At 42.2% G+C, this 144179-nt stretch overlaps 5 protein-coding genes across 6 annotated transcripts in view; 4 read left to right on the top strand and 1 right to left on the bottom strand.

The window, feature by feature from the left end:
* Window positions 1-13893: 13893 nt before the first annotated feature.
* Window positions 13894-104910, top strand: LOC133022166 (E3 ubiquitin-protein ligase SH3RF3-like). Its single transcript, XM_061089196.1, has 10 exons — window positions 13894-14322; window positions 70862-71137; window positions 77390-77485; window positions 84354-84662; window positions 85540-85655; window positions 89241-89411; window positions 93327-93592; window positions 96290-96615; window positions 102615-102970; window positions 104742-104910. Exons 1-10 carry the CDS (start codon window positions 13894-13896, stop codon window positions 104908-104910), a joined length of 2514 nt encoding a protein of 837 aa, XP_060945179.1.
* Window positions 104911-110718: 5808 nt separating this feature from the next.
* On the bottom strand, window positions 110719-119512 carry septin10 (septin 10). The gene is made up of 10 exons (XM_061088308.1): window positions 119368-119512; window positions 118320-118434; window positions 117884-118079; window positions 117566-117752; window positions 114927-115088; window positions 114519-114615; window positions 114227-114395; window positions 113977-114109; window positions 113588-113766; window positions 110719-113276 (listed from the first exon to the last, which is right to left on the bottom strand). Exons 1-10 carry the CDS (start codon window positions 119395-119397, stop codon window positions 113261-113263), a joined length of 1284 nt encoding a protein of 427 aa, XP_060944291.1. The 5' UTR covers window positions 119398-119512; the 3' UTR covers window positions 110719-113260.
* Window positions 119513-121070: 1558 nt separating this feature from the next.
* On the top strand, window positions 121071-125749 carry sowahca (sosondowah ankyrin repeat domain family Ca). Its single transcript, XM_061088307.1, has 4 exons — window positions 121071-121428; window positions 122270-122658; window positions 123628-124017; window positions 125288-125749. The coding sequence occupies exons 1-4, from the start codon at window positions 121071-121073 to the stop codon at window positions 125747-125749; spliced, it is 1599 nt and encodes a 532-aa protein (XP_060944290.1).
* Window positions 125750-130080: 4331 nt separating this feature from the next.
* Window positions 130081-138762, top strand: akap17a (A kinase (PRKA) anchor protein 17A). 2 transcript variants are annotated; one of them, XM_061088326.1, is made up of 7 exons: window positions 130081-130114; window positions 132306-132653; window positions 133096-133314; window positions 133475-133687; window positions 134961-135109; window positions 135354-135594; window positions 136088-138762. In XM_061088326.1, the coding sequence occupies exons 2-7, from the start codon at window positions 132327-132329 to the stop codon at window positions 136985-136987; spliced, it is 2049 nt and encodes a 682-aa protein (XP_060944309.1). In that variant the 5' UTR covers window positions 130081-130114; window positions 132306-132326; the 3' UTR covers window positions 136988-138762. The 2 variants fall into 2 exon arrangements, with proteins under 2 accessions (XP_060944309.1, XP_060944310.1); XM_061088327.1 differs by lacking the exon at window positions 130081-130114 and adding an exon at window positions 131247-131334.
* Window positions 138763-140050: 1288 nt separating this feature from the next.
* The window catches only part of asmt (acetylserotonin O-methyltransferase), a 14408-nt gene continuing 10279 nt past the window's right edge, over window positions 140051-144179 (top strand). Inside the window, exons 1-4 of the mRNA XM_061088609.1 lie at window positions 140051-140152; window positions 141738-141912; window positions 142193-142322; window positions 143599-143667. Coding sequence (XP_060944592.1) covers window positions 140051-140152; window positions 141738-141912; window positions 142193-142322; window positions 143599-143667 — 476 coding nt within the window. The remainder of the gene's footprint in view (window positions 140153-141737; window positions 141913-142192; window positions 142323-143598; window positions 143668-144179) is intronic.

The following is a 144179-nucleotide window of genomic DNA, read 5'->3' on the forward strand; positions in this document are numbered from 1 at the left end:
ATCTGGCACAATGAACTGGGACAGCTTCTTGTTCAGCCGGTTATCTTTTCTTAGCCTGTACAGAATCCCATTCTGTATTTTCAGCTTTTTCCAGTGTCGGAGGAGCTTATTGATGCTATCCGGTTCAGATACGGCCTCACGTCTGGTAGCTCTCCTTTTCCGTCGCACATAGAAGAGGACCCTGCTTATTGTTCGGTCTTGCTCCTGGAGACTCAAAAGCTGGCTCTGGGGAATAGCAGTGGAAGCGTCTTCTTCAGGCAGCTGTGGTAGTGGTAGATTAGCTCCGAGCAGACCACAACCAGCATGAGCGCTCAACGCAGCTGACACTTCATCTGAACTGATGGAACTTCCAACAGGCTGAACAACAGGATCAGCACCAGGGTCCTGTGTCTTTGACCTTGTGCTCTGGAAAATCTGACAGTTGTTAGTGAGCCTAAAAGCATCTTGCACCGTACCCCTGACAACGCCATTTACTTCATCTAATAGTGCAACATAGGGTTCTTTCAACAAACGGTAACCGACACATGACTGCACAAATGGTTCGCGGCTCAGAGCATCTGCAACAATATTTTTAGCTCCTGGAACATACTTAAGATCAAAATCGTACGCTGCCAGCTTGGCCACCCATCTTTGTTCACATGCATCTAAGCGTGGTTTTGTCAGAATGTAGGACAAGGGGTTGTTATCTGTCCATGCGGTGAAGTGTTTCCACTTCAACCAATGACCAAACTTGTCGCATACGGCCCATTTCAGCGCTAAAAATTCCAGCCTGTGTGCCGGATAGTTCATTTGAGACCGGGTCAGCGTCTTGCTGGCAAAAGCGACCGGACGCGCAACTGTCTCACCAGGTGACACTTGTGACAAGACAGCACCAATGCCATCAAAAGAAGCGTCAACAGCAAGGATGAAAGGCTCATCAAAGTTCGGGTGAGCCAATGTGACGCCATGACTAAGTTCATTTTTCAGGGTTTGGATGGATTCCTGACATGCAGCTGTCCAGTCGCTTGGTGTAAGAGCTGGTGGAGCGGAGAATTTCCTCTTCGGCTTCCTGCCTTTCTTGGCCTGTGATTGAACTTGTCGCCCAGACATGAGCCTGAACAGAGGTTTGGCTTTTGCAGAGCAGTCAGCGATGAAATGCTGATAGTAAAAGACCATGCCCAGAAAAGACCTGATTTTTTTCCAGGACGGCGTGACACCATCACTCTCCATCAACTCTGCCTCTCCTACATCAGCGATGACTTTCACCTTGTCAGAATCTGTCCTAACTCCATCTGCACAGATGACATGTCCGAGAAACTTAACTGAGCTCTTCAGGAGATGACATTTCTTGGGGGCCAGCTTAAGTTTGTGATTTTTCAGACGTGAAAACACCATCTCCAGACGCTCAAGAGCAAGCTGCTCGTTGGGGGCGAAGACCAACAGGTCGTCCAGGTAACAAAGTAAGCTGCTGAAGTTTTCATCTCCGAAGATCGATAACATCATCCGCATGAAGGTCGCAGGGCTGTTACATAGACCTTGGGGCATCCTATTATACTCATGGAGGCCAAAGGGTGAAGAAAACGCTGTGAACTTCTTGTGTGCCTCATCCAGTGGAACATTGTAGAATCCAGAAGTCAAGTCCATAGTGGAAAAGAACACATTCCCTCCAAGCGCAGCAAGGGCATCTGCTTGGTGAGGCAGTGGGTGTGCATCTTTCACAGTCTTTGCATTGAGCAATCTGAAGTCAGTACAGATGCGCAGACTGCCATCTTTCTTCCACACCAAGACCAGTGGGGATGCATACTCGCTGTGCGACTTTCGGATTATGCCTCTTTCCTCCATCTCATTAAGTGCTGTTCTCAGCTTCTCATACTGGCCTGGTGGTACTCGGCGGTAGGGCAGGCGAAATGGTCTCTCATCCACGAGGTGTATTTTGTGGACGAAGTCCGTAGCCTCCCCGCAGTCCATCTTGTCCCTCGAAAAAACAGACTCATATTTCTCAACAAGCTGCAAAAGTCTATCTTTCCACTGGTCAGAAACCTCACAGCCCTCTAAGTCTAAGTCTTGTAGTTCCAACTTGTTTAAAGAATCCTTTCTCTGCTCAGGGGACTTTGCTGTTACAGAGGCCTGTGTAACACCATGGTTATTGACTGAAATTTTCTCAGGTGAAGACAGCTCCTCTACTGCAACACACGGGAAGACATCTGCAATCTTGCAGTTTCTCCTAAGAGTCACTGCCCTACTACTAGGATTGATAAGTTTAAGAGGAACCCACCTATCCCCCCACATAGGTGTGACAACACGGCCAACCATCACATTTCTGGGCCTGGATCTTGATTGTGTCGGCTCAACAATCACTGTGCTCCCCACTGATAAAGGTGCAGATGCGGGCAGTTTACCCCAGACAAGGTGTTCACGAAGGGGTTCAAGTGTAACATTCTGCCTCAACTTTACCTTGCCGATCTTTTCAGGCATGGGCCCTCCCCGCCATTTCTCAGTGTTTGAGAGCAGGGACAAGAACTGGCCACATTCATCATCTGCAATGTCAACTGGTGCAGCCAGGAGTCTCCAATAGTCCTCAGACTCTTTCATCAAGTGTATTAACAGCTTGATAGCATTACTACCAACAATCATATCATCCACTTGTCCAGGGATGACCAGTGTTGGGATGAGCAACTTGAAGCCATAAATAACCACCTCCAAATCATAGACAGCTGTAGGGTAAACATGGTGTCCTCCAGCACCCACAACAACAATATCATCAGCAGGACTACTCTTCAAATCAGGGCTTTGCAGCAAAAGGCGTGAAGCAGCAGCTTCACTTAGAGAACATGACATAGAACCACTATCAATCATTCCTTTCAGTTGAACACCACCTGCAGCACAAACACCTGTGTAGAACAAGCTGTCAGATTTCTGAAGTCTGTGTGTCAATTGAAAAATAACAGTCTTTCCAGACGGTGCAAATGAAGAAAGAGATTCATACAAGGATTCAATGTCATCACTATCACAACTGGGAGGGTCACTATCATAATCCACACTATCCTCCCTAAGGTGCGGATCCTCTAGTTTCCCTGCTGCTGATGAGCGGCTGACGACGTCCTGCCAGGACAAGCAAGCCTAGAGTGGTTAGGTGAGTGGCACTGGAAACAGAGTCTATGGTCGCGGCAGTGGGTAAAGGTGGAGTGAGAAGCATCATGACAAACAGAACAAGGCATCTCATGTAACCCTTCAATCCTAGGCCGCCGTGGGCCAGACTGTCTGGCTGGGCCCGAGTGAACAGGTCTCTGCAGCAGCACCTTCTCCAGCATGCCTATAAGGCGTTCCAGGGTTGCAGAGTCTGTGGCCTGCGGCTGCGGTGAGCCCTGCCCCCCAGAGGCTGTCGGAGTGGCAGTGTGCTGCGTGTTCATTGTCACCCTCTCCTTAGTTGCTTTGCTCACTGTGGAGGTCAAACCTGAATGATACTCATATAAAATGTCCTGAACTTCATTAGCTGTCCATTTTTCCATTATCTTGGAGCGAAAGGTCATAGAAAGGTCAGGAGAAGGACAGTTCCTTATGAACATGCGCGTCACCTCAGTACCAGGACAGTCAAGCGATTTGCCCTGCTCTTTAAGACGTTCAATGGCAAGGTCAACAGCACGGTGCAGCCTGAGCCAGTAGTCAAATGCACCCTCACCTCTCTCAGGCAAAGTGGTGTAAAAGTCAGCTAATGGGAGTGGTGAGCATGGGGCAGAGTCAAAGTGCCTTCGAAGGAGACCATAGATTGCCTCAGGGTCACGGGTGAGGTCAATTTCACTGTTTCTGGTCCCAAACTTGACAACATCTCTAGCTTTGCCTCTAAGATGAACGAGGATCTCCTCTGCTTGTTCATCAGGTCTCAGATTTCCTCTCTTAATGAAAGCCCTCATGAGGTCTTCCCATTCTCTCACGGAAACAGGGTCAGAGCTGTCCCCTCTGAAGCATGGGGGATCTTTCAGCTTTCTGTGAGACACAAGCTGCACATGAGAGGCATCAAGTGTGTTTGAGGTTGACATGTCATTTTTGGTCGGTGGGGTGTGAGCACAGGTCAAAGGTGCACTAACAGATGGGCTAAGTTGGGTTATGATGTTCTGTAACACCTTCTGGCTAACCTGCTGGATCACATCCCCCATCTGACTGACAATCTCAGTAGCAAGGGCATCAGGGCTAGGAATATTAGAACTGGTGTTTTGAGATTCATGTGTAATAGCTACAGGGCGACTTAGGGGAAACGTTACATCCCTATTGGTGGAAAGGAGCTCTGGTCTGCTCTGACTAACCCCCGCAACATTACCATGTCCCCTAACAGGAGTTTCAAACTGCAAGAATTTAGGAGAACTCAACAATCCTCTTCCCCTACCCCTGCCTAAGCTATAGGGTGTGCTAGTATCTTCCCCACCAACACTCATCATCAAATAAAAAAATATACAATATCAGAAATAAAATGAAACACTCAGTGTAAAAAGAAAAAAAGTGTAAAAGGCTAAGCACAGACAAATAGGAAAAAAATGCTTAATATATGTGCATCCAGCTCAACACAGTTCAAGTTAAAAGTCCACCTGGTCACGCAGAGAAGATCAGCAGCAGCAGAAAAATCCCCGGATCGGCGCTTAAGAATCCACCATCCAGCAGGAGAATCGACGGGTCACGGCACCAATGTGACGGTCTGTGCTTGTACTGCTGCTCTTTTCACTCATCTCTCATGACTCAGGCTTGGTAGAACAATTAAACTTTATTCTCTGTAACCACAAATGGAACACAATCATTCGGTGTAGTGGAAACTGCATCTCTCTGACACGGGATCGTATAGATTTGCCTTAAACTACTATAAACAAACATACCTGTAACCACAAATGGAACACAATCATCTATAAAAGAAAAGTTACAAAAAATGCATATTATTAAACACTAAATAAACCATAATCAACTAAAACACTGACAGACAGAGGGGACACAACTTACTCGGTGTAGTGGAAACTGCATCTGAAGGAAAAAAGAGGTTTTCTCCCGCTAATCCCCACTAATCCCCGGAAGTTCCTGTTGTGGCCCTTCAAAATAAAATAAACACGGCAAAATAAAAGAAATACACAAAAAACAATGACTGCAGTTCCAAGTTGAACAGGATTTTAACAATCAACATATTTACCCCGTTACACACTGACAAAATGAAGATAGATAGATAGATAGATAGATAGATAGATAGATAGATAGATAGATAGACAGACAGACAGACAGACAGACAGACAGACAGACAGACAGACAGACAGACAGACAGACAGACAGACAGACAGACAGACAGACAGACAGACAGACAGACAGACAGACAGACAGACAGACAGACAGACAGACAGACAGACAGACAGACAGACAGACAGACAGACAGACAGACAGACAGACAGACAGACAGACAGACAGACAGACAGACAGACAGACAGACAGACAGATAGATAGATAGATAGATAGATAGATAGATAGACCGATTATGCAAGTGTCAAATAATTGCATTGTTTTTCTCAAAAGTACTTACAAACTTACCTTCCACTGCTGAAAACAATTACTAAGGCCACTTCTACCAGTGCCATCACAGACACACACACACTTTCAATCTTTAGAAAAAGATGCCATAATTAGTTTGTGTGTGTGTGTGTGTGTGTGTGTGTGTGTGTGTGTGTGTGTGTGTGTGTGTGTGTGTGTGTGTGTGTGTGTGTGTGTGTGTGTGGACTACTGGTGCCTGTTGTCTGAGAAGGACTAACGCTGGACTTTACTCCTCCTCCTCTCTCTTTCCGCTGCTTCTTTTCTTCTCAACCACAGGAAGGAGGATATAAAAGAGGAGCTTTGAAAACACCGGGAGTCCTGTAATTACTTACTCCCTGTCTCTGTCTTCCTCTCTGCACCTTCTTTCTCTCCTCCTCCTTATCTCCATCACTCTTTTTCTTGGTCAATCTCTATTTTTCTTCCACTTTCCCGGCCTTCTGTCCATCTATTTGGTCCTTTCTTCCTCCATCCTCCTCTCCTTTTCTTTCTTCTTTCCTCTCTCTCTCTCTTTCTCTCTCTCTCTCTCTTTCTGTCTCCCTCTGTTTTTTTCACAGTGTTATTGATGTCGATCCAGGGGCTTCCTGACTGAGAAAGGAGGATGTGATGAGAGGAGATTAGATGAAAAGAGGGGATAAGAGGAGGATAACAAGGAGAGTGATGAGTTCTTCTGAGAGAAGGATGACTGCGCTGCCACAGACCAGACAAAAATACGTATTAACTTAAAACCTGCATTTACACACACGGACAGTGCAACAACAACCCACACGTGACTCTGCATGAGGTGACATGGGATTTAATGAGATGATAGATAGATAGAAAGATAAATGAAAGTCAAGTGTTTTGTTTTTCATGCTCACTGATATGAGGTAATATCACTTAAAGCAACACTGAGTGACTTTTTCTGAGCAACAGCGCCCTCTGCAGCCAGCGAAAATAACGTTTCGCTATAAATATGATTATATTCATAGGAATTTCTCTTTTATCTTTGTAAAAAAATGTTTTCTTTGCTGTGTTATGTGTGAATGCACAATTTGGACTGTTGAACTATCTTTATATATCTATTTATAAGCATTGCAGATAAAGGATGGACTGATTTATCGCATTAGTCATACTTTTTTGGTGTATTTACATTATTATATGATTTCAAAAAGAGATTGTCTTCATGTATTTTTGGGATTAGTCCTAGTATGGTTTAAAATTTGTAAAATCTGTATATATGTTTTTAAGTTGGACACCAAAAAGACGAGTTTATGGGGATCCTAATGAATACAAAAATTTCTGTTCCAAAGCTAAAAAACGACAAATATGTGCAAAAGCAGTTATAATCTACAACCTCCCTGTTTATTTTAAACTTTATTTTGAGGCTGTGCTTTTATCAAACAGCCCTAAACAAATTGGGGTTTGGAGTCATGATGATTTGCTCTGTGAATGAAATGAATCATTATTGAAATATATTTTGAGTCTGTATAAAGTCTTGAGTTCAACATGAATTAATGTAGGAGATCTGAGTTTCAAAGATTCAAAGTGCAGCAGCTGTCACACACTGGGTATCATGGTTTTAACCTCCCCCCTCGAGCAGCACATCAAAGTGCAGGGACTCAGAGAAGACAGCAGTCAGTGGAGACTTCATTTGCTGCTTGATATAATGAACTTAATTCAGCAGCAAAAATCATTAAAAACAAACTTCCTAGTGCTTTTCATGTTTCTCCCCTGGCGGAGACGTGAACTCTGGGAGGAGATGTTGGAAATGTGGTCCAGTGGTTAACTTCTTTTCCGAGGATAGAGCCAAATAAAATTAAATAAATAAAAGAATGAAAGATAAACTGAAATAACTTACGATGTTTGATATTAAGGCCAGTTGGTGTTTGTTTTTAAGCAATATTATGCCAAAAATACTGACTGGATTACCATGAAACTTGATTGAAAGATGGAGTATGGGCCAAGGAAGAACCAAATAAGTGATTAATACGATTTTTTTTTTTTTATCAGCAAGATAGGGCTTTTTCCGACATTTTCAACAATTTCTCAGATAATAATCCATATATCATGATGAAAGGAATGAGGCATATTTAAGGAACTGATCAAATAATCAATGTGTACAATTTGGTGCAGATCCATGTAAATCGCATACATTTAAATCTGGTTTCATAAGGAGACTGATGGCCTTGGTAGACGTATTTGCTTTACTGAGTCACATTCTAATTATTAAATGATATCCTATTAGAATATATGACTTTAAACTGCTGTGCATGCAAACTCTTCCATCAATTATGACTAAATACATCAGTAATTCCATGCAGATTTTGTCAGCTTCACTGTTAGAATCACTAACTGTAGATTTGTTCCTATTGAACTAACACAGCAAAAGCCCCCCCCCCCCCCCCCAGACAACAACAAAAGGTCACATGCATTACCTCACAGATAAACACCTTTTTCATGAACTGACAGGTATCAAACTTTCAAAATAAAAGCTCAGTTTTCCCGTGTGTGTGTTTTCCCCAATGTACAAATGAACCTATTTCAAACTGTCTGACCTTGTTAGTGCCCCTGTTAGTATCCGTGTGCGTGTGCATTGTCTGGTCTGTGAGAACAGTAGACTGTGTATAGAAGGGTGAAAACACACACTCACCCTCTAACTACTCTTCAACAAGGAAGCAAAGAGCCAGTTGCCATGGTAACTGCTGTGTCAGCTAACCTACTTTTGCGAACGAAGGACATTGGTCGATGAGAGAGAGAGAGAGAGGTGTATGGTATAGGTGCGCGAAGAGGATCCACAGACACACACAAGCAAACACACACACACACACACACACACACACACACATACTACATATTCATTAGATTTGATCAATTTGATCTTCCTCCAGTGCAGATTGTGGGAGACTCTTGTGTTCCCTGAGACATGATGGGATCGTTATTCTATCTTATAGTATGAATTATTATTGATATTATTGACAGAGAAGTCTATAGGTAAACCATGTTCATGGAGAAGAAAAAAAGAATATGGATGTAGATGCAGTTGATGTCAGGTCAACACACACAACCGATTTCTTAAAACGTCTCTGGCACCACTCGTATTTATTTTCATAGCTTCTCATAACAAGGATTACCCAAAGGAAAACATTTGATTACATTTTATAAAAACGGTGAAGCTTTTCTTTCTTTTATTTCAAAACAGAGCATAAAACGCTAAATGCCCACTGGAAAAATGTAATAGGCCTATCTAACGCACCTTGCCAAGCCTTGAGCAAACTGAGCACCAAACTCTGCCTCTACTCTTGTGAAGAAAAAAAAAAGCAAAGAGCTAATTTTGAGGAGAGGGGAAAATAAGTAAAAACGAGTCCTCGGGGTACGTCTCCAAACATAAGAAGTTAAAGAAAAAGTTAATGAAAATTAGATAAAAAAATTGAAAACACAGAGATGAACTAACTGAGGAGGAAAAACATTAGACGAAAGCTGGCGATGTTGTAACTCACATCCACAATAACACACTGTTTTTGTAAACCCTGTAGTTGCGGAGATGCTCTTTTCATTTTTATATAGAGACTTTATGCATGAAAACAAGCTGCTCAGTGAACAGTTACATGGTTTAAGAGTTCATCATTACCCACTTGAACACAGAGCTCTTTCCCCTTTCTATCTCTGAAAGACAAGTTTCTGTCTCTAATTGGCTCCTCCGCTATTTAACAGCATCCACCAGGGCCGGCCCTGGCAATGTTGGCACCCTAGGCGAGATTTCAAATTGGCGCCCCCCAACATACACAAGCAAACTGTCATGCATCCACAATAACTTTTGGACTGTATACAGATGCACACACAGGCAGACACATTTGTAAGCTATAAAACACAATAAAAATATATAACAAAAAATATAAAGAGTCTGAAATCAGCTGTACTGATAGCATATCACGTCGACAAAAATAAACATTAATGATGTCCACAATCGGGGTGATTCTTACCTCTATGTTGTTCTTTCGTCTCCTCCTCTACTTTGCGGTGCTTTCTGAATTGTGCACCTGATAATTTAATCTTTTTTTGATTCATCTTTGATTCATCTTTGAGGTGAAAACATAACCTCCTGCTAAGGTTATTAAAACACATTTATCAAGGAAATGTCACCAACATTATTAATAATTAGAAACACAACAGGAAATTAAAAGTAGAATGAAATGTTTCTATAATATCGAAATAGTTGACGGGTAATTTTCTGTTCTTCGACTTATCAATTAATTTATTAAAAGCAAATTTTCCCCTGCTACTTAGTCTATAGGGTTTTTATATTGTGTTTTATTTACATTATATATTGGTTAATTTTTGTTGTGCACTGGTTGCTTGTTGTACATCAAATTGCCCTTCAAGGATAATAAAGATTTTCTTTTATGGACAGCTTTAGTTAATCACAAGCTGCACAAACCAAGCAAGAGCAGCAGAGGAACCCAGCAGCCAGCAGGGGGCAGCCTCAAGACATCACATGGAAACCAGCAGCAGCAGACTGTGATTCTTGTAAGGCGTCAGAAGACAAGTTTGGAAACTACAATGACACGGACACACACACGATAATTTGTCCATCTTCTTAGGGTGCTAAGTTCGTCACAAGAATCAGCAGGCGGTTTGGCCTAGTCGGTAGAGTTGTCGTTCTTCAACACGAAGGTTGCGGGTTTGTCCCCAATTTTTCTTATCTTCATGCCGGCAATATACTGAACTCTTAAAATTGGCAGGATTTCAATCACCTATTAATTGCAAAATATATTACACTATGTAAATTTAAATTCATTAAATATAAAAAAGGAAAAATTAAATTAAATTAAATTAAATGAATAAAAAATAAAAAATAATTTTATTTGCGCAATTCCTGCGCAATAGGCTTCTGCGCAAGATGTGCACGCACAGTTTTTTATTTTTTTTAAATTTAATTTAATTTAATTTAATTTTTTTATATTTAATTTGAAATGGTTATGGTTCATTTTTGTTTTTAAATTGACATATTATTAGATATTGTGCAATGAATAGGTGGTTGAAGTCCTGCCGACACGACAGCCTGCCAAACTTACCCATGAGTTCGGACCCAGCTCCTGTGTCCACTGGTGTCCTGGTTCCACCCATGGCAGCGTAGTGGCGTGGGGCTGGCTCATCCCTGCGGCCCAGGGAGCGCATTTCTCCGCGCTGGTTCAGGGGTAAATGATGCTGGTCTTCACAGGTGACTGACCTAAGCAAGCCTGTAGCCGCCCCCCCACCCCCCACAGGAGATAATGTGCTTGTGTGTGTGTGTGTGGCCGTGGCGCTTCCAGGTTCTTCCCGGCATTACGCTGCCGGTGCGAACATGGGCGAGGAAATGAGGCGGACCGCTTTTCGCGGTGCTTCTACCTCTGGTGCGTCCCGGGGTAAGAGGATGATGGTGTGACGTTAATATATTGTTTTACATTGCATTAGTCACGTCATGATAATTCAGTCTCTTGTGCCGCCCTCTCTGCATTTTTCACCCTAGGCAACCGCCTATGTCGCCTGTACCAGGAGCCGCCCCTGGCATCCACCTTTTGTCTGTTATTGACAACGCCGGCTTCCTACAGGGAGCCCGACTATGCCGCTTAAATGGATTGAGGGGATTTTCGTCCAATAATCATTTTTTATTTGTCAGCTTCTCCCCGTAGTTCCCCTCTAATTCTGAATCATTGACTGTGGAGAATTGTATTAAGCAGATGAAACGCACTGGGCCTGACATGAGTGGGTATGATAAAGAGAGAGAGAGAGGAGCTGTGAGCTTGGGCTTGTTGCCAGTGCTTGTGGGCCGCTGCGCTGCAGAGAGACGTTCAGAGTCAGGGTACGACAGTTTACACACACGCACCTTTAACGCTGTTGAAGTCCAGTATGCTGCAGCCACAGGGAAATGGCAGGTCTCTGTAGTAAGAGTGTAATGAAGTGCAAAGGGAGCTTCTAAATCTATCACAGTAGTAGAACAAAAGACTTGACCTTCACTTCATTTTTAGAATAATACGTTTTTCTTCCAGACCAGTAGTGAATTCAAAGTCCTCTTGAATTCACTACTGTCTGGATTATCTGTGGATTTTGGAGCCTATTATAACCTGTTATTCTTCATCTCTAGCCACAAGGGACTATTCATTTATTTGTAAAGACCTGTTTATTATTTCTCATGTCTTTTGCTTTGACAGCTTTTTTGCCTTGTCATTGTATGAACCATCACTCAGGATCTTATAGAGAATGTGCATGAACTTTCCCCTTAAACTGAGAGCCAGGGTATATAGCCAGGGGGTAGTCATTTTCAAAAGTTCAGGAACTCTGGGGTTTGGTCTTGCAGCACTTAAAAACTGAAGCGGCTAACTGACAGTTTACAGTTTTGAGTTTACAGATCTGAACATGACTGACAGACCGACAGGGAGGTCATGTTTTCGAGTTTTTGCTTAGGTGTATGCCACCATCTCCAGTAAGAAAACATCCACCACACCAGGAAACAGTGCTGGAAGAAGATAAAGAAGCTTAAACTACAAAAACAATAAAGGACCTGCAACAACAAAAGAAATTATAATGTCTGGAGGCGTCGTGAAGTCACAGACTAGTCTAGTCTCAGTGTGAATAGCATAATACTGTCTTATTTAAATAAAAAAACAAACCACTACTACTACAACTTTTATTTTGAAAAGAATATCAGTGCAAATAGTTTCAGTATCAATGCTGAGGTTGCACCACATGCTCACCCTCCTCCTCCCTATTTTCTACGCCTCAGCAGTCCACCCTCTGCTTTTCACCGTGGGTGGTAAATAACGGGGGCCCACCCACACCCACCCAGGAAGGCGTCACTGTGTCACACCGACACACACACTTACATACACAGGGACAATTGTACACAAACACATGCCTTAATCACTCCATATCCCTGTGGGCCTGAATGTGAGAGCTGAGCAGGTCTGAACAGGTGGAAGGTGAAGAGAGCATGCAAGTCATGGCTGACAGCACACACACACACACACACACACACAAACACACGTGTGTTGTATCCATCACACATGATAATATTTATCCTAGAGGAATATTACAGATACAATGCTCTTTTTTTTTTTATCTTTATTTTAACATTTACCATTTAATCATATCCCAATATGAGACAACTTACCTTTGATGACAATGTGGTCTTGGACACCATACAGTTATGTTAATGCTCATATTATTTAAGTAAGTTACAACATGATGTACACACATCGTTGAATCATTCCTATTACATATTGCATTATACCTGAAAGTATTTTTGCTATATAGGCTATTATGTATGTATGTGTATATATTGTATGATTTAACATGACAACACAGATCTATACATATTCACACATTGGACAATGGAGAAGTGTCCACCAGGTGTCGCCAGAAGCCGTCTCCCCCCCCCCCATGTGTTTCAACTGGATGAAGTTAAGAGGAGGTGAACGTGTGCTCCTGTCAGGTGCTCGTCACAGGGCGAGACAACACACGGACACACACGGACACACACCTGCTGGACAAAGATCTGCTGCTTCTGTCTGCACAAACAACTCCGACACAACTGACTCTGGTTCTGGAGGCTGCTTGGAGGGAGCGGGGGGGGGGGGGGGGGGGGGGGGGGGCAATACCTGATCCTAACCTGTGGGCTCTGTGCGTGTGTGTGTGTCCCATCTATCTTTCCTTGGTGCGTGAACGCGCGCCGCAATTGTGAACGGCGCTCGGATGATGGTGATGATGAGAGCGTGACCTCACCGCTTTCTGCACAGCTGCTGGGGAGAGAGAGAGAGAGAAGAGAGAGAGAGAGAGAGAGAGAGAGAGAGAGAGAAGAGAGAGAGCACAGAGAGAGAGAGAGGTACACAGTACAGAGCGAGAGAGAGGGAGAGAGAGAGATTGAGAGTTACACATTACACAGAGAGAGGGTGAGAGAGAGAGGGGGTTCACAGCACAGAGAGAGGGAGAGAGAGAGGGGGTTCACAGCACAGAGAGAGGGAGAGAGAGAGGGGGTTCACAGCACAGAGAGAGGGAGAGAGAGAGGGAGAGAGAGAGAGGGAGGGAGGGAGAGAGAGAGAGAGGGAGGGAGAGAGAGAGAGAGAGAGAGAGGTACACAGCACAGAGGGAGCGAGCCTCAGAAACTAGTTGGGGGACCCGGAGAGGACCGAACCAGCGGAGACTCTCTCATCACAACACGGGACCTCGCTGCTCGGCGCCCGGGGGACTCCTCCTCCTCCGTCGCGGGGGATCCGTGAGCTGTCTCCCGCCGCGTCGCTCCGCTGCGGCCGCCCGGCATGCTCCGTGCCCCCGGCGGCGGCTCCTTGCTTCTCCTGCGGTCCCCGAGCCCGTCCCCGCGGCGTCCCCACGGCCCCTGAAGCCCAGATGCTCGCCCTCTCCGCCGACATGGACGAGTCCTCGTCGCTGCTGGACCTGCTGGAGTGCTCCGTGTGCCTGGAGCGGCTCGACACCACGGCCAAGGTGCTGCCGTGCCAGCACACCTTCTGCCGCCGCTGCCTGGAGAACATCGTCAGCTCGCGGAACGAGCTGCGCTGCCCGGAGTGCCGCATCCTGGTGGACTGCGGGGTGGACGAGCTGCCGGCCAACATCCTGCTGGTCCGCCTGCTGGACGGCATCAAGCAGCGGCCGCAGCGAGGCAGCCTCACCGGGGGAGGAGGAGGAGGAGTGGGAGCCGGCGGCAGGCAGTCCCTGGCCGGCGGCTCGCTGCAGGGCTACGCGGCCGGGCTGTGCGCCTCCCCTCCGGGCATCGCGATCCGAGAGCTGCCGGTGGCCACCCGGAGCTCCCCTGTGAAGGTTGGTCACTTCCCCGCTAAACACATCACATGACCCCGCAGGCTCTCTCCGTGGAGCAGCCACACTGTGTCCGAATGTGTCCACGTTGTATGCATCGTTTGTCAACAAAACAACTGCAACACAACTTCAGCATTCACTCTCTGTCCTGTCCGTGCTGCTGCTCGCTAGATCTGCATGGGCTCTGGGGGGGGGGGGGGGGGAGGTGTGTTGAGGACCGATTGTTGTGATGATTGCCCCGCTGTGGGTGTGTGTGCTGGGACCGGGGGAACAGTGTGTTCACCTGCTGACTGCAGCAGAGATGGTTTGATCATGAGGAGGAGGAGGAGGAGAAAAACAACGACAACTTGGAAGCAGAGTCCAACTTATGAGAGAGGGAAGCGGAAGACAAACATTGCATCACCACAATGCCAGGTGATGTGTAATGAAACGCAGAGTTGTGAGTTGCTGATGCCACAGATGATGCATCGGCTGTTGTTGTGTTGCTTTTTGCAGAATAATGCACCTGTGATGATGTGAAGGCATTTTGACATCTTATTTTCTGTGATGCTGCTGAAATGAACTTAGTGAGGGAGGGAGAGAGAGAGAGAGCAGAAGAGAGACATAGACACAGAGTGAGGAGGGGTGTGTGTGTGTGTGTGTCACCTGTCCTCTTGGAGCCCAGTTGTCCCCCCGGGCTGCAGCAGCGTGAGGTTTCATAACCCCACCAGCTCAGTAGCTGAGGAGCGTTGTTTACTCGCAGTGCACAGACATCCAGTGCGCTGTTATTTCAAAGCGTGCTATGGGAGATGTGCAGAAGAACGAGGCAGTGAGTCAGACAGTGTGATATCATCGACTCTGTTATGCAAAGAACATCCTCCTTTTGCCTCCAACTGGAATCTCAAATCTCTCCCCCCCACCCCCCGACCCTCTGGCAGTTGCATAAATGCGTCGTTTTATTGTATCTCGTCATATCCTTAGTATTTTTGTTTATTTGTTTATTTGTTTATTTAGAAGGATCCCCATTAGCTCTACCCTAAGACAGAGCTATATAGTGGGGTCCAAATTTAAGACATACATACAGATATTAAACATTTAAAACAAACATTACAATACCAATACCAAACATTAAAAACATACGTTAAATTACAAATATCAAAAGTTAAAATACATTAAAATATGATCATACAATTTTATATTACAGATATCAAAATTAACTTATGCAGTTTTACCTTTGTCATGATATAAAACACTGACATATCCAATTCCATAGAAGCAAAAACTGCAACCCATGTAATAGAATACTACACATTTATGTACAGTACAACACCATCTAGTGTCACAAGTATGCTGAACCGAAGTGTTTATAATGTGATGCAGGATCTTGAGCTGCAATGAACAACACACAGATTCCTGTGATATTGTTCATCCTTTCAGAGCATGAATTCCTTTTTTTTTTTATAACCCCTGATGCATCCAGGAGCATAATGCAATCACAGAAATATCCATTTCGTCTGACCAGCGGCAAAGAAATCCCCAAATATCCAGATTCAAAGTGAAAGACGTGCCAGCAGAACCTCTCTGCTCAGGTGTCAGTTAGAGCATAAAGAAACAATGATTTATGTGATATCAAAAAAAAAAACCCTCACAGAGGAAACACTAGTCATGACTTCATCCCTCTGACAGAGTTTCCTCTTACACGTTACTCCTTCTAAGGAAAGACAACATTTCCCGGCTCGTGCTGTAACTTGCTGAGCTGGAGATCCTGTATTTGTCTAAGGCGAGCTCCACTGGTGTGTTTTCTGATTAGTCCAAATCCAATTTGCATTCGGGTGGTCGTGGGCAGGTATGTTCACGTTTGTATTTTTTTTATCCCTTCCCTCCTTTTGAGTTAAGCGATATCCCCAATAAGATTAAGATACATTTATTTGTCCCAAACACATTCACAGACATGCACAAGCACACTCATGCAAGGAGGGAAATTTAACCTCTGCTTTTTACCCATCTGGTGCAGGACACACAGAGCAGTTGGGGGAGTAAGGTGCCTTGCTAAGGGGCATTAGACAGGGTAGGGAGAATCCTCTTGGATTTTTGGACAGATCAATCCAGATTCGTCTTTTTGTTGTTTCTCCGTGGAGTCAAACCAGAGACGAACCAGAGACCTTTTCTGCCCATAGTCCAAGTTTCTGCCAATAGTCCACCGCCTCTCCTCTCCAATAAAGAGGAACGCTGTGATTATCGGGCCAAAGAAAGGCCTCGCCATCAGCTCCCACACACCCCCCCCACTGCGTACACAAAGACTGGTCGGGCGTGCGAGCCATTGATTGAGGCACTGGAGCTCTTTGGCGTGATGGAGTGCGGCGGCGGCAGCGAGCGGTCGCTCATTCATGGCGACGAACAGGAATTCAAACCCTCAGTGACATTTCCACTAGCACTTAACACCCCACTTCAATTCACTCAATAAACTTTACTGGTCCCTGCAGAGCAGTTTCACGGATGGCACACGAGGACACAAAGCACAAATACAAAAGACACAACGATGCAGACTTTTAACAGCAGGAATATGTTAAGGTCACACTGTGCTGGAGACTTTAGAGACGGAAGCTTATCATAAGTTTCTCCAGCCCAAGGTGACAGATTTGTCTACATTTTACCCTGGACAACATTAACTAGAATAAATGACATTTCTACGAAGCGAATTAATGACTCGTTTTATATTGTGAAAAATAAGAGAAATTAGTAAGACGACAAGAAAGAGTTGCAGTATCACACAGACACACACCTCCACAGCCCATTACCCTCAGACATGCTCTGCAGTCACTCTGCCCAGGTCCCGTCCAGGCTCCTCTGGGACCAACGGTCAGTGATGTAAGTGAGAATCATCTTACTCCTGTGTGTGTGTGTGTGTGTGTGTGTCTGTGTCTGTGTGTGTGTGTGTGTGTGTGTGTGTGTGTGTGTGTGTGTGTGTGTGTGTGTGTGTGTGTGTGTGTGTGTGTGTGTGTGTGTGTGTGTGTGTCTATGCATTGGGAGACTCAACTTACAAACAGCATTAAGATGCATCTCGTATTGTATGTGGATATGATTTTAACCTGATTACATTTACACATGTGTCTCCAAAAGGGCGGACACTTCTTCTGAAAATCAAGTTGGAACGAATTTAGATTGACAAGTTGGTTTTGAATGTATTTGAATTATCAGTGCAAGGATGTGAAATGGCTTAAGAAAGAACGATGATTATGATCTGGATCAGGGAGCGGTATCCAGCAGTTGTTTATTATTCACTCATTTCAACATTCCATGATGTGGTGTTTTTTGACATTATTGGTGATTTCTCAGAGACTAAATCATGGATGTTGGATGAAAAAAAACATCATATTTATATTTATATTCATTTTCATATTTAGCGAACTGATATGAGTGTGTGTAATCTGGTATGACTGGATTGAGTTAAAGGGGACTGTTGGGCCTCGGCTGAGGAAAGAGCTATCCGAGTACCATTCTTCTGCTTCTAGTTGTTGGATGTGGCCAACGCATTTACATTTGTATTCAGTCTGGTCACGATGGGTCAGATCGGATCACAGCCCTTCCACAGTGTGTGTTGTACTTTTGTGTGGTCAAGATCTATTTAATTGCAATCCGACCACCCCGTCACACTTTAAGTTCAGGTGTAAATGGGGTAAAAGAGCCGTGGATTTGCTACTGGAGTCAAGTGTGTCTCTAAATGACTGAGTACCACTGCACTCACGCAGCAACTGAGGCAGTCCAGCAGGTCACACGCTGTACATCAGGAGTTAAGGGTTGTAGATAAGAATGAATGTGTTGCTATGGAAATGGAAGAAGAGGCAGACGTGCCGAGTCAGAAGTCAGTCGAGCTCTCTCACCTGCTGTTGGGCTCCTGGAGCGTCTGTCCCCGAATTGGTGCTTCCACCAGCGAGAATTTATCAAGGCTGATCAATTACCCTTTTTTTTTTTTTCCTGACAGCTTCTGTGTAAAATTAACTTCTCGGGAAAAAAGGCAATTTGCCAAAAGGTAGTAAATGACAATACCTGCGCTGAATTTCCTACGAATGTTTCATCCTGTCTTTTCGCTGCTGCTTTCCGTGCTAGATCAGTTACCAGGTCAAGAATTCAACTGAAGAGTCTGTTGTCTCGGTTTCTCTCTCTTTTCAGCCCAAAGACAAATTGTTGAGCCCGTCAGCAGCTGATGACTTTGGCAACCCTCGCCCCTCGGCTACAGTGTTGTACATCAGCTGTCACCCAAATGCCATCAGCCACTTGTATGCCCATTCACAGAGTGGGAAGACACATGCAGTACGCAGACAAAAGAGTTGTTTTTAACCATGAAGCAGTCATACAGTTCAGAGAATGATGGGACTGATGAATCTCTTCTTGTTGTTGTTGTCTGTTTTAAATGTTCTGCTCTGCAGCTGCTGTGCCACTTTGGCCTTGGACAGATTTCCCATGAGACAATAAAGTTTATTTGATTTGGCCGCTTTTCACTGTTCAAAAAACCCACTAACGGCAATTTATTCAGCAGAGACCTCGATTCAACTGTTTGACAAACATTTATTGACATGTGCACAGAGAGAATGATGTGAATGTTATAGTCTTTCGGTGTTTTAGACCCCTATGTGATGTCTTCAGGATTAGAAGGAGGTGGAGCAGGACAGGAATCCCCCCCGGGGTCTAGACACTGTTGGTGGTTGAGGATCTAGATAAGGTGATAATGACTCTGCTGAAGATTGGAGGAGTTTTGGGTGGAGGTGGGTGACACGCGTCACTGTATGATGGCTGACTAAAGAAAAGAGGAGAAGGGATTTAAAGTTTGACAGCAGCCGCCTGATTGGCTGGGAGAGACTGTGACAGAATTTGATTGGGTACAAGCGCCCACAATGAGCAGATTAATAAGCAAAAAGAGAGTGAGAGAATTGAGCTTGAGTGAGTGGGGGAAAGTCTTCCTGATTGAACTTACGATAAGCATCATTGATACAATCTGCATTGTTTTTTTTATCGGCTCCTTCTCCGATCCGCGGCGATGGAAACGTGACATCTGGGTGAACACGATCATTTCTCAGCCCTCCTCTTTCCTTTGGGATTCTAGACGCTGAAGGCGCATTAAACTTCCTGTAGATCTCGTAAAAATAGCCGTGGACATTTGAGTACGTGTTGTTTTCAACAGCAATTTCTTTTTTTTGTGTGCAAGATCCAACATTGGCCAGACATGCAGTCACCGTTGAGATGGAAAAGGGACTGAAGCAAAAGACATAAAACTGTAACCACGGTAACATTGTCACGAATGTCCATCCATTGTGCCTTCTTCTGTTGTGTGTTTTGTTTTCTGCTTCCAATGACTTATAACAATAATGACAATAACTAAATCTGAAAGTCAAACTCCTAGACTGGAAATGGGGAAGTAATCAACTTCTAATTTAGTTGTTAAAGTCAGATTTGAGGAGGCTGGCATCTTCCCAGTTCGATGTTTTAAAAAATTTATTCCAAACCTTCTGATCAGTTCTGCTTTAGTTATTCCCGTCCTCACTCTGACTCATGCCGTATTAATTTAGAAAGAAAATAGAGCAAAGCACAGATTTTTGAAAAAACACAAAAAACCTTTTACTTTGAACAGATTTTAACTGCACTTAACAAGCAATTTGTCAAAAAACAGAGAGTTGATCAGTTATTTCTGCTCTTTCTCTGTCATATGATGTGATTATTATCCATGTTATTGTAGCTATGAGGACTCGTCTTGTTATTGATGCCAAAGAGGTGTTTCCTCTTCTGTTTGTCTGTTTTTCATTTGTTCACTCGATTTCCCACAAATACCAGAATATCAGATTTCAGTTAAATTCTGTTAGTCCATGGCTCGCGAATGGAGTTATTAGTTGTTGAAGTTATTTCTTAACATTGTGAGAAACAGCACTTGTCTGTTTTCTCACGAAGCACTGCATCAACCTCGTAACACAGAGATCTGACACACCTATGCCATGATTGTGCATCATTTAGTTGAATACTGATCTATTATTCCATCCACCAAATTCAGTACGAATAACAAAACGTATTTTGTCACATCATTCAGCTTTGGTGAAGGTTTGTAGCCTGTGAGTGCTTTGTAGTTTGTGTAATTATTTTTTTAGCCTTCTATCCCTCTTGGTTGTCTTTGTGCCATGTGTCATTCCTGGCAATTCCTGGCCTTGGCCAAATGGAACACATACAGAGCAATGAAACAGTTGAAAGTATTCACACAATAATGGAGTCATTTTCCAGCAGCGAGTCAGAACAGATTTGAGAGGGAAACAGTGAGGTAATAATAATCCTGTGCTTAGGTAGCCTTTCAAACTGAACTAATGGCCTGAGGACTGAACCTCAAGACAATGCTTTACTTCGGCACAACGTGCAGGAAGCGAAACCTGTTTGAGCCTTTTGTACTGATTTGATCAGAAAGTTTTCAGTTGTCACAAAGGTAAAAGTTTGAAAACAGGCTGAAGCTTTATGCTCACTGCTTGACAGTGCTCCTGCCCGATGCTTGGTGTTGGTGCCATCGTCATAAGGACAACAATCACAGTTTCATCTATTGGAAATGCACAACCTGCATAGATGTCTTTCATACTAACGTACCATAACTATTAATACAATGCTAAAGTGAATGAACACACTTCAGGTATGGCAGCTGTGTCCGCTTTCACATTGGCGTGATTTGATTGGCTAGTGCCTGCTCTTGAGTATTTGTTTAAACCCCATTTCATTGGCTGGTGCTGCCATTGCTGCATTAAAGGTTTGTCTCTGCCCAACTTCTGCCGTACACAGCATGAGCATCGTGACATAAACAAAAACACAACGCATGACATCAGCCCACTCAAAGTGAATGCCAGCCTTCTGGGTGTCCTACCTAACCCTTATAACACAAGACTCCAGATAACAACGGTTTTACATTGTTTCTAAATCAATACCTGGCAATGGCAGTGTTGAATAAATTATTGAGTTTTTTTTTATCTGTACTGGCCTTGCCTGGTCAGCTTTGTTAGGTATATACTGTATATTAGAGTGGGTTGTTTTTTAAAGAGTGGGGGCTTATGGATTGTATTGACTCTCTGTTACACCCTTGTGACAAAAGCTTGGCCCGGTTTCATATTCATAAAGCCTATCTCATCATTCCAATGTGATCGATAGTCTTATATATGAGCCAGAGTTATGTTGTTGTCAGGTACAGACCGCCTTGATGGAATAGTAAGGGACCTGACAATCAGAATGCATCAGATCTTTAATGCTGTAACATCATAAATAAAAATGTTTTATCCCTGTGTGAATTACAATATTATGTTTAATTTTACTTACATAGTCACAAAGAAAAAAAATGAGAGCTCACCTTTGACAAACCTCTTTGTGACAATGGGGAATTTGTCCAATTTCCATCAAAGCTTTGTGTCACAATGATCTTAACCCTTGATCTTCTCCCCATACCTGTATTTACCTGGGGTTGCTATGATGACGCCTGGGGTTTCCGTGGCAACATACAACTGCAAAGACGCCACCTTCTTTCATCTCTGGAGTGAGCAAGTGCTTTGCCCTGTCATTCCCTCGTGTGTGTGTGTGTCTGTGTGTGTGCGCATGTGTGAGGATTAGGTGGGTGTTCAAATAAGGAAACAGCTTGTTATCAATACCTCTAATGATCCTTTGAACCTCCCTCTTTGTATTATAGTGTACTAGATTCCCCCTACAGCTACTCACACACAAACACACACACACATGCACATTCACACAAAGAGAGAAATGAGACCAGTGAGATACTCTCTGACTTGAGAAGATGAACTGTGTGTGTGTGTGTGTGTGCGCACGTGTGAACCGTCTCTCTCTGCCGTCTCAACCGTTCTTTGTTAAATAAATTCACACACACACACCAGCACAAACATATTTTTCTCCTGTTTCGCTCTTTACTCATTCTTTCTCATCCTTCTCTCGCCTTTTCTCTGATGTTCATGTGCAGAGAATTTAATGAATTATAGTGTTACCACACCATGAAGCTTCCTTAGACACACACACACACACACACACACACACACACACACACACACACACACACACACACACACACACACACATGAGCCGTGCCATTTAAGCAGTCGTTAAAACAAGACGACTGCGTTCTGTGTTCCCTGGGATGTCTTAGACACGATGCTGTCTTGTGCTTTTGTTACATATATGTGCTCAAAATGTGTGTATGAAGGCGTATAGTGTGCATTCATCTATTTCCAGGCCTGATTATTTGTTTGCCAGTTGTGTTTTTCTGTACAAGACACAAGGCACAATTGGATTTTGAATGGTTTGTGACGAAGCTGCCCACGTCCACTATTCACAATGTTGTTGAAACCGTTTTCATGCCAAGATGTACCGTGTTGATGTTTCCTCCGGATTGTTGTTCTCGTCGGCTTAGAAAAGCCTCTGAAATTGCATTCATTTTTTACTCTGCTTTGAAATACAGTGATACTAAAAATATCATATAAACAAGAATAAGCAAAACTAAATTCCAACAGAGTCCCTGGCAAATGGTGGATTTGATGCAGTGGAATGGGGATGTTGTCAGCAGCAAGAAGGTTCTCAGTTTCGAATCCCGGTCTGTGTTCAGTTTGCAAAAGGGTTAGGGTTAGAGGGTAGGGTTAAATGACAGATTACGCATCCATTTAGTGCTGGTTGTGGAGCCAGTAAATTATCATTTTTGCTCCTCACGTTGATCTTGATTCTGAAAACACAGCTTTAGCTATCATGTTGATAATCTACTCCTGTCAGAATGGGGCCTTCGTCTGATCGCTCACTATGGAGCTTCTTTACATAAGAGCGTTGCCCTAATTACTTGAGTCCATGTTGCTCTGTATCTGGGTGATGCCATCTCACATCACTTTCATCCTTGGCCCTGTATGGAGATGGATGCAGGTTGATCACATCACATGATGGATGGAGGCTGAGTGGTGGTTGCGGGCAGCTTGTAGCCCGGGAGATGGGGTAATGAGTGTGTGTTGTTTAGTTTTGTGGGGGGTGAATCTGTAATGGGTGTTAAAGCCTAAACAAGCTTGGGAGCTTGACTGCTATTCCCACGGGTGGATGGCTGGAATCCCATCAATCCCTTCCCCCAGTTGCACAAATACACACATGGGCAAATACACATACACACGCACAATAGGTTAAAGGGTTAACCCCCTCACCCTTGATGCCATTGTTACTATGGAGATGAGGGTGAGATGTCACAAGCCACCGGTCAATCCAGTACAATTCATACAGAGGAATGGCGCCTTTTTTTTAAAGGTTTGAATTAAAAAAATGAAGCCGTGACATGTTAACACGAAGATACATTAACATCACATTTAGACATTTTAATATCGAGCAGTTCAGAGAGAAATCAGTTTATATATTTCTTTATGTTTATGTGACGTAGGTGCATATTTCATCAAAATTGTAAATCCAGAGAAAAGAGAAATAATACAAGTTGGGACAGTAAATACTGGCCGATAGGAATCTTTCGTTGCCGATGTTGATACTGATATTGTGCAAGAAAAGATTTCCAATATCGATAAGTTATGGAGAATTTAAGTTTAAGGCATACCCTTTCAATGTTAATTGAAATGAACAATTCTTCTCCTCATTACAAGCCACAGGATGTAGCCCAAGAAAAAGTGTTCTAATAGAAGAGGGCCAAGCATTGAAACCACTTCAGCTCACTGTGAATCCTGTTCCTTGTGCTTTCTGTGCTACTTGCAGGTGAGCTACTTACAGCTTGGCATTGCACTGTATCTTTGTAACTAATGAAAGCTACATTCAAACCAAATATCCTGCTGCTGTCTGTAACTGTCAATATGTAAAATTACCTCAAGCAGCAAAGAGCTGTTTTCTGCAATGTCGGGAAAAAGTGCTGCGAGTCATAGTTTGAGCCTCCAGGTAGTGTTATTTTTGTGTTAAGACTCTGCTGACTCCCGTCAGGAGCATGCGACATAATGTGTGTGTCTATTGTAACAAGGGTTGAGGTTCCAGCGGTGATGTGCTTTGAGAAGTAGAACGGTTCTCTTGGGGGAAGCTTTCCGTGGAAACACAATGTGGTTTCTCCAGGTGTCAGACAGTGCCTGTGTGTGCGTGTTCCTGTGTGTGTTGGTGTGTGTGTGAGTACGTTTCACTTCCTTCCCATCTTGGTGCAAGAATGCCTCCTCCATCCTCCACCTCTTCAGCTTTCTCTGTTATAGAGAGATGCAGAAATGCACCCACCACCTACGTTAGACTTGGCAGGAGACCGAGGTTTGGCTCAGGTAGAGAGGAGAGATCTGTGTACACACTACACACACTAACAGACACTGACAGATACACACATCTTAAGAGAATTTGGGAACATGGCAGCGAATACAGGTCGCCCTCTTCATCGACCTGCTGTTCATTCTCACAGCTCACAACTTCAATTCATCACCAGCGGTGTTTATAGATCTTCATGGACTCATTCTTTTCCCAGTTTTCTTATTTGACCCCCGGGACTGATTGAACTTAGAGGTAGTTAAGTTCCTCCCTCAAAAAGAAATGTGTTTAGTCGGCTTTTTTGGCAGATTGAATGTCTCATACTAGGTTTAGAAAAGAAGAAAAGAGACACTAAAATAAAACATCAGGACAAAATAGAGATACTTTTATTTCACATATAAGGTATTGAAATATTAAAATGAAATCCTACAAACCCTAAAATGTGGTTTTGAGTAATAAAATAAATACACTATCTATAATTCATAGCATGTGTAACATCTACACTGTATTAGTGTGGTGATTGCATGAGGCCAACATACTTTTAGGTCAGTATAAATTTCATTGCTGGCCCAATAACATTGCAGGGATATTATTGCACCACCAGTGAAGCATATGGCCTCCATTAACTACGACCATGAGCATTGCACCAGCCAAATTGTGACAACAGGAATACGAAGTCTTCTGGATGAGGACGGACGGGACGTTCTTCTGAAATGTGTTCTGCCTGCATGAGAATTTTTTGGGGGTCAGATCAGAGCATTTCAGGTTATTTCGGGACACACTCTGATGCACAGTGTGTTCATGGCTGCAGTACAACTGTGATCAGCTTTCCACTCTGACGTCTGTGTCCAAACATCCACTCCTGGCTCCGTGTGTGTGTTAGAGAGAGAGAGAGTGTGTGCAAAATGTGCGTATGTGTGTTTGTGTATGCATAAATACTATGTGTGCATGTTTGATTTGGCGCATGCATGCGTAAGTGGGGTTCGATGGTGGTTTGTGTGTGTACGCTGGAATGTATTTGCTATGTATGCATGCATGCAATACGTGTATAAATCACTGTGTGTGTATGTGTGTGTGTGTGTGTGTGGTGTAGTCTGGCTGCTTTATGTTGTTATGCCGGATTTCTCAAGCTTTTCTAAAACTGAACTTGTCGAGCACAGTGTGTATGTGTGTGTGTGTGTGTGTGTGTGTGTGTGTGTGTGTGTGTGTGTGTGTGTGTGTGTGTCTGGGGGTGTGGGTGTGTGTATCTGGTCATGGGAGTGCATTAAACAGAAAGGGAGGGTCCAGGGAAAGTTGGAAGGAAAACGTGAAAGCCTGTGGCAGTTATCTAGTGACTTTTAGGCTGAACTTCTGCTGTGTATATTTGTGTTTTTTTTACAGTGATCTGGAGGTCTTCTCCCTCCGAGACAGGGATTATGTTAGCAGAGACGAGCAAGACCAAATACCACACTACCTCCGGATGTGTTGTGTTTAGACTGGGAACAATGGGAACACTGGTCATATTAAATGTAAAAACATCTTCACATTCTCCAGAGACACTGAGCTGACTGTCACTGTCTCCGGTTCTGGACTTGTTCATTCTTGTCTTTGAAGTGTCACTTTAGGAAGAGAGAGGTGGAAAGGGAGGAACTGAGAGAAGACGAGACACATCAACAGGTACTTGTTACCATGGCGACATGCACAGATCAGTCTGGAGCTCCATCACTGTCAAACATCTACAGCGTCTTAAGGGAGAGTTTACTTTTCAGTTTGTGTTTATGCTTGTGGTAGTAAAAGTTTCCTACAATAATTTATTGCATCTGAAAACATTCGATGAAATTATTGCATGGAAACTTTACAAAATGGAAAAGGGTATAAAATGCCAAGATAAACGGCAAAAATCTGACTTAAAAGGTTGTACTTTGTTTGTGTGTGGCATTTTAACAGCTGCAGCGGATTCTTCACAGTTTTTAGGGGATTTGTCAGACATAATTTGTGTAAAAAGAACATTTAGAGCCTCACAGTTTGTATGGGTTCGGATGCTTGGGGACGGCTGCGGCTTAATTTGTCATTTAACCTGAGAAAATGACTCTGTTCTTTCTCTGCGAAACCCAATGAGTGTCAGTGAAGTAAGATCGTTCACGCAAATGAAACAAACACCAGTTTACCAACTCATTCAGGAGCTTCAGCCCAATCATGGTGACAAGTGAGTTATGTTTATCTTAGAGGATTCGCAGAAGTCGCAGGAAAAAACAACTGTCCTCCCCTGTATGAGCAATTCTATTTTTAATGCTTGTGCATGTACAGATTGCTATGCCACTGTTATTATTCTCCTGTAAACCCCAGCTGGAATCACACTTTTCTCACCCGACATCTTTTATCCTCCAACTTTTTATTCCCATTTTGTTTCTCACAGCCTGGCATCAAGAGTGACACACCGGCCAAATGGTTGCCCTTATCAACGCCCTCCTTATACTGCAATGAAAAAGCAAACTCATTATTGGTGCACTGCAAAATGTATCATTGTTTAAATTTCAAATTACCCTTTAATGGCTAAAAACTCTGAATAATATTACTGTTACCTTTTAATATGCATATACTTACATGTACAAATTTCCAAAAGCATAGGAATTGTAAAGTCAGAGAGGTTCCGCTATCGAGTAGCTATCCAATACGCGTGCATTTACAAAAATAAGTAATTAAGTTATTAATGCTGTTGTGTGGCCTGGCTCATGTTAAACCCTTTGAAAAACAAATACACACAGAGAATGAATGCCATTAAACTTCTTTTATTATCTAGATTGATTGTCAGGACTGAAAATTAACATAAAAATATATATCCAGGAATATACAGCTATAAACTCATTAAGCTCCAAAAAGTTTGTCTATTATCCTTCCTGCATCGGAGCTGTCTGTCAAAGTTTGCAGCTGCAGTTCGTTCTTCTTTCTCTTTTCTCTCCTTTCTCTTTCACATGTCTCCACTTCCTCTCTGTCTCTGACTGACGTTTGTCCTCTCAGACTGAGACCTCCAGCAGCCACATCTCAGCTCTCCGTTCATTCTCTTCGTCTGTCCTGTTGGCCGAGCTCCAAACTCATCTCATTTTCTCTTTGCTCGAGTCCTGCCAGCGCTGTTAAAGCACCACGGGTCATCACGCTGTTCTCTGGCACAAGCTGCACATCGTCGCCGTTGGGAAAACTCTTCGCATGTCCGTTGTCAGCCTGTTGTAAAATTTGGGGAAAACACTCTTGTAGCTTGGCCAGTGTATATTTTTTAAGGCTATAAAGGTTGATATTAGTCCATCAGTTACTCACACAGAGATGCGCGCAACCCTTCAGTTAAATCATTAGCGGTGTCTTTTGCACCCCATGACATTTGCAAAGTACCAATTGTATTTGTCTTTGACAATCATTGTTATTTTTATATCTGAAAATATCCGACTTGGTTGTAAGAACTGGCTTCAGAAACTTCTTTTTCCTCTCTGTCTCCATTATGATCACCATGATTATGAATCAATTTGTTCTCTTGTCTGTGGTTCCTTTTGCTGTCCCAACCATCCGTCTCCTCTAGGATTTTAGGATTTGTTTTGGTATCACTCCTCTTTTGCTTTGTTCAGTCTGTCATGTGGTCGACTGCAGAGTTGTGGTTTGTTAATGCAGCTACTGGAGAAATCAGGAAGCTGATGAGAGCAACAAATCTGACGGTTAATGCACATGTGGCTGAGTCGTGGTCATGATAAATGCTTTTCGAAAATCCAAGTTGTGATCTTGACACAGATTATTCTTCGTTATTATTATGGTTGGTTACTGAAATCCGGTGTCCATTAGGAGCTGGCTCCTACATGGCTGCTACCTACGGGACTGAATTACACCGCAGACTTCTGTGGCTCATTTTACTGTCTGAGCGATTTACTGAAATGCATTGAACATTACATTTAACCAGCAAAGGATTGAAACAATTTGACTGATTGCGTGACCTTATCAAGCACATCAGCCAGCAGTGTGTATGTCCCTGGTCCCGGGGGTGGGGAGACAATTAATGTTGATTTTGGAGCTGGAATATTTGATTGGATTAGGCATTAAAACTCTTATTTACTGTTAAATTATTGTAGTTGGGGGAGGTCTGATTTATTATGTGATTCTATTATGTAGATTTGTTACAAATTGCTACAAATTGCCTCGGCAATAAAGAAGTCGTTCTTATTGTCGACCGTCATTTTGTGCTTTTTTAAAATTATTTTTTCAAAAGAAAAAATGTTCTGTCACCATTTAGGCACCGGAACAGTTTTAACAGTTTTGATAATAACACTGATATCAGTAACATCCCAAACAATGTCCAACCCTTATTTGATTATAATCCTTTATCATTCTGTCATATGATCTATCCCAGCAGAGGCTATCCGTGTCTGTGAAGAAGAATCAATTCCTATCGAGTCCCTTTCCACACGCAGATCACAGCCGTTCACATCCTGTCATGGCCTGGTTCCAGCATCACCCCATCACATTCCTGAACTGTTTGTCTCAAGACTAAAACTAGGCTGAAACTAAGTGCGGTGCCTAACACACATTTTATGTGGATCGTTGTAGTTTCAGTCTTCAAAGAGGCTGGTGATGGTTGTGTGATGGCAGCATTAATCAACTGGGTGGAAATGTGCTGGAGAGCCACAGGAGATACTGGTGCTGTAGTGAAACTGGGACAGTGTCAGACCCCGCAGCCACGGCTTCCCCTCTTCCTCTTCTCTGAAAACACTTTTTAATACATTAACCCCATTTCTCTCTTCATCAGCACGCTCCTCCTCTCTATCTCACCCTCCTCCATGCCTCCTTTTTTTTTTCTGCGGCTCCCCAGTATCCCGGCTTTGTTCCGTTCCATCCTGCTGCTTGGTAATGACAAGAATGACAAGTGTGCTGTAAAAGTGATGGTTAATGAGAGGTAAAATTAACAGATCCCTAGGAATGGAATTAAAAGAAGGCAATGGATGTCTGTGCCTTTATGAGAAAGGAGACCTACAACTGCAGAAGCAGCTTTGAGACCTGTTTAACAAGCTGCCATTTGAAAGATAACACGCTGGAAGACACTGAACTACAATAACACAATCCTGAAGTGAGTATTTAAGCGGCTGCTATTCACAGCAGCTTGAAGGCTTTCCTTTTCATGAAAGGCTGTAGATATGTCAAGTCAAGTCAAGTTTATTTATTTGGCCCATAAAAAACACAGTTGACAATAAACGAGACCCTATGCAAAATACAATAAAATAATATAGACAAGCATATAAAATAATGTGAATAAAATAAAAAACTGCCTCACCGAGACTTTGATTATCTGAGTCACTAATTTGAATGGTTTGCATCATCAAAGCACAGTGGTTACCTGCAGCACCAGGCTGTTCAAAATGAGCAACATAAACAAGCTTGCCAACATTGTTACACACACATTGATTTTTTATTTATTGCACAGGTTGAGTTTTATTTTGTAAATGCAAATGTAGTTATTGAAATGATTTGCAAATTATGTGTTATGATTTCTTATTGGTGATAAAGTAAATCTAGAAGCATAGGTGACATATTTGCAGAGCTTATGTGACTGTTACCACCGACAACGGCCTCTAACACACACACTGACAATGTGCGATTCTGTGTACATCACCCTACACACCTGCAAAGGAAACCAGAAGTAGTCCAACATACCAACTGTGCACCTGAATCATAAAGATATCATCCCTTAGATATCAATACCAAACGAGAAAACCTTTTATAAACAGTTGTTGCTTTCATCCCCTTTATCATACAGTAACACAACTTTGACAAAAATAAACCCAGAAGCTTACGATGCTTAACTGGCTGTAATGCACTGTAAGCTGAGTGATGCTGCAAAAGCAGGAAATGTTGTTCCTGAAGCTTTACGTTTACACACTCTCCTTTTTCCTTCTATTTCCAAACACCCCTGACAGAAAGTCTCAGTCTACGCACATTGTGAAGAGCGACTTCTGGGACAAAGTAACATTCTAACATTGTGGAGAGTTTCACAATAGCGCCGTCATTGATTCTCTGTGACCGCTTATGTCTTGTTCACAGGCCATGATTACCTCCACCGAGAAGGTTATGTTTTTTCCGTTGTCCGTTTGTTGGACGATTCGATTGTGAGTAAGATAACACAAAAACAGCTGAACGGATTCCCATTAAACTTGGTAGAAGGACGGGACATAAGCCAAAAAAGAATCCATTCAAATTTGATGGGGATCCCAATAAGATGAGTTTCTATGAATGGGTGCAGATCAGAAAGTCATTCTTGCTTCATAAGGGGACACTGGTGGAGGGACGCACTCTACTTGACTTTGTAGTTCTCAGCTTGATTTTCTACAACTTTTGGAAGTGGCCAACAAAACCCCCAGATCAGAGCCAAATCAGCGTTTGATCCGCAATCGCCAATCGCTTCTAAGACTCGATTTGAGGGGTTCATCTACACATCGTCTCCTCCGATTACCAGATAGAGGTGGTATTAAGAAGAATTAATATCTACTGCAAAACTCCATTAACTCAACAACAAATCACAAAGCAGAACAATAAAAAGAAAACACAACTGCAATTTCTGGATATCCTTTCTCTTAAAACGACGGGCAGGTCTTCTGTCCAATCAGCAACGAGCCTTGTTGATAGCAGGTTCCCCCCTTTTCTGTCAGAAGTTAATGCCGTTGCGTTTTCTTATTTTGTCGTGTTCTCTTATATGTGGCTTGGATTTGCACCTCAGGGCCACCGTAGAACTTGTCATTAGTGTCTCATTCCTAGTGTTTGACTTATTTTTTAATTCCTACTTGAGAGCACATCCTGTGTTCTGCATCAGTTCTTGTACCTGTTGCAGCTGACGGACAGAAGTGCAACACCAGTGAGAAGGAGTAAACAAAGTTAACATGTGCAATATCAGCTGTCCTCCTCAATTGACTAATATCCTCTCTCCTGTTCTGCCGCTGCCTCGTTGTTTCCCTTCCTCTTTGTTCTCTCCGCTCTGTCTCTCCCTCCGGGTTTTGAGTGACACTACAGTTCTGCTTTATATCTCCTGAATTCAGCTGCTGCCGCTGCCTCACAGGCGCTCACACATTCTTGCACACATTTTAATACATAAAACAATGTCAGCGGGAAGGCTTTTGGTGGCGTCCCGCTCCTCTGTGTATTGTGTGATCTTGGCTGTATTAGAGGGAAACCTCTGCAGTCACACCTATTCAGTCACGCTCTCGCTCTCGCTCCCTCTCCTCTAGCCCTGCCAGAAAATTGAATTTTTGACTGCTGTTGTTTTCTGTGATGTCCCTGTCCCAGATAAATCACTCACATCCCTCGGCGGATACACATATACACACAGGAGTGCGGCTGAATTGGGCTTTTTAATGCCAACACAATTGTTTTGTTGACAACTTCTTATAACAGTTGACGACTGATGTTCAATATCCTCTGTATGTTTCCATTAGACCTGTCAGTTTTTCCAAAAATCCCTTTCAAATGAATATCGAGTGACACACAATTTGTTTTGCATTAATTGGAATGCCATAGCTCAAAGTAAATAGGTAGACCACTTCAAACATTGTGTGTTTCGCTTCTCAACTTTGAATTCAAAAAGTTGACTGCGGTTCGTATATTAACTTTAACCGTGTATTAATAGATGTTTGAACTTTGAAAGCAAAAGCGACAGCCCTAAGCTACAAGTAGTCACTGTTTTACATAGATTTGTATTTATGTCAGGGTTTGAAAAACATCTGAAGGAAGAATTATATTTAGAGCTTTCAAGACCTTGAAACCAACCAAAGCTGGTAATACTTAAGATAGGAGGATGACAAGACAATCTACAATTCTACAATCTGTTGAATGGGGGTCTGGTTAAGTCCATTCATATCACATCCTGCTCTTACCTGCTGGCCTGTAAATGGTGTGTCAGCTCGGTGTGTAGTGCAGTGAGACTCTGGTGTGCCCCGAGCACTCAGCTCTTACACGACATAAAGTTATTACATACTTTTGACTCTGAGAAGTGTGTGAAACTTGGCCTAGAAAAATATGTCAGTGGACATCACACTCAGCAGAGGGAGTACAGCACTGAATACAGTAGAACAGTGTGTGTGTGAAGGTAACACCATGAAGGTGGAGGGGGGGATTAAAGCTTGCATCAAGGCCACAGTGTTTATCTTTGGATTGTGTTCTAAAGCAGTTTATATAAGAATTTGCACTTGTCTGTGTGCAGCACTGAGCAGGAGTCAGGACTATCCCAGCTCATACAGACCAGTCAGGCTAAATCCCCACTGTGCTTAATCAAATGCTGAGGATCATTGAGTTTGAATATCAAGACACACATTTACTTATTTATTGATTATACTTCACAGTGTTGTGTTGTTGTTGTTGTTGTTGGAAAGGTATTATAATTACTTGCTCCAGCTGTCTTTGTTGTCAGCGCTGCTTTGTTTAATCCAGATCACGAAAAAATGAGTCACATTGATTTATAAGTAAACATCCTCCTCTATCACCGAAGCAGTGCTTTGCTATTTGCAGTTTGGAAATGGTAAATGCTTTTTTAAGTCTTGATGACCAGGAAAAGTGCTTTTTAGTACATTTTATTGCCATACACACATTCACACAGTGCATCTATGGGCAGCACTTTTTGTTTTCTATAAGGGGCAATCCTAGGGTTCAGTATCTTGCCCAAGGACACTTCAGCATGCAGATGGGGAAGCCTAGGATCGAACCGACCAACTTCTGGTTAGCCGGCCCTTTTCACCCTTCCAGGAATTAAAGGAAACCCTGAATAAATGGGGAGCCAAGACAAATGCAGATGGCTCAATACAGTGAGCACGAGTCAATAAAGCCGTTTTCAAACATGAACTCAGGCAAATGTCCTGTCATATACTCTATGAACACATCGACATTGGCTTTTATCATCAGAAACTCTAAATTCTCGTTGTCATTCCAAGTTGTTATCTCAGTCTGTGTCTTCTACATGTTCGACATCTTTTCCCGAAATATTTGTATTCTTCTAGTTTTGAGTTAATATTAGAAACATTCTCAATACGCCCGCTCACTTGCTGTGAATTTTTCCAAATATCTTCCTTTTGTATTCTCACATGGGCTCACTGAGACATTTCCATGACATTTTACTAAGGGTCTAGCAGGAAAAGTTGTCGGAGTTCAGTGCATGTCAGAATACAGAAAATCACAAGGTTAGCTTCCTTGTTATCTCCAGTCTGGAAACATCTTGGTTTGAGATGTTCACAGCTAAGTGCTGGAGGAGCTTGTTGAGTCGGTTTTGCACAGTGGTGATCCTACATGTCCAAAGTGAACCTTTTTAACATAGCTGGCCTGACAATCTCCAGATCTCAACCCCACTGGGCACCTACATGGGACATTTTGCAATAATGACTTTTAACTCACAATCCTATTTGCTTTACAGGGCCACGAGCTACACACACTCTTTAAAAAACACATACGTACACATTGAGAAGACAATGGCTTAAATGTCTAATTTTAAGATGTGTTGTATTCACACATGACTCGTGTTGATTGAGCTATCTGAAACAGCAGATGGCTCCGAACCCTGCAGATGTTTGTGCGTGTCGCTGTCGTCAATCGTTAATAAAGATCTCTTGTATTTCATAATTTAATCTTATGACTGGTGTGTGGTTCATGAGGCAGAACAGCGACGCACAGAAACACATGGAGATAAAATTGTTTTTGTTTTAATTTAATGACAGACATTGGCTACTGGTACTCTGTAAATGGCTATGTGGGGGTGGGGGGGTGCAGTCTGGTTTCTTCAGACGTATGTGTGAGTGAGACATTTAGAGCCTTTCTGGTCTGTGGCTTCCCTGTATGGGGTATCTGAGCTGCCTGTGTGTGTATGTTTATGTTTGTGTGTGTGTGTGTGTCCGTGTGTCTGTGTGCATAATTGTGTAAGTGTGTGTGTTTGTGTGTGTGTGTCTGGGGTGCCTGGCTATCTTTGTTTGACCTGCCAGCCAAATGAGGTATTTCACATCACCATCCCAGAAGAGCACAGGGAAATATAATAAACTGAACAACTTTAATTAGGACTGACCTGAATACCTTGAAGCGTCCACAGTTGCCACAGTAACCATTGTCCAAATCTGTATTTGAATGCTGATATTATTGTTGTTTTATTTCGTATTAAATTGTGACGACAAAAATCCAAAATAGCCCAAGACAGCCCAGGATGTAATAAATAGTAATCCAACTTTATACCGTGTAAATGCCTTGAGTCCAGCATTTCGTCCAACACCATCTTTTTTTAAACCATAAGTAGCCATATTTGGAGGAGGAGGGGGTGGAGCCTGACTGAGCGCTTAAGGAAAGTGCACACCCATCTACATTTGGGACATGTATCCATTGGACAGCACTAGCAGTCAATCACATGGGATGAAACTAGTACTTAAACATTTATTATTGTCCATTTTGCTCCAAATGGGACCATAATTCACAAAAACTTCTTAAACTCCTTAAACTTAAAAGGATTCGGGCACTTTGACTAATCTTTTGCTTACGACCATGTGTATATACAGTGTTTGCTTAAAACAACACAAGTCATCGGAAAAGACTGTCTGAAATAACACAATTGAGAAGATGACCCCCCCAAAACTGAGTACCAGATATGACAAAGAAAACAGGCTTATCACAATAATGTCAGACGATAACAAGCTCCTCTCCCTGTCCTCCCTGTGGAGAACTTGTCAGTTTTCTGAAGTTCAGAGACTGAGCAGCATCCTGGGAATTACTGTCTCGCTCCAGGGCCCCTATCCCATTGTGTTTGTGTGCGTGTGTTCACCCAGTTTCACTACAGCACAAAGAAATAAGCTTCATCAGAATAAAGCTGTAGACTAGACATCACCTTCAGGTCCCATTTTACCCCCAAAAAATGAAGTTAAAAATCAGAAATTACTTGAAGTGATTTGACATATTTAGAAAGGGCAAACTTTATTTGCACCTGTGAACTTCATAATCCCTGTCTGGATGCACAAGGGCTGAAATCTACAAGTTTCTTTATGAGTTTCATATGAATTAATGTAGTATTTAATGTATTGTTTGGGGTAGGGCAATAACGAATGGTCATTTTCAGTATCACTCAACATACTGTCAGTTTTTATAATTCTCAATAAAATGAAAAAATATGTCAAAACCCCCCCCCCCAGAGTCTGAAGTGACATTACTAAACTGCTTGTTGGTTTTTACTTTCAACCAAAAATGTAAAAGTGTGTCAGTTACAAACAGAACCCATGACACAACTCTCACTGAGGTGTTGACAGCGTGCAGGAGTTTTGTCACTCATCAGCCTCTGAAGAGCGAACACCACCTGAGGTCACTTCCATGTGTATGAACATCTGTGGTGATTCTCCCACACTCACACACAGCTCTGTGACTATTTACCGCTCCGACTCTCCCAGCGTATCACGTTACAAATTAACAACCTTGCTATGCAGCTTAAAATGATTTATTAACAAGATAAAAAAGCTGCAGATTAGTTATATTCTTGATAAATCTGTTTTGACTAATGCAGCATTGGTCATGAATAAACTTGATTTTTAAAACTCTGCGACAGGGACACCAGACAAGGCCTCTTCACTCTGCTTCCCCGAGGCTGAGCAGACAAAACTGGGCCGGAGTGAATCGGAACAAATTGGAAGAGAGGCGACAGACGTGTACACGAGCCGAGGTGTCTATATTTTCATTGAACTAACCCCCCTTTTTATTCCGTTAAAACTGAATTACCGTTAAACTCGCCCCTTGCAGCGGAATTGGGTTCAATCCGGTCTGATCAGATTCAGTCTGCTTTAATTCACCCCCAGCTCCTCCTCGTCTCTCCGTACAGTCTTCATCTGTCCAGTATAATCTACTTCTGGATAATCCACTAATTCACCATAATCAGTTTGGGAAACCCACATGATCCAGTTCAGTTCAATATAATCCCATTTCAGTCCGGTCTTATCTGGTTCAGACTAGCTGGGTTCAGATAGTGAGGATGTGGATGTGTCAGTGGTCCCAGTGCTCGCTTGCTCTCTCTCTTTCTTTCTCTCTCTCTCTCTCTCTCTCTGCATGAACGAGGTTATGATTGAACCACTAAGTGGACAGATGGAGGAAGGTGTGTGTGTCTGTCTGCGTGTGTCCGTCTGCACCAGCAGTAGCATCCCCTCGCTTTGTGGTTTTGGCCAGACTAATCACACACGCACACACACACACACACACACGCACACACACGCAGATACACAAGCAGACACACACACAGTTTACTACAATCTATTTAAACACAAGTGTGTCTGACCACAGTCTGCAGTGCGCCTCTATAGTAAATATACAGCATGTGTGTGCGTATGGGATCGCTGTCGGTTTCATGCACCTCAGACTGACTGGACCACAATTATGGCTCCAATCTTTTCTCCCTGCTGTATTTCTGGCAACCGGTCGGTGAGGCACCCGAGTGAAACTCATCAAACTTTCTCTTTCTGTCCGTTTGGCCCGTAAAGAGCTTTGTGATCGTTAAGGGACAAAACGAGGTAGTGAGGTAGATATACTCAGAGCTGAGGCAGTTCGGTGACCCAAACTCCCCCCTCTCTCACTCTCACTCTCTCTCCATGTCTCTCTCTCTCTCTCTCTCTCTCTCTCTGCAGAGCCTTGCAGCTGCTCTGAGCTGTCCTGGGTTAGTGATGTCAGAAAGCAGCTGCAGTCCAGTGATGACAGTGAGAAACCTCCGATCACCCCCAACGTGACAGAAACACACGCCCCTGATGTTTACCTGTCTTAACTTAACACTTCTGCTACAGTCAGTTTTAGCTCTGTGTCATCCGAATTGTCTGGAAATAAGGTTTTAACACTTATGTTAACAAAAACTTTTCCCTAAACTCTGTAGTTGTCTTGAAAGAAAATAGATCTGGCTCTATTCACCTCCCCGAGGGGGCTATGTTTTCACCCCTTACTTGTTGGTTGGTTTGAATTTTTGTTTGTTAGTTAGATTACACAAAATCTACAGAATGGGTTACCACGGAACTTGGTGGTAGGATGTGGTTTGGGGTTAGGGAAGAAATTATAACATTTTTGAGGCGGGGGGGGGGGGGGGGGGTCCAAATCCTTTTTATTTTACATTCTTTAACACTGCGAGACAGGGTTGGATTCAACATTTTCACTCATTTCTCAGAGAATAATTCATGGATCTTGGTGAAAACAAATTTAATTTTAGGCAGAAACATTTTAAGTGGACTTTTGGCCGTTCCATAAAAAACGAGCGAACACATGGCAGAAAAAACTCCCTTTAACTGGAAGAAACCTCGAGCAGAACCAGTCTCAATGTGGGTGGACGCCTCGACCAGTTGTAGAGAGGGGACAGAAACGCAAGCCAGGTCAACCCTTAACATAGCTCTTTAACAACTGATCTCACCGAGGTGTTGACAGCGTGCAGGAGTTCTGTCACTCATCATCCTCTGAAGAGCGAACACCAACTAAGGTCACTTCCATGTGTGTAAAAATCTGTGGTGACTCTCCCACACTCACACACAGCTCTGTGAATATTCACCGCTCCGACTGTCGCAGCGTATCACAAAATTTATGCAAAGCCACACAACCAGAGCAACCTGCCTAGAGCACAACCGGGCCTCAACGAATTTCACACCATCTGTTTCGCTCCAGAAAATGTATAACTGCCTTTGTGTGGTTAAGGACTGCACCTGAGACTCTGCGGAGATGAGTGGGAGAATGGACTTGATTTACCTTTTATATGACAATGGATCTTTTTAATCATAATGGATTGATGGTTCACCTTTTGGGTGAAGGTAGGACGCTTGGTGGGAACAGATGTTGGGTCAGACTCCTGCTGGGAATGACTGGAGATGGCTTGAAGGAGCAGAATTGACTTGATGCACGGCTCTGTATTTGACTGCTTTTGTCACAGATAGAAGCAGAGGAGAAGCTGTCTATCTCTTGATTCGTCCTCAGCTGGCTCCTTGACTCAGATCTTCTTCAAGGCCTTTCTAAAATCCATATTCTACTCTCATTAGTCTGTTGTTCTCTTTAGCTTTCTAGTTGAAACATGTTAACATCACTTTTTAACACGTTTTTTAATTGTATATTTGTTCTCTGATTATTTTCTTGCACTTGATCTCCTCTAATCTCTGTGGAGGCAGCAGCAGTTACATCTCCTCTCATTCTTTCTCTCCATCAGCTGTTAAACGATCATCCTCTCCTGTTGCTGTCCTTCTTTCTCACCTTCTGGGTTTTGATGTGCAGCTCTTCTCGTTACTTTACGGTCTTGTCCTTCTCAGCGATTGCTTTTGAGTCCTTGTATGTATCACTACAGATGCATTTTGTGAGAGGATAAGAAGGAGACATACTCTGGACAGCTAATCTGGGTTCATGTAGCAGGCTGTTGATTGGCTCATTGTTACCATCTGCTCCTTGTGTTATACAGTGCACATGTTTCTGCTTGGGGCAACCTTTGATTGGTAGGCCTTCATCTACTTTGAAAGATACTGGATGACATTCTGACAATTGATGTAACACCAGGGGACACCATCATGAAACCAGAAAATTATAAAATATTAATCTCTAGCTGTGAGGTTTTTCTCAAAGGAAAACACTGGGCAAGTGATTAACAGAGAACATACGTATGCTTTATCAGATAAAACAATCAATTTCACTGTAAAACTTTAATGTTTCTCTCCTTGGGCCAAATTGATCCTGGAATGGTCCTTTATCCTTTTTCTGCATTATTAAATCATGAAGAAATCCGGAGGCACGCTGGAGCTTACAGACGGCAGCTCGAGAGGAGCGGCAGAGCTGTGGTGGTTTCTCCATATCTGAGCTTCATTCTGTTGTTTGATAATCAGAGTTTACCCTTTTTGTAATCTAGTTAACTGGACCCCTTAAAACCAAGATCAACCCCTCGTTCAGCGGAACCTTTTTCAGCTAAAGTGGCTTAAGATGCTGGGATGAAGGTAAAGGGGTTTATGCCAGGTCGACCTTATCGTTCTCTTTATTCCATATTGTCATGTTCTGGCGTTGGGGACACCGTTGATTCTCTGTCACCTTGTGAAGTTCATGCTGGACATACTTATCAGTCTGTTCTGCGTTCCTCGCCGCAGCATCACGCTCCTCCTTACTCAGCAGTTTTTCATTTGTTATCAACCTTTTTGTCAACGTAACTTCAGTCCATGTTGCTCCGTCAATGCTATTTTCAATGATGATTTTCATTCTGTGGCAAGAGATAGACTGAGGTATTGCTGCCCTTCTGTCTTCTTTCTTTTCCTGCTTTGCCGATTCAGCCTCTGCTGCTCCCACAGAGCTGTGGTGGATGTCTGCTCCTTCCTTGTGGCTGACAGTTGGTTCCCAACAATCTTGTTTTGCTCAAGTTTGTGGTGATAAGAGCCGACACCGGTGTCATGGTGCTGTAAACATGATCATGCGAGTTAATACGTCACTTCCTGCCTCTGCCTGCTTGCACCCAGCTGCTCCAACTTTGGCCTCAATAATGTGGAGGATTTGCTGCGAAGGCGTCTGTTTGGAGAACCTGCTGCTGAGTTGTGAAAATGTGAAAAGCAAAGTCCAGACCCGATTCTCTGAGTTTTACCCGTAGGTCATGTCTGAAAGTTGTTCTTGTTCTTTGACAGAGCTTTGCCTTCCATCTCAAGTCTAGGCTTCTGTGCGTGTGTTTTGAGAAATCCTCTCTCTTTCTTGTCCTGGAGTTTCTTTCTTTCTGTCAGGAGTTCCCTTTCTTTCATTCTGCCACAGCCTGGTTTTGCAGTTTTCTCCTGATGGGGCTTCTCCTGATCCCTTCTAAGAGCCTCATTCCTTTTGGCTGCTTCATCTTTTCATTCTTACAGTTTCATCTGCTGACAGGTTTTTTCGGCTTTTCTGTTCTGACTATTTTAGATGTAAGTGCACCCATAACTATCAGCTGTGGTTACTGTAATTTACTTAACTTAATCTGTGGGCTCCAGGGCGCTCGCATACAACCTGCGACTTAACTTTTTGATTTTGTTTCAATACGGTAAAGACAACATTTGAAAGATCTGAAACATGCTTAAGAAACCATCACTGTGCATTAGGGCTTCTTAACGTCTTCTTCATCTGTTGAAACCTTCGTTGTGCACATTCTCAAAACGTTGCAGACGGTCTCTTCTGACTGTTCTTAGTCCCTTGAGCTTGTTACAGGTGAGTGTTAAGTCATTATTTTCTGATCTGAATTCTTTATAAAAAGATGGTCGACAAGGCTGACCCCCAAAAGTGAAGCCAAAGCATCTCGATTGCCCCCTGGTGGCTGGCTGCAATATTGGTCATAAACCCTGCCTCCTCCATGTGAGTGGATAGGACAAGGGCCAAACTTAAACGACAAAGTGCATGCTAAATAAGATTTTCAAAGATGGTTCCGGTAATTCCAACGGATGCATCTTCAAGTTGCAAGTGGAGACATTTCTTTACATGCTGTCTCTAGTCCCAACAGTGCAACCACACTGTCTATTGCCTCACCCTGCTGTTTGCAGTGATTAATGCATTGTCAATGATTGATTGACAACCTGACAGTCGGCTGTCCACAAAGTCACTGTTTGGCAGACTTAGATGTTACTCTGAGCTGAGGATGGAACCCTGGTGCGTATTATGAGTGTCTCTGTCTTTACATTAATCAGTGGTTTATCACAGATAACCTGTCTAAAGACATGTTTTTGGCCACAGACTAAGATCCAGTTGGGATTTTACTGCTCTGATATGTACTTTGATATCAACTGTGTTAATGAGGAAATGAAGCAGACAGCCTCTTCAGGCTCAGCAGGATTGGATGAGACAGAGAGGAACGCATGTTTCTTTTTCAAAAAGAAAACCTTGCCGAAAGCAGGTTTGATTCACTGAGTAAGATACCACAGTAAAGGACTCTAAGTTTAAAGTCGTCTAAGTTTCTTGAATGGGAAACCCAGAGGCTCCTCCACCTCTGGGGTTAACAAACTCAGAACTTGGCCCCTGGCCTGTGGTGGAGATATCCTTGTGTTTTTTAAAGTAAGGATTTCTCTGGATTTAGTGTCGGGAGGATTCACCACCATCACCAGGCTGATTGGAAACGCACCCTCCAACCATCTGCCTGTCCATCTGACACCACAGCCTGTTTCTCCCTCGTCGGGAAATCTTCCCCCTCTTTTGCTCCCAGGGTGTTCTTTATCTCTCTAATAGAAATGCGGTATATCTGGATATTGTGTAATTTTTTTTAAAATTAAATCCCAGATGAACGTATGCTTCGTTTCACACAGTGGGAAAAGAACAGCATTTTCTCATTAGCGCATGTTTGAACATTACTGAGGCAATGGAGAATGAAAGAGGTCTTGAAACCCAGCGTAGTCCCCTGTGAAAAATGGTTCTGTAAATAAACTTGATCTCCGTTCAGCTCCATCTAAGTTAGTGTTTCTCTAATGTGACCTTTTATCACTGATTATTTCATGTTTTTAGAGTAAATTAAGACCCCCCCCAAACTGCTGAATTCATGCATACAAGTGACCTTACAAGTAGTTTGTATATCCATTAAATATCAGCTTTTGGATCTGTTGTCATTATGAAATGCAAATGAGTTGGTACGGCATGCGACAAGCTTCAACTCTTCAATTTTCTACTGTATCCGCCTGAGGGACAGAATTGCATCTCAGTATGACATACCAGATAAAGGATGTTCTTTGGTCGATCACTTTTATGTCACCTCTGACAAAGTTTTAAGAAATTGCAAGATTAATTTAAATGTAACAGCTCATTCACTTTTGATGGGTTCCCAATGTAGTGTTACCAAGTAACTAGGTTATGGCAGCCTTCCAGTATCACCACTTTTTATCCCCCCATTTTCTGATTATTCGTGAAATGACTCTTATCTAGTTCCTCATTAAATCGTGACTCCTATCAAAGTGTTTTTTTTCTTCTTCATAACTAATAGACTTCCTTTATTACAAAGTCCTATCAAGTTTTTTCATTAAACATGACTCTTATCAAGCTCAAGGCGGGTTGATTCCAAGAAAATTGAAAGATAAAGTGTATAATAGATCTGCAGCCTGTGATGATGTTCCTTCATGTACAGCAACCCAAGCTGCATTTGACCAGGAATTATCCAGAGCCCTGCTGACGGCTACCGTAAGAAAACAAAACCAAAACCAGCTGGAAAGGAAGTATTAACACAACAGAAGCTTTAGAAACTAAACAGGTTACCTAGTTTTTAAATTAACGTAATACAAAGTGCATTGGATAGAAAATAAAAGTGCAAATATCAAATCAAGCCAGGCTCCCTACTGTTTAGGCTCTTAGGGTGTGTGCATGGTCGCTGAGCTCATGACTCCAAAAGCCAATAACATGGATCAAAACTATAGTTTTTTATTGATCATATACTCATGTATATTAAAAATTAATCAACACATGTTTTCTTGTATTTCAGTTTTTTTCCTGCTGCCCCTAAAATATTTCAAACTATACATTCTGTTTGCCATTTCATCCCAGTATAAGTCATAGTAGGCTACAGTCCAGATTTGGGATGGACGGGTGCCGTATTGCTGACCTGTCACACACAGACTGTGGAAGGGGGGGGGCACTGACAGCTGCACACTCAACTGCAAGACTCAGTGGCTCCATGAGAGAGAGACCTAGACAGACAGAGAGAGTGAGGGAGAGAGAGGAGAGAAAGGATATCAGCGGATCAGATTTCTCTCTGTCTCCCTCTTGCTATCAGTGAGGTGTTATCTGACCCACTGCGGCCTGATACATCTGTCCTATTTGTCTCCCTATCTTTCTTTTTTTTTGTTCAATGTCTGTCTCTCTCCCTTTCCCCCTCTCTTCTCCCAGTAGGCGACTTTTCCTCCATCCTTCATCTGGCCCACTTCCCAGTCACGCTCCCCTACAACACATTGGTGTGTGTATTTAAGAAGCAGGATTTTGACAATGATGTTTGCCAAAATAAAGGTTTAATCTCTTTTAAACAGAACTATAACCTATGTGCACGCACACACACACACACACACACAGTTAATCTGCTCCCTATCGTCACAAAATCCATCTATTTTCAGAGGAATAGATTCATTGGCACAAATTAAACAGGGTTGGACAAAAAAAACAAACATTCCATAAATAATATTGTATTGCTTAATGAAGCTTGTGCTTATTTTAATTATATTGGATTGAAATACTGTTTATTCTAAGGCTTTATGTTCTCATTATTTTGCCCACCTGTGTTTCTTGGCTAGAAATCCAAAGAGATCAAGCTCATCTGATTGTCTGACATGAGGTCGGCTTGGATGACAAGTGTGTGTCTTGTGTGTGTAGATGTCTGCAACATTTTTAGGCTTATTTGCGCTGCCTTTCCGTATGAAGAGAGATACGTCTGTTTCGAATTATGTCACCGACCATGTACCTCCATGCGTCCTTTACGTTAGTATGGTTGTTAAGCAAAACATCCACTAGAGGGCAACACAGAGTCGAAAGTTTCCGACAATAACAACGTAGCGGAGGAGGTCGTGATAATGTTAGAAAGAGGCAAAAGTGGCTGGTGGTGGTACTGCTCTATTTCGTCTGCTTTGTCTGTATCTGTAGGTTTCTTGGAAACGTGGACGAATTTGGAACGAAATGAACGTACAGACGGAATTATGAGCATAAATAAGCATTTACAATAGTTTAACCCGAGTTAGTAGCTCCGTCATCCGGCTTTTTTAATTGGCCTTAAGTATGCTGAGTAGTTCAAAATTATACAAATCAAAAAGATTTGAATCTCAACATTTTTGCTATAAGATAGAAAACAGTCCCGATTGCAAGCACAACCAAACCAAACTAAACCAAAACACCAATATCAGAGAATTAATTCAGAAAGAAGTGATGTTAACAACATGCACTAATGTAATTTATAATGAAGATGGGGGGAAAATATCAAACGCAATCCCTTTTTTTGATCATCTTGTACTGTATCCCTGTGAAACCAAAATCCCATGTTACTTTTTAATCTGTTTCTCTGCTCCGACACATCGAGCCAGTGCAAAGAAAGATTACATCCAGCTCACATTCTTGAAAACCGCAAATACTGTAAATATTTGATGATAAATATATATAATTCAGATCCTCATGTTATGAATAATGCATCGTCTAGTGGGATTTGATGAATATTTGTCTTTGTTACTGATCGCTCTCTCTCCCATCTCCAGCAACTGAGCAATGCCCGTGTGTGTGTGTCTGTGTGTGTGTGTGCGCGCAGGAGAGGAAATAATAAAATAACCACAGATTCAGACAGAATATGTGAGTCTTTAGTTCGGTTCAAAAGTGGCAGAATATATTATGATTCCTCAGAGCGGCAATTTGTACTCTACATATTAATTATCACTAACAAGTGGTCTACTTCTAATTACTAGTTTTGTGTTTAGTTTTCAAAATCAGTGGTTTAATTTTATCTTCTAAAACAACAATGTTAGATTCATCTTTTGTAAAAGATGAGAAAACAAAAGTAATTAGTCATAAGATGGAAGAAATGTCTTTTAAAATGGTCTTTTAAATGTCCACGTTTGACCATTTATCTCCCGAAAATGTTAAAATTTCAACCTGCTATTTATTTTGAGCTGACAAAAGTAATGGCCTCTACAGCTGCTATATCTATATTTATCATGATGCTTTTTGTTTTTATTTTTCCAAAAATTCCTGTCGTAGTTTCATGTGACAAAATGCCCTGAATCTGAACTCAGTGTGAGCTGAGCTGTGAAGACGCTGCAGAGAACTCAGTCAAACGCAGGCACACTCACTGGGGAGGATTGAACGAGCCGAACAGCTGAGGATACAAGTGTGTGTGCACTCACACACGTGCGCTCATGTCTACAGTCTGCTAATGGTTCAGGGTTGTTACCAGGTCAAAGGGACTCGGGAGAAGGTCAGAGATGAAACCGCAGCTTTGTTGATTAAGATTATCTGGACATGCAGTGTGTGTGTTTGAAAGACTTATGTGTCTTTCTGCTTCTGTCAGCTGCTACACATTAGTATGTACTGTACATTTTGATATGTGTGTGTGTGTGTGTGTGTGTGTGTGTGTGTGTGTGTGTGTGTACTACTGGCCCACCCACCTCATCTGCCACCTGATCCACCCCACCCCTTGGCCCCTTAAGTCATTACACGCTGCCACCCAATCCTGTTCTCGCTGTCAGCTCCGTCACATGTAAGACAGCAGTCACACACACGCACACACACACACACACACACACACACACACACACACACACACACACACACACACTAACACACTCCAGGTGTTTCTTTGAATAGCCCCAATTAGCTCAAATACCATTGGCCTATTAGTACAGTGTGAACATGTTAGTAATGTCGTCCTGGTTGTAAGATTGTCTTTGTAAAAGTTACATTTATCATATCTGTAAATATTTGTGGTTGATCTATGTTCAGGGCTTGTACACTGGTCATTTAAGTTGTGTTGGACTCTTTGATCTTGGTGTAAGACAATCTGACGGAGAAATGCTTTGACTTAAATGTACTGCAAAGAGTTTTTAGCTGGTTATGAAATATCTAATTTTAATATCGCTGCCTCTTTATGATTTACAACAGCAAAGAAGAGAAGGGGGGAGAAAATTGGCTGTTTCTTTAAACTATTCTCTGTCTTTGCTTGACCAGCGTCAAGGTCAGACCGAACGATTCACGTCAGGGTTCGGGTTCGTGTGTGATTGGTACTAAAACAAAATGATGTCATGTGTCATGTTATCAATCACACAGCAACAAAAAGATGCATGACCTCATTGCACAAATGCACGTGCTGGCTAAACCGAGGTTTTTACAACAGGAGACGGTGAATAGATTTCCACTTTTGTCCAGAGAGGCTCCATGATCAAAAAGGGAAGTCATGATAACATATTAAATGAATATAATATACAAAAATAATTTGACTTTCAAGACTTTGCTCAAGGTTGAAACATCTGCCTCAGCTGGCTTCTCCCTCTTTTCATTTCCTTGATGAAAAGTTGACAGTCTGTATGAAGCCAGGATGAAACCTTTGAAATGAAGATGGGTCAAAGACTGTTCTCCTCTGCATGTTGGTGGGTGCAGCTGGAGCAGCGGGGGGGGGGGCCGCGAGTGATCCGGCCAGAAAAAAACCTTTCCACTGATATTTTGGACTGACTTTCAAATGCGATGGGGTGATCGATGCCTGACCATCTTTGGTTTCAGAAGAACCCGTGACTTGTGTTTTCAAGCTTTTATTGCACTTAACGTAAAGAGTTTCAATATGGAGGACTGTATATAGAGATGGACAACCCGTCTGCACCCCCCCTCTCCAGCTGTCAATCGAGACGAATACCCCAATTTTTATAGCATCAAATAATTAATTAAAACTAAACTTACTGGGAAAATGAAAGACCATCTTTGACAAAACATTTTCAAAGAGTAACTTTTTAATTAGGCCTATGTCCCATCTGCTAACATGGAGGAGAAAGGGCTTTTGACCTATACTGCAGCCAGCTACCAATGAGCTATGGAAATTATATGAAACAGTCAGGTAAATTACATAAATATCTGTTTTGATGTTAAATTCTTTACCTCCGTCTGTAGGAGAGGAGGACCGTGAGTAGGAGTGTGCAAAGCGACAAAGGAAGCTCTGTCTCTCTGGTTTGGGCCAGTTTGTGCCTAGAGTCATCAGGAGATACAACTATTACACTATCTATCCATTGTTCAACAGAATAAAGTTTTTTTTCTAACTTAATGATTTACCTTTGAAATAGCGCAGCAGCATGAACTCAGTGAAGAGAAGGTCAGGAGGCAACGTAGAGATAAAACATACTCTATGATGTGAGGGCAGTGCAGCCTCAGCATGTTTTAATTTGTTTTTTTAATTAGAAAAAAAAACATTGGCATATTTTTTTATCTTATTTATTTCAAGAACCTCATTGGAGAGATAATCAGAGTGTGTAAAAAATTGTCAATGTTTCAGAGCTCCCCCTAAATATCTGGTATCTGTTTCAGGATAGACGAGCTCCCCTCAGCTCCCCCCGTAATCCAAAGCTTGCATCTGTGTTTGTTTGTGGAAATGTTCCCGTTGTGTGCGGCTCGTTGTTCTCGCAGGTTTCCACAGTCGCTTATCTGACTTTTTACACACGCACTGAAAACGAGAGTAGCTAAAGAGACTGCTCCTTTCTCATCGCACTTCATTAGCCGCTTGTCATTTATTATCTCGCTTCTGAAACGGCAACAAACAAACACTGATTAGCGAGATGTCTCCTATGACAGGGTATAATTATTGAGTCATTTGATATAGATGCAAGTGAACTGTGTCAGGAGGCTCATTAAAACACTTCACTGTTGGTGCCGCCCATGTTTAGAGCAGCACACACGCACCACATATAAAGTGGTGTGGAGATCTTTTTAAACAGCCCTTTTGTGCACATTCAGTGTTTATAAGTAAGCTCCCAGATGTTTAATGTGGCAATGCCCATTATTTTTGTATCGACACTCAAGATCATTGTGTGTTTTCACTCTGTTTCCTCAAGATCACTTAGCACAACACATTTCATTTTGGCATTCTTAGTATTTCCTACCCCAAGGACACAGACTCTGCAGATAAACCAGCGTCTTTCTCTAGCTGCGACATCTATCTTTCTCCTTTCTCCCATCTTTCACACACAGACACACACACACACACACCACCACCACCACCACCGCCATGACTTCAGAATACATTATATTGACTTGCAATTATTCCCTTGAGACTTAATCTATCATTAACCATAGTTACAACTTGTCTATCCCAAAGCTTTACTAACCTTAAAATATATGGCTGACACTATTGGGACTTGCTTTTTATTCTCATAAGGAAGACAAGTCCCCAAAGTGTGACTGTAAATAGACTTGGGTCCCCACAACACCAGTAATGCCTGGACCACACACACATAGCCTTGCGCTGCTCTGAGCACTCTATCAGCCGTTACTCTTCATATATCAAGTCATATACTCCATTGCCTCGCTGGCTATTACACCTATACATCTCTCTCTCTCTCACACACACACACACACCCACACACACTTTTTATCTCTGAAGTTATGAAGGAAAAGGTCATGACCTATGTAGTGTTCATTAATCACGTGGCACGGACTGCTCCGATTGGTGCATTCCCACTTAACAAGTGGCGGGGGACTGACCTTTTGAAAAGGGAAGGGGGCCTGTGGTTAGCGCCCGCAGCAGAAAGTGAAGATAATCCTCATAACTTCATTCAGCTCCTTCTTGATGTGATGGTGCAAGGTTGAATGGAAGATGGAGAGATGGGAAAATGGAAATGAAAGAATGGAATTGAATAGAGTAGCTTCAGGTGCCGGGATCGACTTTATCTGTTCCCTTTGTGTATGGTCGGGTCAATCTGCAGGTTTTGTCCTAAAGTGGCTGCTCTCATGTTCTCGCTGCAGCAGTGTTCTCTCTCTCTCTCTCTCTCTCTCTCTCTCTCTCATTTCCACTGTTACTTCTATTATCTCCTCACTGTGTAAAGGACGACTTCTCGTTATTAACATTTAGACTTCAGGTTTCACCTCTATTCAGGGCTGTGTGTGTTCCTCGTCCTTATGGGGACAGAAAAACCAAGTCCCCGTAATGTAAGTCATTAAATGTTAAGGTGAAGACATGTTGTTGGTTAGGTTTATGGTGAAAGTTATAGTATAACTTCAGAAAATCAATGTAATGTCCTTTGAAGTCTCGGCGACAATAGTGTGTGTGTGTCAGTGTGTCTGTGTGTGTTTTGAGAGAAAGGGAGGGAGAGAGTGAGTGTGTGAATTTGAGCAAATGGGACGCAAGAACTGAAGATGTCATTCAGTTCAAAGAATGGCAAACCAGACACACGCTCTCTCTCGCTCCCACACACACACACACAGCATGAACCACAGCCACCATTACCATTTCAAAGTAATAAGGTGCACGGAGGCAAAAAATTATGCATTTTGGGCACTTTGAAATGTAGATTTGCATAAAGAGTGGAACTGTTTACTTTTCCACAAGAGAGAGGATTTGAAATGGTCCTGATCATTTCCACTGTCACCAACTCACTCACTCACTCACTCACTCACTCACTCAGAGGAGATTATGTTATTTTGTGTTAAGCTCCTATTTTCTTCGTTTTAGTTCAGGGTTTGTTCATATTTGTATCGTTTAACAGTGTTACACATGGTTTTACATTCACAATGCACTTTAGGTCTTTTCTGGGACTTTTTTTTCAACGTCCTACATGAGCTTCAAATGTCAAAATTTACATGAAATCAAAAATGCTAAAATTGAATGTGTACTGAGCAAAAAAAGAAGCAGTACACAAATATGGCTGCAATGTGTGGACAGATTCTGTTCTTCTTTATCGCTGTGTGATGGGTTTTATTTTGAGCCAAAGCTAATGTTGCGTTCATGTGTTGTTGAAAGGGCCAAACACAGAGCGACCTCCAAGTCAGCTGCAAGTCAGAGTCTCACACTCACATGCTACATTTGAGATCGAGCCAGGAAAACAAACAATAAACAGACAGTTGCAAAGCCTCCAGCTGTGTCATGTGGACGGTTGCTCAGTGCTGCTGGAAGTTTCTTTCACCAGAGAAAACGTTTGTTGTAGAAATGGATTTTGCCGCTCCTGTTATTGTTCAATTTGCCGTATAATCAGCCTTTCGATTTTTGAAACTATGTTCCCAGAATATTTAAGAAGATGTAAACAGGAGGTTCTAATGCTGCAGATAGTTCAATATAAGGCTATACGTTTTTAGGGTTAGCAGTTCTGTTGAATGGGTTTTGTTCTCTGTTGCATCAAGAAAGGTTTTGTTGGTCTCAGCCAAAATATATTTGGTCTTTATGGTTTTGTCAAATTTATCTCTGTCTACTAAATACATGAGACAAACTGATGCCTGTTTTCTGACAATGTCACACTATCTTTACCGTTGACTGTTTTATAAAAACTAAGGCCAAAATGTCTCAATCGCCACCTGGTGGATGACTGCAGTACATGTCATAGCTCCTTTGACGAAGCGTTCCCATTGGCTGCATTAAATACTAGGTTTGCTCACCCGGGAGTTTTTCCCCTGTAGTAGAAATAAGCTGTAATGAAGTATTGAATTAATGATTGCTGTCAAACTACGCTGCACGCAATTAATCACACTCTCACTATATCTGTGTGTGAGATGCTGAGAGTTGGACGTTCCTCGTGGCAGATTGAGCTGGTAACTCGTTGTCAAATTCATTTTCATAATGCACTCTCAGAGTTTCACCAAACAAGGAATTTATTAACTTATCTTGCAGCACCTAGTTAACTGGAAGAAGAGAAAAACAGTTTATGGCAACAAACATGGACACATGGTTAATTGGCATGAGGTACATTAACCATTGGAACTTAGTCCTTTGGAAGAAGTATAAGACAATTTATTTATTGAAGTCAACTACCTTCTTTCTCTTTAAACTGACAAATTGGACAACACCAGATATATCTCAGATTGTCGGGTCATTTTATATTTCATTGCATACAGTAAAGGCACCAGGAGAAAAATGAAGTTATTACTCAGTGTCAAGATGGAGTTCATTCCCTCTCCTCCTCTCTCACTCTCGGCCATGTTCCTGGTGATTGAAGACTCCCATGTCTGCAGTTAAATCTCAGTAAATGTCTTCCTCGGTGCTGCGGAGGTGATTTCGTTCCCCTCTGCACTCCCTCGGAGTCCATATAATACCTAAGCATTCACATGCACTTCCAATGCAACTAATCAGGCATGTAATGGGGAGATAAAATAGGAGGGCATAACTTTGAAACTTTACCTCTAGATTCATAACTCATCATTATTCCGAAATTCAACTTTTTCTTAAACATCTTATCTGTCAAAATGAGGAAGCAGACGACACCAGTAGTGAAAACCAGTAAAAAAATATCTAAAAGAGAAATATTCATACCCTCGGTACATGTTTGCACTTTTTTTTATCAAAGATTAATCTCTTAACAGATTCAACATGTGTTTTTACAGTGATAAATAGATTGTGTGGTCGGAAGTTTTCTGCTTTCTATTTCTACTTTGACCGATCACGTTTGAGAACTCCGTCTATATAAGCTTTTTTAGTTCACTGACAATTTTTTTGTCTCAGTCAATCCGCTAAAATGCCTAAATACGCATATGTGACCAGTCACTTACACTAGGCATTGGCATGCCGAATAACAGTGTGTCTCCTAAGCATGTGAGCAGCTGTATCGTTGTAAATTTCAGAATTTCATTGCACAACAGCTGTTGGCAAAGACGACCGGGTCAGCAATGCTTTAATTGGATTTCCCATGTTTGCGTTACATCATGGTAGCCGGCGCTAATGTCGGTTGATTTTTTTATGTCATGACTACAACACATTCCTAAAAAAAATGTAATTCTCAGAGTAGTTTCGACATCGGGCGTATCCGTAGCAAAGTTGATCCGTTTTGAAAAGAAGCCATAGACGTTTGGATGAAGCCTGCACAGAGAACAAAAGAGGTGAAACACATAGACTGAAATGCATCAGCTATTGGCTGTTTAATTTATCTGGCAGACGGCAGAGAGTCTTGGTCCGGATATCCACTGTCTACACCAGGAGCTCCAAAATATTGTCTGTAGCCTCCAGAGGCTAATTTGTTGAAGTAGTTAACTCTGCCAAGATTGTTGATGGTTAGTTAGTTTGTCAGCAGGAGTGCAGAAAAACCTCTGAACCAATGTCTCCTCTTGGTAGGAGGACGGAACAATCGCCAAGAGAGAACTAATTGGTTTAGCGCGGATTCTGACAAACATTTTTCACCAATCTCCCAGCGTGCAGCTTGATGAAAAACATCAGGTATATGAGTTTGTTATTTTGCCTGTTTTAAGGTGAGTGGACTGTTGGGCCTGTTAGGTTTCAGCTCTACTGAGGGAAATTATATCCATCATATTAGAAGTGGATATAATACCAAGTCTAAAAATTGTATTTACAGGAAATGTCTAGTATTTGTTAAATGCTTCTTTGTATGATTATTATTTGATCCTTTATCAGTAGCAGTTTTTTTTCTCTGTTTTTTATTTTATTTTGTTATTAAAGAAAAACCTCGATCTTGAAACTGAACCAAACGGACAGATGAAAAACAAACTCAAAGGTAACAGCCTCGAGCAACAGGATGAGAAAGAGGAGGAAGGAAGGAAGATGGGCGGAGGAGACGGGAAGAGACAGGAATAGAGGGAGAGATGTGAGGGCGGGGGGGGAGATGTGTAAATGTGATTTAAAGATAGAGACATGCAGAGAGGAGGTGTTGGAAAGAGGAAGGAAGAAGGATAAGATAGACACTGCTGTCATCACACGGTGCTTGAAGCTGATTGGCCATTGCCAGCAGCCCCCCCTCCAATCATCGTTGTCATTGTGTGTGTGTGCGTGTGTGTGTATCACTGGGTGTTCTGTGTGAACAGCTGACATCATGGTGGGGGAATCTCTTTTTTCAACAAGTGGGGAGCCTCAGGGAAGAACCACAGTTTGGGTTTCCTTTGACTTCAGTGCTGGTGCATGTGTCTACTTGCTTTTGTGTGTGTGTGTGTGTGTGTGTGTGTGTGTGTGTCTATTTACTTCAAGACTTTAAGTGTTGACACTGCAGTGTGACACTGAGGTCAACATCTTGCAGTCTCTTCCTTGGACTCTCTCTCTGCAGGTGTGTAGGTGTTAAAAGAGGTTTGTGGTGTTTGAGTCTGTTGTGGGGACCCGTCTGTGGCACAGGTACGGTTTCTGGTCAGTGTCTCTTTAGCCTCAGAGCTGGAGGCATCAACAGCTGATCATGTGTCACAGAACTGCTTTGTGGGTCCTGTGTTTTGAAGGGTCGAACAACAGAAGTTGAGTTGGACTTCTCGGAGGCACCAGCCAATCAAATTGCGTGCTCACGTTAATTCAAAAGAGGAGACTGGCTAACCTGGTGTATGTTCCTCTGGTTGTGGATTTTATCATTAGTGTTGTTCTCTTTAGCATTGAGGATTGTGTTCATACCCAAACGACATCCACTCAAAACAGAGGTCGCCCCACTTGTCAGTATTAGCTCATCCTTGGTCTTGTCTGGTCTTTCATAATTCTGTGTCACGTTCACTTTCCTCCATGTTTTAGTGTTGCCCTCATGTTGGTTTCCAGTGTGCATCTGTGCCACATGCCCGTAAACAAACGTTTTCCAAATAAAACAATTTAAATCGTATATTATATATACTTAATTATAACATTTCTAAATTCTTATTTCAAAATACAAAAACGTTTATCTTCTCTCAGGGGGGATTTGTTTTCTTGTCTGCAAGGGTTAAAAGGGCAAGAGCTCAGTTTCTAAATAATTCATTATTAATGAACATCCATCCAGCCAGTCAGCGAGCCACAGATCATGTTCAGGGAGGCAGGGAGCCGGAGCCTAGAGCAAGAAACAGCATGAAGTTGAAATTGTTTTATCAAACTGTTGCAAATGACACAATTTACTGAAAGCCTTGAGAATATACAGTATATTCGTGTAAATATTCTACACTGAGACTCGCTGTGTTTTTGTTTCTTTCGCCCGTGACTAGATCCTTTAAGCTCTTTATATCTGTGACTGTGATTGACACATTTAGTACTCTTAACAACCACCGACACGCCTCAGCAGCCATCTGTCACTCATGGCCCCCTGTCGCCACAGTAACGGGGATGTAGCATGGGGGGGTGGTAGAAAGGGCACATCCATGACAACCTATCACTCCTGACAACCTCACTTGCCCCTTGCATCACTTACAACCTCTTCATTGCTAATTTTCTTCTATTCCTCTTTCACAAGGGCTGAATTTAGTCTATAAAGAAACGTGCACAAGTCCCACAACAAGAGGATTAGCCTCTAAAATCGTATTTAATAACACGTGCATTGAAACTTTCTGACAGTGGAAAACTGAATCAGACCTGAAGCACATTCCCAGTCAAAGGGGCAGCTACTTGAACCACAGCCACAGGCAGCAGGAAAGAGCAGCTTCATTATGTTAATGTTATGCTCACTTCCAGTCTGTTTATAATATCTGAACTTTCTCTTTTTTCCTTAATTGTTGTTTTTGTAATAATCAGTTATATTATGTTGATGGTTCTATAAGGTTACATCAGGCGGGAAGTGTCAGGCTTACTGTGTTTGTTCTCAGTCCATTTGTAACATAACAACATCTGGTTAAATCTGCTAGATAAATAATATATGTAGGAAAACATGACATTTCACCCACATGTATTATAGCATCTGTACGTAAGATGATAACAAATTAAATAAATTACATACCATGATGCACTTATGTTATATGATGTTGTCATATATGTCTCATGATAACCATCAGGGGACCTGTCATGTTTTATGTAAACTATTACATCAGGTTGCTGCTACGTTTGCTTGATGATGTAAAAACAGAGATTAATGTGATCAGACAGTCATGATTATTATTTTAATAGCCTGTCTGAGCTTTTGAAGTTTGATCAATATCATAAATACATGTAATAGTTTTTATCATAGGCAGTTTTTACAATATATTTAGTTAATACGTGGTTTGTTGTGATTGCAGTACAGTTGTGTGTAGTTAGTACATTGTAAGTTACAATTGTTTTTTTGGTTTCATTTTTGCATAAATTCCGTAAGTAAATAATGAGACTAACTCTTCTCTTGTGTTCTCTCTCCTCGCTGCCTTCGCCGATATCTGCTGCTTCCACGCTTTGGATACTTGATCAGGTAAGACATCCATCTTTTTTAACAACTCCACCAGCACTGAACAGCTTGCATATTTAACAGGCGCTGCTATATGTGTATGTGTGTTTTTTTACACAGCCACTCTTTTTTCTTTTTTTTTTTTTCTCTCCTCGAAGCCCAGATGGATACGAGTCTTATGAATATGCATGCGATCCCAGAGCTTTCTGCACTAAAGCCTGCTGTCGCTGCGACTTCCCATCTTGCGCTGTGTTTCTCTTCTTTTTTTTTTGTCGTCGCATCTTCCTCGGCCACTCACTCAGTCAAATACCCCTGAGCCTGACATTAAGTCATGAAAGTACATTGCGGATGATATTCGTAGAGAATATTCAATGCGGAGATGAAAGTTGATTTGACATTGTACAATGTCTGAGGACAGATTAAAGGTAACTGTGTGTGTGTGACAATTAAAAAGTTATTTTGACTTTGCCTCAGCTTTACGATGGTTTAGCATTTACTCTTGTTTGTTTCCTGGTTCGTTGCACAATCATACATATTTCCATAGTTTTAAAATGTAGGTATATAACATAGTGTTGCTAATCTGTAAGGTCTCAGTACTTCCACCAAGCAGGTATGTAGTAGGTTTTGGTTTTGCTTAATCTAGTCTAGTTGGCAGGATTACGCAGAGACTACTGGACTGAGTACCATGAAACTTGATGGAAGGATGTGGTGTGGGTCAGGAATTCATTAAATTTTGATGTGGGTCTGAATAAACGGACGGATTTGTTTCACTTTTCCTTCAGTGTTTCCCACAGAATTCATTCAATCCACGACAGTAGCAGGGCTGCATGCGTACCAATGTCGCTCTCACGCGCAAATAAATCCCAGTGACAGGTACACAAACTAAAAGGCGAAAGACAAATTCTCGTCTGAGAGGACGCCATCCGGGGGCCGCCACAGTCTACATAATTAAAGGGATATGCTGCAATGACATGGCGAGATAGGGCCTTTCTAGTTCATATAGGTTTTCTGTAAATCTGTGAAGAGGGAATTGTATAATCATTTGAGCACAACTGTATTCACACAAAGTGTATAGATTGTTACTGTGGAGTGGGCTGAGGATTTCAGTGTAGCTCCACCTGAATCCTACATTCACACACTATCACTGAGCACACGCTAAGTTAACCCTTGGAAGGACATCAAATCTGTGGCATGACAACATTACGATGGAAGGTGTCTTACTGGGGAGCAGGGTTGCAGCGCTGTCCAGGTTTCACCGTGTACTCGTGTTGAAAATAATTGAAATGGACAGAGAATCTCACTTGCATGACGTATGTGTGTCTCTTCTCTAGTAGATTATTCAAGTTTCAGTTGCTTATTGCAAAAGTGATCACATTTGCCACTAATATAGATATGTATTATATTCAGAATGTGCTAATAAATAGCTTGCAGTGATTTAGTTTACAAATGTTCAACAACTGTGTTCACAAAGCCAAAGTATTTTTATAAAAAAAATTGTGTCAGCCTCACACTGTTGTTTCCCACTGTAGATATACATTTGTTTTTGTTTGGAATGAGTGGGAGAAGATTAAGATTAAGATACATTTATTTGTCCCAAACACATGCACAGACATGCACAAGCAAACTCATGCAAGGAGGGAAATTTAACCTATGCTTTTAACCCATCTGGTGCAGGACACACAGAGCAGTGGGCAGCCATGTACAGCGCCCGGGGAGCAGATGTTAGGGGAGTAAGGTGCCTTGCTCAGGGGCACTAGACAGGGTAGGGAGAATCCTCTTGGATTTTTGGACAGCTCAATCCAGGCTCGTCTTTTTGTTGTTTCTCCGTGGAGTCGAACCAGAGACGAACCAGAGACCTTTTCTGCCCATAGTCCAAGTTTCTGCCACTAGTCCACCGCCTCTCTCAAGAGGAGAGGAGGAGATGTGTCACCTCACTAAGGTGGACTGATGTGCTGATAAGCTGAAAGAGAGAAGACATGGCTGAGGAACGAGGGAGTGATGTAGAGGTGAAGACAAGGTTGAGATGAATGAACTGAATGAACTGTGTATGCGTGTGTGTGCAAATGTATGGGTGCATGTGTTTGTGCATGCTTGTGTGTGTGTGTGTGTGTGTGTGTGTGTGTGTGTGTGTGTGTGTGTGTGTGTGTCGGTCTGTCTAAGCTTATGCACAGTGAGTGGTGTTGTGTTTCTCGTCTTCCTACTTCTCAGAAACTGCCAGTCTGTGTGTATGTCTCCACTTAACCTGAGGTGTGTGTTGTGTCATGAATTATAGATGGAAAGTGAATCAATAGTGCGCTGAATTACTTCCAGACAGTGAGTGTGATTGTGTGTTAGTGTGTGTGTGTGTGTGTGTGCAAATGTGCGTTGTTTGCATGAGTGAGGTTTCATGTTCACATGATTTGTTTTATATTTTACATTTGAACTGAATACAGGGCATTATTTACAAACATGTAATCTGGGTTAGGTGTGTGTTTGTGTTTATTTTACATATATAAATGTAAATATGTTTACTTATTTTTCCCGGCAAATCAACAAACGTAATCCCTTCCTCTCTGTGCATGAATTTGTGTTTGTGTGATGTACTTGAGTGTCTGCTCCGATAAAACAGCACAGCAAGATAGAACGCCACTCTCACAGCAGAGTGGAAAAAGACCTGTGCAGATTTACTATGCTATTACAACACACACATACACACAAACTCTATCTCGCTCTACCTCACACACACAAACACACACACACACACACACAACCACCTACGCACCCACAAGCATTGAGGTAAAAAAAAGTTGTAATGGCCCAGTGCCCCTCCAAGGACAAGTGAGCAAGAAGGGAGCGAGCAGAGTAATCACAGTTAGAGAGAGAGAGAGTGGGTTTGTGTCTGTGGAGGTGAATGGATGAACTACAGGGGACACCGACTGGTTTAGTGCGAGGGGAGAAATGGATGCGGGATATGAGCAGAGTGGAACATCCTGTCCCACCTCGCATCCGTCAAGTGCACGTGCACGTCCACACGCACGTGCATGCACACTCGGGCGTCTAGCGTTGGAATGTTGGTGTTGTCCAGCACCGGAGTTGACAGATGACTGAGTCCAGGATGGAGAATGTGTCGCCGGCTCTCTAAACCAGATCACTTAGTCCCCTTTAATTCCTGATTTCCTTCAAAGCTCCCTTAACCTGAAGCTCTTCCACATCCTCCACCCGGAATGCAAATGTTTTCTTTGAAGCTAAACCTTAAAAATGGTGGCGTCAGTTCCCAACAGACAGTGCACACATTACTGTAATACCCGTGCAGTTCATTGAAATTAAAACTCATGTGTCTCCATGGATTTATCATGTGCGGAAGTCTTTCTTCCATTATAATAAGCAGAAACTTGTCAACTTGCCAACATGCTCTCTTCTACTCTAAGGCACAGGTGTGTGTGGTGGTAACGTGTGGGTATATTGTTTCAGCGTGGCTTTTGTTTCCAATTGTACAAATATTGAAAAAGTGTCGGCATATTAATGAACGTGCTGCTTCATTTAAAAACACTGTGAAGGCACTAACTGCAGCCACAGGGATTTGCATGCGACTCCTGCAACATACTGGGCTCTATTTTGAGTTCAGGTGCACAGCATGAAGCCAGCGACACTCTCTGAGGTTTCTCTCCTCACCTGCACTAGTTAGTTATTTCGGCATCTTGCTGTGTTCTGCATGTCAGATCATTATACCACAGTTTTGATTGATTTGTGGCACTACCGTGGAATCACAGGGATTTCAAATAGAATTATGCAGTACTACAAACAGACAAGTCTGTGATTGCAACAGACTCAGTGTGAAAAGAAAGTTGAATTCAACTTTGTTCAAGGATTAGGATCAGACTGTGAGTTGATCTCGACCTGAACCTGACAGGCATTCTGTTTTTTTGTGTCAGAACACAGGACTGGCCTGGTGTTTTTTTACAAGCAGTGTAAAAAATGAAGTGGAAAATTTGTTGTCCGCATCCGCATACCCACTCTCTAATGAGGACCCCACAATAAAGAGTTTTCTCATTGAAAAAAAAAATCCCAGTTTGAGTTTCAAGGCACAGCAAGTTCTGTATTTAAAGGGGATGAAAAGTACTTGATGTGATTAACCATGATAACATACTAGCATGTTAGATAACTAATTCATTTTAATCCAACACGGTATGTAAATGTCCTACAGGTCCACAAGGCTTTGTGTATCAAGTCTTGATTCACAATATTAAATATTTATACTTTGTCAAGTAAACTTATCAGAATTGTTGATTATTTTCACAAAAAGCGTTTGAAGTGGGAATTCACTTGCCTTGCTATCAAGTCCAAATTTTGTGAGCCCTATGCCAAGTATGAGATTTAGTCTCAGAACTCGAAGGCCACCCGGAGAGTGCACACTTCTGGCCCTGGCTCGAAGTGTTAAGGGAAGCGGTCCGCCCCCTTAATCGAATCGGCTCCAGAAGTTAACGAGTTCATCCTCGGGCAGTGTCACCCTTCCAGTAAAATCACTTCTGTATTTTAAGATAAGAAAATACTTTATTAGTCTCACAGTGGGCACATTTGCTGTTACAGCAGCAAAGAGGACATTCAAAAAACAGACATCAGTAAAATAAAAATGGGCATGGAATATAAATGCAAGGAAATATACTGCGTATGTGGATCCAAAAGGAATGTAACTTAAATAGCAGCAGGCCTTATAGACCGACCGGTGAGTGGTACATTCTCTCAGTTACATAAGAGTCAGTGCTGATGCTGGTGCTGAGTATATGTTACCTGGTCAAAGGTCGATCCAGTCTAAAACTGGTGGTATTTTTAAGCTGGGCCCATAACCCAGTACACAATCACTGTCACTGTAATAACACGTGACAGGAAGTCTGTGGACTTATAACCTCCACCGACCATTTGGATCACTGTTATCTTTTGCTTATAAGGTTTGAGTGAAGATGTTTTGTTGATAGCTGTATTGATTCAAGTAGAAGCACATTTGGTGCCTAAGACAAATGTTTCAAATAGTTGGTTTTTATTTTGGATAAGATGAACAACCAGCCGTAAACAATGTTTGTCTCAGTAGACGTGCACGGGAGGGAACAACCTGTGAAGTGTGTAATATGCTGCATGCTTCACGCTCGGCGAGCAACCTGCTTATGTGGTTCACTGCAGCAGCTTCCTCCACCATGAGATCCGTGTCGTCTCTCCTCTGAATAACAAAAGATGTGATGAGGCAGTCAGACGCTTGTTAAGAGCAGGGAGCTCCTGTGACTGCTGATCCCCCCCGCCCGAGGAAACTACAACACTGATTTCATGCGTCTTCTTTGTGTCAGATTTGATATCGAACCACCTCATCCTGAACTCCCAAATACCCTAGTTCTCTCTCAGTAGATTTAGTTATAACAAATAAATACAAGGATAGAAAACAAAGACAGGAAAGAAAGGCTACAGTAAAGTATAACCTAATGAGTACATTCATACAAAAAGAAAATATATATGCATGGAAGACAAAAGTGATATCAAAACATCTCGATCGCCACCTGGTGGCTGGCTGCAGCATAGGTCAGGAATCCCGCCTCCTCCATGTTGATGGATGAGACATTGACCAAACAAAGAAGTCAAATAATTTTTTCTCAAAGATGGTTTCTGTCATTTTAGATATTTCTTGATGTATCTCCAAGGGTTCATTTTGAAAGCTGCCACTCACTCACAATTGGTCGAGCACATGTTTTGACAGGATCTCCCTTCCGTGGCTCCATCCCCCGATTGTCCACCGCACAGACTCTGGCTCCAAACGCACAAGATGGCTGCATTTGTATTCGGATATTTCAGCTTCATGTCCGGTTGGTTGTAGGCCGTCTAAAAAAAGAACGTAACACAAAAAGAAAGGTTGGCTTTTTCAGTTAGTGGTGTTTACTGCAGGAGTGACTTGCTGCCACTCAACAGATTTTTCTTAATTGGTCACCCCAGTGCTTTGGCCACCAAACAATAAAACCTCAATTTCCTCCAAAATCACCAGCAGCCAGCTCCATTTCACACTCCATGAAGTTTCTCACAGTGCTCACCAGTCTCCCCTGCAATTAATAAATAGACATGGACATTTATATGCATTTGACTAGAACATAATATCAGTGGTTCACTGTCTTAGGTTGTAGTGTGCAGATGGATTCATAAATCAGCCGGAGCTTCTCTTCACCCTGTGGAATCTGTTCACTCTTTTAGAAAATGTAACCTCTGGTCCAGGCACTTGCTCCTGTGACCATTGGAGGCGCCAGGGTGACTAGAGCAGCATGAGTTCAAGTGTTGAGGGGAAGTGTGAAAAAGGCACATGGGAGAGTCGAGTAGTCATAGTTACATGTCTGCTGGGGGAGCACATGATCAACCAGATCTCCTAAATGACTCACTGCTGCCATCTCAGACGCTTCCAGGATTTCACGTTTTCAGTTTCAAAGGAAGAAAATGCGCCAAAAAGGAATTTAATGTTCCAGATTTGCTGCTTAGCAGGTTACATACATGCTAAGTTTGTACTGTAAAATCTGAAGCTATATTATATCATTTACCTTTTTATATGCAGCTAATCTGGTGTAAATGCAGGGTTTATATGTAGCTACCACAGGATAAATAACCACACATCAAAGCTTTTGTCTTCATAAGCTGGGCCACAGGGGTTATACAGGAGCTGCAGTAGCTGCATAAAAATTGCGGCTCTCATGAGTGACATTAACTCTTCCTAAAGTGCAGTGCAATGCCAGCAGTTGTCTGAGCTAAGGAGGTGGTTTTCAAATTGAATTTGTACTCATATTAGACCCAATGCTTGATTATCTATTATCAACTTATCCCTATTATTTCAGTTAAAGTGCTAATATTTCTGGTCATTTATAAGTCCATTGGTTTTATTACTATTAATGACATGCTGTTATTTAAATTCGAGCCAAACTAGCTCAAAGCCAGACTCCTCGGGTCAGGAGCAGAATTTCGTCAAGGAATTCCTTTGCGGCAGACTTTGGCCTCTTAAACTTGGCAGAACATTTGCATGGACAAAATGCTTTAAAACTCTAAAGGAAAGAGAAAGACCTGAACATTTACGTGCACTTAAATACTTTTCATGATGCAACTTTCATTTCCACAGATCTCAGCTGGGTCTCAGTGTCCCCACTGCTTCAAAAGGTGCCTCAGCTTTGAACGGTTAATGTGTGTCAGCTGCCTTTTCCTGCATAAAAATCATGAAAATGAAAGCAAACATGTAAAAAGCTTCCAGTCTAGAAAATAGCAGCACTGCCTTTAGTAGCTGACACTGGAGCACCATTATTCACGGCACATAAAAGTCAAGACGATTAATACGCGTGCACTCTAGGGCTTTCTTGAATCTTCTGCCGGTCTGATATGATAGATGAAAAGAGGTGTCAGTGTAGATCGACAGTGATAAGAGAGGTGGGTGTCACGGCGTATTGTTGCAGAAGATGAAACTGCTTCTTATTGACTCCTCGCGAACACAGAGCTGAGGGTGGCTGTTAATTATTGATTTAATAAGCTCAGCGTGAGTGTGAACGTGTCACATACAGACTCTAATCCAATTGTACGGGGGTGTGTGCATATGTGTTTGTGCACGCATGCGTACCTAAAAAGAGTGTGTGTGTGCGTGTGTGTGTGTGAGAGGCGGTTGGTTTGCCCATAACTCTATGAAACACCTGTTCTACGACTTTAACTTTAAATGACAATGACAGCGCGCCATCTCTTTTAATAATCACACAAACATATTTATATATAGTATAGGGAGAAATCATTTAAATTATGTTTGAAGTGCGCTTGAACAACAATCCGACAGATGCCACAGTATTATAGGTCATGGTGAGTGTGTGTGTGTGTGTGTATGATGAGATGGGCATCAAAGATATAAAACATTAAATGTGTAATCTGTTTTTATGAGGCTGAAGTCTTTCACTAGATAGTTGAACAAACCTTACAAATGATAAAATGATTAATAGTCTGAATGATAATTTTGCCTCTATTAGTCTACATTTTTATTATATAGTCTTCTGTGGTTTCCACATAACCCTCGTTGACATTTAAAAAATACTTGAATCTTGATTTATAAGTTATACGCCAAATATTACATTATAGTCTGATGGATAACCCATTGTGTGTGTGTGTGCTCTTGTACAGCTATCTTTGTGAGGACCAGTTTGAGTTTACAAGGACCTTTTGGCCGGTCCTCACTTTGTGACCCCCCGCTTTAATGGACTGTTTGGGGATTAAGACTTGTTTTTAGGGTTTGGGTTAGAATTAGAGGTACGTTACGTTTTAGGTTGGCTTAAGGGTTAGGGTTAGAATTAGGTTTAGTTTAGGTTAAGGGAAGGGGAAAAATGCATTATGCCAATGAGTGTCCTCACTAACATAACTGTACAAACATGTGTGTGTGTGTCTGTGTCCTGTCCTTAGGGATATTCACACAAAAACACATAGGTCCTTCCATCGACCACAACTAACACTCCCTGCTGTTAAGGTTTCTCTCGCTCTGTGTGTGTTTGTGTCATAGAGGCCTTGTTGAATGTAGCAATCAGTCCCATGTTGGACAAGTCACCTCCTACATCTGCTGCGCACACACACACACACCCCTTCTGTGCATGAAGGGAAGTAACAAACACTAATTACTGCACCATAGGGGAAGAACAGTGTGTATGTGTGTCCTGCCCTGAGGGACATTCATGCACAAACACCCGTTGTGTCTGTGTGTGTGTATTGTGTGTGTTTATTCTGGGTGAAGATAATATTGTGCAGCTGACAGGTACAATGCAAAAAGAACTCACACTTGTGAAGTTGCACAGTCCTGTCTTGGTTCTCGGTTATTGTCATTCATCCAACTCTTGTCTTTTCTCACGAGGTGGAGATTAGTTTCTGCTCTCACTGTGGCGGCAGCACCGGAAAACAGGCAGACACTGGTACTTTTAAAGTAAGAGGTTTTTTATTTATCTAACAGGCTGCTACAGTGATGTATTTAAAACTTTAATGGATTCTATATATCTCTGTGCATAGAAATGTGAATGTCATGTGAAATCTATTACTCTGCACTCTGGAGAAGGTGCCACAGCATACACATACTGTATTAACAGTAACCCATAGTGTGTAGAATCTAGGTGCATTCAGATATTAATTCGTCTTTACCATCATAACACCTCTGTTATTCAGGATCCTTTATTGTTGGCGCTGTTCTCACTTAAGCAATAAAAGAAGCGTTGCAGAGATGTTTCTTCCTCCCAGGACATTCTTCGAGTGAATTTAACAGTTACTAAAGGTCCCTTTTAAAACTTGATGCCAACGAGTAAACTTGCCAGAACATTTATGGAGTAAAGTGGACGTGTTAAAGTGTTTTTACAGTGCTGTAAAGACCCATAGCGAAGCGCTAATGCTGCCCCGGTCGCTCATGGAGCTCAGCGGGCAGTGGGCCTACCAGGCAGACAAATAAAAAGCAAGGGCCAAAGAAAATATGAGGTTGGGTGAAAGGAAAGAAGAGAAAGTAAAGCATAATCTTTTAGGTATCACACTTTTTTTTTTCTCTATCTTGTTTCATAATTAAAGATATGAAATGGCAGTTCAGCCCAGTTCGCATCCCCCCTTAGGCACTACAATTAATTTTGGTGCAGCCTTGGCTGGGTAGTGGCTTTCAGGAAAGAGCTACACGGTGTAGGGGTTGAAATCTATATCTGAGAAATGGGACTCCACTCGTTTTCTCCCACTCCGTTTAGAGTCTGCATCTAAAATTGCTTTGTTTTGAGGTCCATTTAGAATGGGACACAACTGGTCCTGACAAGTCAGAATGGGTTTTAAATTGTTTTTCAATGAAAATTTGGTTCAGGTTAGGGCAAATGGGAAACTGGGATTGGGCTGACATCATATTTCACATGTTAACCCAGAAGGGGAATGTTACCATTTGCAACTTTATAGCTCAAAGCGTGATGATACTAGCGGTGGACTTTAATCACTTGGATCTTTCCTCTTTTAGAATACAATCTTCCTACATGTAGCTTGACCCTCGTGTCCCGAGCTCAGAGATATCAGTCAGCAGCATGTTCCTTGTCTCTCGGCAGAGAGGGACAGATCGATGTCTTTCCTCCGAGCATCGAGCAGCAGCTTCCTGATGAGGCCCTGCAGCTTCCTCTAGGAGGGCACCTTTCTTCTTTAGGAGGCGGGGGTTTCACTTCCATCTGCTCTGGTAGAGCCGCTGCTGATGGCTTTGTTCAGAGAAGCCTCACTAGTGCAATAGACAGAGTTAGTGCTGCTGCTCATATATAAAACATTTTACGCGGTTCTGTTTAGACTCCCAGTGCTTGGTTAAGATTAGGGACAGATCACAGACTTGCTTCACTTTACTGACATTTTAGTGAAACCACAATCCTTTCCTGATGTGCTGTTGTTGCCAAAAACACTATTGGGAGTTTTGTTGAGCCACATTTCAGAACAACCCTTCCATTCACATCTATGTGCTACAAAAATATAGCTTTTCTTTTTCACTCACAAAAGATTATTATCTATCAACATAATCAGGGGAACAAGTCGTTTCTTACCCCAGGAAAACTAGGAAAATGTTTGTGACTTTGCCAGACATTGAATCGCAGACAACAGAATAACGCTTACCTCTCTCTTACCTGTCTCTCCCTCTTCCCCCTCTCTTCTCCTCTTCTTCCTCTCAGCTGCATTTCCCCTTTCTTTTTTTCAATCTTTAATCTTTTCTTTCTCCTCCATGCAGTGTTTATTCCATTCTCCCTCTCTCGCCTTAGAAGTGTAAATTGTAGACTTCATAGTTCAAGCTGCGGTTGCATGCAAAGCAGTTCTCTTTCTCACACTTGAACTTGTCTTTCATCCGTCTGTGTAGCTGTCTCTCTCTTACGCATGAGAGCAACATTCATGCATGTGGGCGTGCATCCTAGCTACCGGCATTGATTGAATGGATTCTGTGGAAATGCCCGTGTAGGCCGTTCTTGAACATTCTGAGCGGACTTTGTACTCAGCTCAGCATCAATTAATTCCCAAAGAACTTAATTTACATATGTTAACATTACGTTATTTATAAAGAGCCAAAGTCATGTTCTAACCTTTCTTCCACTGGCTTCTTTAACTCAATGCAATCTCAGCAATGCTGTCATTGGTCAATTCATTGTGTTCCGTTTGCTGAAGAGTTATAAGGCCATTAACTACAGTAATTTATATAATAAAGTGGAGCCTTAATGATTTTATGAAGTCAAACAGCAATAACTTCATGAGCACATAAAACAAACTACAGCTCCCATGAAAACATTCCAAGTGTGGCAGCAAGCCACTCAACATGCTGCCTATAAATACTCTGATCCAACCGAGCTGGTGAGAGTGTCAGTGAGACCGGGAATGAGCCTCTCTGTCTGCTGGAGCAGAACTCAGAAGTTACTATTTCATTTTGTAGCATTGTAGTAAATATTAGTAGTAGATAAAAGTGGCAGTGATAATATTAAAAGTAGTAGTAGCACTGTGTTTTGTTGTCGTTAGTGTGGACATATATTAGGGTGTATACATGTGTGTGTTTCCACTTATTGCATCACCACTGATCTTAGTACAGTCAGCCAGTGAAACCTCAGGCTGTTCTCTTCAGTGTAGCATCTAGGGAGAAACTGTGTGTGCTTTCACAACTACGTATTCATGTTGTTATTCTAAGTTGCCTCACTGAGAATAAAAGATTGTTTTCTTTCTTTCTTGTTTTTGTCCTCTCTTGTGTTGTGCCCTGCTGTTTGTTTGCCTCGATTTTCTTTAAGATTTACCCTTTTAATACGTGTATCCTTCAATATCAAGTTCAGTGTTTTGAGATCGGCTACGTCTTTCTTTTTGGGCTGTGATGATGATTATCACAGAGTTTATACAGAAATGTAACTTTTATGTCTTCTTATTGGTTGAATGAACACCTAACACACCTTTACATTTTATGCATCAGTCTGTGTTTACTATGGCAATGTTTCCCATAACTTGCATAGCCGCTTGGACTTTTTACCATATCAATTGTGACACAATGAACATTGGTTAAACAGATCATAGCCTTAGATGGTCTGTTGAAGTTAGTTGCCATATTTTGACGTTGTAATTACATGTCTATATTATAGTAATATATTCTGTTGATAGATTTTTCATACTGCAACCGTTCATATTCATGCATGAGGATGTTGCTTTCATTCCGGTTTTTCTTTGGGTCCCACAACGCAAATTTCGCAAGAGAAGGCAGTTTCACCTTTGGAAAATAAACTGTAGATCCTGCGATTTAGTTAGCAGCATTCAAAGGGCATTCATCATTTCATCAGTTCCAATCTGCACATGGGGACTGGGAGCGGATGGCACCCCTCTCATCCCCCTACAAACAGACTGATGTCAATCTAAAATGATGAAATTTAACGTCATCTTAAAAGATGCCCCACTCGTGCCGTGACAATACTGGAAATATAATTAACTTGTGAAACAAAGGTATCCTGATTTCAGACAGAGGCAGACAACAGCAGTTTTCATATTCAAATGAAATGACCGCAATCGTTAACAGAATTTCATCAGCTGAATCAAATTAACAAACTAAGATAATGTCGGCTCTGGGAGCTGGTTGTTAACGCGCTCTCCCGCTGACTTTTTAATCTTTCAAACAAATGAGTTTTAAAAGAGAATCTAAGGCACTTGATGCCAATAGACTGAGGCTAAAGCTTCATATGCAGGGGAAAAGTCAGCATCAGTACCAGATCATTTTCATTAGAAGATGTGACCTTGTGATTACTTCAGTAGCTGTTGCAGTTTGAAAGCAAGTGAACACACACACTTAGATGAGTATAGCTAGACCCCATAGACTGTATATGAAGATGGATGAATTGATTGGCCTGCAAAAGGGAAGCCAAAGTATCTCCACCACCTGGTGGCTGGCTGCAGCATAGGTCATAATGCCTTTTTCCTCCATGTTAATGAATTGGACATGTCAAAGTATACATCAAATACATTTGCCCAAGTGGTTAATTTTCCTGCAAGTTTTGCTTTGATTAGTTTTGGTGCTATAAAACGCGGTTAAATGTCACGATTGACAGTTGAGACCGACTCATGATTGGTCAAACGCGTTGTGAAGGACTTCAGGATTGCGGCTCCATCCCTTAAACCCAAGTGCTCTTTTTATTTTGGCTTCATTTCTGGATAGTGGATAAATATTTATCTGTGCACTCTTAACACCATGCACACTGTTAGCAAGTAGCTGGCTCTTTAGAAAACATTGAGCCACCCTTGAGTTATGTCTTTTAATCCTAGAGGCCAGGGTCATAGAAAAGAGGGAACACCACAATGCCTTGCAAGCTATTGATTTATATCCCATAGAAAATGAATGAGCTTTTCATTGCGTCGTTCTGACTGCCGTGGGTGTTCGGCGTCCTACAGAGCTTGACAAGGCTGCTGTGCAAAGTGCAGGTTGCTAAGCTATGATCAGACAATCACTGTCCAGAGAATGTAGGAGTGAGCAGCCACCAAAACAAATGTTTGTACCTTTTTCTGCAGCATCACGTGAGAAATCAGTTCGGACAGAGTAAATTGGTCAGTGTGTGTCTGCCGTGACTTGTGATATGTGAGACAACACAGACTTGATTTTGATGAAACCCCGGGGAGTCATGCATCACACCACTGTGGCATTTTCAAAATTACAGTGTTTAGCCCAAGGAGGTAGCAGCAATTACCTGGCAAACATTTTAATAATCAGTCATATCTCACGTACTGCTGCAGGGAATAAAATGAAACTTGGAACACATACCCCAACTCTCCGTGCTCACAAATTTGTCTCCAGGGCAGCATATTGGATTTTCGACTGTTTTTGAGTTGCTGCAGTTTGTCTCCTGGGCTCTCCCCCCCCCAATTTATTTACTGGTCGCTGCAGGAGTCGCTGGCTCATTCCTCAAATACGGGGCAGCACCAACACAAAAAATGAAAAGAGTTGAGAATAACACAAACAGGCACAACAATTCAACACAGACAATGTCCTTCCCCTGTCACATAACAAACTAGAAACTAATTGTTTCCAGTTATGGCACAAAAGGAACAATTCCCAGCTCCTTTAGAGGAGGGATACAACCACGCAGCAGCTCACACTGAACTTAGAAAATTGTAAAGCCAGAGGTTTGCACGGTGTTATTATCTGTCATCATTTTGACTCGGTGGCGCTAATGCTTGACAGGATTGCTTTTAGTACTCTCTAAAGGTTTGAAAATGAACTTAATGCTGTTCTATACACCTGTCACCTCTCCTTTTACCGTATTTTAATCACGATGTTAGGCAGCACTTCAAACGATGAACTTCCTTTTTTCGCAGAGATCCTCTTTTCTAGTGTGAGTTCAGATCATGTAGGTAATCTGCTCTGCCCACAGAAAGCCAGTTGAAACGGCAGCATGTAAGAGCTTAAATGTCTGGTTTGGTTGTTCCTATGTGTTTTTGGCGTGTTGTGATTTAGTTGTAGTGTGGATATTAGATTAATTTCAATTGAGAAATCAGTTTAATTAAGTTAAACTGAATTTATTGCCGTTAACAGTAAGAGAAGATAGTGGTGTGTCGTTTTGGTGCTTAGACCTCGGGTGATGTCATCAAGGTTGAAACGGGTGGGGCTGTGGGTGGAATAGAAACACCACACCAGGGGGTAGAGACACTAGTGCTGGTTGATGGCATCTAGAGAAAGAGATGAGTGAAATCATCTGGGCTCGACCAGGACTTTGGATATGGAGACTGGAGCTGGGGAAGTGAAGAGGAGTCGCAGCAAGTCATTGAAATGACAGTTCACAGCGAGAGATATACGAGCATGGCTTCGTTCAGCCGCACAAAATGTAGCAAAATGGTTATTTGATAGTAAATGGTGGTACGACGCTGAAAATGTTGAATTTATGGAAGCTGGGAAGGCCATTCCTGGTGTTCTTGTGAAATAAACCTCGGAGGTAAATGACATTGTCTTAAAAACGTGTTTAACACCAAGTAGCAGCAGAGAACTTTAAATCCAATGTGTATCTGTTTGGTGTCATTTTAACATGGCAGAGTTTATTATAAATGTCGCTGCTAATTTGCCAACACCGTTAATATATAACCACCAAATTAGAGAAAAGGCTGTGTGTTGCACTGTCTGAGAAAACATGTAATTTAACACAGAAACCAAAGCAAAACGGTGCAAAGTATTTTGAGATTGGCTGATTGGGGTTGTGGCAAAATCGGATATCTGTAAACACCAAACAGTCAGATGATTAGAGGAGACGAGGAGAGAGAATAGCAAATGAATGGGTTGTAGAGATGGTCTTGATTTAACTTATACTCTAAATCAGAGGCTTGAAGAGCTACAAACAACTTTATATTTGAAACAGTGTCTTTCAAAGCAGTCTCTGGACCCCATAGTGAGAACCAGGGTCAGAGAAAAGCTGAACTAACCAGTGATGCCTGAACCTCTTCGCTGTCTTCAAAGTTTAGACTTAAATCTTTCTGTCGCTTCAGACCATTACCACTTGAAAAAAAAAACTGACTCAGCACTACGGGACAAAATCTTGTTCCTCTCCAGCACACTGAACATAAGGACATGTTTATTGCTTTGTTTTGACGTCTGTTCAAATGCACGTATTAAAAAGTGCTTCGCTTGTACAATAAGGGTTCGTGTGCATTTGTGTATTTTTCAGAATATCCCGGCGCTGCCGTGTGGGAAGGCCCTCTACTCCTACGAGGGGAAAGAACCAGGCGACCTCCAGTTTTCCAAGGGCGACATCGTCATCCTGCGACGCAAGGTGGACGACAACTGGTACCATGGCGAGCTCAACGGTTGTCACGGTTTCCTGCCCGCGAGTTACATCCAGTTGTTGCGTCCCCTGAGCCAGACTCCACCCCAGGGCAAAGCGCTGTACGACTTTGAGGTCAAAGACAAAGACCAGGATAAAGATTGTCTGGCCTTCAGCAAGGTATCGCAATCTGTTCACACACACACACACTCTCCTGACTGAGGACACTATTTTTACCCTAGACACAGAATAATGTGGTGTGGACAGGCTGCGTGGAGGAACCAGTGGGGAGATGGACAGGATTTACAGCAGCATAAATAGAGAAGTAGCAGCCAACACTTATCTGTGGTGTAAAACCAGGCTGGTTCTTTGTAGCGCACAAATAATTTATTAGTCCTGACGCCTCACTTCAGATCCAGTCTCAGAATGTAAACTACAGCCATTTTAAACCGTGGTGCGATCCTCCAGTCTGCATGCAGAAGGGTTCATTGGGCGAGATACTGAACCTACAAATTTCCAGCAGTGTGTAAATGTGTTGTGCATATTGTACTGCTGTATGAATGTGTTGGATAAGACTAGAAAAACACTTTATATACAGATATTTTATATATCGGGTGGCATAAAATAATCATTCATTAATAATCATCGAGGTAAAAGTTTGGAATAATGGTGATATTGATTTGAAGTCATATCGCCCAGCCCCAATCTCTAGTTTTCAGAAGTTAATTCTGAAATCTGCTCTGATTCAGACTCGTGTATCCTGACAATCGTATTTATAATAGGTAAACAGTCTGAATTCTATCAAGTTTCAGTTTACAAGTTAATACTGTTGTGTTGTTTTGGTTTATTCTATCCTTTGTTAACAATTTGCACTGATTTTTTTAGAATGGGAGAGGATTGTTGGTCATCAGCTCTGTGTTAGTCTGTGGGTCTGATGCCGGATGAGGTATTTCCAGGGTGAAGACGATATCCAGCAGCTGCTGACTGTAAAATGTCTTTCTCACAGCCAGTCTACATGAGGATTTGGCAGAAGTTCTTTTTAAAACTGACACACGTGTTTCTGGAATGACGCTGCTGGCAGTTGAAATTCTCTCTGCTCACAGTCAAGATTTATGGCCGAGAAGCTGCACAGGAAAACAAAGCTGGTTTTTGTTACGATACCAAAGCCTTTAAAACTGTATGTACACCAGCATGAAACTCAATGAAATTATTACAATATACACATTTATTTAGATAGTCCAGTAGCATCTTAAGCTACAGTGAGAATCCTCCACATTGGAAGGATATCTGTGGTGGAGCCTCCATCTAGAAGGGTTTTCATGTTTAATCATTCCATGTGATTCATAGACCTGAACCCAGAACTCGGCGTTAGCCAGGTCCAAATTATCTTCAGTCTAATGAGGTCATGTGGGTCTGGTGGTTTGCAGATCACAGGTCTGTGTGTCATCAAATCCTGAAAGTGTGTGTTTGTGTGTGCGTGTGAACTCGCTCTCAGATCTGATCACATGCTGCTTCATCGACATGGCAGGAGGAAAATTGTGTTTTGACAGGAGATGGTGAAGTGTGAAGTGTGAAGTGGAGAGCGCTGGAGAAGACGTACTTATGCTCTCTCTGACTTAACAAGGCTCCGTGTTAATTAGTTGAGCATCATGCTGCTGCCTGTATCGGTGTCTCTGTTTGAATCTGTTAAGGTCGACCGCCTTCGGGATTTGAACTAATTATCCACGTGTCTGACGAACTTCAGGCCCCCTCTGGATTTGATCTCTTCTTGTTTTTGAAAATATAATTTTCAGTGGGTATTCTCTGGATTGTCTCAGACTGAAGGCCACTTCAGATAGAAAAACAATTTGTGCTATGCCGGCTGCTGGGAATAGAGCTAATTTGAGTTTAATTTAGATAGTTAAGTTTTCAGTAAATATTATGCTATGTTCCGAAACTGAAAAAGAGGCTTTGAAAGCGTGAAATCTGATAAAAAACACATTTCAGCCTTAAGTTTGTTACTATTCTCCCAGTGTATCAGTTTGTTTTCCAGGTTGGAAAATTGGTTCATGTACCCTGGGAAAAAGTTCTAAAACATTGAAACTCGAGATTTGAAAGAGCCCAATGTATTAAAGAAACTTTATTTTGAAACTCTGAGAACGTACACCAGCATTTTTATTGCAGTCTGTTATTTCAGAGTTGAGTTGCAAATCACATGATTTTTGGCAGTGTGTGATCTGTTAGTACAAAAGTGATGGTCTGGAAGGAAAAGTCATTAAATCTGTTGAAATGCTTCTGACATGTGACTGGAAATGTGTTTGCATGATCGGCTTTTCTCCCGGGTGTGGACATGTAATCTTAGAATTTGGGGAACTTGCACACACAATGTCAGCTTTTCTTCCATTGTGCATGCTGTGCCCAGGCTTGGTTTTCATTGGATGTGCCTGTATTCGCTCAACATTGTTGCCGATGCAAAAAACTGTCCTTACGTGGCATAAGCCATTGAAAATAATACGTTCCAGCTAAACTGCTGTCACATTCTTTCTGACTTGGTCTGAGACCAATATTTTGGACCCATGAAGACCTCCTCCTCTAGGAGAGCTGTGTGCCGTTTCAAAATAAATCCTGTTTGTCACTAGTGTTATTAAATTACACTTTGAAAAGGAAGGAGATGAAGAGACGAAGATGCGAGAAGCCTCTCAGTGTGTTTCCCCGGTCGGGTCTGTTGTAAACAGTAATTTGTATTCCCTGCGCAGTTCTGTTGCTCAAACCTTATCATTTTGTTCCTGCTGTTACACAGGCTCATTTGTGCTAGAACTGAACACTCAACACATCCACTTTGTCTCCGCACTGACACAACCACTCTCTACACGAGTGTCGGTCGAGAGGGAAAGAGAAAGATTATTAAATTACAGTCCGCTGTGATTCTCCTCACTAGATGTTTTCCGTCAGACCGCCGCATTGCAAAGCAGAGTCACAGATTCCTCGTCACGAACACACTGCCCCATGGATCAAGACGAACGTGATATGCGGCGTCCGTCGCTCGCGTGGTGTTTTATTGCTAAACTCATCAACAGGTTACTGATTGGAGTAATTACGCGAAGCCATACTCTCACTCGAGAGGCACGAACCCTGTGTAGTGTTGTGCGCGTGTTGTCATGCAGAACCGCTATGCGTGATATTGTTTTCTCAGTTTGAGAGGTAATAGCTTAGTATGACTAATACACAGACATTTTACCATTAGAACCGCCAGCCCTAATGGCCTTGCCAAGACCCTCATATTCATGTGAGGAGCAGCAGAGGGAAAAATGCACTCGAGAAGATGTCTGTGGGTGTGTTGGTGTTTATTTGTGTGATAAAGGAACATATTATTTCCCCATATGTGGTGCATCTATAGTGCATTCACAAAGTATAGACCTATTCATTTTTTCACATTTTGTTATCTTGCAAATCTGAAGTCAAAATTGTAAAAATCAATTGATCTATCATGAAAATGCAATTTCAGAAGATGACAATTTGTTAAAAATTGAACAAAATGTTTATATCATTAATAATATAATTTATAAATAGCAATGTATCCACATGCTGTGGGGTCTGTGTGTGCAGTCTGAGAAATGAGACCCACAGCAGAGAATACCCGCTTAGGTAGTACAGATGTTCAAGGATTGTTAAAATACAGATTAATAGCTGGTGTTGATTGGTCAAAATTCTATTGTTGGTTACTGGTTAAGTGGTGAATGATGAACATTCCTAATTCAGACTCTTTGCACTTAAAATATGAACTCAGGTGCCTCTTGATCATCTTGGACATATGTTTTTTTTACAATGAGGGGCTGTACAGGGGTTCATCTGATCACAAGTTCCTCCACTCCACATTTCAGACTCTTACTGGGAAAAATACTGAAACCCAGTTTGCCCGTGATTTTCCCCCATGTGTAGTTTATAGAAGAGTTGTGATGATGTGTTTTTAAATTAGCTGGTCTTTAAGTGAATTAAGTCTATTAACCTTCTACTATAACACGTTGATTGGATTATATGACTTTGGTAAATTCAATTGATTGGACAGATACACAGGTCCTGCAGCTGAGCCACTAAAGGCCAATTTATGCTTGAGCGTATTTTGTAAAACGGATAGATAAGACCGCCCTATCCGTCGTGAAACGCCCTCTCCGAGTGCTTCGGACAGCTTTTCGTACAGGTCTGATTTTTCTAACTTCTCCGTGTTGTGTCGGAGAGCCCGCGGACATCTCTTGGCTGTGATTGGTCCGCGAACGACATCATTTCCGTATGTCGTCATTTCCGTATGACGTCATTTCTGTTCGACGTCATTTCTGGACCTGTAACTTCCTGATTCACAATAAATACATACACAACTACAATTCTATGATTAATGTGACGTTTGTGTTAAGCCAGGGGAGTTGTCCGGCTGACGGTGACTCGTTCGAGCACTGACGACATGTGTGCACGGTCACAGACGGTTAGAACGAGCTTTCAAAACGGCGCTAGCAGGCTAGGCTAGCCACCATGCTTACTGCGCCGTCACGACTTTAATTCCACTTCTATCATGACACTGTTTCTATAATACCGCCAGGTTAGAAGCAAACACTGGGTAGTAGTTAGTGTCGGGAGTCCCTGCTGACTGTGTGTGGAAGCTGGGCTTGAAGCTAGCTGGGAGGGGAGCTAGCTAGCTACATGTAGCCTCAAGCAGATTCAAGCTGTGGAATCAGCAACACAGTTCGGAAACAAGACCGGGGAACCGCTGCGCTAAGAAACGATAACATCAACATCTTAACCCGCTGGGTGTCACTTTATTTAGTTCTGTTAGTTGCCATGGTTCAGTGTGTGGGACGCAAGCTAACAGATGTAAAAGCTAATAAGATGTAATGTACAGAGACACGTGGACTTCTTCTTCCCAAATGGGGTAGGCTTCTCTGAGCTCGTCTTCCGTTGCGCCACCTATGGGTTTGGCGATGAATTTTTTCCGACGTAGAGTGTCGGAGAAGTAAAAATCAAAAAGACTCTTTGCCCCCCGCTGAGACCTCTCCGAGAAACGGACACGTAGTAGTATATAAGAGCCTTAAGAACTTGAAGGAGCTTCCTGTAGAGCTCATGTCTCAAGTCAAAGTTCTGGGGAAAGAATTCTGCATGGAAGGTTCTCAGGTTCTGTTCAGACGGCCAGGCAGAAGAATCTTTTCGGGGAAAGAGCCATTAAAAAGCACCTAAAGGACTCGGACTGTGATAACGAGATTCTCCGGCTTGATGAAACTGAGATTGAATTGTCATCATGTCTGGACCAGAGGAGGAATTGCCCATCACTTGACAAATACCATCTCAGCGGTGACGCATGGTCATGGTGGCATCATGCTGTGTGGCTGTTTTTCAGCATCAGGGATAAAAAAGACTAATTAGACTTGTGGTGAACCTGAATGCTGCTAGTGCAGAAGACATTGCATTAAACTTTCCCTGATGGTCCGGTGCACTCACAACCTCAGAGCAGGTTTAGGGGTTTGCTTGAAACTAAGCCGAGACAACCAGAAGCTAAGGGTCTGAGTCATAGAACATCATTGGACAGACCAGAGAAATGAGGAACTGTGACAGAGCGGGAGAGGATCTGCAGGGAAGAATCTGACAATCCCCCAAAACCCGGTGCAGAGCTTGTTTAATCATAACCAAGAAGACTTGAGCCTGGAATCACTTCCAATACTACTTCAACAGTTTGAAGATAAGGATCTGTATACGTGATATTTCAGTTTCTCCTTTTTGAGGAATTTGCAAAAGAAATCTAGGTTGTTGAAAAGGATGACACCTTACACAGTAGTTGTATTGTATCTAGTGAGCATAGTGGTATTTAACTTTGGTTCCAGTACCGAAGTCTTTGGTGTGACTCAGTACCTCCCATCCTCTGCCAAGGTCACAACAGATCAAGAACAGCGACTTTTCATTAAATGCTTCGAGTAGAGTGATTTCATCTTTCTCCACAGTTTTGTATTCACTTAAGCAGGTTTGACTTTGACTTTTAAAGATTGCAATCGTCCAAAATGTCCCACGGCTGCTACAAAACCAAAAAGAAATCTTGCTGCTTGGTAAAAATCTGGAATATTACAGCACTGAGTGAGTCTGTCTGTGCACGGGAGACGATGAGCAGTGACATCTGTCATGAACTGAACTGAAGTGAAGTGAAATCAGGTGAAATGATCTGAAACCAGTAGCTTCCCATCAATCTAAAAACGTATGTCTGCTTTCAAAGTGTTTGCACGACGCTTGATTAGTAGTCAATGAGCTGCAAGAACATCACAGTGCTCATTTTAACCCTTGAAGTAATTTCTCTGATTAATTTATTCCTTAGTCCTTCATTCAGAAATAAATAGCAATTTTTTTTGTACAGTTGTGTGTTTATTTGTGTGTGTTTGTATGTTTGTGTGTAGTAGTCTCACTCATTTCCTCGCTCTTCAGGATGAGGTACTGACAGTAATCAGGCGAGTGGACGAGAACTGGGCAGAGGGCATGCTGGGAGACAAGATCGGCATCTTCCCAATTCTCTACGTGGAGGTAAACACACACACACAGACACACACACACACACACACACACTCACGTACCAAAAATAATAGCTATCACATATCAATTTATTACGGAAAAATAACCATTTTCATTTATTAAATGCCGCTACCTTGGAGAGAGGAGGAGGGCAGAAAACTTTTATAATAATAACTGTCGACTGTCGAAAAATCAACTGGAATGTGTGGAAATGTAATATAAACTTTTCGGTTTCTTTGTCATTCACATGCGAGTTAGCACTTGCTGCCATGTTTCTTATACAGCATATTTGAGCTAAATGGTATTCTGCTCCAGTTTGACTTGTTTCTCTTTGATGTTCCCTGTATATTTGATCACTTATGTATTTAAACAGGCAGGTAAACTGTAAAATGTCTGCAGAAATGCAAATTGAATTGACAATGCTGTTTGCAGGTCAAAGGTTTCTTTCCGGGATTTCCTCTCTGTAAATGGATGAAAATAAAATCCAGCTCCCCAAACATTTCACCTTCTTTCATAATGCGACTCCTTTCAAGACTGGAATATAGTTCACTTTAATCCTTGTGCAGCTGGGAAACATATCGTGCACATTTTGCTGTGGATGGTATAAAAGCCACTTGTGGAAAAGGGAAGGATGATGTGTAAATCCTTCTTTCATGCTGTTGTTAAGGCTTCTCTTCTCTGTCACCACATATTTGTCCCTGTCAAAAACAAATGATGAAACCTTCAGAGACAGGAGGTTCACTCACACTGGAAAGTATCACTATGTGTGTGTTTGTGTGTGTTTGTGTGTGTGTGTGTGTGTGTGTGTGTGTGTGTGTGTGTGTGTGTGTTTGTGTGTGTTTGTGTGCGTGTGCTTGTTATATGATAAGGTCAGGTCCAGTGTATTCTGCACTCTGCGCTGTGGCTCATTAATGTAGAGGCTGGACGAGACTGGAGACGGACTCTAATGGGATGACTCATCCTTCATGCTGGTTTTAAACGTTGCTCTCGATTGCTTTTCATCTGCTACTAAGTGAACATGCACTCAGTCACAAAGACACAATTATAGGACAATACATGTGCTAATCTCCACATCCATGCAGATACACGTGTGGAATCAATGTTCTGGTCATTGTTTAATAACACTGCTATCCCTGCTCACTCTTTCTCTTGGCTTCTATCGCCTGCTCCCTCTCTCCGGGATTTGCACCCTACATAGTGCTGGAGTCTTGGTTATCCAATCATACCCCTGAAATTAGCTGCTAGCCCAAACGACTCTCTTAGGTAATGGTGATTAAGCCATAAACTGAGGAAAGTTGGCACAAACACTCACAGACACACAGGGGTTCCTATTAAATAGAGATGCATCAATAATTTAGACGTCTCCATGACTCTGACACTGCAGGGGTTCACGTGTGTGTGTGTGTGTGTGTGTGTGTGTGTGTGTGTGTGTGTGTGTGTGTGTGTGTGAGTGTGTGTGTGTGTGTGTGTGTGTGTGTGTGTGTGTGTGTGTGTGTGTGTGTGTGTGTGTGTGTGTGTGTGTGTGTGTGTGCAGCTAACGAGGGGGGGTGCCCAGCTGGATTTCTTGCTGAGCTCTGTGTGTGTGAGTGTGTGTGTGTGTGTGTGTGTGGACCCGGAGTACCTCTTGTAGCACTCAGAATATGATGTGAATACTTGTGTTGGTATTGGGCCGAGGAAGGAGTGGTTTGCACTTGACTGGGACGCCACCAAAAAGTCCAACCACCAGACTGGCCCCTCCACTCTTGCTTTCCAAATTGTTCTTGGGCAAGATACTGAACCTCAAATTAGCCCTGATGGCTGTGCCAACAGTGTATGAATGTTGTGTGATAGAAGAAAGCGTTGTGTTAAAATGTGTGCTGGAATGGGAAAGTGCGACTTGTAATGTGAAGAGCTTTGAGTGGTTTATAAGACTTTATAAGACGAGAAAAGCTCCGAACCAATAATAGTTAGTGAGCTGGTGGACGAAGCATCATTGTGTACAGTTTTAGAAACAGCCACAGAGAGGGAATCAGCTGCAGGTCTGGAAAAGTGGGTCACATCAGAAGACACTACAGGGAAATGTGCAGTACATTCAGGGTGGGGGGGCGGAGCCTGGATGGAGCATGCAGGAGGCAGAACATGACGTGCACAGATTTTCGCTGTGGAAATCACGTGTTTTTGTTAACGAGCACAATGACAGCGGCTAATCACCAAAGGCTCTCGCGTCTTAGAAAGTCTAGAGCACCTGTTTCTCCCTCTGAGATCTTTGTATTTTCACAGTTTTGTGTCCGTCACCAGAAGAGGAGTCATCAGCACTCCCACTCACTCGCTGTGAATTCTACTTAGATATTTTTAGGGACGTTAGACTAAGGGGCTGGCTGGAAATGTTCCAGAAAATGTACGTTGCAACTGACATTTGCGTTCTTACTTTGAACCCCTCCAGAGGAAATGTTATGAAACAGCTTAACACATATTTCAAGCAATTTACAATGAAAGAAGATCTACAAGTCTGTTTTTACTGTATTCTACACTTTTATTCAGTAAAAATGCTTTTCTACAATGTAATGTTTTGAAACTTGATCAGGTGACTTTTATGAGTTTGCCTTGAGATGGAATAAACCACCAGCAGAATCAGAAAAGTTTAAAAAGAATGTTATTGTTTTCTTTATGGCTCCATGCATCAGTGTGACATTTATAGCTGTTAGACTATTCCTGAGTTGTCACTGTTGCTGTTAACGATCGGCATTACATATCTCTGTGGTTTCTACCTTTACTGGCTTCTAAACTTTTATTATGATACTTTGATTTTGCAGCAGTTATGGCTGCACTTGTGGAAAATTAATTGACCATAACTCTGCAAATGAAATGTAATGCCACTGAGGTTTTGTTTGCTGCTTCTTAAGTTATGAACTTCAGTAATTTAATAATCCTTTCTCGGTGTGAGAGACTTTCCTCTGTCCTATGCTCTGGGTGTAATGAAACAACTGCGACTGAAATAATGTGGTAACAGCTCAAAGTGGAAGTTTTTAATGGTTTGTGGAGAAAAGGAGGATGCTGAAATTTCAGATTGTGCAGGTTTATTTGATTCCATTTAAAACATTTCATTACTTATAACCATCATAACCACTACAGATAAATGAGTTTCCACTTGATGATTTACTACCATGGAAACAGATGTGTTTGAGACTGGAGATGTACGAGTCCAGATCTGTGTATTAACTGCTCCAGAGCTTATGTCAAACTGTTTTGAAAAAGTTATCATTAAACTTGACTTTGGTTAGAATTTGGTTAGATCGGTGTAGTTTAACATGTGAGGATTTAATGAGTGTGTGTTGCAAAAGTTTAGGATCCCTGTTGGAAGATTTGGATTTAAAGATCTGTCAATGGGAGATGAGATGGGGACGGACTTAAATTTCATCTTTTATTTCTTTATTTTTTGTTTGTTTCTTTGTCTTTATGTCCTTCTTCCTTGCTTCTCTCTCTCTTTATTATGTCTTTCTATATCATTTCTCTCATTCTCTCTCTCTTTCTCTATTCTTCCTTCCTTCCTTCCTAGCTCATGCATATGCACCTGACCGTCTCTGCAGCAGGAGAGAGAAGCCACTTGCCACTGGTTTTGTCTGCGTGTGTCTGCGTTTGTGTGTGTGTGTGTGCGTGCATGCGTGGTCATGCATGTATATCGCTGGCTTACCTTTTTCACAGTGCAGACAAAAGCTCATCAGCTCAGGCCTGGATATTACCTGGAGAGATCGCTCACCCTCCAAAAGACGCAGAGTACACAGTGTACAGTGAGCAGCCAACATAATGGAGGACCTTGGAGATTTCATTCAGGCCAAAAAAAATTCAGCCAAACAGCAGCGAGTGAAAAGCTGTCTCTATCAACACCATCTCTCTCTCTCTCTCTCTCTCTCTCTCTCTCTCTCTCTCTCTCTCTCTCTCTCTCTCTCTCTCTCTCTCTCTCTCTCTCTCTCTCTCTCTCTCTCTCTCTCTCTCGCTCTCGCTCGCTCTCGTTCTCTCTCGCTCTCTCGCTCTCTCTCTTCCCTTATCTCCTCTACTGCAGCATTACTGGGCACCATAATGTTGGTCGTTAAGAGGAAACTGACACAGCAGACAATGTGTGTGTGTGTATGGAGACACAAACTTGAATGTATGTGTAACTTGAAAGGTCGCAATATAAGTTTTGGAGTGCTTTCGGACCTTGTGTGGGTGAGAGTGTGTGTGTGTGTGTGTGTGTGTTTTTGCAAGTTGGCGTGTCCTCATGAGAGTAACTGAGTTATATCTGCAGCATCAAGCTCATTAGCATATGATTCGGTTTTGATTAGCATATCTATTAATATGGAAATGCTACATCGCCAACACTGAGCTGAGACGGCTCGGCCCTGCGCTCTCCGTCTCACGCACACACACACACACACACACACACACACACACACACACACACACACACACACACACACACACACACACACACACAGAGAAAATGGTGCTTGGCTTCCTCTCCGGGGATTGTTCTGGAGTTTGAGGTTACGTTAAACAGACATGATTTTGATGTAAATGAGGGCTGAAGCTGATGTTGACTGTCAACATATTAGCTCTTGTTACCCTGTTTCAATCTGGCCTCTCTCTCTCTCCGTGTGTGTGTGGCGGGGCCTGCTTTAAATTCATGACCCACTATATCTTAACACCAGAATTGGACCACGACCTTCAGAGTTTTACGAAGTTTACTCCAAGAATCAAGGATGTTAACATTAATCTAGGGACATTGAACACACCTTCGCTGTAGGTGTGAAATTTGCTTTACTGGTTTGCTTTTACGCTGTAGAGATAAGTACGGAGAGAGAATGTTAACTACAGAGTTTTCACTGAGGCGGGTGTTAAACAAAACGTCCTCGTAATGACAGAAAAGAAGCTTTTTCCCTCAAGTGTCACTGTCGAGTGCCGACAGTGGTCTACTGCTTTAAGCTGGAGGAATTCACCACATTTGGTGTTAAATTACCTCTTCAAAAATAGTATTATATTTACAATAGTTTGGCCTCATTCACGATATTTCAGTTTAATCAAGACAGTTGTTTTATATATATATATAAGTGTATTTTAAAAGGGCTTAATTTAAATTTTACAGATCTGAAAAGGCTTTAATGTCAAGGTAATGTCAAAGCCGTGTTTCCCATTATTTATCTGGACTGTGGTTGCCACTATATTCAATTTTTACAATTCTCATAATCACGTTAGAGAGTGTTTCTCCGTGGATGCACTGTATAGCTATTTTCCATGTGTTTGCTCGCGACACCGTCCATAAAGTTGTTACGGTTCATGCAGTCAGACTTTCACCTGCAGTTGTGGGCGTACCAGTTACTGGCATTCCCTGCAGTTTTCTCTCTCACACAAGAACTTGGACTTTCACTCTCATCCCCGAAACCACATTAGATTGACTTAATTCTGGACGAAACGCTGCAGATAAAGTGAAACAATATTCCTGGATTAGCCCATTTTATCAGATCTATACCAAAATGTGATGGGTTCTTTCCTGATCAATGCAGCATCTTACCGCCAAGTTTTATTGTAATGTGTTTAGTAGTTTTTGCGTAATCCTTCTGACTAACAGACAGACTCCCTGGCGGAGGAAACAAATTTAATGAATCAAATAATTTATTGGCTGCTAAGGAACATGAATAGATATTTTCTCATTTAAATTAATGCCCATCTTACCTGTTTTTTGCATGAGATAGTTATACAGATAATGTAAGATGTGTTTTCCTCCACCTGTGTCGCGTGACTCGCGTCAGGTGTTTCTTTCTCTGCAGTTTCTGTTGGAAAAAAAAACAAAACAACATTCACCACCATTGTTAAAATCCAGGGCTGTGACCCAGCCATTCAATTCATAATGCACTGTGTGCTGCAGGGAATGTTTACTTCTTGTATAGATGGATTTATGTGCTTATACTGAAGGTAAACAGAAGATCGCAGTCGCACAGCCCTGACATGCACTTAACGCTGTAGAGGATAAAAACACAATAAAGCTAAAAGGTTATTTTTATTTTGGCCCATGTAGGAAAGAGTAAGATGTCTAGATCTTAAAGTCAACCATTACTTCTGTGGGTTGTGTAGTTTATTGCACAAATCCTCATTATGCCGTTCCATCCATAAGATCTCAGATATAATACCTAACAGATCTCAGATATAATACCTAACAATTAAATCAAAACAACTAGGCTTGTGCAATCACAGTTTCCAAAATGTTAACTTTGGTCGCCTTTTAATTGGGCAATATACATTTTATCCATGGCTTTGCCCATCTTTGCTTTAACATGTGGGGCAAATAACGCATCATGAAAGGAAAACACACTCCCAGCTAGTTAGCCAGTCAGCTGTTTTTTTTCTTCCATTGTTTGTATTGATCACTGGTAACAAATCATGATTATTAATTGCTGTTTGCTGCGCCTTCCGGTAGCCAAAGCACTTCCAGTAAACTGCAATGCACAAGTGACCCAAGAGGATTGTGGGACAAGAAATGGTGATAACAAAAACTCCCATGATTCCACGCTGCCTCATGACATCAGACTATGTCTTTTGTTATTTGTTTTGATTAATTTGGTTCATTTCTCCTGAAATCCACCTACATGCTGAGGTTAAATCTGATTCTTACAAGCAACAAAAGCGAAAGGGATGTTCATCTTTCTATGAGTTATTCCTGTATCTGTGTGTTTGATGGAGAAATGGTCAGAGTGTGTGTTACCCTCTCTAGACCATCTGCTGTAAGTTATGGTGGTTACACTCAGTTTGAAAAGCTGCAAGGAAGAACCAGTGAGGAGAGGCCACACAAACACACTTGTTATGATGTTGTGTTTGAACCACTGAGGACTGACATCTAACACCCGAACTACCTCTCCTCTCCTGTCAGCTAAACGAAACAGCCAAGCAGTTGATGGAGATCGACAAACCTCCGCCAACGAACGCTCCAGGCCCGAGCTCCGAGCCCGCCCCGTTGGCCCCCTGCTCCCCCGGCCCCTCACCCAGTGCCTCCCCGTCAAATGGGAACGGCTCTGGCCATCGGCGAGGGGAAGGAAAGAAAAACGCCAAGAAGCGACATTCGTTTTCGGCGCTGTCCGTCAGCCAGAGGGCCGCCCAGCTCAACAACAGGCACAGCATGGAGATCTCCCACCCAGTGCTTATCAGCTCCTCTGACCCCAGAGCTGCTGCACGCATCCAGGTACACACACACACACACACACACACACACACACAAACACACTCACACTCACACTCACACACACTCACACTCACACTCAGTGTAGTCAAAGTGTGAGAGTATTGAAGCAACACAACCCAAGATTCACTCTTTACTCTACTTGGGCTCGCACATCATTTTGGATGCAGAATTGTCGTGAATATGAGTTGACAGAGATTTTGCAAAAATACTTCCAACTAAATCTCTATTGGAGTGGGTTTACCTGGCTTCTGACGATAAACTTAACCAGTCAAAAATTTCACTTGCACAGCCCAAGGAGACATAGCAATAAAGTTATGTCTTCCAATATCAACAAAGCAAGGTCGGCATCACTTTCTCGTTTCCTCTTCTTCTTTTCCTCTGAAGATGTTCCCTTCATGGTCTCTGCCATGACGTCCACATCGAGAATAGCTGATAGCTCTGACTGTAACTCTGGCTGTATCAAATTTCTTTAAGCTGATCATGGATTTTATATAACCTAAATATGAAAAGTGTATCCTTAAAGTGCTTTTAATTTCAAATGAATCTGTATGTTAGTGAAGCACAAGAGTAACTTTGTCCTGCTGATATTTCTTATTCAGACTCTAAACATTGCACTTTCATTCTGCAAACCAGATTTCCCTTTGGCAACTCTTTCCCTCAATATAAACTATCCCCAAAACATCCATTCTGACACTTGCATATGAATAAATTGATTCCTCTTTTTGACAGCTTTCATCTGCACTTCACACCTGTGCTATAAGTGTTTTTGCTTTCTCTGAACAATACCCAGGATGCATACTGACAAGCTGGAAAGGAAGCAGGCACCCACTACGAAAAACTAACAACACTCTGTGTGTATCTTTGTGTTTGTCTTCAGGATGCTTCTCCCCCTGGTCCCTCTCCCTCCTCGACGGGGGTCCTGGTGCCCCCCAAAGTGGCATCCATCACCTCTGAGTTGCTGGCCCATGCCAAGGTGCAGCTTCCCCTCAACATGTGAGTACGCCTCAGGGTGCTGTCAGAGCAACACACCTGCTGCCTGGGTTTTTAGTCCCTCCTCACACCCGCCTGTTTCCGTTTTACTAATGTGTGAATTTGTGCCTGAGAAGCAAGTATGATTTCTGAACCCAGCTTCTGGCTGTGTTAAAAATATTTTTTCTGTACTGTGCCCAGAGATACTGGCCATGTTCCACTACCTCTGAAACTACATTTACTCCTCCACTGGTCAAGGATGAAATCCTCAGAAACGAAAATACAGTCACAAGTACAGTTACATCAGTCTTTAATAACAAGGCTTTCAACAGCACAGCCACAGTCTGTACTGTGCGTACTCTGCATTTTTCTGCGGTGTGTTGTTTGCTTTCATAAGCTGTTTTCAGACATGTACTGAACCCTGGATTTTCTCCTGATATTATCTGGATGTGAGAACGCAACATTAAACATTATTCCTGCCAGCCCCCTCGTAAAAGCTCCAGAGAATGTCCAAGTGAGAATGTGGGAGTAAAGCAGGATATTGTCTGGAGAATTCACATTGAGTAAGTGGGCGTGTTGATGACGTTTCTAACACACGATGGACGTAAAACTTAAAAATAAAAGAATACAAATATATCTACACGTAGGAGACATAGACAAATAGAGATTCAAGAGTTTTTGAAGATATGAGCCGACACCGGTGTTGAGATTTCGACTTCCTCAGCAGAATTTATTCATTTTTCCTCCCTCCTGCAAACTAACCAGACGCCACTCCTCACCTGAGTATGTGAACATTTTCCTGTTCCTGTGATGGTGTCCGACCCGGACAATCTCCTGCCGCATTCTTCACATGTGAAAGGCAAAGTCTGTAAAATGACCCAATCTTCTGAAAACAGCTGTAGAGATGAGCAGTGAAATTCAAAATGAACCATGAATAATGTGATTTTAAGTCTTTACTATCCAATGCAGCACTGAATATACATTTAGCTTAGAATCAGTGCAGAGCATTGTGCTTCAATGTTTCAGCTTTTAAGGATTGATGAAGGAAACCCTGGAAATGACATTGTGGTACGAAGACGAATAGAAAACAAGTGAACCTCAATCTGAAGCCTAAAACAAAAACTATAAACAGTATGGCAGTAGCTCATAAATTCACATATCCAAAATAATTACCTGAAGGCAGTTGCACAAGTGAACATTTACAGCTATGTTGTTTAAATTCAATCAAAATGTGTTATTCGTCACTTAAGGGAAAGCAAACAAATGTGCACAGACAATTCTTCCACACAGATAAAGGCGTGTTTGAATACTAAAAAAAAATGAAAAATATGGACCAACGCTGGCCTCTATGTGCTTTTTACAAGAATATGTTCTCTTTCCACCCCTCACCTGAACACACCAAGGATTTCTGTGTTGTTGTGTCTGATGGGAGAATCTTCTGCCGTGTTGTTCATGTGTGGAAGGCAAACTCAGAGGAAAGTCCAGACCCAAATGTGTGGACATGTGTGTCAGTAGATATTCTGTCCATCTTGTTAATTATGTCCAATATAACATTGGATGTGTTGTTCACTCTCGCACGGCTGTGGATGTACATTACTGCAAATTGTGTTATGAAATTCTCTTGGTAAAAAATGTGGGTGCAGAGACACATTCAACATCAATATCAGCCTTATGTACTTTCTCCCTTACAACTAACACCAGTCAAACGAAGCACAATCTGCGCTATGCTAACTGTATTAGTTTCACTTCAATTCATCAGATGCATACGTGCAATGTTATGAAATTTTCCTTTTATTCTCTAATCATGGTCAGTCGACAGCTGATGGAGAAAGGGAGCAGAGAGAGAGAGTCAAAAATCTTGAACTGCAAATGTTCCAATGTCACAGTCAGCATCTTAAACCCTCAGGCACCCAGGAACTCAGGCAGGCAGGTGTTTTTTTTTTTGTCGAAAATGTACCTGTACTAATGTGCCAGAAAATGTAATTCCGTAGCTCCACACAGATATTTCAGTGCTAATATGACTCGGTGTTCATACACAGGACAAACTGCCCAGGCTGCAGTAAGAGGCTCTGCTATTGATTTTGCCGACTTCACACGGGCCGATAATTTCTTAAACGGATTAAGGGCCCAAATCTAGCAGACACACTCTCACGGGCACAATTATATTCTCATGGAAATGTAACAACTCCAGTCACATCCAGATGGCCGGTGCGCTGAGCGGGATGGTTCTATAATTTACCTCGTAATTAATGTGGCAGGTAACTGCCAGAAAGTCACGGGTTTCTTCAAACAGAGCCAGTTTCTGATCTTGTTCTCGGACTAGTTTGAGTTTGAGAGCACGAGGAGAGGGAGGATATTTTGGGATAGTTGTGGAAACTGATGACATTTGCTCGGTTATCCCCATCTTCCGAGGTTAGAATTAGGTTTACGGATTAAAAGGGGACAGGGAATGAATTTCCAGTCAGGGTCTTCAGGAGTATGGAGGTAAAAATGAGTGAATCCGCTCTGCAATACCATCTCGTGTCCCGCCAGCAGGATCTGAGTCAAATACAGCTACAGTCACATTTAATAAAACATGGTTTGATTTTATTAAAGCAGTGCTGCAGGTACAAACGCACTTTTCTTGTGTGCATGTACCCACACACATGCATCCACACACAGTCACATACAATTAATACACGAGCACACACACACACACATGCACCTGGATGTACGTCCGGAGCAGGTTTGTCCCACTGATGAGGTCGGACGTTTCCATCTTGACCTGGCAACCTTGTCTGTTGCCATGGGGAGATGGGAGACAGTTCCCACATCTGTTACCATGGCAACGGGAGGCAGCGCATATATTGCTTGTTTACTCTTTTGGTCTGATCGTCTTCTGTGGGAGTCTGGCACCACTGACTACCAGTGTCTCCCAGCGACAGGACCAGGAACCCGGTTATGTGATAACGCAGCTGAAATAAACAATACGCATGATACATAAATACAGTCTGTGGGAAGATGCTAAATACTACATTCATCAGTGAGCCTGTTTCTATAGGCACGTTAACAAGGACATGTTGATTAGGCATTCACTACCGGACTGTTTAGGGAGGGGGAGATAATTTAGTCCGACACAGCCCACATGGGGGATGACGTACTGTATACGTACTGTATATCAAAAAACATTATTCAGTCCACCCTCATAAACTGCAATGTGAAACTTAATCTAAGGTTTACAATGTAACACAGACACAAACCTTTGCTCAGGCTTCCAGGTGTGAAATCTTATTTTGGCCTCATCTTTGTAAATTAGTCCGGAGAAAATTAAATTCTCTCCTCCCTTTTTTTACACACTGACAGTTATTTTTACTCGTTTTATGAAAGGATTAATTTGCTAATGTTCACTTCATTATTGTGCATTTAGAATGGCTTTGCTTTTGCTCATACAGCACAACACATTAGGACTAATCCACTGGTTCTTGAAATGAAGACAACCAATAAGAGATAAATGGAATGAAACAAATAATTTGATTATCTGTCGTACAATATTTGCTGCAGTTTTTTCGACAGTATTTGACTCACTTTCCAATTTCGTCTGTTGCTCATTTTGTCGGCTTTGTTCCCCAGATATCTGGCTCTGTACGCCTACAAGCCCCAGAAGGCTGACGAGCTTGAACTTAGGAAAGGGGAGATGTATCGGGTGACGGAGAAGTGTCAAGACGGATGGTTCAAAGGCACCTCGCTGAGAACAGCTGCCTCCGGTGTCTTCCCAGGAAACTATGTCACCCCCGTGTCCAGGTCAGTGTGCCCAGGCTTGGGGGAGGGGGGTGGGGCATTGAGGTGACACAGCCTCCCAGGGGATTATGTCATCCCTCACATCCAGATAAACGCAAGTAGCAATTATAATCATATCCTATAGTGCTGTGCAGTTGGCGATGGAGGTTGAAGTAGCTCTTCATTTGCCCAATGATGAGAAGTGAATTGCTGGAGAAGCCAAAGTATGAGCACAGTTAAATCCCCAAAGCCTTAACTCCATTTATTTTGTTCGATCATGTGAGTTGAACAATAGAACACAATCATGCCAAGGTCCCTAATTTTATCCAAACACAAAAACTCTAACACAGTAGTTATGATTCAAATTGTCATTTTTCATATTCATTTCCCAGCTCCGACAAAAGATACAGATCCGCCTGAGCAGCGTAATTCAGGTACTTGTTACAGGAGGGAATCGTACAGAGTGTGCTCCGGCTGCCTCTTATCACACAGGCAGGCCAAAAGACAAACCAATGTTTTGGACTGGATAGCTGAGTCGTAATCTGCAGATTCTGCATTCCTCATGGAGATAATTTATTTTCCTGCTTCGGTCTGTTGTGTCCCACACGTCAGGATTATGTTTACACCTCTGAACTGAATTTTGGTGCAGATCCAGGAAATGTGTTCCCTTTTTTTCAAGCATTGCAAGACAATTTTATAATTCATGGATTTTGTTGAAAAAACTATCCAGTGAATTTTAATGTGGTTTCATAAGGGGACTTTCTGGTCGTGGTGGAGATATGTGCACCACCTCTGAGTGGAATTCAGTATTAAAATGTAACCCTCACAATCCATAGTGGAACAAGGTAAATACATTCATATAAGTCATTGAATTTGATTACAATACAAACTTGAATCAAATATTGCGTAATATGCAAAACAGCAGTCAGCACAGACTGGCTTTTCTAATGTTTGGCCAGCACTATATATTCAATGTAGATGATTATCCTCATCATTGTTACTCTTGGCATCCTGACCAGGGAGAGTCACAGCTGTTAGAATCAAATCAAACAGAAGAATGAGTGTTCGGAAAGCATATTTGGGGAATTTAGTCTCCCTCATTATGACTGAACATGGAAACATTTTCAGTGGCTGTTCATCTAATCTGTATTCTGCTCTGTGATGCATTTAAAAAAAAAAAAACATAAGCGGAGAAGAAAGTGAAAGCGAGGGAGATTTAGGATAATAGCTGGAGAGAAAGAAAAGAGAGGGAAAAGGGAGGGAGAGAAAGATAATGAGAAGATGATGTGAAAGATATGGTACTGCGGGATACTCGGATGGGGGTGAGAGAAGAGATGAGAGGTAGAGGAGGGTAAACGGCTCAGAGAAAAGGGGTGATGAAATAGAAGGAGGTGGAGTAAAACTGAAATAGATGAGTTGAAAACAAAGAAACAACTTGATGAGGAGGTGGAGGGAGCAGGTAAAAGAAAGAGAGCGGCACAAAGAGATGAAATGGTTGCACAAAACAGCAGGTGCCTCTCTTCACTGGATATGAATGGCTGCTTCACATTCTGCAGTTACGCAATCTCGGAAAAGGGAGAGAGAGAGAGAGAGAGAAAGAGAGAGGTAGGATGGGCGAGTAATCAAATGAGAGGTAATTTGTTATTTCTACACGAGCATACTCTCTCCTTCTTCCTCCACTCCCCCGCCCGAACCCCCCGACCTCTTCCCCTCTTTTGTCTGCAGTGCAGCTCAGAAATTTCTCAGTATGATAATGAGGGTCTGCCAAACGTGCACACACACACATGCACAGCCAGCCAATACATGCTGATTGTATGGACATGTCGTACTTTTTTAAATGCACTTAAATCAGGCAGTATCTATTTTAACTTATTAAAGCAACGTGAAGAAAGCGTTGACATGTGGAAACTTATGCTAATCTACCAGCCCTGGCCCATATTGTCTTGTAATACCACTTCGTAACTTAAGAGGAAATAGTGAGTCCACTGTTAAGGCTGGCACTTTTTCTCGAGAGATGTTTTTTCCAGAATTTTCACCTTTATCGACAGGACAGAATGTGACAGAGAGAATGGAGGAAGACACGCAGCAAAGGGCCAGGTCGGGGGAGCACTAAAGCCTCCATTTGCCTAGGCCTATTTTAAATTTTTAACAGTCATTCGGTCCATCATGAGATGAAGAAGTAGTGGCTGTGAACTCTCTCTGTGACATACCTCCCCTTTCCTCAAGCTCAGCTGTCGATGCTGCTGCTCGAGCTGCTACTCCTCTCCTTCTTCGAACCTTTCACGACTCCCAAAAAAACACCAAACGAGGCGAAGGAGGAAGAGATCATAACAATGTCCCTCTTCATGAGCGAAGCCGAGGCAAAGCTGTAGAGGGCAGATTCGAAATTCTGACCAACTCACTTAACCTCTCCTCAAACTGTTTGGCCGTATGTTAGTGTGTCACTTGAACTTTTGACTACTCGCAATGTTCAAGCGGCAGCTTTTTAAAAAATGTGCACAAATACAGTTGGAATGAAGGTTCCGGCTGAGTATTTATCTAAAATTGGTTATAACGGAGCCTTTTTACTAGATTCATTTGAGATTTTTTAGGCTTTTTGCACTCTGTTATGAGTTAACAATAATTGATCCTCTTTTTGAACTGTATTAAGGCTTGAAAAAATCATTGAATACATCAACATTGGCTTTACAAATTTCAAATGTATTTATCAAATTTCATAGCACATATTCACAAATTAGAATTTGTCTCATGGGGCTGAACAAGGTGTGACTTCCTCTGTCCTTAACCCTCAACAAGAGTAAGGAAAAACTACCAAAATAAATCCTGTTGACAGAGGAAAAAAAGATGCTGAGTGTAGCTGAACACATTAACAAAATTACAAAATTTACGAGATTGATTAGAAGAAACAGTTTTCAACATAATGGAAAGGTGTGTCAATGTTAAAAGTATTTATACATGAGTAAATGCCTGATGGATATGGAGGGAGCAGCAATGACAATTAAAATGGAGGAGTTAGTGCCAGCTGCCACCACGATCACAATGCATAACCCCCCCACGATCAAGATCCAGGTGTAAATCTCTACGTATCTAAAAAGCAGTTAAATAAATGTGTTTTGTCCATCGAGAACCTCAACTCAAAAAATCTGTGAATATCTTTGCTGTTTCTGTTGGTGGAAAAAAACAACACACACACACACACACACGCTCAGGAAGCCATAACTCGGATGTGCATGACGGGAAGTCGATGGGCAGCCATAAGAGTGTGGATACCGCTGCGTCAATGATGTTGGGCTCACTGTTCTGCCATTCAGCGCTCTGCAGCCTGCAGCTCCATGCATGTTCCAGCAGGACACTATGTTGTGATGATCCACCAGTCAGATAATGGCACTTAGATCACTCCCTATGACAAAGGATAATAGAACCGTTTGTCGCTCCTGCTCGGCCATTATGGACAAACTACCAGCTATAAACGTTTTTTTCTGAACAACAGTCCACACTTTGTTAGTGGCTTTGTGAGGATATGTTCTACCTATAGGCTCTTTGTTCCTTTGAGCTAGTGCTATTATCATGGTTATTGCTGATACATTTCACTTTAAGGACTGGACTGTCAGTTGTTGTGTAGAGTTAAATGCAGATAAGACTGAAGTTCTTATCATAGCTCGTGATAACATCACGTCTAAGGTATTCTAGTGTTTAGGTCTCTATCTCCAACTGAAAATCCATTCTTAGAGATCTCTGTCATTTTTGATCAGTCTTCATTTTTCTAAACAGCAGCACATCAAAGCCTCAGCATCAGAAGGCCACCTGGGCATTCAAAGTGTATTAATATTAAACATGCAGTTTTTAACAGAGGTTAGAGCTGACGGAAACCACCAAACATCAGATCAGATCATTTGAAAATTGACGAGTCAATATCTCTCTATTCTCTCATCTTTGCAGGGCTCCATTCGGAGTGGGTGCTTCTCGCAGCTGTCTGTCCAGTCCAGTCGGTGGGTGTAGTCAGGTGGGGAGCAAAATCCCTGACCCTTCGTCTCCGGGGTCCCCGGGGCCCTCTTTGCCCCGTCCCTCCACCCCACTGGTCAACTCAGCCAGCTCTAGTAACGCCGTCAGTCCCGCCTCCTCGCCTCAAACTGCCGCCGCCCAGCTGAAGAACTGCCTGCGCTCGAGCCAACAGACAAACCAGGCACGCACCTCAATGCAGCTGGGTGAGCTAAAACACACACACACACACACACACACACACACACACACACACACACACACTTATGGTGGCACTCAAGAAAGGCACAAATGAGAACTCAGAAATCGAGGTACTAGTGTGAAAGACAAACCGCCTGCTGTGAAAGGAGAGGTGAATCTCGTTACACTCCTCCTGAGAGATGTAAAGTAAGTGAAGAGAAAGTATTGATGACATGTAAACGTCTCCGTCTCTGGTAGTTTTACAAACTTCAATCCTCTGCAACTTCACCCCCTGCGATGGCTCACCAGCCGACAGCCTTAAAGGAGCAGAGTCCAGATCTTGTGGGACTTCACAGTGTTGTTAACCCGTAGTCTCTGATTACAGTATAATAGAATATTGATCGCTCATTAATTCAAGTAGCCTCTACACCATGTACAAATATTCAGGCACATGCTCTCAGCAGCCTCTTTGACCTCCACTGTCATCAGTGCTGTTAGTCATGTGTTAAAAGAAAAGCTGGATAAATGCCAACATGAATGAAAAGAACGCTGGAACATTCACGGACAAAAGTAAGCAAATTTAAGAAGGCCAAAGTTCATATTAAAGGTAGCTCCTCTCCCACAAAGAGAACACTGCTCCTGAGAATCTGTAGCCTGGTCGATACTCACATGGAATCATCATGTGACATTGTGACAATGTCATCACATTTGCATAAAGAGCACCCACCGGCTTGGCACGCCCCCTAACAAGCAACAAGCCAGCGGTGGCCGATACTTACACAGGAAGGGTTGACCAATCACAATAGAGTGGGCCTGTTGGCCAATCAGAGCAGACTGGGTTTCATCATGTTTAGTTATAGTGATGCATGTGACATAATAATACCCCACATTAATATAATAGATGCCCTGTGGCTCACCTGAAGTATGTCGATGTTAAGCTAAATCAAAGTCTAAGATGCTCTGGAAGCAGGGGACCAATCAACACAGAGGGTGCTAGCTGGCCAATCAGAGCAGACTGGAGCATTTCAGACAGAGGCTGAAAAGAGGAGCTGCAGCAATGGAAAATGTGAGGAAAGTGATGCCTCTGCTGAACATTAGAGCATGTAAACGTTTTTAATTAATAACCCACCTTAAAATTATGAACCTGAATATGAGCAGAATATGTCTCCTTTAATAGCCTCTTTAAACAGCAGAGAAGGGAAAGAGATGATGGGAAATGAGGGGAGAGAGATGACGCATGACGTGCCACAAAGGTCCGCAATTAAACCCGGGACATTGCAATTATACTGCCAGTATCTCACATCTGTAGATCAGGAGGAAACCCCTAGCCTGCATGGGACTGACCTTTGGGAAAATAGATGACAACATAAAAACCCCACAACAAAAACAATGCAGATGGGCTGCTGGAGTCTTACTGTGAGATGACATAAGGCCATCATGTTTTCATTCCGTGAACACTGAAACAGAATTGTATCGGGGTAAATAGATTCTGCATATGAGAGGGTTGTGGTATTGGCTGTATCTGCACAATGTTCACTGCCGGTGTTTTTCTATTGGTCAGTCACACGCACAAACAAACCTGCGTCTGCTGAAGGTCCAGATCGTATCAGCCTCACTCTCCACTCAGAGTCTATTCATTCTCCAGCATCCCTTTTTCTGTCCTCTTTTTGTCTGTTCTGTCTCCCTGAGAAAATAATGGTGAGGTTGAAGAGTACACAGTGTAAGAACATTGCCAAGAATAACACACAGCCACACACACACACATCTGTACTCCCACATACATACACAAATGAACAGAGACTCACAAACACACGGTGGAATGACATCACTGTGTTTTTTGCTTTATGGAGGCGTAATGACAGAGCTTCATGCCTCTCTCTATTTCTCGCCACCCCTTTCCCTTTTCTCTCATTTTTTCTCTCTCATACACACACAAACACACACATACACACATATACACACACACCCACACACACACTCATGCATCTGGTCTCCATTACAAAATAAAGTATGTGCATAGTTCTGGCGTTTAGTGGTTTTATCACATGACCAGTTCGCCTCTCTGTGGATTTCTGCACGGTACTGCAGTGTAGAAGAGCAGGTGGTTAGCAACCGTGTATGTGTGTGTGTGTGTGTATGTGTGTGTGTGTTTATGAGTGTGTATTTTTGTGTATTTTTATTCTAAAAGCACCAAATGTGCTCGTACAATTTGAAGGCTAAAAAGGTGCTTCAACAGTCTCAGCCAGTTTTTGTTGCTACACAGGTTTATATCAGAGGTAAGAACTCAATTTGAACTTGGATTAGTCATTGTTTAATTCAAATAACATAAAAGTCAATGTGGCACAGAATAAAACAAATTTGACAAATTTCCTTGAAATGAAGGTAAGGCTTTTGCTTCTTTTTCAAATCCTATTTCTGTTCACACTTTGGAATTTTGTTGATTCTCTCCGTTCCGCCCAGTGCATTCTGGGATGTATTCTGATAGTGTGGATGTATCTTCCAGAAACCAAAGAGTCAACGTGTCCTTGGTACTGTTTATCATGACTGGTACAGACAGACAGAAGCCTTATTTCAGAGACACAGATTATTTTAAAACCAATTTCCTCCTCAGATATTTCCTGAGAGGATCAATATGTTCCCTTTGGCTTCACCACACACTGATAGCTGCACTCAGTGGAAACCTCTCATTTGTACTAATCCATGTGCGTTTGTGTTCTTTTCAGTCCACAGTCCCCCAGCCGGAAGCCCAGAGCGCCCCACGGTGGCCCTCTCTCCCCTGCGTACTCAGAGCTCCTCCCCCTCTCGTTGCCCCGGTCAGTCGGGTCGTCCCCTCTCCATGGTGTCCCCGGGACCCAGCTTAGGACCCTCACCCCTCTCCTCCCCAGCCTCGCGGCCCCTCCTCCCGCTCTCCTCACCCCTCTCGTGTCTCACGCCTCCCAACGTGTCGGCGGTGCTCCTCAACGGCGAGTCGGCCATTCCGCTACAGCCGCCATTCCCAGGCCCCTCCCACGCCCCCGCCCACGGCGTCCTCCCATCCAAACCGGAGAAGGTGAGATTCTTGAAGAATTATTACAATAACCTTCAGCTTTGCACCAACAATAATCCTGTTAGAAATCCTTAAGTGGTCTTAATTAAGCTGAATAATTTTTCTAGAGTTTGATTGTGTTACAAGAAACAAGAGCAACCTTTTTTTCTAAGAGAATAATTGAGACTAATTGAATGTCTTATCTCTTAATTATGTTCTTGAAATTTGTAACCAAGAGCTGAATGCAGCAACTTCCTGACTATACAGGTATACATGAGTTTTTTAGGTAAATCAACAAAGAAATGGCGACTGACTCCTCCCCCGTTGTACACAATGGCTGTGTACGCGCCAACACCTGGGTTCTTTGTACATCGTAAAGTTTTGTGGAACAAGTGTAGCATCAGCGTCTAGACTGCCAAAATATAAAAGAAGAGGAAATTAGCCTGTTCACCCAGGTGTCTTGTTTCCATCACTGCGGATCAGAGCTGATAAATCCCCTTGTCTTCTGCTGAGTCATTTGACGGGAAGTGATTGCAGATTGTATCCAGTCCCATTACAGACAAAAGCCAGATGTTAGTGGGTGTTAGTGGATTTTTGGACCAGTGGAAAATGGGTTTTAAAACTTAAACCTTCCCATGCATATTGAAAGATGCAGCAAAACAGGACATTTTGAAGCGAAATTGCACAGTATTCCAACTATGGTTGCAAATATCTTCATCCCCTGCTCATTAACAATTATATAAAGTCCATGCTGCTGTCTGATGTTTAATTGCTTGTTTTGTCCAATCAACATTTTAAAATCTAAAGAATCGTATCTGGTGAAAAAGTCACGTTACGACACCTGGTTTTGACATGGAGTAGTGTATGTGAAATCTGTTATGTCATGTGTGTGCACGTGATGTGCCAGTAGTCCTCCTCTACCTCAGCAAGTGTCCCTCACTGGCACAAATGTCATTGTGTACGTTGTGAGATGTGCGGCGTTAAAGCTGTAGATGTTAAATCCGGCTGCTCTGACAGTGACGGATGGAACCGAACGCTTGCATCTGTCTCAGCTCCATTTGTTTCACTGCTGGCTCCACTGTCTGGGACAGCTAATCTAAGCACATGGCTAGCTGACAAACAGCTCATTGACTATGGAACCACAGGCAGCAGCCTTGTTTACATCATCTCTCTCTCATCTCTGAAACTCTTATTTCTTAACAGGCCAGATTTAGGATTATATATCGTACATTCGTGAATTACAACAAGGTGATTTAAGTGTCACTCGGCCGTTCGTATAGTCTCATTTCACACTGATATAAAAACAAATATATTTCTATCTCAAGTTTTTTTTTTATGTCTAATCAGATGTTTCGCCAAAAATCTGTGGTCGAAATGCTTTAACAAAATTAAAAATTTGAAGAAAACCTGAACACTGAATTTTTTTGGCAGGGTACAGTATTGGCATAATAAAAATAAGCCAGTGCCATCTTTTGTGAACAAACGTTCAGCCGAACCCATCGTTCACACTACCTGCCTTTGTCACTCTCAGCTTTGCAGAGCAGGGACGTGAGGTTTGAAGTCAGGGCGGCGATGAGTCCATCTTTGTTACGGAGGGAATGATGAGGTGGTTATGATAACTGTCTGGCAGCAGACCGTTTGGATAATCTCCGTTACACACAGTGTCACATTGTCTGGAGCTCAGCCGGCGTCACACACATCACGTCAGACGTGTTTGGAGACAATTTCCAAGAAATCTGCACAGGCAGGACGATGGCCAAATAAATGGATGTAGGACGAGAGTGCAAAACAGAAAAGCCATGTTTAAACTAGGCTCGAGTTTAGATAACGTTAACATTATATTACATTTAACTGCCTTGTGTGACACTACAGACACCAACTATTAACATGAGCACACTTTTTAAAAACTTTTTGCCTTGCTTATATAATTTAAATTTTACTTTTAAGTAGTATTAAAAAGTAAATTTACACCCTGGAATCAATGTCATGCCTCCTGCTGAGTGAGAACAAGCACAGGAAGCAAAAAGTGGAGCTGCCATGATCCACTTTTCTTTTCTTCTTTTAAAACGTGTAACTTCTTTCAGATAATTTACCTGAGAAGCATTTAAAGAGCGCTGAGTGTGGGTGAATGAAAGGAATCAAAGAGTACCTAACTCTGTGGGTGCTCAAGACATATCAACCCTGACTATGCGATATCACCAAAATCTTATAAGCAGACATGTCCTTACTTGTTTCTGCTAGAGGTTAATCGTGTTTAAATCAAAATGAAACGGGAAGTTAAAACAAAAAACTGCTTGAAAAAACAACAACTTGACCTTAAGTCCAAGCAGGAGACATCACAGCCCGATTCAGTTAACTAAAATTTGACAATTATATTCTTCCTGAATGTTTTTTTCATTTGCGTGTGTTCATACAGTTAGAATGAGAGACAACTTCATATACACACACACACGCAATCGCAATCTGTGAGGAAAAATATTTATTTTTAGGGCTGATGATGTTGATTCTATTTATCAATTTTAAAAGGTTTTGAAAAGTACATGCAAAAAGAAATGATAAATTCAAAAAATATGGGAATAGATGGGGAATGTTCTTTTGAAGCTGACAGTGCGAATAATAGTTTATTAGTATTATTTATTTATTGAGGTGTTTTCTCCTTTGTTTCATAACTAGGCTGTTGGGCCTGTTGACAAGCTTGTGAAAGTATTTGGTTTTTGATCTGATGTTTTGTGAAATATGTTAAGTTTCCATTGTTTGCTCATTTTAGACTTGTGGGCAATCAGGATCAGATTAAAGTGCGAGTGTTTGCTGCCCTCTAACGGCTCGTTTTGGAACAACAGCAGCAGTGTGACCCACTAATATAAACTGACTCACAGGCGAGCACACACACTCATAGGCGGCAGATTAAGCCTTTAAGCCTGCAGATGAAAGAATCTCTCCTCCCTCGCTTTTCCCTGCATCCCTCTGTTCTCTCCTTCCTCGCCTCTTACTTTCTCTCCTCGCCGTCTGTTCTTTCCTCCTTTCTTCTCCTTTCTCTTCCCTGTCCTCCCCTCTGCCTCTCTCCCTCCCTGAGTCCCTCCTCCACCGCTCCGCTCTCCCTCCCTATCCCTCTGCCTTTCTCCCCTCCTGCTCATCTTTATTTTGCTCTCCATCATCTCCTCCCTCTCCCAAATTAAAATTCAAACAAGCTTTATTTGCATGACAGGAAGGAAATCAGTTTTGTGTGCGTTATAATTCAGCACCTTGCCAGCGCACACTCTGCACACTGGAGGCGACTGGTTTCTCCAGGCAGTGAGCGTCAGTGGTTTTATGAGGATTGATGGTTTTGGGGGGAAATCATTTAAATGATAGGAAAACAAAGAGTATCCACTTTTCTGCCTGCTGTGAGAAATAATGAAATAATGGTATTTAGGAAAATGCATAACTCTAAAGCAGTGGCATTTATGGGGAGACAAAGAGTGCTGTTATTTTTCTACAGTGGGTCTGACTCTCTACCGACGGAGACATTAGGGATCTGAACCAATATTGTTTTGAATCATTTGATTTTAATCAGATATCACAAAAGCTGATCAGCTGAGTTTCCTGTCATATATTATCATATCTTTGTTGGAGACTTGGGTTGCACGTGGAAGAGTGGTGTGTTGCCTTACAGCAAGAAGGGTCTTGGTTTGAATCGTTATCTGGAGTTTGAATGTTAATCAAGCGTCTTACAGAGCCATCTGCAAAGGCATTTAAATCTGGTGTGACAGCTGGACGAACTTACCACAGGGACTTATGGGCAGTAGAAGAATAAGTGATGGGACACAGATGTTTCCAAAATGCAAAATATATAGAAAATGGTGTTATGCAATATTATTATGATTATTATGAATAATTCAAGACTGCAGAGATGCTTCCTCTAAGAGTCTTTACAAGTTGAGATGGTGGAAGCTGGAGAGTTTATGCACAGACACACGCGCTCCCACTCAAACACCAGAACCCGGGGAAAGTAATCTGAGAAAACAAGAATGTCACTCGGAGGAGTGCAAACCTCCGCCAAGGCCAAACATCTCTATACATACACTATGTCTGTTTAGCTCTTATAATAGAAACATAAATAAGGATGTAGTCTTATAATTTGCATAAAATGTGACAAACTTGTCTACTAGTTTACTGCAAATCAGCTCAGCACTTTTTGGCATATTCCTGCTGACAAATAACAAACAACAACCAAGAAACAGACACAAGCTTCAGGTTATGAACTTGGCTCTGGAGGTTGCTGTGTTTGAATAATTTTGGAATTTGTTTCTCAGCAACACATGGCACAGTAGTTTGGTTATGTGAGAAGCAACATACGTTTATCGATGTGATTTGTACGATTGAAACCATCAATATCTGGAAATTTACATTCATATTGTTCTTTATTCTGGGGATAAACACAGCATTTCTTGGTAGATTTTTGTCATCTATAGCTCCTGTGATGTGAGGAGAGGTTTTGGAATTTTCTTGCTGGCTGTGTATTATTGCTGAATTCAGTCTAGATGCAGTTGTAGCTCTTTTATCTGGTGCAGCTGCAGCAGTTGAACTTGATATTAACCTGAGGAGTAATTATCAGCCCCAGGACTGTGGGGCTCTTAAAGTTGAACAGTCTTTTCCTCGGCTGTTGAACCAACATGTCGCTGCTGTTTGGTTCTTGACACTAAGATAAATGGATGTCTTTCTATTATGTTGGTCTTTGTCCTCAGTGACGCTCTCTGAAATGATAGCTGCTCCATCATTGAGTTCATAGTGAGAAAAGAAACATTACACGTTTAATGTGCAGTGAAACATTCCCATGCTGCTAGTGATGTTGGTTCAATGTGTTTATGAGAAGCAGAGAGTTTATCTTGTGTGACTATTATTAAATAATGAGCTCTGTTGGAGGCCTACGTGGTCAGCAGGTTAATACGTCTCTTTATGTTCTGCCTTCTCTCCTCCACTCTCTCTCTCTAGTGCTTGTTTAAAGCATCGTCTGCCGCCATCCTGTCTCTTTTATTCTGATTTCAATATAAAATCTAGTCTTTTTTTGGCAAGGTTTCTTTTTCTCGCTGAAAAATAATTAAAATGAGTTTTCTATATCGTTTTTTCTCTTTTATATTTGCAACAACTTGGGATGTTTATGACAACTGCACCACTCAGAGGGTGCTTGATAGAAAATTGGTTTTAAAATAAAATCGACTGCTCGTTCCAGCAGGCAGCTGCTTAAGAAACAAATGGCTGCGGTGGAGACAAAGCTGATATGAAGGCGCCCTGCATCGCCTGAAGATTGTAATCTCGCTCGGCCGTGCTCGGTATCGATCCACGATGCAATGATTGAGAGTTTAAAATCAGCAACAAGTGGCAAAGGAGCGGAAGTGGTTTTGTTCTCCTGGTATTTCACCCAGCGCTGTATCGCACAGGCCACTGCATATTCAAGCCTGAATGGAAAAAATCATGAATCGGCTTTTGTAGGAGCCATTAAGAAACACGTAGACTATAATCACTGCACTTTATTCTTAGACCACTCCAGTAGAGAAGCACAAGCATTCAGCTTGAAGGGTCATGAATGAAGCCAACCACACGCAGGGAAACCGAGCAGGCGCCTCACACTGTGAACACTCGCTCAGTGGAATAACTGCTTCTCTCTGAGGCCTGAGTGGACGGCAGCAGAGAGAAGAGAAATGAATCACGCTGCCTTCCTTCACTTTGTACTGCAGACTGAGCTTCTACAAAAACACACTCCACATGATGCTATAGCCGCCATGTTACGGCCAGTTTTAAAACCCTAAAGGAGACATAGTATGCTCATATTCAGGTTCATAATTATAAAGTAGATTAGTAAATCTTGACAAATGTTTGATGACTGTGTGGTAGGTGTATTCATCTTCTGTGCTTTTATATGTAGACAGAAGGAAATGAAACACACTGAAGGGATTCTTCTTGTATATCATCAGGAAGGCAATGATCCTCACCAGCGTTTCTCTCTGTTTGTTGTTTGTTTGTTTTCTTCTTCCCTCCATCCTCAGAAGGAGAGGAAAGCGGGAGGTTTATTGAAGCTTCTCTCTGGGGCGGCGTCCAAAAAGAAACCTCGCTCGCCTCCCTCCTCCCCGCCCACCCACAACCCCGCGGCGGCGGACCCCGCCCACCATCCTCACCACCACCACCATCACGCTCGCTCAGGTTCCTGCCCGATGGCGTCGCACGGGCGAGCCGGCTCCTGTCCGATTGAGAGCGACATGGCCGGGGCGATAGGGCTGGAGCCGCTGCACAGGAAGTCCGGGTCCCTGGATACCAACTTCCCCTTGTCGCCCCCGGCAACACGCACAGCTGGCAACCCTCTGTTGATGCTCCGGCCCGAACCCAAACCCCTGTCCAGAGAGAGGTAGGCCCACATGGATGGATAGATGGATAAATGGATGGATGGATGGATGGATGGATGGATGGATGGATGGATGGATGGATGGATGGATGGATGGATGGATGGATGGATGGATGGATGGATGGATGGATGGATGGATGGATGGATGGATGGATGGATGGACGGATTGACAGATAAATAGATGAGACAAATGGATGATTGGATGGAGAGATGGATGGATGGATAGACAGACAGATGAAGTGATAGACAGAAGGACAGATAGACCAAAAGATAAATAGAGGGACAGATAGGGATGGATGGATGGATGGATGGATGGATAGATGGACAGTTAAATAGATGGGACAAATGAATGATTGGATGGAGAGATGGATTAATGGATAGACAGACAGATAAAGGGATACTTACACGGACAGATAGACCAATAGATAGATAGAGGGACGGATAGATGAATGGATGGATAGACAGGTTGGTAGACAGACCGACAGATGGATGGATTGACGAATGGATAAATGGACGGTTAGACAGACAGAGAGATTTAACCTGCTCAAATATAAGAGATTCTCCCTTCATAGGACGCTGGTAACTTATTTTAATATTAAGGTTCGATGAAACGTGTTTCCATTATGTAATCATTCATGGTTTTGTTTCTAAAGTGATTAAAACACTTTATTCAGTCAAGTTCTTTGTGTAATATAATGACTCCACACCAAATACTGTGGGCAAAGCACCTCAGGTATTTAATCTGACAAGTGACCATAATAATCCTGACAGAAAATATTTGATCATTCTGACAAAGTGGTGAAACTTCAAGCTGGAGGGATTTGTCATCAGGATCCAGATTGTGAAGAGAGAGAGAGAGAGAGAGAGAAACAGTCCTGAGAGAGTTATTAAAGCTGCTGATAACAAAAGCTCAAGCACAAGAGGACAAATGGACACAGGGAGAATCAGCCAGAGGCAACTTTAGAACCATTAAGGCGGCGCTGCAGTGAGTCCACTCTGTGGGGAAGTTACACCAGGGCTTAATCAAGGTGATAGTTCTCACTCTGAAGCCTGTTAGCCAGCAAGTTTCTTACTGCTGACCAGGAGCAACACTTTAAACAGAGTTGAATCATCATCGATCTTCCTTTTTATTTCTCCTGCAAGAGAGATACAACTAAACACATACCAGCAGACACACACACACACACACACACACACACACACACACAAACACACACACACACACACACACACACACACACACACACACACACACACACACACACACACACACAGCTCCTTGATTTCAGAGAACCTTACATTGACTTGATCTAACCACAGTGAGAGAGAGAAAACCATCTTGTCTTCCCAATATCTGGTCAAATCAAACCCAGTGGGACAGTGGTTCACCAGCAAAACACAGACCCAATGGTTACAGTCACATCTGATCTGCACCGATAGCTCCAGATATAACAAAGAACACGACTTAATGCAAACACTCCCCAATTTGAGCTTTTCAACATTACTTATCAAAGCCTTCGACGTTGAAGTAGTCAAATTTGGAAATTGAGTGTCAGGAATGCATATGAAAATCTGAATAACACATAACCTGTTTATTTATTTATTATATTTATTATTAACAGATGTCAATTTGTGGAGCTAGCTATGTTCTGCTGTTGTAACAAATATTTCAAACTTGAGTTGAAATGCAGATAATTCCTAGAACTCATCAAAGATATTGACAATGTTTCCTTGTATTCACACCTCTGTCTGTGTGTGTGTGTGTGTGCGGCAGGTTTCGCGTGGTGGTGCCCTACCCCCCCCAGAGCGAGGCAGAGATCGAGCTGCGGGAAGGAGACGTGGTGTTCGTCCATAAGAAGCGGGAGGACGGCTGGTACAAAGGGACGCTGCAGAGGACGGGGCAGACCGGTCTGTTTCCCAGCAGCTTCGTCGAGAGCTTCTGAACTGGAAAGAGTGGACAAAAGAACACACACACACACACACACACTGTTCCTGTTTCTGAGTCACACATCACCCACACGAACATGCTTCTAGGTCACACAGATGCAGACACACACAAGGGTTGGGCCGGTTTTGGTTTTGGATTAAATGTGGATACTGGCCTTAAAAAAAAGGCTGGATTTGAATAGATTATTTGGTTTTTCAAAGCTTTTCCAATAATAATTTTTCACTCAAAATTGACCTTGAAAATGAAAACATGTTTAATACTGTCACAAAGCAACATTAATATTATTGATAATAACAATAATATATTTATTTAATATACAACTTCTCAAAACAAAGTTACAAATAAAACACATGATTATAACATAAAAACACAATCATATAGAATAAAAGAATATAAACATTCAAGGTGTGAAAGAAATGTATGACCAGCCAAGCTTTGATTCACAGGAAGCTACTGACTCAGCCGGCCTACTAGTCTAAAGAAACCCATATCGGTCCAACCTGCTTTCCAAAACACACACACACAGACACACAGACACACACACACACACACACACACACACACACACACACACACACACACACACACACACACACACACACACACACACACACACACAGGAAAGTTAGCTCCAGCTTCGACCAGCCCAGCCACACAGGAAGCTGGGCGGCTTTTCCAGTCGTTGGCCCGGCAACAGCGTTCTGGTCCTCGTCCACCTGACTACTGAAGGCCCACTGACTCAAAGAGCACAGAAAGACTAAACCCCGCCTCCCAGCTCTCCCCCCCTCCCCGGCATCATCCACCAGCAAACACTAGCACAAAAAAGGCATATGCTCTGCTTTTCCGCTGAGACCGTACAACTTGATTTTCGGGTGCTGTCTTTGTTTTTCGAAGCGTTCTGAAAAACTTTAGCGCCAGTTGACGAGGGCAGCGTGTGAGCCCCCCCGCCAGGATCCTCGTAGGCACGTATCTGTGTCTAGTTTGTGACAACAAGCACATGTGTTTCCTTTGGATATATGTTAAATGCATGTAGCATTGTTATGTTTTTTTGTATATGTTGAAATAGATGTTTGTGTTGTCCCAAACTAGCCATGCTGTGATGACCGCTCACAGGATTTTTCATTTTAAAATCAATGGGTGCAAAAAGTAAAATATGACTTTAAGTGATTCATTTTTTTTTCTATTTATATATATCTTATATAAAAATTTCTACGACCATTTTTGATTTGCATTTCTCCTTCGTAGACCTCTGACCTGAGTAAACTGGTTTTTCGCTGAATGTACGAAGAAACCGAACGGGACGCCCGAAACTGAAAATGGATTTGTATTTATAGAGTTGTGTTTTTAACTTGAAAATGGAATTAGAGACAAGGAAATGCACTTGATTATATCTGATACAACTTGCCAATATATCGACATACACAGTATTTCACACACTTATTTGACAGAAGGGATTTCCATTGCTACTTTTCACATATTTCAAGAGGAAGCACATTTGTCTTTACGCTGGCACAAATCCCTTTTGGTAGGAAGAAAATAACCACTGAGCAGCAACAGGAATTCATTTTCCTCAGCCTTTTCTGGAGATACTGTTGAAAGTTTGTTTTGCAGCAATATGGAAGTACAAAATGTGCAGTTTTCATGCCCGTGAAAGAATGTACAGTTGAGGCGGGAAACACCCTTTGAGTCCAAGGGCAGGGACGCAAATTCTTCATCATTCTTCATCAAACTTTGACGACTTTTCCTCCTCATCTGCTCGACCTCTAACGAGTGTTTTTGTACGGCTTCAGTCAGCGTAGTGTCAGTCTGCTTTGTGAATTTCTACGTTCCTGAGCGTGTGGATTCAGCTCTAGTTTACATCCAGCCACAACCATCTACCTTTATTTTTCTGGAGATAGAAGCACAGCGAAACTCAAAAGCTTGACTTGCTCAGTGTGCATGCGTGTGTGTGTCAACACCAGAACAGTTTCAGGGCAGCAGTGGCTTTCTTCACCTGAGACTCAAAGCACAAACTGCCACTTGCCCTGTGCACACGGGTGAGGCTCACTCATTGGCCGAGCACACGTTTGTCTCATTGCAATCGAATCATAACCAGGAGTCAATGAATGAGCACATGTGAGTCACCTCGGATAAAGACGATTGGTGTGTCCCAAATCAGCCACTCCTCCTCGGACCCCTACTCACTTCACTGAATGGGGGCGTAGAGGACTGTCTAGTGAGCTCAGCAGCAGAAGAATATTTTAAAAAATTCAGACACTGCGCGGCCAATTTTAAATTTTAACAGGAGCGCAATGCATGATGGTATAGATTGTGACCATTGGTTGTCCTGTACTTTTCAGGATGCACTGTGGGATACAACCAGGCACGATATAGAGTATAAGAAATCTGACCAAACTTTGGAACAGCACTAGTAACTAGCAAGTGATAGGTGAGTGATTTCGGACATAGCCAATAAATTGCAGATGATTAATCAGAGGCACAAGTGCAACAGAAAACTTGAACAAAAAGAGCACAGGAAATCTGTTTTGAGTTACTTTTACCAAGATTAGATTGTGAGGAGAAGAAAATTCAATAAAGTCCTTTGAACAGTGAAGGAACGTGAACAAAAACATGGAGCCGAGACAAATCTCACAGAGTGAAAACCTGTCAGTCAAACCCTAGTGCCTACAAATGCCAAAACACACACAGACACACACACACACAAATACAAACTGTATCTAGCACAGCAGCCAGTCTTTCGATGAGCCTGCTGGTAGTTGTTTTCCATTTTTTTTGCTTGACTCAACGATTAAAAACCAGCAGGTCCCAGAGCAGCTCTGCACAAACAGCCCGAGCGAGACTTTCTCTGCGTGTTTGTACGGCCGCTGAACAAGAGGACTCTAATTTCTACTGAGTCAAACTTAAGCACAAGTCCTCATTGGTGTCGGAGGTGAACGGGTCTCGACTGTCTTTTCTTTTCTTTTCTTTGTCACGAGGTTGATGCTGTGAGGAGGAGGAGGAAGAGGAGGAGCGTTTACAAGAGTCAAAACATCAGGAATACAACCACTGCACAGTGGTCACTTTACATAAGGTTTCACTCATGTTTTAATTCGTTGTGTTTTTTGTTTACGTGACGTGAGCTTGTCTTTTGGCCTCAGCTACCTGGTTGTAAATACCACTCGAGTGCTCGTGGTGACGGCTTGAAACCACATGTGAACAAGCCAGTAACAGCGGTGGTCATTTCCCCGCTGGACGTGGACACAACAACACCATTGCACATCCACATTTCTTTTCATGGGACATTTTGAAAAATTGCTGTCCTCTTCCTTCCAGGAAGCCAGAGCACTCGCCCAGCCATCTTGAATTAGATGTCAGCCATATTTGTTCCTATGGATACGTGTGTGTGCGTGAGGGAAGGGAGCCTCTGTATGTAGCTCTTTACAGAAAAAAGGAAACTTTACGACAAAGTGCGGCGTGGCGTGGACGCTCACGCCTCATCGGCTCTCGAGAGGCGGTTTGTTGGAGAACAGCGGTGCAGCAAAGGAGAAATTAAGAGAGAAAAAAGAAAGTATATATAATTCTATATTGTGCAGAATATTTATAGGCCTTTTGTGCCATTGAAGTCATGCTCTGCGCTGACCGTGCCCAGCGCGCTACCATGTGATCATTACACATCGTCTTGTACTGATGACCCGTGGTTGATTTGATTGTTTTTTTTCATGTCAAGTGCATTTTTCGCAATAAATGCCTTTGTTTTAAAATGGAATTTCTGTGTCTTTTTTGCTTTGTTTTTGCATCTGCTGCAGCTTTGTGATAGAGATTTAACAGAATGATTTGTTTAATCGAATGCATAACAAACACTGTATAGCTCATTAGGATTTTACACTTATCCCCCAGATGATTCAGCCTGAGCATCATATTCTATTCTGTTCTAATTCCAATTATTCACTCTCAATGTGTCCTCATTATGCACTACACTCCAGGTGAGGTTATCTGACAACGTGTATTATTATCTGTATGATCCTGACACTTCCTGCTGTCTGTTCATTATTGCCTCCCATCTTTTGTTCTCCATCCTCCTCCCCCCTTTTCTCTCCCTCCGTCTCCAGCCAACCACCGGCATGGCCAAAGTGTGTAATTGGTAATTTCAGCGCATCGCCGCCGCTCCCCCCTCGCATGACAACCTCATCTCTCCGCCAGCCGGGCCTGTCTCCCAACCATCACCCCCCATTTGCATTTAGAGTGAGTGGCAAAAGGTGACAAGGGTGTGTGTGTGTGTGTGTGTGTGTGTGACAGCATGCCAGTGCAGGAGTGTGACAGTTATCTGGGATGTAAGCACACTCAGAAAAATCTTGACTCAGACATACTGACTAACTAGTATATTACAGCTGAGCAGGAGGCAGACAGCAAATTTAGATTTTCTTCTGATTTCTGCAGTGTCGGGATAAAAACTGGGAGAAATCTATTTGCATCCAATATCTGAACCACCCAGAGGGTAACTTAAGGTGTCTTTACACACACATACACACTTTCTCCAGAGTTTGCCTTGCTGTAATGGTTCCCCTGTGGTGCTTTTTCCCACCCAACAAGGTGCTGCAGGCTCCTGCGGGGAATCGATCAGCATTCCTCCGCTTTACGCCAGACCCGTCTGTCTACCTGTCTGTGTGCCAGAGTCACATCAAGGGCAACCGAGCCAGAGGGTAAGACACTGCAGGGAACAAGACCTCTACCAGGCGGTAGAGCACAGTGCCTGAATGATGTGTGCGTGTGAGCGCGCTGGGAAGATGCTGTGCTGTCAAAAAACGGTGGTAATCCTTTATTCTCATAACTTCTGAACAACTGGAAGAGATGTGGATGTCTCTAAATGTTGAAATTGCACAAACGGTCTACAAGGTCTAAAACTGTTTTAGTGCAGCAGTAGACACCAATAGTTTTTTAGAATATGTACACACCTCAAACATTCCTCTTTGATAAAGCTTATACTGTAGTTATTGCTGGGAGAGGTAAACCCTGAACCCTCCCTTATTGTGCTGCCATAGGCCCAGACTGCTGGGAAAAAGTCCCATCATGCACTGCGCACTTCACTCTCTCCATCTCTCTGTTCCCCATTTATTTTACTACAGGACATCAACTCTGTGTTTATTTCTCTCCCATAGTTTGTTTTCTCTCTCACTCGAACTCCAGAGCTGCAGGATCTAGATCTGCATTAGTAAACAATTCTTTGTTCCTGGCCTTTCTACTCTCTCGCTGTGTATTGGGTTGTTGTGGGAACTGTTGGGTTTTTCTATGATATTTGTGAGGTCTCAGCCTTACTATGTAAAGTGACATGATATAAGAAATGCTGTGATTTAGAGCTATAAAAAAAAATTCAATGTAATATAAAATATATCAAGAAAATATCTCACTTAGTCTGCTGCTGATGAAACCTTGAATTAAAATGATTTGTGATTAACACAAATAACACCCTCTGATATGACTAATATTTCCAACACATTTCTTGTTGCACTCTGTGACCTATAGGGGTTAGAGCATCGTCTGTGAACAGTAATGTCCCTGGTTCACCTTTGCTGCGTGTCATTTTTTTTCTTTCTCTCTCTTTGTCCCCTTATTTCCCGTCACCACTACTGTTGACTGTCCCCAAAACACTAAACATTTCTTTAAATTTCTGGGACTCGACTGGGAGGCAAAGACTTGGGTGAAATCTACAGTTGCGTTAAATGTCTTTGGTAAAACATGTTTTGACTTCCTGCTGGTGCATGATATCATCCACAGATCCTAGGTAGTTAACTGTAAGAGCAAAGAAACAGACAAGGCAGGCAGAGTGTGTCATGACAAAAATACAAAGATTTATTCAGCAAGAAGGAAAAAAAAAGCTCCCAAATAACACTGTTTATTCCTTAAATACAAGTGTAGTAGATCTGTGAAACAAACTTTACTCCATCAGGAATCGGTGTGTTCCCCTGGATGTCGAAGTGGATATGTGTAATTCTAAGTCATTTCACACAGGTAAGGCACTAACACATCTCAAGCACTAGTGTGAATATAAAGTGGCAGTGTTTGTGAGTTAAGTGTTCAGAAATCACATCCGTACTGGAAACCAGCACCGGTGTCCTGGCTCCCTCTGTACAGTAAAAAAGGCTGCGAGGTGTGAAACCCTGTCTAATCGTGACTCCACAGACACGTGAATATAAAAAAACAAGCTTAAAATAAAGTCGCAAATGCTTCCTCCCGCTCTTCCTAAACTCCCTCAGGAAACACTGGCTTGATATGTCTTCTTTTTCCCCACAAGTCAGCTCTTTTTAGACAGACTGGTTTGCAAACTTCCAACTGTTTGTGTCAGCAGAAACAGTAAAGAGAGCAAGTAAAACGAGATATATGTATAGAAAAATATAAATATGTTGTAACTTGTGCTACCTCCTAAAAGACCTGTGACTGGATGGGAGAAGTTCAACACTAAGTAAATCTTTCCCTTTGGAACAGCCACAGGAGAATCAGTGACTCCTGCAGCTTTCTGTGATGCTGGTGTGCACATATTAAAAAGCTTACAGAGCATCAACGAGGCGTAAAAACAATATACAGAAGAAGGGAAGGTAATTATAATGCCCTGTGACCATGTTTATGACAACTGTTCAGGAATGAATGCACTAAATAAAGCTTCAGTAATCGTCACGGATACGACTTCAGCCCTTTTCAGACAATTAACGTGCAACGTTGCAGGATTCAGCTACTAATCTGTTTTATCGCACAGTAGATCTACAATTTGCCTGCAGATGCTCATTGTATATTCAATCCCAGTGCAGTAGCAGCACTGGGATTACATGGAAATACAAGAAGCTTTTTCTAGTTTTGCAGTTGAATAATATTCACAGTGTGAACATACACATTGTTGTTTTCCTGATTCTTTTTTCTTCCGTACGTTTTCCAGTCACAGGGACAGTGGATAGCAGGTAATAACTTTGATATACCCATGCTTGTCATTTGTGATCAGGCTTTGATGTATTATCACCCTCTGGTTTCATGGTGATTCTCAAAACATGTTGTAATTACACTGATTGGCTTACTTGTCAAAAAAAGTGTAGCTTAATACATTTGCAATTATGCACTTGATTACCATTCAAATGGTGGATAATGGTAATCGTGTAATTGTAATTGTTGATGGTGGATGCTATTGATTGGAGTCTTACTAAAGCTATTAAATAATTACCATCTTATCTTTCCCTTCTGGTTGACTAAGACAACTTTAGATTGCCACCTGATGGTGGATAGAGGAGGAGGTGGAAATCTGAATTGAAACAAATGTTCTGAATGGAGGTAAATATATCCTCAATATACTTTGATTGACACATCTAAGACTAAGGCAGTCGACAGTTTCAGCTTCAGCTTTTCTCCTCGTGCTCACGCTGCTCCTGTGCACATATTAAGCATCTGCACTTAGATTTCTCCTCTGCTCTCTTTTTTGTGTGCAACAAGTCAGTCAAAATTCCCAAAGCATGAAATGCTAGTTGTAGTCATGATGAAAGAAATAGTCCTGACTGAATAACATACGTAGGAAGATAAATAACAATACATTACATTACCGGCTGAAAAGTTGCTGAATTGACATCAGTAAGCTCTCATTCACAGTATTTGGCAAATTCCGATAGATTTTATTTTCACTGAGCATTATAAACAAAAGGATTTTTATCCTCTCCTGTTTTAGCTTTTACATTAATCCTGCAACTGGTTTTGTTACAGAAAAACTGCCACTGCAACTTACTTTTTGAAAAAGGAAACTTAAGGTATTCAGACTTTGAGACTAACATGTAAAACTTAAATTTACCGGATGCGGTGAATGTCTGAAAAGGGCTCTTGAATAAATTATACGCATGTTACAAACGCTCGTATTAGAAAAGTCACAAGACTAGTTTGGTGCATAACAAAACAAAATAAGTCTTTAGATCACGTAGATCAATTGTAAGTGATGAGGTCCCTCAGACTGTATTATTTGTACCTATTAATCTCTTGTGAACTGTGTACATCGTCTAGTGAGGAGGCTGCGTGAGGATCAATCCACTGAGCTGTCACTCAGTCTGGGCAAAAAAAAGGAGGTATATGGGAAATAAATGTTTATATAAAAATGGATAAATATAAAATATTCCAAAAAGAGGAATAACACACACAAAGAGGATTACAAATACCGTTGAGTAAAGTGTACATTGGATTCTTGGCTACAGTCAATATACTTTGGCACAAAATCAAACTCACACACTGCTGGTTTGTGTGGGGTTTCCCTGGTTAGTGTTAGAGACTGGCCTCAAAGGGCTGGAAAGGATGTGGGAAGAACGCCACTGGTTATACTGGTCGTAGTGGAGTGTACTTGAGAGTCTTCACATGAAGCCGGAACTAAAGGAGAGAAGAGGGGCAGATGTAGAAAGATCAGTAAGCTGAGGATCCATTATAACATAAACATAATTCATATATTATTGAATTTCTTCTATGTAGAGCCACAGTGATCTTTTTCAATAAAATATATTTTCTGTCTTACACCTAACCAAAAAGTTAAATAATCAAATGCGAGCAGTTTCTCACAACAGGCATCAAACACCCTGATTCTCAAATGTCCACGCACATCTGTGCACTTCATCATCAAACCAACAGATGTGTAGGAGTAAGGATCTTTAATAAATCCATGATTAGGAGCATCAGTCTCTTACTTCTTGCGGTCCTTGTCCTTCTTGCCGTTGACAGTGAGACTCTGGGCCTGCAGGAGGTGAGCGGCAGCTCGTCTCTTACTGAAGGAGCTCTGGTCGTCATCGAGGTGTCTCTTCTTCTCCTCCAGGGAGGCTTTCTCATCTGCGTGGAGGCGCTTCAGCTGCTCAAAGCGGCTCTGAAGCTAAAACACACAAACAGCCACAGGGAACAAGGTTATGTTAAGGATATGCCTGTGTTTTGATGGAATAAAGAACACAAACATAAGTTGCCGCCCTCTGTAAAGTACTTTGAATGACCTTGTATTTGAGAGGTGCAGTCTAAATAAAAAAGAGCAATGTCTGACAGCTCATTCAATCTACATCAAACTTGGTGTGTGTGTGTGTGTACATACATCTCTCTCCGCCTCCTTCAGCTCGCCCTCCTTCTCCTTCACCCGCTGCACAAACATCTGCCTCATTTCATCCTCTCTCCTCTGCAGCTCCACCAGGAACTCCTGTCGCTTGGCCTCGTAGGTCTGCTGCAAACTACACGCAAACACATGTGTGTTATACATATTTCACACAGGTACATTGTGAGTCATGTCAGTAGTACATTTTGCTTTGTGTACTGTAGAAACAGGAGTTTGTGAGTTCACAGCGCACCTGACAGGTTTGCACTCTGGGTCTGTGTCTTTAAAGCCCATTTCCTCCAGTTTGCAGCGTCTGTAGAGCTCGTAGTGTCGAGTGTGTGTCTGTTCTCTGAGGTCCTCCATGTTGACACAGATCAGCATCTCCCTCAGCTTCACAAAGTCGCAGTGATTCTCGTTTTCCACTGAAACACAAATCAACAGACATGAGACAAGTTTTTAAAAAAAGTGTAAAAAAGTTAAATAGAAGTTTCATAGTGTCAATTAACAGCAAGATCTTAGGCTCACAACACAGAAATCCTTCTTACCTTGTACGACACCCCAGGGATACTGACGAGCCTTCACCATCTTATTGCCAACGCTGACTTCCTCTGTGCTGCCGACAACAGCAAATGGCAAATGACCCTACAACAACAGACGGTATTAAAGCCGGATGAAAAAAAAACAAACTAACAAGTTTAATTGTTTCAGGTACAACATGTACATGTATTGTCCTTTACGCCCACTCGCTCAGCAGTTCTGTATCACAAGAGCACAAACAGCCTCAAACACAGTGTGGATGTTTGACTGATGACTGTGCACTAGAAAATCAACACCACCAAAATAACACTTCTCTAAAAGACAAGTTTGTGACTTGAACTGTATTTGATGTGATTGAGGCCAAATAATAGAATTTAAGTTATTTCCTGTGTGTGTGTGTGTGTGCATCCTCTTACATTCATCGTAGTGTTGACTTTGGCCACGGTCTCATCATCCAGAGGGAACTGGTAGATCTGGACGCCGTTGCTCACCAGCTCACTCATGATTTTAATCTTGAACTTGTGCAGCTCGCTCTTGCTGATGGTGTCGGCTTTGGCGATGACAGGGATGATGTTCACCTACAGCAGGAAGGGACACAGGTTCATAAACACATTTTCCTTCCTCGAGTACTAATATTTATTACAAATAAACTGGCTTCAGAAAAAAAATGCGGGACTATCAATGTAAAAAGAAAACATTGAATACAAGTTAGGATAATTTACTCTTTTTGCACTCTTCTACAGGTGGGGAGGTTTAAATGAGTCACAGCTATAAATAGTTTAATAGCAGCAAAGGGTTAGACAAACAAACAACTTTCACTTTTTAACAACTTGGTTCTTATAAATACAATGGAGTTATTCTCACTGTTATTTGGATGTAGTTTTGTATGATTTAACCCAGTTACTAAGTTATAACCTTATCCATTTCGACATTAGCAGTTTCAACTAAATCTCACTGACCACAGTACCATGAAAACGTATGCAGACAAAGTAAAAAATTAAAAGGACTTGCAAAATACAACTATTTCAACATGTCAAATTCCTCATTTTAATCTGTTTTTAGATAAGTCTTATATAAACCAAGTTCACTGATGCTATTTCCGGCCCAGCAGCCCACTGTTCTGTCCAAGTCATCCCACATTCCTGCCTGTCCGTCATCTGGTCGTACCAGAGCGAGAGGCCTGGAATGAGCTACTGTCACTAGACAAGTTCCTGGGCCAGACCACACACACCAGTACACACAAACACAACACACTGCTGATCCCAGCAGAGAAAACAAAACAATACCAGGAGATCTATTCCAGCAGCTGTCTGAGAAGCAGCACGTCTCTCTCCCTCTGTCAGCGCTGCACATTCAGCACACGGCTCTTACTATGTTCGATCCGTACAGTGACACAAAGGGACAACTCGAGTGTGTGTGAGCAACTGTGATTACAGCATTCCGCTGCTTTTTCTGCTCCATTCACACGCAAATCCGGGGCTACTGACACTCTGGAGCAGTGAAATCACACAAACGCACAAAGACACACAAAGTCACAGCACACTGGGAGCATGGGAAAGTTTCTGACCACTTTAGGAGAGATAGACGGGAGGGGTTCAGGCAGTTGGATAGTGAGCCACTTCGAAGGGAGACAAAAAACAACGACCAAAAGAGTTGAGCACAGCCCTTTACACACAATTGGTAAATGGACTGCCTTTATAAAGCACTTCTCTCGTCCTCATGACTCAACTCATTCACCCACACATTCATGCAGCACTTCTATTTATTCTTTCTATCACACGTCATTCACACAGTCGGGTTATTTGAGGTTCAGTGTCTTACACAATGACACGCAGACTCTATCGCAATTATCAACTTCAATAATTTCCAAGTTTGTGATCAATAAAGTACATCCATTCCCTGAGCTGTCTGTCACATACATCAGTGTATGATAGTTATTCAAGTTTATTCTCATAATTCAAAACTGAAGTGATCCCACAATGAAACGTTGTGCACATAGCACATAGCATGTCTCTGGTAGGTGGTGCAGGACCCTCAAAATGAACAAATGGACTCAAGAACAGTTTCTTTCCCTGGGCCATCAGCACTATAAGCTCCACTAATTCAGAAATATGACATATTGATATATAAGTGCAAATCCGTTCTGTGCAATAATAAATTCCTCACCACCCTTCAAAATAAAGTATTTATTGGTTTTATTTATTGGTTATGTCATTTGTTGGATTTGAAACTTGCTTTTATAAATATCCACTGTTTTAAAAAGTAGCACCTAATTTGTTTGTACAGCTTTCTTTTGTACAATGACATTAAAGACTTTTGATTCCATTATTCTTTTAAGTCAACACGTACAAGTCCTTTAAGTACATGGTCGATTTGTCTGATCTGAGTTTTTATTACTCTGCTGCTTTTATGCTCCCCATGCCTACTGAGAATATGATTAACCTGATTTAAATGATTGTATCTCGGTATTAATCTATAAGGAGTGTTAGGGCCCAGGGAGTTGGCTCTGTCTTTGTTGTCTTCTGTAGTTGGCTGAGCTTCTCCCTTTTGTTTTTTTGGAAGTCAGAGGGTGGAGCTGAGACCTTCGCAGCTATGCAGCACACCTGGGTAGTCTGGGCTCAGGAATCTATGAATCAGAGCTGCTAGATCGAGTCACTGCCAACTGACTTCACGCTTCACATCATGCATTCACACATTTAAGACTAGTCACAGATTTGCACAGCTGACCTGCTCACAGAAAAACCTGCAAATAAAGAATTTTTTTAATTACAAACTATGTGTGATCACACTTTTGAGCCGGCCAATGAAAAATAGTGTCACCTAACAGGATTAATATGCAGAACTTGTGCAGTTTTCCTGGGTGCTCCAGTAAAGTTAGTCATTTGCCAATCTGCTTGACATTTCTCAGAGAATTCCAAAAATGTCCTGTCCCTCCTCATCTGGGACACACAGCACATTCTTAAAGCCTGCTTTAGACATCCAACAAAATAAATAGAAGTCCATCTAATGTAATAAACATTAAATAAGCTCACACAAGCATTGATTCTACTCCTACCTTGCTGTCTAATTTCTTCATTGTGACCAGGTCCAGGGATTTGAGGGAATGACCTGAGGGGGAGATGAAGTAAAGGCAGGCATGGACTCGCGAGTCATGGTAGTTGTGCAGAGAGCGCTTGATCTTTAGCTCCTCCTGCAGATAGCTCTCAAACTGTTTGTCGATGTAGTCCACCACCGGCTGATAGCTTCAGGAGAGACACATACAGCTGATCAGTGACGTGAACACAGGATGTCTGTCAGAGTAATGATTCTCAAATCCCATTCATCATCACACAAACTCACATGAACAAACGTCCTTACTGCTACACACTCTTACCTCTCTTGCTTGTTCATCTGGTCTCCGAAGCCCACGCTGTTGACCACAGTGAGGCGCAGTCTGACATTACTCTCCTGCAGGTCGTAGGTCTGAGCCCTCAGCTTCACCTGAGGCTCAAAGTGGGACGACTCAAAGTTCTCAAAGTTGGTATTGAATAGAGTGTCCATTAGAGTGGACTTTCCAATACCGGTCTCACCTATAGAGACCGAAGAAAAAGTGATTACTGCCGAGGCAAAAGACAAATTGACCAGACTGATACAAGCCTATCAACCATTGCCCTTGTGGTCAGAGTGTATTCCAACTAAGGTGCGAAATTAAATGTCCTTCACGATAGCGTGTACATGTAGTGCAAAGAGAACACAGAGTTTATTTTAGTTGTTGCATCTTTACACTGTTGTAGTTTGTGTGTGTTACAGTGTGTATAAATTATATGTACCGATGCAGAGGATATTGAAGCAGAAGCCCTGGCAGATGGACTTGTTGACAAGCTGATCTGGAAGGCTGTCAAAACCCACATGGCCATCCAGGGACAGGGGTCGGAGTGCTTTCTCCTGAGGAACATATCACACAAACAATTAGATCACTTTCAAGAAGCTGCAGCTTTTGGAAACTTTTTCACAAAATAGGAAAAAGGATAAACCCAAGGACGTGGGATTATTTCAGCAAACGATAATAAAATGTGAACTCGTATTTGTTCCCTTGCCTCATGTGAGTATTGTTACACAAGCTAACTGTAGGAGTGACTGACACACTAGAGTCATAGGAAGAAGCCTTAATAGTGACCTATTCATACATTTCTTATTGTGAGTAATTACAATCACTTCCCTATATTATTGTGATTGTCAGGTAGCACATTTACAAGTAGCTCTTGAGAACTAGAACTAAAGATCAGAACATGTTCTGGGTAAGTTCCCTGTTTCTACTTCGTGTTCATCCCCTGCTCAGATTCCCTGGTTGGGATGTGTTAGCACCAAACTCCATTCATAATAGTGCGGATTTAAGTGACGTTTGTGGAGCTACGGTGATTTGCTTCACTCATTAGAAACAACATGGAGTAGTAATCTCTCCTGGGTGGTTCGGTGTCGGTAACAGTAGCATATCATTAAACTGGTGTTTTACTGAAACGTTTGGGGTGGCTACTGTTGAGTTAGCTAGCTAGTGCTAATTAGTTCAGCAGCATACGAGTGTATTTTGGTGGAAGGTGTTAAGCAGAATCCCTCTGTAAAAACAATACAGTTGAAAGAACCCCGCATGTTACTCTGGAGTATCCGTCAACGTGGAGGACGAGTGTGTTACACAGTGATGTATCATTAGAAACACCGCCAGGGTTTTAACTTGAAAACAACTTCCCAGACAGAAGCTCTCCACCGGGCTAACTAAGCTAACTGAGGCTAACTGAGGCTAACTGAGGCTAGCACCGGACACTCCCTGCGCAGCTGTCACAGGACCGAGTCTTTCGAACCACAAGGAGGAGGAATACACACCGGCTGCCGGGCGACATCCGAGGAAGCCATGGTTCGATACGGGACGAGTCCAGGGAGAGAGTCGGGGAAACAAATCTAAATAAAGACCAAAGTCTGGTTCTTCTCGAGTGGGATCAGGATGAGGCACAGCGCAGCGTCCACAGTCGACAACTGGACAGACCGCACCAACCAGAACAATGCAGGAATGAGGGGACATATTTACTTTTTAAGATGCGCTTTAAAATGGCCCTTCTGTAAACTGGATAAAAAACAGACAAGCGTGTTCAAATATCTGTTATTTTAAAGGGTAATAAAGGTTAAACTATTATAATTAGAAACTGAATTCAAGCAATATCGATTTATTCTGGTAGTTCAACTTGCCCCCTGCCCTCCTCTGTATAATGGTACGGCTCAACTTGATTCTTCCAGTTGCTTTCATCGTACGTGGAGAACTCCTGGAAAAATGTATGTATCGTTATATCATATGATTACATATTGTTGTGGGCAAAGAGAACAAATTGTAGTATATATATATATATATAAACAAAAAATTAAATCTAAAATCATTGAATAAAAAAAAATTTTTTTATTAAATTAAAAATTTTTATTTGTTCTCTTTGCACACATGTTAAATCCCTCAAAAAGCCAATTCATTTGCCTGAATAATAATAATAATAATAATCCTTACAATTTAAATAGGGCCTCACCGTATGTCAGTGCCTGGGCCCTAAATATTTAAAAAAATGTTGAAATTCCAAATTTCTCCCTGACTACTTAGGTTTGAAAGACATTAATCAAACGCTCACTCTGGTTTATTACACAGTATGTGCAACAGTAAGAATTCAACTTAATCATAAAAATAACTTAATATGAAAAAAATATATTTCCCAGTCGAAGTGCAAAGTTAGAAAAACTTTATCAAAGATAAATGGACAAATCTTGCCACAGTTTAAAGGTATAATGCTCTTTTTTATTAAAACATACACAAAATTCATACAAAACACAGGCAGAGTTACTTTTACACACAGCAACACACACACACACACACAGCTGTTTTCCTTGTTAATGAATACTAGCGGTCACGCCTATTCCAGAAAATCTCTGCACCATAGCACTGTACGTGCCCATAACTCTCTCACTGTATATATTGTTTCGTTTTATATTGTTTTTTATATATATATATAAAACATTGTTGTTTAACGTATGATTGTTATTTAGGTGCACCAACCACACCAAGGCAATTTCCTGTATGTGCAAATATACTTGGCAATTAAAAAGAATTCTGATTCTGATTCTGAATTCTGATTCTGATTCTGATGTGTATAGACAAAGACAATATTATTGTTGTCAAACATATGAAAGGGGGATATTAAGACAATATGAGAAAGCAAACACTCACAAATAAGTTAGGAGCAAGTCCCTAAAGAAACTCTTTTTTTTTTAAAACAAAATAACTAAATAATTCAAAATATTGTGTAAATGGTCAGAAATCGGAGTTTACGAGGAGCACTTGGACGCAGCACAGTTTCTCCCTTTGGTGGGTGTGAGCTTCGGCTAAGTGGCGCCCCCTATCGGCCGGAGCCTGACACTGGTGCTCCCGCATGGAGGAGAGGAGGAGGCCGGAGAGAGGAGGATGCTGTCGTCACTGACCTCAGTGAAATGACAGCAGAATGAACATGGAGTCATTTTAAAAAACAGCTTTCCCCAAACCTCCATCAGCTCAGATGGCGGCGCGGTGCACGGAGCGAGCCGTGCAGGAGTTCCTGAGGCAGAGAGGAGGACGGGTCCCGCAGATGGAGCTGATCGATCATTTCCTCTCACGGTCCGTGGCGGCGGCGGCGGTGGGGGAAGATGCCCAGCCGGGGGGGGGAGGGGTGGACCGCGAGGGGCTGAGACGCGTCGTGGACAGCGTGGGCTTCGTGCAGGTGGAGGACGGGGTGAGGTTCGTGTGTTTGCAGGCGCAGGGCAGCGAGGGGGGGGCGATGCGTGAGGACGGAGCCGAGCGGGGGGAGTGCAACGGGAACATCCCGCAGAGCGAGGAGCACCGTGGGAACCGCAGCCCTGACAACAAGCACCAAACAGGTGAGGGAGAGGAGAGGAGAGGCTGCCTTTGTGTTGTTCCACCTCCTCCTGTTTGTATTTACTCCTCATGCTCTTACTGGACATCACTACATCAGCTGCTGCAGGTCCTCAATAGGATTAACCATATATTCACATGAATGTGTTTAGTATTTGTTTACCTTTGTTGATGTAATGTACTATGTAGCAAATTCATTGACACTATCAAGTTGGATACCAGGGTTTGGCCTTGGGTCTGAATTGGTTTTGGCCCAAATTGCAGCAAATCTGACATTCATTTAATTTGATTTAATTGAATTGTGACCTCTTCAATGTCAAACATTAAAAGCTACAACAATTCAGGATAATAATACTATAGGACTGGGCTAAATGGACAAAATGTTGTCAAGATAAAAGTCAAATGATGTAAGAGTGACGGACATACCAGATTCATACAGTTAATAGATTTTAGGAGACAGATATTAAGTTAAAATGTATCATTTACCTATTCATACATTTCTTATTTGGGGTATTTTGTTGCCCGTCCCTATAATAAAACAAATAGCATGACTAAACTCATGCATGCCTGTGCCTCAATGTACATGTACCCCATCTTGGCCATAGTATGTTATACTGAAGAATTTTGTTATACCTTGTATTACTGTATATATATATATATGCATATTTATTTCATTCTTATTTATTCAATGTATTAACTCTTCAATGTATCAACTCTTTATTATTGTACCCTCGGCACCATTGTTAATGAGGGTCTTATTCCTCAATGTGTTTTCCGAGGCTCAAATAAATATTCAATCAATCATCTGAGCTGATTGACAGTGAGACATGTCCCATGCGTCCACAGGTCCACCAACCAGTCCACCTGGTGCAGAGCTGGACAATGACAGACAGTCCAATGGAAACCAGCAACCTGCAGCCTCCTCCCAGATGAAGGTCAACACAGGCACCCCGACGTCTGCTGGCAGAGTGGAGGTGAAGCTGAGGGACAGGAGGAGGCGGGAGTCGGCCCCGGTCATCGGGATGCCAGAGCTGGACCCGGCTCATCCCGGGTGGTCCCTCAGTCAGCAGGTGAGAGGGTCACGGAGGGTGTCCAAAGGCTCCCAGAGGGCCATGCTGACCAGCTGCCTGTCAGAGGACAGCACCTTGGAGGGGCTGGACCCCATCGGAGATATCAACACGCCCAAGGGAAGTCGCAGGAACTTCATAGAGCTGATGATGAGTTGCTCTCCACAGGTAGGTGCTAATCTGGCATGAATACAACTCCCAAGTAGATTGTTGGTTGGTTTGTATGTTTGTTTGGAAGAAATTTTACACAAAAACTACTTGAGGGATTACCACCAGACTAGGTTGAAGGATGTATTGATGATCAGAGAAGATTCCATTAAATGTTGGTGCAGATCCGGTGCAGTTAACATGATTAACAACTTAAGCTTGGGAGCAAGTATTTTTATATAAATCTACAGACTTCCATCTCCTCAAATAACTGCTGCTCTGCTTTGGTCGTGCCTAACTTTAAACCATGTTCATACTTTGGGCCACACCTAAAGCAGTGATGTCATGGTGAGTGCTTCACCTTTTGGGTGTGCTCCAAAACCTTAATGACACATGAAGAGGAAATACTATCTAAATTATGAGAGTTGCTAATGTAGATGAGACAATGTGACCCAAGCAGGGTTGTTCTCTGAAAAGGACTTTCAGGATTTCTGTGTGAGTAGCAGCATGGTAACGAGCGCAGCCTCTCACCAGCTCATGGAAAACACCATCTGGGGTGTGATCATAAAAGGGATATGAATGACACGTAATGAATATTTCTGTAACCAAGAGATTTGTCGCAATCTAGCTCTGTGTAACCATGGGCGGATCTGAGGGCGGGGCCAGGAGGGCACTAACTTCAAATGAAATCTGATGCCCCTAAAGTGCCTCTATCCTGTCAGTAGTTTTGTATAGATATAATAAACAGGTCACTTCCTAACAATAACTATAAAATTTTGTTAAGAGTTCAAATGTTTAGTAAACAATGTGCTTGAAAGTGTTTGGTTTCCTTGAATCTGGGAAATTTTAAGCATCTTGAAACTTTTGTTTATGGTTCTACTGCAGAGCCATTTTAGCAAGGTATTAACATGATTGTATTATCTGTTGTGCCACAAAACAATGAATGTAAACCCTGCTTCACTTTAATCTCCCACGTTCTTCCCTTTGCAGGTCCGGAGGTCCCTGATCAACCGCGGCTCTCGCATCCGGGACTCGATAAGAAGTGAGGGAGATACAATATCAATCCTCTCCTCAGGCAATGATGAAGACTGTGCCTCGGTGACCCTCGACCCACTGGAGCACGAGTGGATGCTGTGCGCCTCGGACGGCCTGTGGGAAAGCCTGCAGCCCCTGCTCGCTGTGGAACCCAGCCTCGTGGCCAAGAGGGACTTTGTGACGGGCTTCACCTGCCTCCACTGGGCGGCCAAGCAGGGCAAAGCCGAGCTGATCTCCCAGCTGCTGGCCTTTGCCAAGGAGAATGCTACACCTGTGAATGTAAACGTGAGGTCGAGTGCTGGATACACGCCGCTGCACCTGGCGGCCATGCACGGACACACACAGGTAGGTGGCTGCGGCTGTGGATTTAGTGGGGTGTCATGTGTTAGGTCTGCTCGGTGAAGCAGCGGATGAGCAGTTACACCCTGTCTGCTTGAGCTGAGATCGAGAGAGGTCATCTTCAAAACACAACAAAACACCTCCGCCAATACCCAACAGTCCCTTGAATTCAATCAAGCTGCACCAAATTTCATATACTCATGGATATCAGCTCCCTTAATGTGCCGGTTTTTGTTTTCCAAGATCCATGAATTATTTCTTGATTAAGCTGAGAAAAGTTAAAAAAACTCTGCTCCAAGTTTCGTGAAAATCCATTCAGCTGTTTTTGTGTTATCTTGCTTACAAACCAACAAACAAACAACGGACAAGAGTGAAAACTTGATCTAGAAGCTGAACCCAATATGTTGTGACATATTCTATTCACTTACTACCTCCTGAGAGGTGGGTGTGTTGTAAATTATTGTTTGTTTGTTAGTCTGTCTCATACAAAAACTGCTGAGGTGATTTCCTCAGAACTCTGTGGAGGGTTGGTACATGACATAAGGAAGAACCATCAGACATACACGAATGTGAAGGGAATATCGTGGGTCAAATTTCATTTAAGTGGCTCTCCATGTGAAGCCACAGCGCAGTTTCCCTCGCCACAGGAAGCAAATGTTTCACCTCCTCACTCTCACGGTTTGGAAGTAAACGGAAGGTGAAGGGTCGGCGCTGATGCATTCTCGTATGAGTGACCGGGCCTTAAAAACATTCAAATTCAGATAGATCTGCAAGACCAGGATTCTTGACACTTTCTTAAACATGGTAAGAAAGGGCATAACCTTGGTGGAGGTGTGCTCACTGTGAGCAGCCCCACAGAAAACGGGATGCTGCGGACATTGGATAATGTCTGAGTGAGCCCATGTCAGAATCCAGCAGGAAAATTAGATTGAATTGTTGATAACACATCTGTGTCAACGTGCAGTTAACAAAAAGACCTGATTTCTGCAGCAGAATTTAAACGTCATGTCCTGCCTTATGCATGCACTACAACACTCGGTCTGACTCAGAAAATTGCCAGCTCGATCTTCATATGTGAAAAGCAAACTCCGGAAAATGTCCGGAACTCAGCCTGAAAACAGCCTTTGAGAGAGAGGACAATCGGGCATGTTCCTTATGTAACATGCTTGATTAAGAGTGTTTTCATGTATATTTCAGCTGCTATAACACAAAGCTCAGCCAAAAGGTGCTTAAATGTCAGGTAACATGACTCCAGTGTCTGAATTTCCGTGGACAGGTGGTTCGCGTGTTGCTGTCAGACTGGGAGGCCGACCCGGAAGCTCGGGACTACAGTGGGAGGCGAGCCATCCAGTACCTCTCCCCACCGCTGGCCGCCAACCTGCACGAGGAGGGACTGGTCACCTCACCGGGGGCGGAGTCAGACAGCGAAAACACGAATGGCGGCAGTAGCAGCGGAAGGGGGCGTGGCTGGAGGTTTGTCAGAGCCCTCCAGGGCAACCTGAACCCGCTGCGGCTGCTGAACCCCCCAGCCGAGGCGGAGGAGGAGGCCGGGAAGACTAAAGGGGGAATACAGAGGAAGTCGTCTCTGAGCCGGCTGAACGCCCGGCTGCACCGAGGGCGCCACAAGGCTCAGATCATCCACAGCGCCTCCTTCAGGGACGCGGGGGAGGTGGGGCGAGGGGAGGAGCTGCCCAGGACTCCCGTCCGCACCCGACCGCTGTCCAACCTGTTTGGATGAATCTGCCCCAATTTTTAAACCAGTTTGACACATTTTGATTCACAGGATAAAGTTTACAATCTGGTAGGTAAGACCTGATGTCACCAAAATTTAAGCTCTTTTTAAAGTCTCCTTATTATACGTTTTTAAAAGAATAATCTAATATTTTTTCAAAGAAATATATATAACTTATTTTTGTTCCTAATTGCAGTTGTTAGATTTATGTTGACCACTAAAAACTTTTTTTATCATCATGACACAAACTAAGTTAAAGCTCTGTGAAACATTGATTTTTGCATTAGTGGTGTTTTCTATAGTTTTGAGGCTCTTATTTAGACTTTTTTTTCTTTTTTTTGTCTAATACCTTTCACTGCAACAATGTTCACGCACATTCCCCGGGCAGGATTTGTACTGCGTTTTTATTTATGATTTGACGCGCAGTGGTGAGGGATTTGAGAATAGCACTCAGTTTGATTCCACACGGTTTTATACACAATCCTGTTTTTTCTTTGCAGAGTAAAGTAATATATTTCTAGAGCTCATTTTCTATATTTCAACCTCCTCTGATTGGATGGTGCTGGATTTTTTTTAAAGTATATTCCTGTAATGTGAATGTTTTTTCTTTTATTCAAAGTAGCAGATTTTAATATTCAAACAGTTGTAACAACAGAACTATTGTGTGTCCAGTCATCATGTTTGCACTTGTCACTTTGAAGAAAGCAGCAAATAACTAGCCAAAATCCCTTCAACTGTTTTTTGATCTTACTTCATATTTACAGTTATAGCTGATATCCGATATACACAATAGAATTGGGTGATCACATTCTGCTGTAATCTGCTGTATCTATAAGTACCCATGAGACTGAAATATTTCTTTACGTTTAACTTCTGTTAATCGATACTTGGGGACTATTTCCAGGCTTTCATGGCTTCAGTTGGATCCAGTTATTTGTATAAAGGCGCTGATCAGTTACACAGTACAGTTTATTCAAAAGGTGGAAGCACAGGGGATGCTAACAATGTTTCTATACCTTTTTCTACTGACCATGATGTACCTCAATTACTCAGAGTCGGGTTTAAACTTATTGTTATGTGACTTTTTTAGGGGGCTGGGTTAAAGTGTTATGGGTCCCTGGTGGTCATTTGCAGTATTTTACAGAGTTTTCAGACATTTATTCTGCGTATTTGACTATTTTTTGGTCTAAACATATTCACAACTACAAGGGCATAATGAAGAGTACTGACGTCTACCAGGGCCCAACAGTCCCCTTGAAAAATAATAATTTGAAAATATCTTACAATGTTAAATATGAAATAAATCCTGTATCCATCTCCTGATGCTGATCCACACAAAAATTGATTGGTATATTAATTGGACCATGACCCACCCTCAACAAAAGTTCATGGAAATCGGTTGAGGACTTTTCCGTAATCCTGGTCACAAACAAATAAACACATGCTCATAAAAACATAATAATGGCCCAGTTTCACTATTTTATGCAGAATTTTTACTTGACCAATCCCCAGGATATAGACACATAATATAAATGATAATCAGTTCAGGTTAAAGGTCTAGACGACCACCGACTTAAACACCCAGCGTAGCACTGATCAGTCTAACACTAAATATGCAAACACACAACCTGCATTGTATGATATTGAATATTAAGTCTCTATTGTCCCTATGTGTGTTAGTCTGACATTGCATTTCCTCATTAACCACGTCTGTGTCCTCTGTGAATATTTAGGAGTCTAGACTTGAATTTGCTACATGTGTTTAACCGAGGAGCACATTGACTTTTTTAACAGTTTTTCCCTGAATATGTGAACTTTTTCTTTCTCAGTGAAACATCCTAGTCTTCACGTCTGTTCCCTTTGTAGCAGATTTTGTAGCTTTGTACTCGGATCAAAGTAAATTTTATGTCTGACTCTTTTGATGTTGAAAAATGTATTACACAGATTTTCAGGTGCATGAATATGGGAATTGTAAATTCTGTGCATTGGTTATGTCTGTCTCTAATTCATTGTGTCATCAAAGTGGAATACTGTGAAGTTGTTATGTCCTTTTTTTTCTTCGTGTCTCATTCTTAAATATGACAAAGCAATAATAATTTGCTCTAAACCACACTCGCTGCTCTCCTCAGTTAAAACACTCAGTTAGAAGACATGTTGTGGGCAGATATTGATCATTGATCGTTTCAGTGTCACAACAATCATGAATGCTCGAGTGTCATCCAACCAAAAAGCCGTAAAGCCCTGGGTGCTACTTCATCTGTCCGTCCCTGCTGACACCACAGGGATTGTCCTTGTCTGGTGATGCTGAATAATTGATGATGTGGTGACCCGCTGTGCCAGCTTTAGTCCAGCTTTTACAGCATATCCTCTGCTTCCTGTCCACAGGCTTCCCATGAGACGCTGGGTGCAATGTGTTCACAGCCAGTCCCCATTCATGCACCTGTCTTGTGTGTGTGTGTGTGTGTTTACACTTCTACTGTTCCAGGGACTCAACATTGTGAGAGCTGACCTTTATATCGACAGTCGTTTGGGTCAAAATGGGTTCAAATGTAAAACGTGACATTTAGTTCAAATTCAGATTTTAAAGTGCAGTTATCAGTTTTTCCATAATTAATCTGCATATTGAGCACAAGAAGAAGTGACATTCCTACTAGCCATGTAGCTGAGCCTGTTATCTTGAAAATTAGAATGACACTCATTAGAGCGCAACCCCCCCCACCAAGGCCCAACAGTTCCCTAATTAACCACATTTAAATTCACCAGAGCCAGATTGTTGTTTGGATCTGCACCAAATTGCACACAGTCATAAATATCAGACCCATAAACATGTCTGTTTTTTTGTCTGAGAAATCAAGGGAAATGTCGAAAAAGGCCCGATCTCGCAATGTTAAAGAAAGTGATTCGGATTCCTTACCAAAATTTAGTGGGTTCTTTGTTGAGTCATGCCCCACCCATCCATAAAATTTAACAGAAAAGGCAAAAAAGTATAGTACGTATGTGTAAGGGGGGATATGGAATATTTCCAGTCCCTATACTCAGTACCACTTGTGATTGGATAACTACAGCTCTGACAATCCTTCTGTGACACTCATGGTCTCCCATATCTGGGACTAGACTCTACTTTAAATCACCCATATAAAAGTAGGAATACATACACATGGTCTTTATCACAAATGTTGCCTGTGTCAATGTAAATCGGGTAGAATATGTTCCTTTGATGGATATTTTATACTTTAAGGTGAGAAAAAAAGATTTGTCGAGGTCACTGAACGGATGATTTTACCCTCTGCATGTGTAGCGTTGCAGGATAGAGAACCTTTTCTGTCAGATGACTACTGATCAGCACCGACTGAAGAGGCACAAGGGAATTCAAAGTGCTTCACAGAGGCAGGCAGCTACACCGGAGTACTGCAAGTACTGATCTACTGCACTCGGTCAGTCACTACAGAGAAGGCAGCTACTGACCTACATACATAGGGAGGGGAGTGACGACTGTTATGTAAATTCCTGTGCCATCTATTCAGGGAAACTGTGCCAACTTATTTGCCCAATCTATCTGCATCTCTTACTCTCACAACATGCTGGTAACCACAGTGACGATGGCATCCATACAAAGCGTAACTTGTGACCAACAGTGTCCAATAGGCAGTAAGTTATTTACAAATGCGCACTGTTCAATGTTCATTTGTGTCTATGAACAGAATTTAACTTCAACTGGTTTTTCATGTTTTGTAGTTTTTACAACATAGAATCAAAGAAGATTTCTTTTTCCTGCATAACTGATGTGATACAGTTGTGTCATATGAAATGTAAATGATTAGATATCAATGCAAACATGGGCTTTTTAATTCAAATTAAATCAAATATTTTTCTTATAGTCATTAAAGGTCATTTTCTGATGGTCAGAGTCAGAAGGCTGTAAAATAATAAAACTCCTGCTGGTGAATAATAATAATTACCGAAAAATTCATTTTAATTTATCAATGATTAATATTTGACTTGTATCAAGGACGACAATGTTGTCAAAGTCACTCCTCAAGGTAAAAATGAAAAATAAATGTCGTTATTGAGAAAATCTAAATTGTACTGTACAAGCTTAGTGGTGTACTACTCCAAACTAATATTATTATCAAACCAGATGCCAAGATCCTTACAATAATAAAAAATATAATTATTATTTGTATTACTATTTCCCCCTCACATGGATTTATAATAAGACCATGTTTTTCCTGTACATGTTGTGTCTTGATAATACCACATGGTCTCGCTGTTCTAAAATGACACCGCTACATTGCTGCTTCTCCCGAAGTCAAAGTTCACTGAATGCGGAAGTTGCATCCAGTCTCTCATCCATGGATTTACTGGTCTGAAGTAAGTCAACCTTTTCGGGTGTTTCTTAAATCAATACACTGAATATGTCGCTGTAAAACGTGTTGTAAGGAAATAGTCGTGTGGTTAATACTCGGTTTGCAGTGCCATTGGATTTGAGACGAGTTCCGACAGTTCGAGACCCGTTATACACATAAACAGACATTGTGGTTCAGACACGTTGGGACCGAAGCTAACGCTGTTTCTCTCAAGTGTTTTCCAGTCTGACCATCACGAGAAGAACCAAAGAAACATGGAGACACGTTCTCCTCCGTGTCACCGCTGATGTGAACCCGAGTCAGAACCTGCATTGTTAGATCTCAGCTCAGAGGTGATCAGAGAATGAAGACATGTATTAATGATCTTGAAATGAAAACTGTTTGGGATAAAATAAAGAACAGTGAAGTCCACAAAATTGTGTTTGATGTAAGAAATAATACTAGAGAATCGAATTGAATAAAGACCCTACATCTGCCCCACTGTTGACTTTAAAACAACGATCCACTTCCCATGTTGTCATGGTTTTACTATGTTGAATTATTACAATGTTAATTGTATCGATGTGAAATGCAATTCAGGGAATTAAATGGACAACAATCAGTATATGTCAGACACATATTAGATTTAAATGATAGGTAAGTGACTGAAAATAGGAAATAGATTCTGCAGATATATCAGAGAAAACAGATACTGTGGAGAATTTTTTAAACGTTGTTATAACCATTGATTTCATTTTTGTTAAGTCTCTATTAAGACTAAACTATTTTAAGCTATGGTGCACATTTTTATACTTGTCTTACAGTAAGCACTGTGGTGAAACGCTAGGTGGCGTTATAAGCCATGTTCAACAAATAAATACTTGTAGATTTCTTTGAATAAATTTGTAAAACATTCTTGTTTATCATTCGAGATCATTCATCATGTTTTTGCATAACTGTCGTAACCACGTCTACTTATTTATTTATTTTGTGTGTCTGTTTATCTTGTGCTCACATGTACGTAAAGCTAAAAAAAAATAGACGAATAAATAAATTCTACAAGGGGAAAAAAACGCTGCATAGAGTCACGTGACTTTGAGGTGGTCACGTGACCGGGCCGGTTTAATAAACACGGAAGTAGCTGGCTGCCGCGGAGAAGGGACGCGTCGGTCCTCGTTGGTCTTTGTTCCACATTGTAAAAGGTCGTGGTCTCCACAGTGGACCTCCTCCATCTTCACCATGTCTGTAAGTGAATGTGTGGTTGTGTGTCTGCGCCGGGAATCGAGCCGGATGTGTCGGCGGGTAACGGTGATGGCGTCCAGGGCCCGAAAGAACGTGTTTCATTAATGGTTACGACACAGCCATGTTTTTTTAATTTTGTTTGGTTTTTACCGTCACGTAAAAGAAGTCGGACGTTGTTTAAAAGCCCAACCATTAAACTTACACCGCGGAAATGATCTGGAAATATCCCTGACGTTATATTTGATTCTTAACTAAAAACAAACGGGACATGGTCGGTTCGTGAAAACCGTGGAAGCTAGTTGAGGTTTTAACTGATCTGCCACCTTTTGGTCTCGCATCGTATTACGTATTGTTTACCTTTTTTATTTTGTGCATCACAAAACCATTGTGAGATGCCTTAGTGTTTGACATGTGCCCCATACACACACACTTCGTTGCGTTACTGTGAATAATGTGAATACAGTTAACAGGTTACTTAGAGAAGCTCCCGCATTGTTGTTGTGTTGTTAGTGAGGTGACTCATTCGGATAATCTCATATTGAAAGTGTGCAGATGGAATCTTTTATTATAACGATGTGCGTGACATGAGCTGATTCTTCCATTTAAACTTCTGTGTTTGAAACGTGGGCTGTATGCCCATATAAGGATGTTCAGCTGTCCAATTCACAATGGAAAAGTATTTACAGCTGAAAAACCAAAGTCAATAATGGTGTACGAATAGTGGTTGTTGCTGGTCACGGCCACGAATGGTGGCAGTTTGTTCTGCACTGTAGTTCCGTGTGTTATCTGTGGGTTTTGATATCGTGTGTTGTGGATGCATTTTGCTGCGTTCAGGCCTGTACTTGACATTGACTTCTGATCACTCAAGACTTATGTTAACACCAGCTTTGAACTGTGTCCCTGTTTTTGCAATGTGAAAGCACAAACATGCTAATATGTGCTAACAGTTCTGATTGTCTCCAAACTTCCTGCAGCTTCCCCACCCATCTGCAACTATGACGACCATCGTCCATGATACAACAGAGGCGTTGTGTCTCTCTACTGAATACAACCTGTACCTCAAGCCCATTGCCAAAATTACCGTCAGTGTGGCCCTGCCCCAGCTCAAGCTTCCAGGCAAGAGCATCTCCAACTGGGAGGTAATGGAGAGAGTGAAGGCGATGGTGGCTCCGGAGCAGTTCTCAGCCCTCCGGATTTCCAAGAGCACCATGGACTTCATCCGCTTTGAGGGAGAGGTGGAGAACAAGACGGTGGTCAAGAGCCTGTTGAGCCGTCTGGATGTGAAGTGCATCAAGCTCAGTGGATTTACTGATGTACTGAAGGTAAGTCAGGCAGACCTCATTGCTCATGAGCTGTTTTCAGACATGAGTTTACCCACAGTTTACCTTTCACACATGCACAATGCAGCGGGAGGTTCTCTACACAGACATGTTCACAACAGCAACACATTCTCTGCATTATTCAGGTGAGAGGTGATAAGAGCCGACGTCGGTGTCAGCCTATCACCACTAACTCTGTAGACATCGGTGTCTTCTACTCGAATGACACTGCTTTCTGATTTTTGCGTGTTAGAAACCCCCTTTGATTGTATAAAACTACACAATCAAACAATGCCACGAACTACAAGTCTCTAAATGCACCGTTATTTTATTCAAGCCATTTTTTTATTACAGGGTTGATGAATTCACATTGGATCTAACTATGTTTCCCTTGAAATCTGGCAGCTGAATTTACAGCTGTGCTTCTCTCCCCCTCTTTTCTCAGGTTCGCGCAGTAGAGAACAAGGTCGACTTCCCCACACGTCACGACTGGGATTCATTTTTCCGCGACGCCAAGGACATGAATGAGACGCTGCCGGGAGAGAGACCTGACACCATCCACCTGGAGGGGCTTCCTTGCCGCTGGTTCAACCAGAAGGACAGTCAGTTTCCCGACCGGCCCTCTGAAGAGGTCCTCATTTCTGTCTTTGAGACTTTTGGCAAGGTGGTACATTGTTTACTGTTTTTGCTTTTTACAATTCACGTTATGTTATTTGTGCGTTGGAACTAAGTTAATGTTGGAGGCAGTTAGACTTTCTGAAATATTGTAAATCATCTCCAATGTATTTTGATACATTATGAACTTGATTCTTGTTGATTTGTAGGTGCGACATGTTGACATCCCCATGCTGGACCCATACAGAGAGGAAATGCTGGACAAGAACTTCAATACGTTCAGCTTTGGGGGTCACCTGAACTTCATGGCCTACGTTCAGTACCAGGAATATTGCGGCTTCACCAAGGCCATGGACACTCTGCGCGGCATGAAGCTGATGCTCAAAGGAGACGATGGGAAGGCGGTGGCTTGTAACATCAAGGTACTGCAACCCTCGGTAGACTTATTTAATGTTAGATTTCACTGTGTGCAGCCTCATTTTCTGATGCATTTGAAGTTGCTTGAAAGGTTTAGTTCTTTAATTTACATCTTGAATAAGTGTTGTGCTCTCTCTAACACACTGACCTCTGAGGTGGTAGCTTCAAAACAGCCATAACGTTTTTCACTGTCTTTCAACAATAAATCTGCATCATCGTTGTCAGTAAACAGCCAGGCGCCGAGGCCAACACAGAGAGCTCCAGCAAAACATGTCAACAATAAGAATAAAAAAAAGAGCAACGCCAAAAATGACTCATATTAACAATGACGTATTCCACCAACAAAAGGGAGACTTGCGAACTATATTTCTGGAGGATAACTTTGCAAGATCTAAAATGTATTTCTGCTCTTAAAATCTCAACTGTGACGATGAGGACAAAATGATTGTCCCTGACGTTCCACACTTATTAGATCATTCCTCATAATGTCATAAACTATCACCATCTGATAAGCTCATAAACTCACTGATGTGTTTCTCAATTGGCCTCCCTGGATTTTATCTAATTTCATACCTGCAGCTCCTCGCCCACATCCATGTAGGCAAATTGCAACTGCTGAAATTTTGCAACAAGGTTACGTTGTTCCGAATTACATAGCAGCCCTAAGACCTTTTAGTGGAATGAGAATTAAATCTCCATCGTTATTATTAGCAAAGTAATGAGAGTAGGGGACAGCATGGTCTCTTAATCCTCAGAGTAAAGCCTCACTGAGTCCAAATCAGGGTAGAAGTAGGATCTGTATGAAAGAAATGAGACAGATAATAAGATGTTTTAAGTTCTGATAAGTACAGAATTAGAAGATCTTGCATATGACATAATCTAGACTAATCCGTGTTGTGCCAAGTCAGCTTTACCAAAAGCACGGTGAAACCCAGCAAGCAAATTATCATTACATTATCAAAGGTGATACTACGGTCAACATTTTCTTCCATCGGTTCTTCATTGGAGGGAATGATCTGCCATGTCTGAGGAGCTGAAGCCTTGAGTAGCCATTTCTAGGATACATGAGGGAGTCAAATCTAACTTACACAAATTATTTCAGTCTCCACTGTGACAAGACAGTGAACAGAGTGAAATTAGCTACATCATATTTACCACATCACGACAACAGATGTATTCAAACACGGATTGGTTTCCTCTCAAGAAAACTAAAATGATCTTGCACTTTGCAACTCGTTCATGATAGAAATACTATGTGTATTTTTGTGTCTTCTGAAGGTGACCTTCGACACCAGCAAGCACCTGAGTGAGTTAGCTCTGAAGAGGAGAAACCTGGAGAGGATGAAGCTACAGGAGCTGGAGCGGCAGAGAGAGGAGCAGAAACGACGGGAGAAAGAGGAGGAGGAGCGTCGTAAGGAGGAGGAGAGGTATGATGGAGGACGGAAGAGAAACAGAATATTCATGTAAATGTGTAAAACGGGATGTGAGCCTGAAACGGCATCCATTGTCTTAAACAGTAATTTAAAATAGTTGGTAAACTTATATAATTCACCTTAGCTATTATATTATATATATTAGTATTAATTTATAAATGTTTAGAGTAAGAACAAAAAATATTGCGCACTACTGTATACCAACAGATATTTACAAATGCCCAACTGACCTTTTTAGGAAACACAAGGAGCAGGAAGAAGAGGAGAAGGAGAAGAGGAAGGATGAGAGGCTGCGGAAGCGAGAGCAGAAGATTCAGGAGAAGGAGCAGAAGCGTAACGTAAAGAAGATGAGGCGTCAGCAGGAGGAAGAGCAGAAGAAGCTGCAGATGAGGATTGCGATGGAGGAGAGGAGGCTCCTGCTGGCTCAGCGCAACCTGGAATCTATACGGCTTATTGCGGAGTTGCTGGCCAAGGCCAAGGTACGGCTCATTACTGTTCAGTACTAGAGAGTTCACATTACAAAAGGAGCAGTTTAAGCAATGTACTTGTTTGGTTTCCTCTGGAGAGTTAGATGAGAACATTGATATCACACAACTTCTCATGTCATCTTAAATCTGTAGGTTAACTAATTGTGTTACTTGGTGAGCTTTGTTAGTGCTGGTCGGTTGGTTTGATACCTCTGGACAGGACCTGGTTTGCTGTTTGACAACAGTAGAACTTTGGGCAGCAAGTGACAGAGTTCAAGTATCTTAGGGTCTTGTTCTCGAGTGAGGGGAAGCTGAAGGTCACTGTTAGATGTTGTTGTACCAGAACCATCGTTGTGAAGAGGGAGCTAAGCCACAATGCAAACACAAATGTTTATGAACTCCAATCTTCAGCGGACACAAAATGTAGTGTGACCAGTTTTCACTAACAGAATAATAAATAAAATAAAAAAACCTTTTAATATTATTGTTTCCTCCTCCTCCTCAGGCCCTGAAGCAGCAGCAGCAGGAGAAAGAGAGGGCTGAACGCGAGGAACAGGAAAGGCAGGAGCAGGCTCAGCAGAAGGAGGAACTAGCCCGACTTCAGAAGCTGGAAGCGTGCAGACGCAAGCAAGAGGAGGAGCTTCGCAGGGTGGAGGTGGAGAAGCAGCGAGCACTGGAGCTCCAGCGTAGAGAGAAGGAGCTAAGGGAGAAACTGCTTTGCAACATGTTGAAGAAGAGCAATGACAGAACCACTAAACCTCCAGGGACGCAGGACCAGGACAGCCCTGTACCGACCGAGGAGGTCTCTGCTCCTGGCGGCACTGATGTGATGTTGGGGGCTCTGGAGCGGGTGAACGGAGGAAAGTCAGCTGAGAGCAAAGAGAAACATCTGAAAAACAGAGCAATGCAGGAGAAGAGAGGAGCGCAGGACAAGAAGAAGAAGAGCCGAGAGGGAAAGAAGAAGAAGAAGGAGGAGGAGTTGGCGAGGAGCAGGTACGGCAGGGAGCAAGCAAGGGACCAGGACCAGGACCACTCCCACAGAGAGAGGAGTTCCCGCAGCCGGGAGAGGAGGAGGAGGCGCTCCAACAGCAATAGCAGAAGGAGGAGGAGCTCCAGTCGCCACAGGAGGAGCTCCAGTCGCCAAAAAAGGAGCTACAGTCACAACGGTAGCAGGAAGCGCAGCCATAGCGGCAGGAGCACAAGCTCGAGTAGAGACAGGAGCAGGAGCACTAGTGGGAGGAGTTACAGCAAGGGGAGGAGCCACAGACACGGTCACCGTAGAAACAGCAGAGCCGGTTCAAGGGGCAGCAACACAAGTAAAGACGGGAGGAGTCACAGTCATAACAGACAAAGATACAGGAGACACAGCAACAGTAGAGACAGGAGCCATTCCAGACGACGCTAAACTCAGCGGCGTCGTCTGTGTCTTTGATATTTTAAGATATTTTTGGTCCGTAAGTTAAGCAATGTGGTTCTGCACCAGATAGCGAAAGGACAAATTCGATAAGTCAAAGAGAATCATGTATGCATACCATATACAATGGGGCGCAGGAATGTTCGACAACTTGAAGTATTTCGGGCCCCATTGTATGTGAAAGGCATGGAAGATGCGAGTCAGTCTACGTAGCTGCTTTTATTGTTTTAGCAATTTTTTTCTTCACATTTCATTTTTTTGCAGACAATTTATTTGTTCAGATATTCAGACTTTAAAATCAGGTCAGTTAGTTGCTTCTGAAATACTTTTTATCTTCTTCACATCCTAATAGCCATCAAACGATGCAGTTGTCCAAAAAGGAAAAAAGAAGGTCTCCGGGGCCCTCACAGGACAATTAAACCAATCATTTTATTTGGACCGAATGAAATGATTGGCTGGAGAACTTCTGTGTCACAAACCAACCTGCATGCCTGTGCCATGACCGCACTCTTCAGCCGGAGAGACGAACACCACTGGAGCAGAGAGTCACAGAGAAGTTAGCTTCTAGCATTTGTCCGGCAGTTGCATGTTCATATGTTTATGGAGCACCTCTTCGATGAGCAGGTCGATCGGGGGGTTGATTTATCGGTTGCATTTTTCTTAGTCTTCTCTTATGACAAAAAAATTCAAGTTTACTTTCTGGTTTCATGAGAATGTTGCTCTTTGCAGAGTGACATTTTTTTGGTTATTCATCAGTCATTTGTTGTGAAGTACACGAAAACTCAACTCTTAAAATTTGGTTCCGATTTAGTGATCCTCCATACTCACCAATTACCTTTTTATATCTCCAGTTTTGTGCATGTTTAACTTAGCTAGAGAGTTTCTTGTACCTGATCTGTTCCTCGTGGCTGCCACTGCTGTGGAAGACTTACCAGTTAACTGAGGGACACTGATGAACGGCAGCTTCTCAATTAGTGTGACGGTTCAGAAGGCTGAAAGACTCGTACCTCTGTGATCTACTGATGTTATTGCGACGCGTTCAGCTGCTTGATAAACACGCAACTACAACCCTGGACAGTATTTTTTTGATAATCAAGTGATTTCAATTAAAAAAGACTGATCTCAGTTTACTTTTTAATTTCAGAATTTTTGTAAGAGCTTGTTTGAAAGGAAAAAGTGAGGAGTCTGTGTCTGAAATCCCTCCCTATTTACCATATTGTTCTCCACCTCCTATTGCCCTCTGACATTTTGAGTGTCCACATTATGTATGGGTAAGGAGGGATTTTCAGACACAGCTTTTAATTTTTATCTTAAGTAACCTGACTCAGGAAGCAGTGCACTCCCTCTTTCCTTGATCAAATATCTTTAATGCAAGCGCTGCATTTGACTTTTTCGTTTGTTTTCTTTAAGGTTCAGAACAAAGTTTTTTTTTTAATTTTCTTTTTTTCGGAAACCAGCCTCTGGGATTCAGGTCAAACCAGCTCAGTACAAATGAGATGTTGAGACGTAACTCCTGCTCACGTTCTTATACTGGATACGATTCTTTAGCTCTAGTCGCTGTACAGACTTTTCTTGAAACTGGATTTGAGGGCGGGAGAAGTCAGTCTCACTTTTGTCACATTACATTATGAGAAGTCAGTCTCACTTTTGATGACATTTGTACTTTGACATAGTGACTTGTGATAGAAAAGCCCATTTTCATCTGTGTATATGCTCATGAGCCACTACAGAATGTCTTGCATACATGTGGTTATAATAAAAAATCCAACCTGACAACTTTTGTATGAAGATGTACTTTTTATACATTTTATCTCTGTGATAAGTAGCTTTGAAATATCATTTGTTCAAATATCCTTTTCTCTACTCAACATTTGAATTATTTGTCAAACACGCATGTGAGTTCTTATGCTTCCATGTCAGCGACTGTCAGGCATTCATGGGTTAATTTATCCCTCCCCTTCTTGTGAAGTTGATATAAAAAAAAACCGCCCATAACTGATTTAAACTTGGTGGTGAATGTGATATATTGGGAACAGCATTATATCTGGCACAAACATTTACTTCAGCATCAGCATGACTGATAATAGTTAATTTCCTCCATGATTTTCCAGTATGGCAGAAATGATGATGCGTGGTAATCCCACCACCTGGCACTTTGTCACACATCAGAGGACTAATTTACATAATCGTTTCTTGTCTTTAGACTGAGTTGGAAGCACAGACAACGACAGACTGAAGGAATCATTTAGTTAGCGAACATACCTTTCCATTTACTTTGGTTGAAAATGCAGCTTTGGACTCGAAAGTGACTGCATTAGAATTTGGTCAAAGGTCAAGGTCACTATGACCCCACAAAACCCCTATTTGCCTCTTGAGTAACCTTTGAAATTTAGTACAAATTTTCTCTTGGACTCTTGGATTAATTTAGAGTTTCTATATATCTTTATACATCATATGAATTTAGCTCCCGTACATCTTATGTGAGGGATCAAGGTGTCGACTCCAGCTGTCATATCTGTATCTTGTATGTACAACGCTGCTTTAATGAAGAGTGTGGATGAATAATTAGCAGTCACGCTGATTAATGTCTATATAATCTCATCAAGGCTGGTGACGCAACAGGCTGTATCATTAGATGTGATTCTACCATTAGTCTCTCAGCGAAAGTGCAATCAGGCCCTATGGAGAAGAGGAGGGGGGGGCACATCTTTCATAAGACAGATTCCCTCAGAGCTTTGACTGTTCCTCTTTGTTGAAAATGTTTTTGGGGTCACGAAAACTTTGTGGAACACGGGGAACAAGGCAGCAGTGTTTTGCTACAGAGTTGTGTCTTTGTCTAACACAGACTGAACCCCTGCTCTAATCTGGGTTATCTGGCTGTAATCGGCTTAGCCCACTGCTACTCGGACTGCCTCCAGTTTGGTGGGCACTTTCTGTGGCTTTACTCCGCTTTTGTCCTCACTGCCATTCACTCTCACACCTGAAGTCCAGAGAGACGGACCTGAAAGGAAGTTGGAAAAACCAAAACTCCATTCTTTACGGGGTGTTCTGGCCATGGCTGAAAGTCAGGAGATGACTTCCACCGAGGGGATGTCTGCTGCCGACACATATCCCAGAAAAATAATGGAATACATGGAAGGATTTCTTGTCTCAAAGGTAACATGCACATGGAGAAGGTGCACACATCTTCATGGTGGATAGTTTGGCAAACCTGTTCTCAATTTAATGTTACTGTTATAGATTAGATCTGTTTCACTGCTGTAGTGTTTATCACAGCAGGAAAAGTGAAGGTGTTACCAAAACAATGGCTCCATTCTGTTCAAGTGTCCAAGACATGAGCAACAGAGAGCAGCAAGCTTTTTACTATTTACTGTTCCTGGTATGAAGGGTCAGATTACCTGTTGTGAAGAAACCATTAAACAGTTTACTTTTTTTTAAAATTAATTGGATGGTTCACTTACCTGAAGTACATAGCATTTTGGCACATTCCACCCCACACCCTCAGTGTCCGTTCTTGCTCTATGACACATGAGTGTGAGTGTGGAACTGACTGATAATCACAGTTTAACCTGTCAGAATCTGATCCAGCAAGTTCAAGAGTAATGCTGAACTGTAAATCAGTTAAAACGACTTAAAAACAGTGTTTAACTCCAATATACAGAGAGGAAACTTTTAAAATAAAATAAATCCTAACAGAGTTTGCTGTATTTGTCACATCTGCAACTCTTCTGGTTCCAGGAAGCCAAGAGTCATGAGGGAATATCCACTGTTGGTTTGTGTTTCAGTTCAGTGAGAGGGACCATCCAGTCAGAACTTCACTCAACACGTTGACAGACTTTTTCTCTACATGAAAACCACTCAGAAGTGGAGCACAATATTAATGCCTGCAGAGGGCGCTGTTGCTCTGTAAAAGTAACAGTGTAGTTTTACAGAGATTAATTAATCCTGCAGCAGTAGCACAAGGACAAAGCCATAAGGATTCTATCTTTAAAAAACATTCATTAATCTTTATTGTTGATATATGTTTTTAGGTTAAGGGTAAACTGATACATGGTGGCTGATCAGGTCAAAAACAGAGGGCGGAAGACAAACTTCAATAACCCCAAACCATGCCTGTATAATGCTGCCTGATAAACTGAGCAAAATTAACTAAACATCAATATCAATAGCAGAGATCAAAGAATTAACAACAAAAATCCAAGTCGTAAACACTGTCCCTCCCCATGAGTATGAGGAACATGGTGCAGTCCAATTATCAATCAACAGCATTTAAGCCTGTCTGCTGCTGCTTGTCCTCTTTTTGTTCTCAGACAACAGCAGTAGCAAACTCCAGGTACTGCTGACTCAGCTATCAAATTAGATAAGGAGAAGAATACAGCAACATTGACAAAAAGCAAACACAATGTGTACAACCATTATCAAAACCTGCCAATAAAACTGAGTATGTTATGTTATGTGTGCAAAAAGAAACTCAACTTAGTAGATGAAATAAATGCAAAAAGGTTCCTAAGGTTCTCTGGCCGGGTGACTTTTTACAGTAATCGATATTGTCACTCAGCAGTTTGATTAAAAACAAGAGAACAAACTGTGGCGGTTTTGTAACTAGATACATCATAATATAATTGTCGTTATGCAAACATGTAATAAGTGTTGACAAACCGAATTGAATACGTGCGGGGGTTCTGTAATCTACTCAACACTGCTCTACTCCACTGAACTCCTCTCTCTCTCTCTGCTCCAGACTCTGTTCACAGCCTGTGAGCTGGGTGTTTTCGATGTGCTGCTGGCTGCTGAGCGCCCCCTGTCTGTGGAGGAGATAAGTCAGGCGGTGGGAGCCAGTCTGGATGGCACAGAGAGGCTGCTGGCCGCCTGCAGGGGCCTTCAGCTGCTCAACACACACCAGGACGATGGACGAGGTCAGCAAAACACACATTAACACACACACACACACACACACAATTTGCAAGTCTTTCTACCACTCATGATCTGTGATAATGTTCTTACATTTTGTTGCAGTGTTTTTTCATATTATCGAACAGTTTTATTAACATTTTGTCCACTTGATTTCCATCATGTTCATCTTTTGTCTCCCCTGTCCAGTCAATCTCTGTTTTATCACCTGCAGTCGTTCATTCTCAGTCTCTCTTCCTCTGTCTCTCCTACTCCTCCTCCTCCTCCACCCACCACCTTGTCCAGTGCTTTACAGTAACACAGAGCAGGCCAGAGTCTACCTGACCCGCTCCAGTCCTGTATCTCTCTTCCAGTCCATCCAGTACAGCTCCAGAACCATCTACTTCTGCTGGCACTACCTGACCGACGCTGTCAGGTCAGTTTACAGAGCACAAATGAAGTCTGGAAACATTTCATGCTAGAACGAATGGATTTAGTATTCATATCGAGATGAGCTGCCTTGTCTAGATGTGAAATATTACTTATTCATATTTAACAGTATGTAAAAGGTTCATTATTCAAGTTTTTTTTAATTTAACCTTGATGCTCTTGGTGAAAGTTGTGGGAAGCATTGCTGTGATTTTTACATTAGAACATCTTTACCTTTTTTCCTTGTCAGTAATGAAAGATGAGAGCTGCAAAAATTGTTTTTATTGTTCTGTTAATATTTTTTTTTCGAATAACAGAAATGAATTGATCTATAGAATATAATAAAGAAGAATTTATCGATACTGTTTTATTTCCCAGCTCTGCCATCAGTGACCCTGAGCTCCAATAGATTATTTTCAATTTACAAGTAATAACTGAAGTGAAATAAAGTGCTTACATTTATATTACTCTTTGTAAAACTAAAAGCAGCAACGTACAAATGAATGGCTGTCATAATAAGGTACCTAATGCCACAGTAACAGAAGTGAAATTCATCACTTTAATGAACCAGCTAAGTAAAGAATAATCACACAGCTGCACAGCGAGGAGCTGCAGGTTAGATTCATCGCCCGAGGACATGAATCCCTCTGTTTAAAGATTGATTTTAGTCTCATTGTTATGTCTGAGGCAGGATGATCAGTCTAGCTCTTCTCACACAGCAGCACTCGATTCACAGAGGCTGACAAGTAAAGTCCATCTGTGAGAATCACTGAAAGAAACGTCAGTGCAGAGGATGTCTGAAGGATAATGGCATCTTAATGTAGATTACTAATTCATCTGTGTAAGATAGTGTACACATGTGAATCTATATTAACACACATGATGACAACTACTTCAACTGTAGCTTTGAGATAAAGCTAAAGCCCATTTTAAGACCATCAATACTCATCATTTAGGTGTGTGTGTGTGTGTGTGTGTGTGTGTGTGTGTGTGTGTGTGTGTGTGTGTGTGTGTGTGCGCGTGCGTGTGTGTGTGTGTGTGTGTGTGTGTGTTTTATGGGGACCTTGACCTTGATCCGTTTATGCATTAGGGGGACTTGTCTATGAGGACAAATAAAGTCCACACAGTGTAAATCATGAAATATTAAGGTAAATACATGTTTTAAGGGTAGGGATAGACAAGTAGTAACTATGGTTAAGGAGTAAGTGTCCAGGAAATAATTTAAGTAAAAGTCAAATTCTCTGCAGTCACAGACGTGTGGTTTTTTCTCCGTCATTTCCCAGGGAAGGAACAAACCAGTATGAAAAGGCTTTTGGAGTCGGCTCGAAGGACCTGTTTGAAGCTCTCTACAGGTAAGAAGCTGTCTTTGTCACACGCACACACTCTTTTTCTTTCTCATTTACATTCCCTCCCTGTCACTCCATCTTAAGCTGGACTGTCAATCTTTTCTCTCTTCCCTCCTAAAAAGAACGGACTCGTGGGATTCATTAGGAGGCAGAGGGTGTGTGATGGAGAGAGAAAGTGAGTGTGTGGGCAGTGATGTGAGGAAACTCGGGGGCAGGGAGCAAGAATACATCTGCCACTGTCCTTGAGGTCTTGTGTGTTTATAGTATCTGGTGCCCACAGTTTTAACGCTTCGCCGATCTGCTGATCTGCAGTTTTCGGAGGTCACACGCTCCAAAGTTTCCCACTTTGATGCTAATAGAATTTGATCAGCCTGCCCGAGGCCGGTGCTGCCCGACTGGAAGGTGCAGAGTCCGTCAAAACTGAAACATGGTGGAATAACTTCTTTTATAGTCCTCATTATGGCATGATGTGCAAAACTATTGTTTGCTGATGAAAGGAGAACAGAAGATGAAAGAGA

This window comes from Limanda limanda, chromosome 16, assembly GCF_963576545.1.
Source record: "Limanda limanda chromosome 16, fLimLim1.1, whole genome shotgun sequence".
In the NCBI taxonomy this organism is placed as follows: domain Eukaryota; kingdom Metazoa; phylum Chordata; class Actinopteri; order Pleuronectiformes; family Pleuronectidae; genus Limanda; species Limanda limanda.

Excerpts from the sequence above, each read along its gene's own strand:
- LOC133022166 (XM_061089196.1), top strand. The coding sequence starts at position 13,894 with ATGCTCGCCCTCTCCGCCGACATGGACGAGTCCTCGTCGCTGCTGGAC. Across the intron at positions 84,663-85,539 it reads GAGCTGCTGCACGCATCCAG|GATGCTTCTCCCCCTGGTCC; the intron begins GTACACACACAC and ends GTTTGTCTTCAG. Across the intron at positions 85,656-89,240 it reads GTGCAGCTTCCCCTCAACAT|ATATCTGGCTCTGTACGCCT; the intron begins GTGAGTACGCCT and ends TTTGTTCCCCAG.
- akap17a (XM_061088327.1), top strand. Across the intron at positions 133,315-133,474 it reads TCTTTGAGACTTTTGGCAAG|GTGCGACATGTTGACATCCC; the intron begins GTGGTACATTGT and ends GTTGATTTGTAG. Across the intron at positions 133,688-134,960 it reads CGGTGGCTTGTAACATCAAG|GTGACCTTCGACACCAGCAA; the intron begins GTACTGCAACCC and ends TGTCTTCTGAAG.
- septin10 (XM_061088308.1), bottom strand. The coding sequence starts at position 119,397 with ATGGCTTCCTCGGATGTCGCCCGGCAGCCG. Across the intron at positions 114,616-114,926 it reads AAGTCAACACTACGATGAAT|GGTCATTTGCCATTTGCTGT; the intron begins GTAAGAGGATGC and ends CTGTTGTTGTAG. Across the intron at positions 114,396-114,518 it reads TCCCTGGGGTGTCGTACAAG|TGGAAAACGAGAATCACTGC; the intron begins GTAAGAAGGATT and ends TTTGTGTTTCAG.
- sowahca (XM_061088307.1), top strand. The coding sequence starts at position 121,071 with ATGGCGGCGCGGTGCACGGAGCGAGCCGTGCAGGAGTTCCTGAGGCAG. Across the intron at positions 121,429-122,269 it reads TGACAACAAGCACCAAACAG|GTCCACCAACCAGTCCACCT; the intron begins GTGAGGGAGAGG and ends ATGCGTCCACAG. Across the intron at positions 124,018-125,287 it reads CCATGCACGGACACACACAG|GTGGTTCGCGTGTTGCTGTC; the intron begins GTAGGTGGCTGC and ends TTCCGTGGACAG.